A 141,779-nucleotide genomic window follows, 5' to 3' on the forward strand; every position below is an offset into this window, starting at 1 on the left:
AATTGGTCATCTATTTTCATAGGGTCTCTATCCCTTTGCTCCCTGCCCATCCATGTACCTGTCCAGATAGATCTTAAGACACTAGTGTGACTGCATCTACCACTTCCACAGGCAATGTGTGCCAGGCACCCTCCAACCTCTGCGTAAAGAGCTTTCCAAACATATACACATGATAAATTGCCCGTCGCATTCCGAGGTATGGGGGTTATAGGGGAATGGGTCTGGGTGGGATGCTTCAAGGGCCAGTGTGCACTGAGCTAAAGGGCCTGTTTCCACACTGAAAGGAATCTCACCCAATCTTCCCTGCTCTTTGAGCTCATGACCCCTAGTAATTGAGTTCCCCACTCAAGGAAAAAGCTTCTTGCTATCCACCTTGTCTACACCCATCATGAATTTGAGGAGCTCAATCAGGACCCCACCCCCAAATCTGCCACCTTCTAATGAAAATAATGCTCATCTACTCAACCTGTCTTCCTAGCTCACACCCTCCATACCAGGCAACATCCTGGTGAACCTCCTCTGCACCCCCTTCCAAAGCATTCACATCCTTTTGTTAGTATGGCAACCAGAACTGGACATTTAATTACTGGAACATGATAGACAGGCAGAAGGTCTTCTCCCATGGATTATAGAAGAAAGAGAGGACACACAACCAGCCGATCAAGGACACAGCACTGTAAGAAAGAGCACGTGGATGGACAGAGCCATGAATCGCAGTGAGCGCCAGCATTACAAACATCACCCACCTGAATAACCCCACTCTGTCCTACCATCTACTCAGCACTGAGTTCTAACTGGTTTTTTTTCCTGTAATTCACATTTGGAGTGTGAAAACATGCCACACTTGTCTTTCCTCCTACTGAATAGCTAGGAGGAGGATGACTTCTGAGGAAGTGTCACTGGACCCAAAACATGAACTGATTTTTCTAAATCCTGCCAGATCTGTAAAGCTATTCCAGCTGTTTTTGTTGCTGTTTCTAATTTCCAGCAGTTGCTTTTCTTTCAGAAAAGGAAGAACTCATTTAGGGCCAAATCAGACAGCAGCCTGGTGAATGGGGCAAAGTTTTAAGAGTGCAAGTACGTTTTGCATAGAAAAATTCACCAGGGAAATCTTCTCTTTAAAAGAAAATTGCAACCAAATTTAAGGAAAATATAGGTTTATCAGCAACATCAGCTCATCCCTTCAGAGGAAGGAGAAAAGTCACTAAGGAGTACATTGTCCAGAGATAACAAAGTGGTCATTGTCACCCAGGAGTCAGTTGCAATACAAAACAAACTTCAAGTTTCCAACAGAGTCAGTGTGAACCATTTCACTGGGATTCAGTCAGGGAAGGGCCACAGACCAAAACACATGCTACAACTAAATCATTAAACTAGGCAAGAAAATAAACCTAAGAGAGTCAATGCACATATATCACAGGCTTCAATTTGAGGTCAGGTCTTCAATGTCACAAGGCTCACCATGGAGAGGTAAACATAGGAGGAATAGAGCTCCAGGTTGATTTGCTTGTTAACAGCATCCTCACAGTCCTTGTGGTAGTTCTGACATACTTGGGAGGCCATCTTCACTATTCCCACTCAAGAAGTGAGTTGCTCTTCCACAAGCTCTGTATTTATAGTCCTGGGACCATCCTGCACTCACCCATGGAGAGGCAGAACTGATGATGACTGACAATTGCTGCTAGCCAATCAGGAACCACCCATGCATACAGGCACCAATGAGAGAGAGGGGGTGGGTGTGTTAAGCAGAGCTGATCACAGGTGGAGATCATATTCAGGTCTGGATGGTTATTCTGTGATTGGAACAGCAGGAGGCCATTCAGCATCTCAAACCTGTTGCTCCACTCAATCAGGTCATGGGTCATTTGTAGAACAAGGTGTTGAGCTGGATGAACACAGCAGGTCAAGCAGCATCAGAGGAACAGGAAAGCTGATGTTTCAGGTCTGGACACTTCTTCATAAGTTATTTGGCTCTTTTTTAAAAAGAACTGCATTTGGTTTGAAAAAAGCTTTAACATTTTGTTTCTAAATTAAGGTGGTTGTGACAAACTGCACGAGGAAGTCAATGAAGAAGAGGTGTCAGTTTCTCAGCCTGTTGTGCTGGGATATGAGACAGAAAGGTGGGAAATTGACTCTGGGTCATAGAAAACTGTGACAGGATCAGACGGGGCAAGGACAGGAAGGATGTTCCCAATGAGGAGGGGGGGAGGGGGGGGGGGGAAGTCCAGGATCAGGATCAGGGTATCCTGATGTAAGAGGACTGGGTTGGACATTTAAGACTGAGAGGAATACAAACCCAAAATTTACAAAAGTTCCTGGGTGGACATTCAGAGGATTTTTAATGACAGAGGCCATTCATCCCATCATGTCCGTATCGGCTTCCGAAAGAGCTACCCACCTAGGCCCCCTCCCCAGCCCTATACCCTCTATATTCGTCACTTCCAAGTATATATCCAGCTCTTGTTTTGAAGCCACCTATGGGATCTACCTCCGCCACTCTCCCAGGCATCAGATTCCAAATCCTAACAACCTTCTGAATAGAGAGGTTTGTTCTCATCTCAGAGCTCCATTACTGACAAACTGTGACCCCCTCATTACTGCCATAATCAACTGGTGAAAACAGAATGTCCTCCTTTACCCTGACAGAATTGTTCATTATTTTGATCACTTCAACAGAGTCACCTCTTAAACATTTATGCTCCAAGGAGATTTACCCCAATTTCTTCCATCTTTCCTTGTATCTGAAACACCTCATTCCTGGTGTCATTCTCGTAAATGCCCTTTGAACTCTGTCCAGGGCTTTAATGTCCTTCCTTAAATACCATGCCCAGAACTGAACACAACACTGCACATGTGGTCTAACCCATGATTTGTACAGGTGTAACATCTATTCTTCGCTTTTATACTCTCTGCGTCCATTTGAAAACACACATTTCACAAAAGCCTTCTCATCGCAGCTTTATCCCGCTCAGCCACTTTCCAGTAATCACATACTTGAAACCCAAAGTCCCTCTGCTCTTGTACTCGCCTCAGAATTGAAACATCGAGCCTGTTTTGTCTTTCTACGTTTGTTCAAGCAAAATGCATTCATCTTTTATGTTCATATTGGAAAGCAATTGGCAACATCAAATCTGACCAAATAAAAATGTATCTGCTGATTCACATATTATCCTTTCCAAAACGAAGCTGTTTTTGGCTTTATCATAGATGATTTACTTCTAATGCGAGGATTGTAATCATATTCCCCACTCTTAGTCCTAGATGAGGATTGAAAAGAAGCAGGATCTCTCTATGTACCCTGTCAAATGCATTAATCCACTTTGAAACTTGAAGCACAGACGTCCTTTACACTTCTACACAGAGGGGCTTGGGCAAAGTATTATCATCGTAACCAATTAACTTTCTGTCCGGGGGCATTCCAGAAATTCTGTTCATAACGATCTTTGCGTCCAACCTGCTCGAACTGTGCACTCCAGATATGTTTGAACTAGAACAAAAGAACCTCCACGCTGAGATATTTGAACTGGTCCGAGATCAGGCCTAACATTAGATTCGCGAATGTGGTGGCTTGCCTTCTTGAACTGTTGTTGATTTAGTGGAGGCAGATCCCCAATGCTCCTGGTGAGGCAATGGCAGCATTTTGATCCACCAACACTGGATGAATGGGGGCTTTGGAAGGTGTTGTCTAAGAAGATTTGGTGGATTTCTACAGCATTTGTTAGACGGCACATATTGTAGTCCCTGTGTGTCAGTGGCGGAAAGAATGAATCTCGCGGCTGCTCTGAGCTGGAGGCTCTTAAGCTCCTGGCGTGTTGGACCGATACCCGTTGACCTGATTCTGTCTGAACAACTCTCTTCTGGCAATAAGAACCTAATAATGAGCTTGACAATCATTGCTTGGAGCTGGAGGCCATCAAGTTTTTGGAGTGTTGGCCTGATCTCCTGATTCTATCTGACACCGCTCTGGAATTAAGAAGGTAATGAGGAGCATTCAATTCAGTGTCAAAAACCCATCCTTACCGAGCCTGGCCTGCATATGACCCTGCAAGCACAGCGATGTGTGCACCTCTGACCTGGCCTTGTGGCAATTTGAAATGGATAATAAATGCTGTCAGCTCCGAGACATCCACATCCTTTTAATAGAGGAGACTGTCACCCCTGAACATCAGGAACAAGGCAGGCACAGAGCAGTGCATGTGCTGGCACATGCAGGTCAGTTGAGAGCAGGAGAGCTGATTTCATTGAAAATAAAGAGCTAAAGATTGGAACTGCTGATTTCTCCTCGTGGTATTTGGGTTCTAACTTTACTTTCACCTGGTGTTCTTAGCCTATGTAATCTTTACGTTGCAGAGCACTGAGAAGTTGTGCCACACCTGCTCCAAGATGGGCACTGCTGCCTTGACTAACAGGTCATTCTCTCTGGCGAGTGCACGCATGAGAGCCTGAGACAAGTGAAAACAAGTTTTCTCATTCTCTTACAGGCAGCCATGAGACTCACTCCTTCCACCAGTGATAAAGGAGCAAAGGAAATGGGAGCGAAACCACTTGTATCCTTTGTAGATAAGCAATTGCTAAAGAGATCAGTGCATCTTCCAGGCTAAATTTTTTTTACTTTACATTCACTTTGCAAACAAGAATATAGGCTCAAATCATTAGACTCCAAGTGCTAGAAAAAGTCACAGGTGTGGCAACATCTGTCAGGAGATGATAATGTGTCTCAGGTCCTGGGACTGAACAGTTCTTCCCCCAGGTGCAGCCAAACCTGAGATTTCCTGCAGCTGCTTATTCCAATGAGACCTGAACATTGCACAGGGCAGGGCTCCAGTTCAGTTCCCAACACTTAGCTTGACTGAGACCAGTCCCCTGCCTATTGACTAGAAGCTGGTCCTGAAAAGTTGTTTGGCTAGTAAACAGTGTTGTACTGACAAAAAAAACCCAAACACTTGTGGGATTTCCACTACATTGATTGCTGACTGAATTCGTACAGACAAAAGAGGAGCAAACTACTGGGGCAGGCATTGAATTAAAGGTTAATCAGAAGTAACAGAAAAGGATTTAATGATCAGGTGTGCAAACAGCAATACCAAGAGCCAGAAGCAGCTGTGAAATTAGGCAAAGTACTCAGTTCCATGGTGAACACTATTTTGATTTGCTCAGCACAACCGAGTTACTAGCATTATGTCACCATGTACAACAGACACATTATTGACCCCATTCAGCTGAGTGTGAGCCTGTCAAACAGGTACTCTCCCGTGCCATTGGCAGGGGCTCCCAGTCTCTTCAGGTTGGTGATGTGATCTCCCAGCTTCTTGATCATCTTCACTTGCTCATCCAGGTAGTGCCTCTCCAGGAAGTCACACAGCTGGAAAACAAGACAAAATTAATTCAGAGGAATCTAAAAGGTGTCTGAAAGTGACCTCCCATGACAGATGTGACGATCACCACCATGTGGAGGTCCACTCAGGTGATGTATTTGAAAGTTTGTTTTAACAGCCTGCAGGAGGCTGGAGAGGTAGTTGGATTTTCACCCAGAGTGTGCACAAACACACCACTTTCTTCCAAGAAGAAAGTTTACAAACTCACATGAGGATCTGTGTGGCCAGAGGAGAGTTTGTGCAGATCCAGCAGACTCTGGTTCACATCCTTCTCCATCTGCAGAGCTCTCTGCATTGCTTCCAGACCATTGCCCCACTCATCCTGCTCTGGCTTCTGGAGGGAGGGTAGCAGGAACAGAAAGCACAATTCAGCAGGTAGTTGAGTCATTAGTCTACACTGGTTAGTCATCCCTCATCATTGTAGGAGGTACTACAAACCAATGTTAATTTGGGAAAGACTCCTAGATTTTGTACTGAGGGATTAAGAAATTTTCTAAACACATTCTACTGTGAATGTAGATTCTCAGAATTCACATGCAGAGAATAGGTACCAATGGAAGTAATTCCTGGCTTTCCTATTGTTGTGATTGGAATTGTCACAAGTTATCAGAAACATCTCCTAGATTCACAAAGGCTGGACACTGCTAGTTTCCACACCTGCAAAAGTTCCCTTTCATACTTTGTTACCTCACCTTGTCTCAAAGAGTCATTCACAGCAAAATCTACTCCCTATTCTGGTTCATTTCAATTGCCTTCTGCTGAAGAGTCACAAGGACAAAGTATTTCCTTTTGCCTGAAAGGGAATCCTATTGGAGAACACCCTCCCCTTCACTCAGGGTTTGTTCAATCCTGAAGCTAAATAGATGGAGATACCAGTCGATTGTTGCTGCTCACAACAAGCTGCAAACAGAAGGCTTCAGAATCCAACCTTGATGTCCTGCAGGAGGACTCGGCCCCCACGTTTATTCTGGAATGCCATCAGTTTCTCCGCATGTTCCCGTTCCTCATGGGACTGCTCCTTAAAGAACTCAGCAAAGTGTCGCAGGGCAACATCATCCTGGTCAAAGTAAGAGACCTGTCGAGGGGTAAAGAGGCAAGAAAGGGAAATGTCTGAAATACATCAATGCCTCTCCTCAGATACTAACCCAGTCACCATCTTGACTCCACATTTAAGTGGACAAAACTAGAAAGCCAGGAAGTCACCTTCCATGGATTATAACCCATATAACAGATACTTAGCCAGACTTCTGGAAATAAAAGGACAAAAGCCAAATGCAATCCCTCACCTGTGTTTCGGTAAGATGGTGCGATAGAGTGTGGCATGGTGCACAAAGGGGACAGCTGTCTATAACCATTACATATCCCTGTTCTGCACATGGAGACCAGTTAGACCCCTGTCCAACTGAATGAAGTGCTATGAATAATGCAGTCAGTCATTAACACAGCCAGAAATCTCAGTCAGCAGCCTCATTATCACCATCACCCACCTGAATAACCCTAGTGTCCTACCACCCACTCCACACAGAATTCTAACTGCTTTGTTGTACACGAGTTAATATTTCAAGTGTGTGCCACTTTTCATAGCTCACAAAACACACTGAGCAAGGGTCAGTGGACCCAAAATTTGACCCAATTTCTTCCACCATTCTTTGCAGATCTGTAGAACTTTTCCAGCTATTCTTGGTGCTGTTTGATTTCCAGCAGTTGCTGTTTTTAGTTAAGGGAACTTTAGATCTTGAACATAAGCCAGTCTGGCAAATGGGGCAAGGTTCAAACAAAAGGATACATTTGTGTCCTACCAGGGAAGGTTTTCTGAAGAAAAGGGATATAACCAAGTTAAATTTATCAGCAAAACCAGCTCAACCCTCCAGAGTTCAATGAAAACAATCACCAAGGGCTACACTGTCCCGAGATGGACAACTGGGGATCCACACCCAGGAGCCAGTTGTATATTAAGACAGTGTTCAAAACCTGAACAGAGAGTCAGTGTTAGGACTTGCACAAGATTGCATCAGGGGAAGGGCCACAGAAAACAATACATGCTACAGCTAAGTCATTAACCCAGCATAAAAACCCCAAACAGGTCAACACTGTTATCACACAGGCTTCAATTCCACAAAGCTCACCATGGAGAGGTAAACATAGGAGGAATAGAGCTCCAGGTTGATCTGCTTGTTAACAGCATCCTCACAGTCCTTGTGGTAGTTCTGACACACTCGGGAAGCCATCTTCACTATTCCTGCTCACAATCACAAGGACAACTCTGGAACAAAGGCCTCAATCCCCAAAGCTGTTGTGTTTCTACTCCTGAGACAACCGGCACTCACCCAGAGGGAGACCGAACTGATGATGACTGACAGTTGCTGCTGGCCAATCAGGAACCACCCCTGCATACAGGCACCAATGAGAGAGAGGGGGAGGGTGTGTTAAGCAGAGCTGATCAGAGGTGGAGATGAGAGTCAGGTCTGGATGGTTATTCTGTGATTGGAACAGCAGGAGGCCATTCGGCATCTCAAACCTTCTGCACCACTCACTCAGGTCAGAGATCATTTGGTTCTTTTCTGAAAGAAGTAAATATGGTTTGAGAAAAGATTGCTCGTTTTGTTTTTAAATTATGGTGGTTGTGATCAACTGCAGAAGGGACTCATTGAGGAAGGGGAGTGTCAGTTTCTCAGCCTGTTGTGCTGGGATTTGGGAAAGAAAGGTGGGAAATTGGCTCGGGGTCATCGAAAATTGTCATAGTGTCAGCTGTGGAAAAGACAGGACGGATGTTCCTGATGATGGAAAAGTTTAGGACCAGGGGTCACAGCCTAAGGACACATTTAGGACTGAGATGAGGAGAAATCTCTTCACCGAGAGAGTGGGGGTCCTGTGGAATTCTCTGCCACAGAAAACATTTGAGGCCAAAACTTTGAATTTTTTCCAGGAGCAGTTGGGTGTAGCTTTGAGGGCTGAAGGGATCAAAGAGTATGGAGAGAGAGTGGGAAGATGGGACTGAGTTATGGAATCAGCCACAATCACATGGAATGGCAGAGCAGTCTGGAGGGGTCTGAATGGCCGAATCCAACAATTTTTTTTCGATGATTCTAAGTTTGTACAACCAGTGCAGCCAGGGTATTGTGATTCAGGGGTAATGTCCCTAGCTGTGGACCAGGAAGCCTTGGTCCAAGTCCATACCAGATCCAGAGATTTTGTAACATCTCTACAGGCAGAATTAGAAAACAACCAGAACAGGTGCAGGCACAAAGGACCGAATGGCCGCCTGCTGTGCCACAACAATTCTCCGATTCTGTGATGGGTCTGTACCTGAGCAGCATCTCCCTGCCTCCAGCTCCTGCCTGTGGATTGTCACCTCGCAGTGATGGAGAGCCTCGAGTGTTCTGTTGGTTCTGAGAGTGATACCTGAAGAGGATTTCACCTCCTGGCAGGGCCACCCAGGACGGTACGATCGAGGGGAGGGTCCTGGTAAAGTGCAATGCAAAACAAGTTCCCAACGGCCATCCAGGTGGAAGATAGGCGTGTGCTATCGTTGGCTGTGACGGTGGGTGAAGGTCAGCAGTGGGGGGATCCCCAGTCAACATTTCTTTGCCAGTGGAACTGGGTCTACCTTGTGTAAAGGACCATGTCTCTGCTGATGTGTAACAGCTTTCCCACATTAAAGGTGCCTTGTACAGGTGCCCACTGAGAGGAGTACAAAGCCCCTCTCCAAACTCTGAGAATTTCCTGGGGGAACATGCAGAGGATTTTTAATGATAGGAGGCCATTTGGCCCATCGTGCCTGATTCAGTTTCTGAAAGCATTCCACACCCAGCCCCACTCTCCAGCCCTATGTCTGTATCCCTCTAAATTTGCCACTTCCATATATGTATACAGCTGCTTTGCTAAAGCCACCTACGGAATCTGCGTCCATCACTCCTGTCAGCTACGCATACCAAACCCTACCAACTTTCTGAGTGAAGAGGTTTCTCCTCCTCTCACTGTGAGCTCCCTCACTGACAAATTGTGACCCCTCGTCACTAACGTATCCACTGGTGAAAACAGAATATCCCCCTTTACCCTGACAGAATTGGTGATAATTTTGATCACTTCAACAAGTGCTCCTTGCTCCAAGGAGAATAAGCGCTATTTCTTTAATCTTTCCGTGTGTCTGAAATTCCCCATTCCAGGTGTCATTATTATAAATCACCTTTGAACTCTGTCCAGGGCTTGAATGCCCTTCCTTAAAAGCCACGCCCAGAACTGAGCACATCACTGCAAATGTGGTCTAACCAATGAGTTGTAGAGGGGTATCATCAATTCCTTGCTTTTATGCTCGATGCCTCAATTTGAAAACACAAGGTTCATAGAACAATACAGCGCAGAACGGGCCCTTCGGCCCTCGATGTTGCGCCGACCTGTGAGCTAATCCAAGCCCCACCTCCAACACAATCCCGTCACCATCCATATGCTTATCCAAGGACTGTTTAAATGCCCCTAACGTGGCTGAGTTAACTACATTGGCAGGCAGTGCTTTCCACGCCCTTACCACTCTCTGAGCAAAGAACCTGCCTCTGACAAATGTCTGAAATGTATCACCCCGCAATTTGTAGCTATGCCCCCTTGTACAAGTTGAAGTCATCATCCTCGGAAAAAGACTCTCACTGTCCACCCTATCTAATCCTCTGATCATCTTGTATGTCTCTATTAAATCCCCTCTTAGCCTACTTCTCTCCAATGAGAACAGATCCAAGTCCCTCAGCGTTTCTTCATTGGGCCTGCGCTCCAGACCAGGCAACATCCTGGTAAATCTCCTCTGCACCTTTCCCAATGCTTCCACATCCTTCCTGTAATGGGGTGACCAGAACTGCACGCAATATTCCAAATGAGGCCGCACTAGCGTTTTGTACAGTTGCAGCATGACATCACGGCTCCGGAACTCAATCGCTCTACCAATAAAACCTAACACACGGTAAGCCTTCTTATCAGCATTATCAACCTGGGTGACAACTTTCAGGGATCTATGTACATGGACACCAAGATCCATCTGCACATCCACACTGCCAAGAATCTTTCCATTGACCCGGTATTCTGCCTTCCTGTTATTCCCCCAAAATTGAATCAACTCACATTTATCTGCATTGAACTCCATTTGCCACCTTTCAGCCCAATTCTGCAGTTTATCCAAGTCTCCCTGCAACGTGCAACATTCTTCCACCCCGTCCACCACTCCACCGACTTTAGTGTCATCTGCAAACTTACTAACCCATCCACCTATGCCTGCGTCCAAGTCATTTATAAAAATGACAAACAGCAGTGGTCCTAAAGCAGATCCTTGAGGCACACTACCAGTGACCTGACTCCAGGCTGGATATTTTCCATCAACCACCACTCGTTGCCTTCTTACAGAAAGCCAGTTTCTAATCCAAACTGCTAAATCTCCCTCAATCCTCTGCCTCTGTATTTTCTCCAATAGCCTACCATGTGGAACCTTATCAAAGGCTTTACTGAAGTCCATGTACACCACGTCAACTGCCCTTCCCTCATCCACATGCTTGGTTCACCACAGCCTTCTCAATAACAGCATCATCTTGGCTGGTCACTTTCAGATAATCACATACTTGAAACCCAAAGTCTCTCTGCTCCTGTACTCACATCAGATTTGGAACATTGAGCCTGTTTTGTCTTTCTATGTTTCTCAAACAAAATGTGTTATTCACATATTTTTAGTGTTGAAATTAGAAAGTGATTGTCAAAGTCAAGCCTTACCCAATAAACATCTAACAGCACGTGCACATATTATCTTCTCCACAAAGAAGCTGTTTTTGACACTATCCTGGATGATTTAGTTGTAATGTGAAAATTATAATCCTATTTTGCACACAGTCCTCAATGACCATAGACAAGAAACAGATTCTGTCTGTCCACTCTGTCAAATCCATTAATCCTCTTTGAAATTTCAAACACAGCCATCCCTTAACCTTCTACACAGAGGGACTGGGACAAACTGTTATCATCAATGAACCAGCTCTCTGTCCAAGTTCATTCCAGAAATTCTGTGCATAACCATCTTTGGGTCGAAGCTGTTAGAACTGAGCACTCCAGCTGTGGTTGAGCTAGAACTTGACAATTTCACAAAAGAACCATCAGCCAGAGGTAGTTGAAACCCTCGGAGATCAGGCCTAACATTAGATGAGAAAATGTGGTGGCTTGCGTTCTTGAATTGCTGTTGCCCATTTGGTGTAGGCAGATCCCCAATGCTGTTCGGGAGGGAATTCCAGGATTCTGATCCAGCACACTAGGGGAATGGGACCATGTTTCCAACTCAGGATGGTGAATGGCTTGGTGTAGAACTTAGAGGCGGTTGTGTTCCATGTATTTGCTGCCCTTGTCCCATGGCAAGTAATGGGGGCTTTGGAAGGTGTTGTCTAGGGAGCTTTGGTGGATTTCTACAACATTTGGTGATAGTACACATTGCAGTCCCTGTGTGTCAGTGGTGGAAGGAGTGAATCTCGTGGCTGCTCTGAGCTGGCAACTGTTAAGCTTCTGGAGTGTGGGACTGATGCCCATTGTCCTGATTCTGTCTGAAAAACTCTCTTTGGGCATTATGAACCTAAAAATGAGCATGCAATTCCTAGTCTGAATAAAATATCCTTTTCACTGAAGTCATTCAGGGAAGGGAACTGCCAAACTGCCATCCTTACCTGGTCTGGCCAGTATATGACACCAAGCCTAAAGCACTGTAGTTGACTAATGGGCCCATGGGCAGTTCAGACAGAGGATAAATGCTGCCTGGTCAGTGACATCCTTATCCTGTCAAGGAATTGTCAGTGGTCACCCATTAGAAACCAGTGACTGATTGTGATTGACAGCAATGAGCTAGACCCAATGCAGCGTGTGTGGAGCCACATGGAGGCCAGATTACATCAGAAAGCTGATTTTCTTCACAATTAAATGTAAAGGAAATTGGAACTACTGACTTCTGCAAGTGGTATTTTGGTTTTTGCTTTATTGTCATCAGGTGTCCTCAGCATTTGTCACCTTTGCATTGCAGAGCAAGGACAGGAGTTACAGCAGATGCTTTAGAAGGTGGGCACTGCTTCATTGCCTAATAGAGGCCATAGTCATTAGCATTGTCAGGGAGAAAGCAGAGCTTTCATTCTACTGAATGGAAAGGACATACTAGAGAAACAATTCTCTAGCTCAGGAAACATGTAAATGGTAAGCAATTGCAGAAAAGCAGGTGTACCTTGCACGATTGGTCAACTTTATATCCTTGTAATGAGGAATTTTGTGACCTATTAAAGTCAGTAGGATTTAAGCAAGAGAACAAGTAGGTGCAAAACACCTCATGGCCTGGCAACAAAATCAGTCAAGAGATAAACACGTGTCTCGTGTCCCGGTTCTGTTCAACACTTCTCACTACCAAACCTGAGATTTCCCAGCAGCTTTTGTTCCTGGTTTCCAGTGTCAGCTTGGTTTTTCCAAAAATGCTGAAGATTGAATGAATGGACAGGCCTTGGCAATGCCTAATGTTTAGGCACAGGACAGATTTCAGTCATGGTTTTGAGCCGAAGCTGGTCCTGAAAAATTGTCCTGGGAAAGCTGAGGACAGATTTTGTTCTGGCATTGTCTGCAATGCAGATATTTGCCAGTTGTGGCATTTCCAAGGACAAGATTGCCCACTCAATCCCTACAGACTCTCAGCAGAAGCAAACACCGAGCAAATTACTGGGGCAGGCATTGAATCAAAGGTTGCAAGAAAGAACAGAAAATGGATTTGATTACCAGATGTTAAAACACAAAAAACCTCCAAGAACCGGAAGCTATGAAAATTACACACTGTACTCAGTTCCATGGTGAACACTCTTTTAATTTGCTCAGAGAACAACTAGTCATTTAGTAGAATGAGGTCACCATGTACAACAGATATAGATATTGACCCCATTCAACGGAGTGGCAGCCTGTCAAACATGTACTCTCCCATGCCATTGTCAGGGGCTCCCAGTCTCTTCAGGTTGGTGATGTGATCTCCCAGCTTCTTGATCATCTTCACTTGCTTATCCAAGTAGTGCCTCTCCATGAAATCACAGCTGGAAGACAAAATTAATCCAACAAGGATCAAAAAATGTCAGTGACCTCCCATGACAGAAGTGACCATCACCTCACTATGGGGGAGGGGCATGCAAGTGATGCCTTCACAAGGTTTTGTTTAAACATCCTGCAGGAGGCAGAGAGAAAAATAATTGGATTCCCCACCCTGGAAGTACACAAACAGATCACTTTCTTCCAGGAAAGGGATAAAACCTCACATGAGGGTCTATGTGGTCAGAGGCAAGTTTGTGCAGATCCAGCAGACTCTGGTTCACATCCTTCTCCATCTGCAGAGCTCTCTGCATCACCTCCAGACCATTGCCCCACTCATCCTGCTCTGGCTTCTGAAGGGAGGGAAGCAGGAACAGAAAGCACAGCTCAGCAGGCAGTTCTATCATTAGTCTACATCTGATCAGTTAGTTATCCCTCATCATTTCCAGGGGTTACATTCAGACAAAAAATTTTACTTGGATACAAAAACCCTCTAGATTTTATGCTGGTCTGAGAATAAAGAAATGTTAACATATCCCACTGTTACTGTGAATTCTGAAAGAAGTCGTATCTAGAATCAGTCGCAATGGAAGTAATCCCTTGCTTTACTGTTTGATGTAGTGACCAGAATGGTCCCAAGGCATTACAAACCTCTTCTGGATGTAGTGAGGTTGGATGCTGCTGCTTTTTGTAGCTGCAAGTTCTCAGCCTTACCTTTTGTTACCTCACCTTGTCCATATAGAGTCACATACAGGGACATGTGCTCACCATCCAGTAGCCTGGATCATCAGAATTGCCTTCTGCTATTGAGTCACAAATGCAAAGTATTTCCCTTTTCCCTAAACAAATCCTGTTTTGGTGAACAACTTGCCCTTGACATAGTATTTGATCAATCCTGAAGCTAAATAGATGGAGATACCAGTCGATTGTAGCTGCTCAAAAAGCTGCAAACAGACAGACATTCTCAGAATCCAACCTTGATGTCCTGCAGGAGGACTCAGCCTCCACGTTTATTCTGGAATGCCATCAGTTTCTCAGCATGTTCCCGCTCCTCATGGGACTGCTCCTTGAAGAACTCAGCAAAGTGATGGAGGGCAACATCATCCCGGTCAAAGAGAGAGAACTGCAAACAGACAAAATGGGAAGTAAATTTCACTCAATTCAGCTTGGTTTTGCTCACGAAATGGAAGTTAGATGGACAGTAAGAAGACAGGTATTTACATTTATGGTCATCCATAAACTAAACTAGACAGACATTTGTTCAAACATCTAGAAATAAAGATTAAGTAGCACCCGCTACAACCGCTGGTCGGTGACTTGGTGAGACAGTGCACGGTGACGGTCACAGCTGGCAACAGGCATTAGACATCCCTGCACTGCAGGTCAGAAACACTATTACCCAGTGCTGGAAGCCAATCAGGGCATTGTCCAACAGAACGAAGGGACATGTGCATGTTGACCAAGAGAAGCTGAAATCTGAGCTCCTCACATTACCAACATCACTCATCTGATTTAGCCCCACTGTCCTAACACCTCATCTGCACAGAGACAGTGACTGATTTTTGTTCCAGATAATCCATCTTGGGAGTGGAAAAAGTCTGCTCCTCATAATTAGCAACTAAAAACCATGAAGGAAAGGTCACTGGACCAAAAACAGGAACTTATTTCTCACCACAGATCCTACCAGACCCACTAAGCTTTTCCAGCAGCTCATTTTAGTCTTTTATTTCCAGTAGTTAATCACAGTTAGGATGCTTATTAAAAAAAAGGCTTCATTAAAAGGACAAGATATAAAAAGTTAGATTTGGACTGATGCAGGCTTCCACAAGGATGTAAATGATTTCAAATATAAATGGGCCATTGATATCAACATGGAAGGAGGAGTTGAATTGAGAAGCAGAACCAGGCCATCCCTCAGCACCAAAAATGTGCTCTGCCCAGAATTACAACATACTGGGGACTCCTAGACAAGAGCCAGCTCCAACACAAGACAAGCTTAAAATTGCTACAGAATTAGTATTAAGAGCACTCACAGGATTCATTCCAGGAAGGACAACAGACAAGATATATGGTAGTACTAAATCATTGAGCAAGAAGCCACTTAAAGGCTCAGTACAATCATATCACAGCCCTAACACTGAAATAGACCATTCAAGATCACAAGTCTCACCATGGAGAGGTAAACATAGGAGGAATAAAGCTCCAGGTTGATCTGTTTGTTCACAGCATCCTCACAGTCCTTGTGGTAGGTCTGACACACTTGGGAGGCCATCATCACTAGCCTTGTTCATTAAAACCAAGACCACCCTAGAACTGAGTTGCTCCCCGACAAGCTCTGTATTTATACTCCTGGGGGCCATCCCGCACTGACGCAGAGAAGGGCAGAACTGATGATGACTGGCAATTGAAAAAAGCTTTAACATTTTGTTTCTAAATTAAGGCGGTTGTGACAAACTGCACGAGGAAGTCAATGAAGAAGAGGTGTCAGTTTCTCAGCCTGTTGTGCTGGGATATGAGACAGAAAGGTGGCAAATTGGCTCTGGGTCATAGAAAACTGTGACAGGATCAGACGGGGCAAGGACAGGAAGGATGTTCCCAATGATGGGGGAGTCCAGGATCAGGGTATCCTGATGTAAGAGGACTGGGTTGGACATTTAAGACTGAGAGGAATACAAACCCAAAATTTACAAAAGTTCCTGGGTGGACATTCAGAGGATTTTTAACGACAGAGGCCATTCAGCCCATCATGTCCGTATCGGCTTCCGAAAGAGCTACCCACCTAGTCCCCCTCTCCAGCCCTACACCCTCTATATTCGTCACTCCCAAGTATATATCCAGCTCTTGTTTTGAAGCCACCTATGGGATCTACCTCCGCCACTCTCCCAGGCATCAGATTCCAAATCCTAACAACCTTCTGAATAGAGAGGTTTGTCCTCATCTCAGAGCTCCCTTACTGACAAATTGTGACCCCTCATCACTGCCGTATCAACTGGTGAAAACAGGATATCCTCCTTTACATGCCAGAATGTTCATTATTTTTGTCACTTCAACGGGGACACCTCTTAATCAACTATGCTTCAAGGAGATTTATCCCAATTTCCTTCATCTTTCCTTGTATCTGAAATCCCTCATTCCTGGTGTCATTCTCGTAAATGCCCTTTGAACTCTGTCGAGGGCTTTAATGTCCTTCCTTAAATACCATGCCCAGAACTGAACACAGTACTGCAAATGTGGTCTAACCCATGATTTGTGGAGGTGTAACATCTATTCCTCGCTTTTATACTCTCCGCATCTATTTGAAAACACACATTTCACAAAAGCCTTCTTCATAGCAGGTTAGTCCCGCTCGGCCACTTTCAGATAATCACATACTTGAAACCCAAAGTCCCTCTGCTCCCGTACTCACCTCAGATTTGTAACATCGAGCCTGTTTTGTCTTTCTATGTTTCTCAACCAAAATGCATTAATCTTTTATGTTATAGAACATAGAACATTACAGCACAGTACAGGCCCTTCGGCCCTGACGTTGTGCCGACCTGTCATACCGATCTGAAGCTCATCTAACCAACACTATTCCACGTACGTCCATATGCTTGTCCAATGACGACTTAAATGTACTTAAAGTTGGTGAATCTACGACCGTTGTAGGCAAAGCGTTCCATACCCTTCCTATTCTCTGAGTAAAGCAACTACCTCTGACATCTGTCCTATATCTTTCACCCCTCAATTTAAAGCTATGCCCCCTCGTGCTCGCCGTTTCCGTCCTAGGGAAAAGGCTCTCCCTATCCAACCTGTCTAACCCTTTGATTATCTTATATGTCTCAATTAAGTCACCTCTCAACCTTCTTCTCTCTAACGAGAACAGCCTCAAGTCCCTCAGCCTTTCCTCGTAAGACTTTCCCTCCATACCAGGCAACATCCTAGTAAACCTCCTCTGCACCCTTTCCAAAACTTCCACATCCTTCTTATAATGCGGTGACCAGAATTGTACGCAATGCTCCAAGTGCGGCCGCACCAGAGTTTTGTACAGCTGCAGCATAACCTCTTGGTTCCGGAACATGATCCCTGGATTCATAAAAGCTAAAACACTGTATGCCTTCTTAACAACCCTGTCAACCTGGGTGGCAACTTTCAAGGATCTGTGTACATGGTCACCGAGATCTCTCTGCTCATCTACACTACCAAGAATCTTACAGTACTTTGCCTTCCGGTTCCTCCTACCAAAGTACAACACCTCACACTTGTCCGCATTAACCTCCGTTTGCCACCTCTCAGCCCAGCTCTGCAACTTATCTACGTCTCTCTGTAACCTACAACATTCTTCGTCACTATCCACATCTCCACCGACCTTCGTGTCGTCTGCAAATTTACTAACCCATCCTTCTACGTTTATAAAAATGACAAACAGCAGTGGACCCAGCACCGACCCTTGCGGTACACCGCGAGTAACCGGTCTCTAGGATGAACATTTCCCATCAACCACCACCCTGTCTTCTTTCAGCAAGCCAATTTCTGATCCAAACTGCTATATCTCCCACAATCCCATTCCTCCGTATTTTGTACAATAGCCTAATCGAAAGCCTTGCCGAAATCCATATACACCACATCAACCGGTTTTCTCTCATCTACCTGTTTGGTCATATGTTGCAATGGGAAAGTGATTGGCAACATCAATATCCTACCGAATAAATATCTAACTGCTCATTCACATATTATCCTTTCCAAAAAGCAGCTGTTTTTTGCTTTATCATGGATGATTTACTTCTACTACTAGGAATGTAATCATATTCCCCACTCTCGGTCCTGGAATGGAATTGAAAAGAAGCAGGATCTCTCTATCTACCCTATCAAATCCATGAATCCACTTGTAAATTTCAAGCACAGACATCCCTTCCACTTCTACACCGAGAGACTTGGGAAAACTATTATCATCGTAGCCAATTAACTTTCTGCCCAGGTTCATTCCAGAAATTCTGTGCATAAGCATCTTTGGATTGAACCTACTGGAACAGTGCACTCCAGATGGGGTTGAACTAGGACTTGACAATTTCACAAAAGAAGGCCCATCCCGAGGTATTGGACCCGGTCTGAGATCAGGCTCACCATGAGAGAATGTGGTGGCTTTCCTTCTTGAATTGCTGTTGCCTATTTGCTGTCGTCAGATCCATAATGTTCTGAGTGAGGGAATTCCAGGATTCTGATCCACCGACCCTGGAGCATGGCGGGTCACGTTTCCAACTCAGGATGGCATGTCGCTTGGTGGAGTAGTTAGAGGGGGTGGTGTTCCCCTGTATCAGATGCTTTTCTCCCATGGCACGTAATTAGGGCTATGGAAAGTATTGTCTCAGGAGCGATGGTGGATTTCTGCAGCTTTTGGGAGGCAGTACACAGTGTACTCTGTGTGTGTCAGTGGTGCAAAGAATGAATCTCGTGGCTGGTGGGAGCGGGAGGCCATCACATTTCTGGAGTGGTGGACTGATCTTCTAATTCTGTGCAACAACTCTCTGGAGTTCTAGAATTAAGAAACTGATGAGTAGCATTAAATTCAGTGTCAAAAATGCATCCTTACTTAGTCTGGCCTGCATATGACACTGCAACCACAGCAAAGCGTGACACTCTGACCTGGCTTTGGCGGGGGGCAATCGGAAATGGATAAATGGTGTCAGCTCAGAGACATCCTCATCCTTTTTATAAAGGAATCTGTCACCCCTGAGCATCAGTAATTCGGCAGCCAGAGTGCTCTGCAGGTGTAGGTACATTCCAGTCAGTCAATCTACATCAGGAGAGCTTATTTCCTTGCTAAGAATAGGAACTGCTGCTTTCTGCCAGTGGCATTTGGGTTCGAGCTTTATTTTCTCCTGGTGTCATGAGCATTTGGCGTCCTTAGACTGCAGAGAAGTGATGAAGTTCTAGCACAGGGGCTCGAAGGTGGGCTGCTTCATTACGTAATCAGGATCATTGTCTAGAAGCAGAGAGACTGATACACAAGAAAACAAACTTTGCCATTCTCCTACAAACAGCCACTGCCCTCACTCCTTCCACCACCGCAGCAAAAGAGAGAAACCGATTTCCCAGATCTGGACACAATTGCTTATCTAAATGCTAAAGATCAGTGCATCTGAAATGCTGGATGTTCTGCTATATATATTCCTGTTCCAAAAAGAGTGAATGTATGCTCAAATCATTAGATTTGAAGTGCGACAACAAAATTGCTGGAAAGCTTGGGTCCTGGGACTGAACAGTTTTCTCTCCACAGATGCTCCCCAAACTTGCTATTTCCTGCCCCTGCTGATTTACAAAAGAGACCTAAACATTTGCAAGGGCAGTGTCTAACATTGAGACAGGGGGCTGGTTTCACTGAAGATATTGACCAGAAGCTGGTTTGGAATAAAGAAGTCAATACAACACTGCTTACTAGCCAAAAAAACCCAAACTGAACACTTGTGGAATTTCCACTACAAGGATTGCCCACCTAATTCCTACAAACAAGAGAAAAGGAGCAAGCCAGTGGGGCAGGCATTGAATCAAAGGTTAATCAGAACAGAAAAACACTTCATGATCAGGTGTCAAACAGCAATACCAAGAGCCAGAAGCAGCTGTGAAATTATGCAAAGTACTCAGTTGCATGGTGAACACTATTTTAATTTGCTCAGAGCACAACCAAGTTACTAGCATTATGTCACCATGTACAACATACACATTATTGACCCCATTCAGCCGAGTGTGAGCCTGTCAAACAGGTACTCTCCCATGCCATTGTCAGGGGCTCCCAGTCTCTTCAGGTTGGTGATGTGATCTCCCAGCTTCTTGATCATCTTCACTTGCTCATCCAAGTATTGCCTCTCCAGGAAGTCACACAGCTGGAAGAGAAAATTAATCCAGAGGATCAAAAGTGTCTGAAAGTGACCCCCATGACAGATGTGACCATCACAACCAGGTGGAGGTCCACTGAGGTGATGCATTTGTAAGTTTGTTTTAACAGCCTGCAGGAGGCTGGGAGAAGGTAATTGGATTTTTACCCAGAGAGTGCACAAACACACCACTTTCTTCCAAGAAGAAAGTTTACAAACTCACATGAGGGTCAGTGTGGCCAGAGGCGAGTTTGTGCAGATCCAGCAGACTCTGGTTCACATCCTTCTCCATCTGCAGAGCTCTCTGCATTGCCTCCAGACCACTGCCCCACTCATCCTGCTCTGGCTTCTGGAGGGAGGGAAGCAGGAACAGAAAGCACAGTTCAGCAGGCAGTTGTATCATTAGTCTACATCTGATCAGTTAGTTATCCCTCATCATTGTAGGGGAGGTACTGCAAACCAACTTTAATTTGAAGACAACAACTAGATTTTGTACTGAGGGAATAACAAATTTTCTAAACACATTCTACTGTTAATGTAGATTCTCAGAATTCACATGTAGAGAATAGGTACCAATGGAAGTAGTTCCTGGCTTCACTATTGTGGTGTTAGAAACATCTTCCAGATTCAGAAAGGCTGGACACTGCTACTTTCCACAGTGCAACAATTTCCTGTCTTAGCTTTTGTTACCTCATTCTGTCTGAAGGAGAGTCATTCACATTGATATCTACTCACTATTCTGGTTCCTCTCAATTGCCCTCATAAGTGCAGAGTATTTCCTTTCAACCTAAAGGAATCCTATTTTGGTGAACACCCTCCCCTTCACACAGTATTTGTTCAAGGCTAAAGCTAAATAGATGGAGATACCAGTCGATTGTAGCTGCTCACAAAAAGCTGCAAACAGAAGGCTTCAGAATCTAACCTTAATGTCCTGCAGGAGGACTCGACCTCCACGTTTATTCTGGAATGCCATCAGTTTCTCAGCGTGTTCCCGTTCCTCATGGGACTGCTCCTTGAAGAACTCAGCAAAGTGATGCAGGGCAACATCATCCCGGTCAAAGTAAGAGAACTGTGGGAAGAGAGGCTGAAAGGAAACTGTCTGAAATTCATGAATGACACTCCTCACTCTGGAACTAACCTGGGCACCATCTGGATTCCACATTTAAGTGGTTAAAAAAACAGACAAAGCAGGAAGTCACCTTCCATGGATGATGAAGGGGAGAGCTGTCTAGAGCCATTAGACATCCGTGCTCTGCAGGTTAGAAACACTATTGTTCAGGAGGTGGAGACCAGTTCGGCCCCTGTCCAACTGAATGAAGGGACATGTGTTCATTAACACAACCAGAAAGCTCAGTCAGCAGTCTCATTATCACTATCACCCACCTGAATAACCGCAGTGTCCTACCACCCACTCCACAGAATTTTAACTGCTTTGTTAGAGAGAGAAAGAAAAAAAAACACATACATAGTCTGAAAATGTGCCCCTTTCCTCACATTGCATAGCTCAAAGCCACTTCTGAGAAAGGGTCAATGGACCCAGAGCTTGGATTTCTTCCAGCTCTGTAGAGCTTTTCTAGCTATTTTTGTTAGTGTTTAATGTCTAGCAGCAGCTGTTCTTTTAGTTCAGGGAACTTGACATCTTGAGCACAAGACAGTCCGGTGAATAGGGCAAGGTTTTAAAAAAGGAGTATATTTGTGTCAGGAAAAGCTTTTGTTGAGAAAAGGAATACAACCAAAGTTTTACAAAAATTAATTATTGACCAAGACCAGATCATCCCTCCAGAGTTAGATGAAAAAAATCACCAAGGGTTACATTGTCCAGAGACAGCAAGCTGGGCATCCACATCCAGGAGCCAGTTGGACATGAAGACAGTGGTCAAGTTTTGAACAGAGAGTCAGTGATAAGACCTGCACTAGATTACAACAGGGGAAGGGCCACAGAAAATAATACATGTTACAGCTAATTCATTAACCCAGCATAAAAACCAAACAGGTCAACACTATCATAGCACAGGCTTCAATTCCACAAAGCTCACCATGGAGAGGTAAACATAGGAGGAATAGAGCTCCAGGTTGATCTGCTTGTTAACAGCATCCTCACAGTCCTGGTGGTAGTTCTGACACACTTGGGAAACCATCTTCACTATTCCTGCTCACAAGCACCAAGAAAACTCTAGAACTAAGTCTCTCTCTCCCACAGGCTCTTGTATTTATAGTCCTGGGACCATCCTGCAGTCACACAGAGAGAGGCAGAACTGATGATGACTGACAGTTGCTGGTGGCCAATCAGGAACCACCCCTGCATACAGGCACCAATGAGAGAGAGGGGGAGGGTGTGTTAAGCAGAGCTGATCAGAGGTGGAGATGAGAGCCAGGTCTGGATGGTTATTCTGTGATTGGAACAGCAGGAGGCCATTCGGCATCTCAAACCTTCTGCACCACTCAATCAGGTCATGGGTCATTTGGTTCTTTTTTAAAATAAGTCAATTTGGTTTGAGAAAAGTTTTCACATTTTTTTTAATTAAGGTGGTTGTGAGCAACTGCACGAGGGATTCAATGAGGAAGAGGGGCATCAGTTTCTCAGCTTGTTATGCTGGGATTTGGGAAAGAAAGTTGGGAAATTGTCTCTGGATCATAGAAAATTGTAACAGTGTCAGCTGTGGAAAAGACAGGAAGGATGTTCCTGATTATGGGGGAGTTCAGGACCAGGGTTTGCAGTCTAAGGATACATTTAGAACTGAGGTGAGGAGAAATCTCTTCACCTCGGGGGGCGGGGTGGTGGATCCTGTGGAATTCTCTGCCACAGAAAAGGATTGAAGCCAAAACAGGAATTGGGGAGAGCTTTGAGGGCTGGATCAAAAGGGAATGCAGAGAGGGTGAGAATATGGTGCTGAGTTATGGAATCAGCCACAATCACATGGAATGGCAGAGCAGGCTGGAAGGGATGAATGGCCGACTCAACATTTATTTTCTATGATTCCACGTTTGTGCAACTAGCGCAGCCAGGGTCTTGTGGTTAAGGGGTCATGTCCCTAGCTGTGGACCAGGAGGCCTTGGTACAAGTTCCTACCAGATCCAGAGATCTTAAATCATCTCTACAGGCAGATTTAGAAAACAACCAGAACAGGTACAGGCACAAAGGACCGAATGGCCTCCTGCTGTGCCATAACAATTCTCCGATTCTGTGGTGGGTCTGTACCTGAGCAGAATCTCCCTGCCTCCAGCTCCTGCCCGTGGATTGTCACCTCGCAGTGATGGAAAGCCTCGAGTGTTCTGTTGGTTCTCAGAGTGATAAGTGAAGAGGATTTCACCTCCTGGCAGGGCCACCCAGGATGGTACGATCGAGGGGAGGGTCCTGATAAAGTGCAATGCAAAACCAGTCCCCAGCGGCCATCCAGGTGGAAGATAGGTGTGTGCGATCGTTGGCTGTGACAGTGGGTGTTGGTCAGCAGTGGGGGGATCCCCAGTCAACATTTCTTTGCCAGTGGAACTGGGTCTACCTTGTGTAAAGGACCATGTCTCTGCTGGCGTGTAACAGCTTTCCCACATTAAAGGTGCCTTCTACAGGTGGAATTCAAACCCCGTCCCCAAACTCTCAGAATTTCCTGAGTGGAAATTCAGAGCGTTTTTCACAACAGGAGGCCGTTCAGCCCACCGTTCCTGTAATAGCTTCTGAAAGAGCTACCTGATTAGTCTCACTTTCCAGCCCTATCTCTGTCACTCTCTAAATTCGTCACTTCCAACGACATATCCAACTCTTGTTCTGAAACCAACCATGGAATCGACCTCCGTCACTCTCCCAGGCAGCACATTCCAAATCCGAACAACTTTCTGAGCAAAGAGTTTTCTAACCATTTCACTCTGATCTCCCCTACTGACAAACTGTGACCCCTCGTCACTGACAAGTCAACTGCTGAAATCAGAATATCCTGCTTTACTCTGACAAAATTGATCATAGTTTTGATCACGTCAATAAGGTCACCTACAAGGAGATTTCCCCCATTTTCCTTAATCTTTCCGTGTATCTAAAATTCCCCATTCCTGGGGTCATTGTAATAAATCACCTTTGAACACTTTTGAGGTTTTTCACATCCTTCCTTGAATGTCACGCCCAGAACTGAGTACATAATGGAAATGTGGTCTAACCAATGATTTGTAGAGGTGTAACATCAATTCGTTGCTTTTATACTCGATGCCTCAATTTGAAAACACAAGGTTCACAAAAGTGGCTCAATCTCCATTAATAACAGCTTCATCCTGCCTGACCACTTTCAGATAATCACATACTTGAAACTGAAAGTCGCTGAGCTCCTGTACTCACATCAGATTTGTAACATCGAGCCTGTTTTGACTTTGTGTTTCTTTGACAAAAATGCATTACTCACTTTTTTTTGTTGAAATTGGAAAGTGATTGGCAACATCAAACCTTGTGCAGTAAATATCTGTGTGTGCAGATATTGTCCTTTCCACAAAGAAATTGTTTTTGATATTATCCTGGATGATGTAGTTCTAATGTGAAGATTGTCATCCCATTCTGCGCACAGTCCGAGATGATCATTGAGAAGAAATGGGTTCTTTCCTCTCTACCCTGTCAAATCCATTAATCCTCTGAAAATTATCAATTACAGCCATCCCTTAACTTCCTACACAGAGGGACTGGACAAGCCGTTATCATGAATTAACCATCTCTCTGTCCAGGTTACTTCCAGAAATTCCGTGCATAACCATCTTTGGGTCGAACCTGCCAGAACTGTGCACTCCGGCTGTGGTTGAACAGGAACTTGACCATTTCACCAAAACCTCTTCATCCAGAGGTATTTGAACCCCTCAGAGATCAGGGCCAACATTAGTTTAGAGAATGTGGTGACTTGCCTTCTTGCATTACTGTTGCCCATTTGGTGTAATCAAACCCATACTGCTGTTAGGGAGGGAACCTGGGAGCGATGTTTCCAACACCAGCTGATCGGTGGTTTGGTGTAGAACGTGGTGTTAGAACATAGAACATAGAACAGTACAGCACAGAACAGGCCCTTCAGCCCACAATGTTGTGCCGACCATTGATCCTCATGGATGCACCCTCAAATTTCTGTGACCATATGCATGTCCAGCAGTCTCTTAAATGACCCCAATGACCTTGCTTCCACAACTGCTGCTGGCAACGCATTCCATGCTCTCACAACTCTCTGCGTAAAGAACCTGCCTCTGACATCCCCTCTATACTTTCCACCAACCAGCTTAAAACTATGACCCCTCGTGCTAGCCATTTCTGCCCTGGGAAATAGTCTCTGGCTATCGACTCTATCTATGCCTCTCATTATCTTGTATACCTCAATTAGGTCCCCTCTCCTCCTCCTTTTCTCCAATGAAAAGAGACCGAGCTCAGTCAACCTCTCTTCATAAGATAAGCCCTCCAGTCCAGGCAGCATCCTGGTAAACCTCCTCTGAACCCTCTCCAAAGCATCCACATCTTTCCTATAATAGGGCGCCCAGAACTGGACGCAGTATTCCAAGTGCGGTCTAACCAAAGTTTTATAGAGCTGCAACAAGATCTCACGACTCTTAAACTCAATCCCCCTGTTAATGAAAGCCAAAACACCATATGCTTTCTTAACAACCCTGTCCACTTGGGTGGCCATTTTAAGGGATCTATGTATCTGCACACCAAGATCCCTCTGTTCCTCCACGCTGCCAAGAATCCTATCCTTAATCCTGTACTCAGTTTTCAAATTCGACCTTCCAAAATGCATCACCTCGCATTTATCCAGGTTGAACTCCATCTGCCACCTCTCAGCCCATCTCTGCATCCTGTCAATGTCCCGCTGCAGCCTACAACAGCCCTCTACACTGTCAACGACACCTCCGACCTTTGTGTCGTCTGCAAACTTGCTGACCCATCCTTCAATTCCCTCGTCCAAGTCATTAATAAAAATTACAAACAGTAGAGGCCCAAGGACAGAGCCCTGTGGAACCCCACTCACCACTGACTTCCAGGCAGAATATTTTCCTTCTACTACCACTCGCTGTCTTCTGTTGGCCAGCCAATTCTGTATCCAAGCAGCTAAGTTCCCCTGTATCCCATTCCTCCTGACCTTCTGAATGAGCCTTCCATGGGGAACCTTATCAAATGCCTTACTGAAGTCCATATACACCACATCCACAGCTTGACCCTCATCAACCTTACTAGTCACATCCTCAAAAAACTCGATAAGGTTTGTAAGGCATGACCTACCCCTCACAAAGCCGTGTTGACTGTATTTGATCAAGCCATGCTCTTCCAGATGGTCATAAATCTTATCCCTCAGAATCCTTTCTAACACCTTGCAGACGACAGACGTGAGACTTACCGGTCTATAATTGCCGGGGATTTCCCTATTTCCTTTCTTGAAGAGAGGAATTACATTTGCCTCTCTCCAGTCCTCAGGTACGACTCCAGTGGAGAGCGAGGATGCAAAGATCTTCGCAAGTGGCGAAGCAATTGCATTTCTCGCTTCCCAAAGCAGCCGAGGACAAATCTGATCCGGGCCTGGCGACTTGTCAATCTTAATGTTTGACAAAATTTTCAGTACATCAGCTTCCTCTATCTCTATCCATTCCAGCATGCACACCTGCTCTTCAAAAGGTTTCATTCACTACACAGGTCGTTTCTTTCGTAAAGACAGAAGCAAAAAACTCATTTAGGGCTTCCCCTACCTCCTCAGGCTCCACACACAAGTTCCCTATGCTATCCCTGATCGGCCCTACTCTTTCTTTGACCATTCTCTTATTCCTCACGTAAGTGTAAAATGCCTTTGTGTTTTCCCGGATTCCTTCTGCCAAGCCTTTCTCGTGCCCCCTCCTGGCTCTCCTCAGACCATTTTTGAGCTCCTTCCTTGCCTGCATGTAATCCTCTCTAGCTGAACTTGACCCTAGCTTCCTCCACCTTATGTAAGCTACCTTCTTCCTTTTCACTAGAAGCTCCACCGCTCTCGTCATCCAAGGTTCCTTTATCTTACCCCGTCTTGCCTGTCTCAGAGGGACATATTTACTCATCACTCCCAACAACTGTTCCTTAAACCATCTCCACATGTCTATAGTTCCCTTACCATGGAACAACTGCTCCCAGTCCATGCTTCCTAACTCGTGTCTAATCGCATCATAGTTTCCTCTTCCCCAATTAAATATCCTCCCATTCTGCCTAATCCTCTCCTTCTCCATAGCTATGTAGAATGAGAGAGTGTTATGGTCACTATCACCAAAATGCTCTCCCACCACAAGATCTGATACCTGCCCCGGCTCGTTTCCGAGCACCAAGTCTAGAATGGCCTCTCCCCTCGTCGGCCTGTCAACGTACTGCGTTAGGAAACCCTCCTGAACACACCTTACAAAAACAGCTCCATTCAAATCCTTCTGCTCGAAGGAGGTTCCAATCAATATTAGGAAAGTTAAAGTCACCCATTACAACAACCCTACTGCGTCCACACTTTTCCAAAATCTGTCGACCTATGCTTTCTACAATCTCCCTGCTGCTATTGGGGGGCCTGTAGTAAACCCCTAACGAGGTGACTACTCCCTTGCTGTTCCTAATTTCCACCCATACTGACTCAGTAGGCAGATCTTCCTCGACAATGGAAGCTTCTGTAGCTGTGATACCCTCTCTGATTAGTAGTGCTACACCCCCTCCTCTTTTTCCCCCCTCCCTATTCTTTTTAAATGTTCTAAACCCTGGAATATCCAGCAACCATTCCAGCCCATGAGAAACCCATGTCTCTGTTATGGCCACAACATCATAGCACCAGGTACTGATCCATGCTCTAAGTTCATCACTTTTATTCCTGATACTCCTTGCATTAAAGCAAACACACTTTAACCGATCCCTTGGTTCCTTCCCAGGAAAATCCTTCCCACTAGCTGGTCTACCTCTTGCTACTGCCTCACCTGCATCAACGCTCACCTCTGGTATACAGCTCAGGTTCCCACCCCCCTGCCATACTAGTTTAAACCCTCTCGAACTACTCGAGCAAACCTTCCACCCAGGACATTGGTCCCCTTCCAGTTCAGATGCAACCCGTCCTTCTTGTACAGGTCCCACCTTCCCCAGAAGGCATCCCAATTATCAACATATCTGAAACCCTCCCTCCTACACCAGCTGCGTAGCCACGTGTTCAGCTGCGCCCGCTCCCTGTTCCTCACCTCGCTATCTCGTGGCACTGGTAGTAAACCAGAGAACACTACTCTGTTCGTCCTGCTCTGCAGCTTCCATCCTAACTCCCTGAAATCACTTTTTATATCCTCAAACCTATTTCTGGCTATATCATTTGTGCCAATATGTAACACGATTTCTGGCTGTTCACCCTCCCCTTTCAGAACTTTATACACCCGATCGGAGACGTCCCGGACCCTGGCACCAGGGAGGCAACATACCTTCCGGGAATCCCGATCTTGCCCACAAAATCTCCTGTCGATTCCCCTAACTATCGAGTCCCCTACCACGAGTACTTTTCTATTCTGCCCCCTTCCCTTCTTTGCCACAGTGTCAGGCTCAGTGCCAGAGAACTGACTACTATGGCTTTCCTCTGGTAGGTCAACCCCCCCAGCAGTATCCAAAACGGTATACTTATTGCTGAGGGGAATGCCCACAGGGGATCTCTGCCCTGTCTGTCTGTCCCCTTTCCTCCCCCTAACTGTAACCCATCTATCCTCGTCCTGAGCCTTAGGAGTGACCAACTCCCGATAACTCCTCTCAATTACCCCCTCTGCCTCCCGAATGATCCGTAGTTCATCCAGCTCCAGCTCCATTTCCCTAACACGGTTTTCAAGGAGCTGTAGCTGGGTGCACTTCCCGCAGATGTAGCCAGCGGAGACGTGTGCCACATCTCCCAACTGCCACATTTTGCAGGAGGAGCAAGCAACTGCCCTAGCATCCATACCCCACTTATCTGAACACCCACTCAGTACTAAAGCAGAAAGCTCACTTCAAGTAATAATAACAAATTAATAACAAACTTATGTTCAATAGAGAAAGTTTAGAATGAACCTTACCTTATTAACTAGGTTAGAGGAGGAGGGCGGGTGGGAGACACTACAGTTGTAGAGTCTCGGGTTAAGCCGCCTTGCTGATATATATGGTCACTGCTTTCCTTCCCGGCTGCCCCTCTGGTCCTCGTCACTTCCTCTGATGCTCCCGCTCCTTCTCTGAAAGAGCAAAAAAAAACACCGCTGCCCGCTACCGGTAAGTAATTTTAAAAATAAACTGCTTTACCTTAGCTGCAGTCTTCCGGGTCCGTCTTGCCTCCGCTGCTGCTCGCACTCAAAAAGGCCGTTGGCGTCGAAGGGTGAGTATTTATACTCACTGCTTTCCTTCCCGGCTGCCCCTCTGGTCCTCGTCACTTCCTCTGATGCTCCCGCTCCTTCTCTGAAAGAGCAAAAAAAAACACCGCTGCCCGCTACCGGTAAGTAGTTTTAAAAATAAACTGCTTTACCTTAGCTGCAGTCTTCCGGGTCCGTCTTGCCTCCGCTGCTGCTCGCACTCAAAAAGTTCCCACATATCATCTGCCCTTGTCCGATGGAAAGTAGTTACGGTTTTAAGAAGTTGGCTGAGGAGCTTTGGTGGATTCCTACAGCATTTGGTACATGGTATATATTGCAGTCTCTGCGTATGTCAGTGGTGGAAGGATAGACGAAAGTGGCTGCTCGTTTGCTGGAGGCTGTCAACATTCTGGAGTGTTAGACTGACACCTGTAATCCTGATACTGTCTGACTTGACAGAATTTCATGCACATCATTCTCTTTCCAGAAGAGATGGTCCAAACAAGCCTCTTCTGGTTCACTAATGTCCTTGTTCGTAAGAAACTGCCATCCTTACCTGATCGGGCCTTTGCGTAACGCCACAGGCAGAGCAAAGGGGTTTAATTTGAATTACTCATGGGCTGGGTGGGTAATCAGAGATGGATAATAAATGCTGCCTGTCAGTGATAGCCTGATCCTGTTAAAGCACTTACACAAACCAGTCACATTGTAATTCAGGGCTGATTGATAGTGATTAGGCCACCACAGTGCACTGTTTGGAGTCACAGGTCAGCCAGATCAGCTCTCCTGCTGAAGATTAATAAACGTAAAAATTGGAACTGCCGATTCTGCACATGGTATTTGTATTTTAGCTTGATTTTCCACCAGGCATCCTCAGTATTTGTCACCTCTTCGTTGCAGGGTAATAATAGAAATTATCACACAGGGAACGAGGTGGGCACCGCTTCATTCGCATGGCCGTTCCTAGACGTTAGCATTCTAAGAGAAGGTAGATTTTTCCTTCTCCTACATGTATAAAGGAAATACTGAAGAAACTAATTCCCTAGCTCTGGGAACAATGACATGAGCAATTGCTTATGTCAAAGAAAAAAAGAGACTGTGGAAAAGCATTGTATCTTAGTCTTGTAAGGAGGAATTTTACAAACTACTAAAATCACTAACATCTAGGCATGAGAACAAATTGCTGGAAAACACCTCACTGTCAGGCAACAAAGTCAATCAAGAGATGATTGAGTGTCTCATGTCCAGGTTCTGTTCAACCCTTCTCCCTACCAATGCTGCCCAACCTGAGATTTCCCAGCAGGTTGTGTTCCTGGTTTCCAGAATCTCCTTATTTAAAAGAGATGCAAACACATGGCCAAGGACAGTGCATTAGATCAGTGCCTACCCTTTAGGCAAAGGAATGATTTCAGTCAGTGTATTGATTAGAAGCTGGTCCTGCAAACTTGTCCCTGTGAGTACATGTCAGTAATGCTGATTTATCTGTCAACAACCTTACCAGTTATGGAATTTCCAATTAAAGGATTGCCCACTCAATCCCCAGATACAGCAGAATCAAACACTGATCAAGGTACTGGGGCAGGCATTGAATCAAAAGCTTGTCACAAAGAACAAAGGATTGATGATCAGACATTAAAACACAAAAAGCTCCAAGAACCAGAAGCTATGAAAATTACACACTGTGCTCAGTTCCATGGTGAACACTATTTTAATTTGCTCAGAGCACAACTAGTCATTTAGTAGAATGAGGTCACCTTGTACAACAGATATAGATATTGACCCCATTCAGCTGAGTGTGAGCCTGTCAAACAGGTACTCTCCCATGCCATTGTCAGGGGCTCCCAGTCTCTTCAGGTTGGTGATGTGATCTCCCAGCTTCTTGATCATCTTCACTTGCTCATCCAGGTAGTGCCTCTCCAGGAAGTCACACAGCTGGAAGACAAAGAGGGGAACTGGTTAAATCTGACCAAATGCAGCTTGGGAGACCGAGCAGTGAAGTGATGTCATGGAGATTGCCAAATACTTTCGAAAGTGCTCAGTTTTAGAAACAGGAGGATGTTGGTATAACCCAAGAAAACCCTCCACAATGTCAAATGAGATCTTGTGGCTAACAAAAAGGACCAAGTGTCTGATCACTGTTTTTATTCAGAAACCCAGATTTAAATACACCACACTCACATGAGGGTCTGTGTTGCCAGAGGCCAGTTTGTGCAGATCCAGCAGACTCTGGTTCACAACCTTCTCCATCTGCAGAGCTCTCTGCATTGCCTCCAGACCATTGCCCCACTCATCCTGCTCTGGCTTCTGGAGGGAGGGAAGCAGGAACAGAAAGCACAGCTCAGCAGGCAGTTGTATCATTAGTCTACATCTGATCAGTTAGTTATCCCGCATCATTGTAGGGGAGGTACTACAGGCCAACTTGACCTTGGTAAAACACATGCTGTATTTGGTACTGTTCTTGAAGGGGACATTTCTAAACAGATCCTGCTATGCTGTGATTAGAGTGATATCAAGGCATCAGAAACATCTTGAGATGTATAAAGGCTTCATACTGATGCTATCCGCACCTGAAAGATTTCTGTTTTCCCTTTTGACACCTCATGTTGTCCAAAGCAGCGTTAGACACCGATATGTGCTCACCATCCAGAATACTGGATTATCACAATTGCCAACTGGTGTTCAATCACAAGTGCAAAAGTGTTTCCTTTTAGTGAAGGGAATCGTATTGTGGTGAGCAACCCCCCCATTCATACAGTATTTGCTCAGTCCTGAAGCTAAACAGATTGAGCGAGCCACAATTGAGTGGTATTTCACGAAAAGCTGCAAACAGAAGGCTTCAGAATCTAACCTTGATGTCCTGCAGGAGGATTCGGCCCCCACGTTTATTCTGGAAAGCCATCAGGTTCTCAGTGTGTTCCCGCTCCTCATGGGACTGCTCCTTGAAGAACTCAGCAAAGTGACGCAGGGCAACATCATCCCGGTCAAAGTAAGAGAACCGTGGGGAAGAGAAAGGCAGGAAAGGGAAACATATCTGATGTTAATCAATGGCACTCCTCAATCAGAAACTAACCTGGTCACTATCTTGACTCCACATTTAAGAACAAAGAAAATCACAGCACAGGAACAGGCCCTTCGGCCCTCCAAGCCTGCACCGATCGAGATCCTGTGTAAGTCTGTCATCTCTTTTCTAGGGTCAGTATCCCTTTGCTCCCTGCCCATCCATGTACCTGTCCTGATACATCTTAAAAAGACACTTGCGTGACTTCGTCTACCACCTCCACAGGCAAAGTGTGCCAGGCACCCTCCAACCTCTGCGTAAAGAGCTTGCCACACATCCACATGATAAATTGCCCGTAGCGTTCAGAAGTGTGGGGGGTTTTGGTGGGATGCTTCAAGGGCCAGTGTGGACATTTTTGGCTTAAAGGGCCTGTTTCCACACTGTAGGCAATCTAACCAAATCCCCTCTAAACTTTGCTCTTATTTTGAACTCATGACTCCGAGTCATTGAATCCCCGACTCTGGGAAAAAGCTTCTTGCTATTCACCTTGTCTATAGTTCTCATGATTTTGTTGACCTCAGTCAGGTTCCCCCCCGACCCCATCACCCTTCTAATGAAGATAATCTTAAATGCATTCATCTTTTATGTTATAGAACAGAGAACATGACAGCACAGTACAGGCCCTTCGGCCCTTGACGTTGTGCCGACCTGTCATACCGATCTGAAGCTCATCTAACCTACACTATTCCATGTACGTCCATATGCTTGTCCAATGACAACTTAAACGTACTTAACGTTGGTGAATCTCCTACCGTTGCAGGCAAAACGTTCCACACCCTTGCTATTCTCTGAGTAAAGAAACTACCTCTGACATCTGTCGTATATCTTTCACCCCTCAATTTAAAGCTATGCCCCTCGTGCTCGCTGTCTCCGTCTTGGGAAAAAGGCTCTCCCTATCCAACCTGTCTAACCCTTTGATTATCTTAGATGTCTCAATTAAGTCACCTCTCAACCTTCTTTTCTCTAACGAAAACAGCCTCAAGTCCCTCAGCCTTTGCTCGTAAGACTTTCCCTCCATACCAGGCAACATCCCAGTAAACCTCCTCTGCACCCTTTCCAAAACTTCCACATCCTTCTTATAATGCGGTGACCAGAACTGTACGCAATGCTACAAGTGCGGCCGCACAAGAGTTTTGTACAGCTGCAGCATAACCTCTTGGTTCCGGAACACGATCCCTGTATTCATAAAAGCTAAAACACTGTATGCCTTCTTAACAACCCTGTCAACCTGGGTGGCAACTTTCAAGGATCTGTGTACATGGTCACCGAGATCTCGCTGCTCATCTACACTACCAAGAATCTTACAGTACTTTGCCTTCCGGTTCCTCCTACCAAAGTGCATCACCTCACACTTGTCGGCATTAACCTCCATTTGCCACCTCTCAGCCCAGCTCTGCAACTTATCCACGTCTCTCTGTAACCTACAACATTCTTCGTCACTACCCACATCTCCACCGACCTTAGTGTCATCTGCAAATTTACTAACCCATCCTTCTACGTTTATAAAAATGACAAACAGCAGTGGACCCAACACGGACCCTTGCGGTACACCGCGAGTAACCGGTCTCCAGGATGAACATTTCCCATCAACCACCACCCTGTCTTCTTTCAGCAAGCCAATTTCTGATCCAAACTGCTATATCTCCCACAATCCCATTCCTCCGCATTTTGTACAATAGCCTACTGTGGGGAGCCTAATCGAACGCCTTGCCGAAATGCATATACACCACATCAACCGGTTTACTCTCATCTACCTGTTTGGTCATATGTTCCAATGGGAAAGTGATTGGCAACATCAACATCTTACCGAATAAATATCTAACTGCTCATTCACATATTATCCTTTCCAAAAAGCAGCTGTTTTTTGCTTTATCATGGATGATTTACTTCTACTGCTAGGAATGTAATCATATTCCCCCCTCTCAGTCCTGGATGTGAATTGAAAAGAAGCAGGATCTCTCTATCTACCCTGTCAAATCCATGAATCCACTTGTAAATTCCAAGCACAGACATCCCGTCCACTTCTACATCGAGGGACTTGGGAAAACGATTATCATCGTAGCCAATTAACTTTCTGCCCAGGTTCATTCCAGAAATTCTGTGCATAAGCATCTTTGGATTGAACCTACTAGAACCATGCACTCGAGATGGAGTTGAGCTAGAACTTGACAATTTCACAAAAGGCGGCCCAGCCAGAGGTATTTGACCCGCTCGGAGATCACACCCACCATGAGAGAATGGGGTGGCTTTCCTTCTTTAATTGCTGTAGTCAGATCCACAATGTTCCTAGTGAGGGAATTCCAGGATTCTGATCCACCAACACTGGAGAATGGGGTGTTGTGTTTCCAACTCAGGATGGCAGGTAGCTTGATGGAGAACTTAGAGGGGGTGGTTTTCCCCTGTATCAGATGCCTTTCTCCCATGGCAAGTAATTAGGGCTTTGGAAAGTATTCTCAGGAGCTTTGGTGGATTTCTCCAGCTTTTGGGAGGCGGTACACAGTGTACTCCGTGTGTGTCAGTGGTGCAAAGAATGCATCTAGTGGCTGCTGGAGGCCATCAAGTTTCTGGAGTGGTGGAATGATCTCCTAATTCTGTGCGACAACTCTCTGGAGTTCTAGAATTAAGAAGCTGATGAGGAGCATTATATTCAGTGTCAAAAACCCATCCTTACCTGGCCTGCGTATGACGCTGCAACCACAGCCACGTGTGTGACTCTGACCTGGCCTTGGGGACAATGAGCAATGGATAAATAAATGGTGTCAGCTCAGAGACATCCTCATCCTTTAAATAAAGGAAACTGTCACCCCTGAGCACCAGTAATTAGGCAGCCATAGCACATTGCAGGTGGAGGTACATGCCGGTCAGCGTACATCAGGAGAGCTTATTTCCTTGCTAAGCACACAAACTGCTGCTTTCTGCTAGTGGCATTTGCATTCTAGCTTTATTTTTACTAGGTGTCCTGAGCCTTTGGCATCTCTACATTGCAGAGCAATGATAGAAGTTCTACCACAGGGGCTCCAAGGTGGGCACTGCTGCATTACATAATGAGGATCATTGTCTAGAAGCAGAAAGACTGATACACGAGAAAACAAATTTTGCCATTCTCCTACAATCAGGCAGTGCCCTTACTCCTTCCCCCACTGCAGCAAAAGAGAGTAAACTATTTCCCAGCTCTGGAAACAATTGCTTATCTAAAGTGCTAAAGATCAGTGCATCTTAGATGCTGGATGTTCCACTATATATTCCTGTTCAAAAGAGTGAAAGTATGCTCAAATTGCTAGATTTGAAGTGCGACAAAAAAATTGCTGGAAAGCCTCACAGGTCTGGCAACATCTGTCACGAGATGTGACTGTATCTTGGGTCCTGGGACTGAGAACAGTTCTCTCCACAGATGCTCCCCAAACCTGCTATTTCCTGCCCCTGCTTATTTACAAAAGAGACTTGAACATTGCCAAGGGCAGTGTCTAACATTGAGACAGGGGGCTGGTTTCACTGAAGATATTGACTAGAAGCTGGTTTGGAATAAAAAAGTCAACACAACACTGCTTACTAGCCAAAAACCCAAATTGAACACTTGTGGAATTTCCACTGCAAGGATTGCCCACCTAATTCCTACAAACAAGTGAAGAGAAAAGGAGCAGACGACTGGGGCAGGAATTGAATCAAAGGTTAATCAGAACAGAAAAGGAATTAATGATCAGGTGTCAAACAGCAATACCAAGAGCCAGAAGCAGCTGTGAAATTATACAAAGTACTCAGTTCCATGGTGAACACTATTTTAATTTGCTCAGAGCACAACCAAGTTACTAGCATTATGTCACCATGTACAACAGACACATTATTGACCTCACTCAGCTGAGTGTGAGCCTGTCAAACAGGTACTCTCCCATGCCATTGGCAGGGGCTCCCAGTCTCTTCAGGTTGGTGATGTGATCTCCCAGCTTCTTGATCATCTTCACTTGCTCATCCAAGTAGTGCCTCTCCAGGAAGTCACACAGCTGGAAGACAAAATTAATCCAGAGGATCAAAAAGGTGTCTGAAAGTGACTTCCCATGACAGACGCGACCATCACCACCATGTGGAGGTCCACTTAGGTGATGCCTTTGAAAGGTTTTACCAGCCGGTAGGAGGCTGGGAGAAGGTAATTGGATTTTTAAACCAAGAGAGAGTGCACAAACACATCACTTTCTTCCAAGGAAGAGAGAGAATACAGTTTACAAACTCACATGAGGGTCCATGTGGCCAGAGGCCAGTTTGTGCAGATCCAGCAGACTCTGGTTCACATCCTTCTCCATCTGCAGAGCTCTCTGCATTGCCTCCAGACCATTGCCCCACTCATCCTGCTCTGGCTTCTGGAGGGAGGGAAGTGGGAACAGAAAGCAGAGTTCAGCAGGCAGTTGTATCATTAGTCTACATCGGTTAGTTATCCCTCATCATTGTAGGAGGTACTACAAACAAACTTGAATTTGTTCAAGACAACTAGATTTTGTACTGAGGGAATAAGAAATTTTCTAAACACATTCTACTGTTCATGTCGATTCTCAATTCACATGCAGAGAATAGGCTTCACGATTGTGGTGTTAGAAACATCTTCTAGATTCTGAAAGGCTGGACACTGCTACTTTCCACACTGCAACAATTTCCTGTCTCAGCTTTTGTTCCCTCAGTCTGTCTAAAGGAGAGTCATTCACATTGATATCTACTCACTATTCTGGTGAGTCTCAATTGATGATTATTTCCTGTCACCTAAAGGAAGCCTATTTTGCAGAACAACCTCCCCTTCATACAGTATTTGATCAATGCTAAAGCTAAATAGAGGGAGATACCAGTCGATTGTAGCTGCTCACAAAGAGCTACACAAACAGAAGGCTTCAGAATCCAACCTTAATGTCCTGCAGGAGGACTCGACCTCCACGTTTATTCTGGAATGCCATCAGTTTCTCAGCGTGTTCCCGTTCCTCATGGGACTGCTCCTTGAAGAACTCAGCAAAGTGATGCAGGGCAACATCATCCCGGTCAAAGTAAGAGAACTGTGGAGGGAGGGAGGGAGGGAGAGAGGTTAAAAGGAAACTGTCTGAAATTCGTGAATGACACTCCTCACTCAGGAAATAACCTGGGCACCATCTTGATTCCACATTTAAGTGGTAAAAAAACAGACAAAGCAGGAAGTCACCTTCCATGGATTATAACCCAAACAACAGATACTAAAGCAGCCTTTGTGCAGATATTTCACCAGCTTTCTGGAAATCAAGGACTAAAAGCAAATGCAATCCCTGGCCTGTGTGAGCGAGAAAGAGAGACAGTACATGTGGCATGGTGCCTGATGAAGTGGAGAGCTATCTATAGACATTAGACATCCCTGCTCTGCAGGTTAGAAACACTATTGTTCAGGAGGTGGAGACCAGTTCGGCCCCTGTCCAACTGAATGAAGGGACATGTGTTCGTGAACACAGCCAGAAAGCTCAGTCAGCAGCCTCATTATCACCATCACCCACCTGAATAACCCCAGTGTCCTACCATCCACTCCACAGAATTCTAACTGCTTTGTTAGGGAGAAAAAAAAAATCACATACATAGTGTGAAAATGTGCCTCTTTCGTCACATTGCATAGCTCAAGGCCACTTGAGAAAGGGTCAGTGGACCCAGAGCTTGGATTTCAACCAGATGTTTAGAGCTTTTCTGTTGGTGTTTAGTGTCCAGCAGCTGCTGTTCTTTTTGTTCAGGGAACTTTACATCTTGAGCACAAGACAGTCTGGTGAATGGGGCAAGGTTTTAAACAAAAAGGAGTATATTTGTGTCAGGAAAAGTTTCCACCAGGGAAGGCTTTTGTTGAGAAAAGGAATGCAACCAATTTTAAAATTTAGTTATTGACAAAGACCACATCATCCCTCCAGAGTTAGATGAAAAATCACCAAGGGTTACATTGTCCAGAGACAGCAAGCTGGGCGTCCACATCCAGGAGCCAGTTGGACATGAAGACAATGGTCAGGTTTTGAACAGAGAGTCAGTGTTAAGGCCTACACTAGATTGCAACAGGGGAAGGGCCACAGAAAATAATACATGTTACAGCTAATTCATTAACCCAGCGTAAAAACCAAACAGGTCAACACTATCATAGCACAGGCTTCAATTCCACAAAGCACACCATGGAGAGGTAAACATAGGAGGAATAGAGCTCCAGGTTGATCTGCTTGTTAACAGCATCCTCACAGTCCTTGTGGTAGTTCTGACACACTTGGGAAACCATCTTCACTATTCCTGCTCACAAGCACCAAGAAAACTCTAGAACTAAGTCTCTCTCTCCCCAGGCTCTTGTATTTATAGTCCTGGGACCATCCTGCAGTCACACAGAGAGAGGCAGAACTGATGATGACTGACAGTTGCTGGTGGCCAATCAGGTACCACCCCTGCATACAGGCACCAATGAGAGAGAGGGGGAGGGTGTGTTAAGCAGAGCTGATCAGAGGTGGAGATGAGAGTCAGGTCTGGATGGTTATTCTGTGATTGGAACAGCAGGAGGCCATTCGGCATCTCAAACCTTCTGCAGCACTCAATCAGGTCATAGATCATTTGGTTCTTTTCTAAAAGAAGTCAATTTGGTTTCAAAAAAGTTACACATTTTTTAAAAATTAAGGTGGTTGTGACCAAATGCACGAGGGATTCAATGAGGAAGAGGGGCATCCGTTTCTCAGCTTGTTGTGCTGGGATTTGGGAAAGAAGGGTGGGAAATTGTCTCTGGGTCATAGAAAAATTATAACAGTGTCTGCTGTGGAAAAGACAGGAAGGATGTTCCTGATTATGGGGGAGGCCAGGACCAGGGTTTGCAATCTAAGGATACGTTTAGGACTGAGGTGAGGAGAAATCTCTTCACCTCGGGGGGCGAAGTGGTGGAACCTGTGGAATTCTCTGCCACAGAAAAGGATTGAAGCCAAAACAGGAATTGGGGAGAGCTTTGAGGGCTGGATCAAAGGGGATTGCAGAGAGGGTGAGAATATGGTGCCGAGTTATGGAATCAGCCACAATCACATGGAATGGCAGAGCCGGCTGGAAGGGATGAATGGCCGACTCAACATTTCTTTTCTATGATCCTATGTTTCTGCAACCAGCGCAGCTAGGGTCTTGTGGTTTAGGGGTAATGTCCCTAGCTGTGGACCAGGAGGCCTTGGTACAAGTTCCTACCAGATACAGAGCTCTTAAATCATCTCTACAGGCAGATTTAGAAAACAACCAGAACAGGTACAGGCACAAAGAACCGAATGGCCTCCTGCTGTGCCATAACAATTCTCCGATTCTGTGGCGGGTCTGTACCTGAGCAGAATCTCCCTGCCTCCAGCTCCTGCCTGTGGATTGTCACCTCGCAGTGATGGAAAGCCTCGAGTGTTCTGTTGGTTCTGAGAGGGATACCTGAGGAGGATTTCACCTCCTGGCAGGGCCACCCTGGACGGTACGATCGAGGGGAGGCTCCTGATAAGGTGCAATGCAAAACCAGTCCCCAGCGGCCATCCAGGTGGAAGATAGGTGTGTGCGATCGTTGGCTGTGACAGTGGGTGTTGGCCAGCAGTGGGGGGATCCCCAGTCAACATTTCTTTGCCAGTGGAACTGGGCCTACCTTGTGTAAAGGACCATGTCTCTGCTGATGTGTAACAGCTTTCCCACATTCAAGGTGCCTTCTACAGGTGGAATTCAAACCCCGTCCCCAAACTCTCAGAATTTCCTGGGTGGAAATTCAGAGCGTTCTTCACAACAGGAGGCCGTTCAGCCCACCGTTCCTGTATTAGCTTCTGAAAGAGCTACCTGATTAGTCCCACTTTCCAGCCCTATCTCTGTCCCTCTCTAAATTCGTCACTTCCAAGGACATATCCAACTCTTGTTTTGAAACCACCCATGGAATCTACCTCCGTCACTCTTCCAGGCAGCACATTCCAAATCCGAACAACTTTCTGAGCAAAGAGGTTTCTTCCCATTTCACTCTGATCTCCCCTACTGACAAACTGTGACCCCTCGTCACTGACAAGTCAACTGCTGAAATCAGAATATCCTTTTTACTCTATCAAAACTGTTCATAGTTTTGATCATGTCAACAAGGTCACCTGTAAGGAGATTTAGCCCATTTTCCTTCATCTTTCTGTGTATCTAAAATTCCTCATTCCTGGGGTCATTCTAATAAATCTCCTTTGAACTCTTTTGAGGTTTTTCATGTCGTGCCTTGAATGCCATGCCCAGAACTGAGTACATAATGGAAATGTGGTCTAACCAATGATTTGTACAGGTGCAATATCAATTCATTGCTTTTATTCTCGATGCCTCAATTTGAAAACACAAGGTTCACATAGGTGGCTCAATCTCCATTAATAACAGCTTCATCCTGCCTGACCACTTTCAGATAATCGCATACTTGAAACCGAAAGCCTCTGAGCTCCTGTACTCACATCAGATTTGTAACATCGAGCCTGTTTTGTCTTTCTGTGTTTCTTGGACAAAAATGCATTACTCACTTTTTTTTTTATGTCTTGAAATTGGAAAGTGATTGGCAACATCAAGCCTTGTGCAGTAAATATCTGTGCGTGCAAATGTTGTCCTTTCCACAAAGTAACTGTTTTTGACATGATCCTGGATGATGTAGTTCTCATGTGAAGATTGTCATCCCATTCTACGCACAGTCCGAGATGATCATTGAGAAGAAATGGGTTCTTTCCTCTCTACCCTGTCAAATCCGTTAGTCCTCTGAACAATATCAGTTACAGCCATCCCTTAACCTTCTACACAGAGGGACTGGACAAGCCATTATGATGAATTAACCATCTCTCTGTCCAGGTTACTTCCAGAAATTCTGTGCATGACCATTGTCGGGGTCGTACCTGCCAGAACTGTGCACTCCGGCTGTGGTTGAACAGGAACTTGACAATTTCACCAATACCTCTCCATCCAGAGGTATTTGAACCCCTCAGAGATCAGGGCTAACATTAGTTTAGAGAACGTGGTGACTTTCCTTCTTGCGTTACTGTTGCCCATTTGGTGTAGGCAAAGCCATACTGCTGTTAGGGAGGGAATGTGGGGCTATGTTTCCAACGCCAGATGAGCAGTGGCTTAGTGTAGAACGTGGAGAGGCATGGTGTTCCCACATTTCTGCGGCCCTTGTCCGATGGAAAGTAGTTATGGTTTTAAGAAGTTGTCTGAGGAGCTTTGGTGGATTCCTACAGCATTTGGTAGATGGTATATATTTTGCAGTCTCTGCGTATGTCAGTGGTGGAAGGATTGACTAAAGTGGCTGCTCGTTTGCTGGAGGCTGTCAACATTCTGTAGTGTTAGACTGCTACCTGTTTTCCTGATTCTGTCTGACATCACTGAATTTCCTGCACATCATTCTCATTCCAGAAGTGATGGTGCAAACAAGCCTCTAGTTCACTAATGTCCTTGTTTGTAAGAAACTGCCATCCTTACCTGCTCTGGCTTATGTGTAACCCCACGGCCACAGCAAAGGGGTTTAATTTGAATTACTCATGGGCTGGGTGGGTAATCAGAGATGGATAATAAATGCTGCCCGTCAGTGATAGCCTGATCCTGTTAAAGCACTTACACAAACCAGTCACATTGTAATTCAGGGCTGATTGATCGTGATTAGGCCCCCAGCGTGCACTGTGTGGAGTCACAGATCAGCCAGTCGACAGCAGGCGATCTGATCTGCTTGAAAATTGAAACTGCTGATTTCTGCACATGCTCGTTGCATTTTAGCTTGCTTTTGCACCAAGCATCCTCAGTATTTGTCACCTCTTCGTTGCAGGGTAATAATAGAAATTATCACACAGGCAACAAGGGGGGCACTGCTTCATTCCCAACGCAGTTCCTCATCATCTTTAGCATTGTAAGACAAGGTAGATGTTTCCTTTCTCTTACATGTAAGGAGATACTGAAGAAACTAATTCCCTAGCTCAGGGAAGAGTGCAATAAGCAATTGCTTATGTCAAAGAAAAAAACTGCGGAAAAGCATTCTATCTTACTCTTTGGGAGGAGGAATTTTACGATTTACGAAAATGAGTAACACCAAGGCATTAGAACAAATTGCTGGAAAACACCTCACTGTCAGGCAACAAAATCAAACAAGAGATGATCACGTGTCTCATGGCCAGGTTCTGTTCAACCCTTCTCCCTCCCAATGCTGCCAAACCTGAGATTTCCCAGCAGGTTTTGATCCTGGTTTCCAGAATCTGCTTATTTAAAAAGAGACCCAAACACATGACCAAGGGCAGTGCATTAGATCAGTGCCTACCCTTTAGGCAAAGGACTGATTTCAGTCAGTGCATTGATTGGAAGCTGGTCCTGCAAACTTGTCCCTGCGGGTAGATGTCAGTAATGCTGACTTATCTGTCAACAACCTTACCAGTTATGGAATTTCCAATAAAAGGATTGCCCACTCAATCCCCAGACACAGCAGAATCAAACACTGAGCAAGTTACTGGGGCAGGCATTGAATCAAAGAATGTCACAAAGAACAAAGGATTGATGATCAGACATGACAGCACAAAAAGCTCCAAGAACCAGAAGCTATAGAAATTACACACTGTACTCAATTCCATGGTGAATACTATTTTAATTTGCTCAGAGCACAACTAGTCATTTAGTAGAATGAGGTCACCATGTACAACAGATATAGATATTGACCCCACTCAGCTGAGTGTGAGCCTGTCAAACAGGTACTCTCCCATGCCATTGTCAGGGGCTCCCAGTCTCTTCAGGTTGGTGATGTGATCTCCCAGCTTCTTGATCATCTTCACTTGCTCATCCAAGTAGTGCCTCTCCAGGAAGTCACACAGCTGGAGAAAGCAAAGAGGGGAACTGGTTAAATCCAACAAAATACAGCTTGGGAGACCAAACAGTGAAGTGATGTCATGGAGATTGCCAAATACACTCGAGAAAGTGCTCAGTTTTAGAAACAGGATGATCTTGGTATAACCCAAGAAAACCCTCCACAATGTCAAAGGAGATCTTGTGGCTAACGAAAAGGACCAAGTGTCTGATCCCTGTTTTTAATTCAAAATCCCTGATTTAAATACACCACACTCACATGAGGGTCCATGTGGCCAGAGGCTAGTTTGTGCAGATCCAGCAGACTCTGGTTCACATCCTTCTCCATCTGCAGAGCTCTCTGCATTGCCTCCAGACCATTGCCCCACTCATCCTGCTCTGGCTTCTGGAGGGAGGGAAGCAGGAACAGAAAGCACAGCTCAGCAGGCAGTTGTATCATTAGTCTACATCTGATCAGTTAATTATCCCTCATCATTGTAGGGGAAGTACTACAGGCCGACTTGACCTTGGTGAAACACCTGCTGTATTTGGTACTGTTCTTGAAGGGGACATTTCTAAACAGATCCTGCTATGCTGTGATCAGAGTAATCACAAGGCATCGGAAACATCTGCTAGATGTATTAAGGCTTCATACTGATGCTTTCCACACCTGAAAGATTTCTGTTTTCCCTTTTGACACCTCATCTTGTCCAAAGCAGCGGTAGACACCGATATTTGCTCACCATCCAGAATACTGGATTATCACAATTGCCAACTATTGTTCAATCACGTGCAAAAGTGTTTCCTTTTAGTGAAGGGAATCGTATTGTGGTGAGCAACCCCCCCATTCATACAGTATTTGCTCAGTCCTGAAGCTAAACAGATTGAGCTAGCCACAATGGAGTGGTATTTCACAAAAAGCTGCAAAAGAAAGCTTTGGAATCCAACCTTGATGTCCTGCAGGAGGATTCGGCCTCCACGTTTATTCTGGAAAGCCATCAGTTTCTCAGCGTGTTCCCGCTCCTCATGGAACTGCTCCTTGAAGAACTCAGCAAAGTGACGCAGGGCAACATCATCCCGGTCAAAGTAAGAGACCTGTCGGGGGAAAGAGGCAATAAAGGGAAATGTCTGAAATACATCAATGCCTCTTCTCAGATACTAACCCAGTTACCATCTTGACTCCACATTTAAGTGGGCAAAACTAGAGAGAGCCAGGAAGTCACCTTCCATGGATTATAACCCATGTAACAGATACTTAGCCAGACTTCTGGAAATAGAGGACAAAAACCAAATGCAATCCCTCACCTGTGTTTTGCTAAAATGGTGCAATAGAGTGTGGCATGGTGCACAATGAAGGGGACAGCTGTCTATAGCTATTAGATATCCCTGTTCTGCAGGTGATAAAACACTATTGTTCGCGAGGTGGAGACTAGTTAGACCCCTATCCAACTGAATGAAATGCTATGAATAATGCAGTCAGTCATTAACACAGCCAGAAATCTCAGTCAGCAGCCTCATTATCACCATCACCCACCTGAATAACCCTAGTGTCCTACCACCCACTCCACACAGAATTCTAACTGCTTTGTTGTACACGAGTTAATATTTCAAGTGTGTGCCACTTTTCATAGCTCACAAAACACACTGAGCAAGGGTCAGTGGACCCAAAATTTGACCGGATTTCTTCCACCATTCCTTGCAGATCTGTAGAACTTTTCTAGCTATTCTTGTTGCTGTTTGATTTCCAGCAGTTGCTGTCTTTAGTTAAGGGAACTTTAGATCTTGAACATAAGCCAGTCTGGCAAATGGGGCAAGGTTCAAACAAAAGGATACATTTGTGTCCTACCAGGGAAGGTTTTCTGAAGAAAAAGGGATATAACCAAGTTAAATTTATCAGCAAAACCAGCTCAACCCTCCAGAGTTCAATGAAAACAATCACCAAGGGCTACACTGTCCCAAGATGGACAACTGGGGATCCACACCCAGGAGCCAGTTGTATATTAAGACAGTGTTCAAAAACTGAATAGACAGTCAGTGTTAGGACTTGCACGAGATTGCATCAGGGGAAGGGCCACAGAAAACAATACATGCTACGGCTAAGTCATTAACCCAGCATAAAAACCCCAAACAGGTCAACACTATCAAAGCACAGGCTTCAATTCCACAAAGCTCACCATGGAGAGGTAAACATAGGAGGAATAGAGCTCCAGGTTGATCTGCTTGTTAACAGCAACCTCACAGTCCTTGTGGTAGTTCTGACACACTCGGGAAGCCATCTTCACTATTCCTGCTCACAATCACAAGGACAACTCTGGAACAAAGGCCTCAATCCCCAAAGCTGTTGTGTTTCTACTCCTGAGACAACCGGCACTCACCCAGAGGGAGACCGAACTGATGATGACTGACAGTTGCTGCTGGCCAATCAGGAACCACCCCTGCATACAGGCACCAATGAGAGAGAGGGGGAGGGTGTGTTAAGCAGAGCTGATCAGAGGTGGAGATGAGAGTCAGGTCTGGATGGTTATTCTGTGATTGGAACAGCAGGAGGCCATTCGGCATCTCAAACCTTCTGCACCACTCACTCAGGTCATAGGTCATTTGGTTCTTTTTTAAAAGAAGTAAATATGGTTTGAGAAAAGATTGCTCGTTTTGTTTTTAAATTATGGTGGTTGTGATCAACTGCAGAAGGGACTCATTGAGGAAGGGGAGTGTCAGTTTCTCAGCCTGTTGTGCTGGGATTTGGGAAAGAAAGGTGGGAAATTGGCTCGGGGTCATCGAAAATTGTCATAGTGTCAGCTGTGGAAAAGACAGGAAGGATGTTCCTGATGATGGAAAAGTTTAGGATCAGGGGTCACAGCCTAAGGACACATTTAGGACTGAGATGAGGAGAAATCTCTTCACCGAGAGAGTGGGGGTCCTGTGGAATTCTGTGCCACAGAAAACATTTGAGGCCAAAACTTTGAATGTTTTCCAGGAGCAGTTGGGTGTAGCTTTGAGGGCTGAAGGGATCAAAGAGTATGGAGAGAGAGTGGGAAGATGGGACTGAGTTATGGAATCAGCCACAATCACATGGAATGGCAGAGCAGTCTGGAGGGGGCTGAATGGCCGAATCCAACAATTTTTTTTCGATGATTCTAAGTTTGTACAACCAGTGCAGCCAGGGTATTGTGATGCAGGGGTAATGTCCCTAGCTGTGGACCAGGAAGCCTTGGTCCAAGTCCATACCAGATCCAGAGATTTTGTAACATCTCTACAGGCAGAATTAGAAAACAACCAGAACAGGTACAGGCACAAAGGACCGAATGGCCGCCTGCTGTGCCACAACAATTCTCCGATTCTGTGATGGGTCTGTACCTGAGCAGCATCTCCCTGCCTCCAGCTCCTGCCTGTGGATTGTCACCTCGCAGTGATGGAGAGCCTCGAGTGTTCTGTTGGTTCTGAGAGTGATACCTGAAGAGGATTTCACCTCCTGGCAGGGCCACCCAGGACAGTACGATCGAGGGGAAGGTCCTGGTAAAGTGCAATGCAAAACAAGTTCCCAACGGCCATCCAGGTGGAAGATAGGCGTGTGCTATCGTTGGCTGTGACGGTGGGTGAAGGTCAGCAGTTGGGGGATCCCCAGTCAACATTTCTTTGCCAGTGGAACTGGGTCTACCTTGTGTAAAGGACCATGTCTCTGCTGATGTGTAACAGCTTTCCCACATTAAAGGTGCCTTGTACAGGTGCCCACTGAGAGGAGTACAAAGGCCCTCTCCAAACTCTGAGAATTTCCTGGGGGAACATGCAGAGGATTTTTAATGATAGGAAGCCATTTGGCCCATCGTGCCTGATTCAGCTTCTGAAAGCATTCCACACCCAGCCCCACTCTCCAGCCCTATGTCTGTATCCCTCTAAATTTGCCACTTCCATATATGTATACAGCTGCTTTTCTAAAGCCACCTACGGAATCTGCGTCCATCACTCCTGTCAGCTACGCATACCAAACCCTACCAACTTTCTGAGTGAAGAGGTTTCTCCTCCTCTCACTGTGAGCTCCCTCACTGACAAATTGTGACCCCTCGTCACTAACGTATCCACTGGTGAAAACAGAATATCCCCCTTTACCCTGACAGAATTGGTGATAATTTTGATCACTTCAACAAGTGCTCCTTGCTCCAAGGAGAATAAGCGCTATTTCTTTAATCTTTCCGTGTGTCTGAAATTCCCCATTCCAGGTGTCATTATTATAAATCACCTTTGAACTCTGTCCAGTGCTTGCATGCCCTTCCTTAAAAGCCACGCCCAGAACTGAGCACATCACTGCAAATGTGGTCTAACCAATGAGTTGTAGAGGGGTATCATCAATTCCTTGCTTTTATGCTCGATGCCTCAATTTGAAAACACAAGGTTCATAGAACAATACAGCGCAGAACGGGCCCTTCGGCCCTCGATGTTGCGCCGACCTGTGAGCTAATCCAAGCCCCACCTCCTACACAATCACGTCACCATCCATATGCTTATTCAAGGACTGTTTAAATGCCCCTAACGTGGCTGAGTTAACTACATTGGCAGGCAGTGCTTTCCACGCCCTTACCACTCTCTGAGCAAAGAACCTGCCTCTGACAAATGTCTTAAATGTATCACCCCGCAATTTGTAGCTATGCCCCCCTTGTACAAGTTGAAGTCATCATCCTCGGAAAAAGACTCTCACTGTCCACCCTATCTAATCCTCTGATCATCTTGTATGTCTCTATTAAATCCCCTCTTAGCCTACTTCTCTCCAATGAGAACAGATCCAAGTCCCTCAGCGTTTCTTCATTGGGCCTGCGCTCCAGACCAGGCAACATCCTGGTAAATCTCCTCTGCACCTTTCCCAATGCTTCCACATCCTTCCTGTAATGGGGTGACCAGAACTGCACGCAATATTCCAAATGAGGCCGCACTAGCGTTTTGTACAGTTGCAGCATGACATCACGGCTCCGGAACTCAATCCCTCTACCAATAAAACCTAACACACGGTAAGCCTTCTTATCAGCATTATCAACCTGGTGACAACTTTCAGGGATCTATGTACATGGACACCAAGATCCATCTGCACATCCACACTGCCAAGAATCTTTCCATTGACCCGGTATTCTGCCTTCCTGTTATTCCCCCAAAATTGAATCAACTCACATTTATCTGCATTGAACTCCATTTGCCACCTTTCAGCCCAATTCTGCAGTTTATCCAAGTCTCCCTGCAACGTGCAACATTCTTCCACACCGTCCACCACTCCACCGACTTTAGTGTCATCTGCAAACTTACTAACCCATCCACCTATGCCTGCGTCCAAGTCATTTATAAAAATGACAAACAGCAGTGGTCCTAAAGCAGATCCTTGAGGCACACTACCAGTGACCTGACTCCAGGCTGGATATTTTCCATCAACCACCACTCGTTGCCTTCTTACAGAAAGCCAGTTTCTAATCCAAACTGCTAAATCTCCCTCAATCCTCTGCCTCTGTATTTTCTCCAATAGCCTACCATGTGGAACCTTATCAAAGGCTTTACTGAAGTCCATGTACACCACGTCAACTGCCCTTCCCTCATCCACATGCTTGGTTCACCACAGCCTTCTCAATAACAGCATCATCTTGGCTGGTCACTTTCAGATAATCACATACTTGAAACCCAAAGTCTCTCTGCTCCTGTACTCACATCAGATTTGTAACATTGAGCCTGTTTTGTCTTTCTATGTTTCTCAAACAAAATGTGTTATTCACATATTTTTAGTGTTGAAATTAGAAAGTGATTGTCAAAGTCAAGCCTTACCCAATAAATATCTAACAGCACGTGCACATATTATCTTCTCCACAAAGAAGCTGTTTTTGACACTATCCTGGATGATTTAGTTGTAATGTGAAAATTATAATCCTATTTTGCACACAGTCCTCAATGACCATAGACAAGAAACAGATTCTGTCTGTCCACTCTGTCAAATCCATTAATCCTCTTTGAAATTTCAAACACAGCCATCCCTTAACCTTCTACACAGAGGGACTGGGACAAACCGTTATCATCAATGAACCAGCTCTCTGTCCAAGTTCATTCCAGAAATTCTGTGCATAACCATCTTTGGGTCGAAGCTGTTAGAACTGAGCACTCCAGCTGTGGTTGAGCTAGAACTTGACAATTTCACAAAAGAACCATCAGCCAGAGGTAGTTGAAACCCTCGGAGATCAGGCCTAACATTAGATGAGAGAATGTGGTGGCTTGCGTTCTTGAATTGCTGTTGCCCATTTGGTGTAGGCAGATCCCCAATGCTGTTAGGGAGGGAATTCCAGGATTCTGATCCAGCACACTAGGGGAATGGGACCATGTTTCCAACTCAGGATGGTGAATGGCTTGGTGTAGAACTTAGAGGCGGTTGTGTTCCATGTATTTGCTGCCCTTGTCCCATGGCAAGTAATGGGGGCTTTGGAAGGTGTTGTCTAGGGAGCTTTGGTGGATTTCTACAACATTTGGTGATAGTACACATTGCAGTCCCTGTGTGTCAGTGGTGGAAGGAGTGAATCTCGTGGCTGCTCTGAGCTGGCAACTGTTAAGCTTCTGGAGTGTGGGACTGAGGCCCATTGTCCTGATTCTGTCTGAAAAACTCTCTTTGGGCATTATGAACCTAAAAATGAGCATGCAATTCCTAGTCTGAATAAAATATCCTTTTCACTGAAGTCATTCAGGGAAGGGAACTGCCAAACTGCCATCCTTACCTGGTCTGGCCAGTATATGACACCAAGCCTAAAGCACTGTAGTTGACTAATGGGCCCATGGGCAGTTCAGACAGAGGATAAATGCTGCCTGGTCAGTGACATCCTTATCCTGTCAAGGAATTGTCAGTGGTCACCCATTAGAAACCAGTGACTGATTGTGATTGACAGCAATGAGCTAGACCCAATGCAGCGTGTGTGGAGCCACATGGAGGCCAGATTACATCAGAAAGCTGATTTTCTTCACAATTAAATGTAAAGGAAATTGGAACTACTGACTTCTGCAAGTGGTATTTTGGTTTTTGCTTTATTGTCATCAGGTGTCCTCAGCATTTGTCACCTTTGCATTGCAGAGCAAGGACAGGAGTTACAGCAGATGCTTTAGAAGGTGGGCACTGCTTCATTGCCTAATAGAGGCCATAGTCATTAGCATTGTCAGGGAGAAAGCAGAGCTTTCATTCTACTGAATGGAAAGGACATACTAGAGAAACAATTCTCTAGCTCAGGAAACATGTAAATGGTAAGCAATTGCAGAAAAGCAGGTGTACCTTGCACGATTGGTCAACTTTATATCCTTGTAATGAGGAATTTTGTGACCTATTAAAGTCAGTAAGATTTAAGCAAGAGAACAAGTAGGTGCAAAACACCTCATGGCCTGGCAACAAAATCAGTCAAGAGATAAACACGTGTCTCGTGTCCCGGTTCTGTTCAACACTTCTCACTACCAAACCTGAGATTTCCCAGCAGCTTTTGTTCCTGGTTTCCAGTGTCAGCTTGGTTTTTCCAAAAATGCTGAAGATTGAATGAATGGACAGGCCTTGGCAATGCCTAATGTTTAGGCACAGGACAGATTTCAGTCATGGTTTTGAGCCGAAGCTGGTCCTGAAAAATTGTCCTGGGAAAGCTGAGGACAGATTTTGTTCTGGCATTGTCTGCAATGCAGATATTTGCCAGTTGTGGCATTTCCAAGGACAAGATTGCCCACTCAATCCCTACAGACTCTCAGCAGAAGCAAACACCGAGCAAATTACTGGGGCAGGCATTGAATCAAAGGTTGCAAGAAAGAACAGAAAATGGATTTGATTACCAGATGTTAAAACACAAAAAACCTCCAAGAACCAGAAGCTATGAAAATTACACACTGTACTCAGTTCCATGGTGAACACTCTTTTAATTTGCTCAGAGAACAACTAGTCATTTAGTAGAATGAGGTCACCATGTACAACAGATATAGATATTGACCCCATTCAACGGAGTGGCAGCCTGTCAAACATGTACTCTCCCATGCCATTGTCAGGGGCTCCCAGTCTCTTCAGGTTGGTGATGTGATCTCCCAGCTTCTTGATCATCTTCACTTGCTTATCCAAGTAGTGCCTCTCCATGAAATCACAGCTGGAAGACAAAATTAATCCAACAAGGATCAAAAAATGTCAGTGACCTCCCATGACAGAAGTGACCATCACCTCACTATGGGGGAGGGGCATGCAAGTGATGCCTTCACAAGGTTTTGTTTAAACATCCTGCAGGAGGCAGATAGAAAAATAATTGGATTCCCCACCCTGGAAGTACACAAACAGATCACTTTCTTCCAGGAAAGGGATAAAACCTCACATGAGGGTCTATGTGGTCAGAGGCAAGTTTGTGCAGATCCAGCAGACTCTGGTTCACATCCTTCTCCATCTGCAGAGCTCTCTGCATCACCTCCAGACCATTGCCCCACTCATCCTGCTCTGGCTTCTGAAGCGAGGGAAGCAGGAACAGAAAGCACAGCTCAGCAGGCAGTTGTATCATTAGTCTACATCTGATCAGTTAGTTATCCCTCATCATTTCCAGGGGTTACATTCAGACAAAAAATTTTACTTGGATACAAAAACCCTCTAGATTTTATGCTGGTCTGAGAATAAAGAAATGTTAACATATCCCACTGTTACTGTGAATTCTGAAAGAAGTCGTATCTAGAATCAGTCGCAATGGAAGTAATCCCTTGCTTTACTGTTTGATGTAGTGACCAGAATGGTCCCAAGGCATTACAAACCTCTTCTGGATGTAGTGAGGTTGGATGCTGCTGCTTTTTGTAGCTGCAAGTTCTCAGCCTTACCTTTTGTTACCTCACCTTGTCCATATAGAGTCACATACAGGGACATGTGCTCACCATCCAGTAGCCTGGATCATCTGAATTGCCTTCTGCTATTGAGTCACAAATGCAAAGTATTTCCCTTTTCCCTAAACAAATCCTGTTTTGGTGAACAACTTGCCCTTGACATAGTATTTGATCAATCCTGAAGCTAAATAGATGGAGATACCAGTCGATTGTAGCTGCTCAAAAAGCTGCAAACAGACAGACATTCTCAGAATCCAACCTTGATGTCCTCGGGAGGACTCAGCCTCCACGTTTATTCTGGAATGCCATCAGTTTCTCAGCGTGTTCCCGCTCCTCATGGGACTGCTCCTTGAAGAACTCAGCAAAGTGATGGAGGGCAACATCATCCTGGTCAAAGAGAGAGAACTGCAAACAGACAAAATGGGAAGTAAATTTCACTCAATTCAGCTTGGTTTTGCTCACGAAATGGAAGTTAGATGGACAGTAAGAAGACAGGTATTTACATTTATGGTCATCCATAAACTAAACTAGACAGATATTTGTTCAAACATCTAGAAATAAAGATTAAGTAGCACCCGCTACAACCGCTGGTCGGTGACTTGGTGAGACAGTGCACGGTGACGGTCACAGCTGGCAACAGGCATTAGACATCCCTGCACTGCAGGTCAGAAACACTATTACCCAGTGCTGGAAGCCAATCAGGGCATTGTCCAACAGAACGAAGGGGCATGTGCATGTTGACCAAGAGAAGCTGAAATCTGAGCTCCTCACATTACCAACATCACTCATCTGATTTAGCCCCACTGTCCTAACACCTCATCTGCACAAGAGACAGTGACTGATTTTTGTTCCAGATAATCCATCTTGGGAGTGGAAAAAGTCTGCTCCTCATAATTAGCAACTAAAAACCATGAAGGAAAGGTCACTGGACCAAAAACAGGAACTGATTTCTCACCACAGATCCTACCAGACCCACTAAGCTTTTCCAGCAGCTCATTTTAGTCTTTTATTTCCAGTAGTTAATCACAGTTAGGATGCTTATTAAAAAAAAGGCTTCATTAAAAGGACAAGATATAAAAAGTTAGATTTGGACTGATGCAGGCTTCCACAAGGATGTAAATGATTTCAAATATAAATGGGCCATTGATATCAACATGGAAGGAGGAGTTGAATTAAGAAGCAGAACCAGGCCATCCCTCAGCACCAAAAATGTGCTCTGCCCAGAATTACAACATACTGGGGACTCCTAGACAAGAGCCAGCTCCAACACAAGACAAGCTTAAAATTGCTACAGAATTAGTATTAAGAGCACTCACAGGATTCATTCCAGGAAGGACAACAGACACGATATATGGTAGTACTAAATCATTGAGCAAGAAGCCACTTAAAGGCTCAGTACAATCATATCACAGCCCTAACACTGAAATAGACCATTCAAGATCACAAGTCTCACCATGGAGAGGTAAACATAGGAGGAATAAAGCTCCAGGTTGATCTGTTTGTTCACAGCATCCTCACAGTCCTTGTGGTAATTCTGACACACTTGGGAGGCCATCATCACTAGCCTTGTTCATTAAAACCAAGACCACCCTAGAACTGAGTTGCTCCCCGACAAGCTCTGTATTTATACTCCTGGGGGCCATCCCGCACTGACACAGAGAAGGGCAGAACTGATGATGACTGGCAATTGAAAAAAGCTTTAACATTTTGTTTCTAAATTAAGGTGGTTGTGACAAACTGCACGAGGAAGTCAATGAAGAAGAGGTGTCAGCTTCTCAGCCTGTTGTGCTGGGATATGAGACAGAAAGGTGGCAAATTGGCTCTGGGTCATAGAAAACTGTGACAGGATCAGACGGGGCAAGGACAGGAAGGATGTTCCCAATGATGGGGGAGTCCAGGATCAGGGTATCCTGATGTAAGAGGACTGGGTTGGACATTTAAGACTGAGAGGAATACAAACCCAAAATTTACAAAAGTTCCTGGGTGGACATTCAGAGGATTTTTAACGACAGAGGCCATTCAGCCCATCATGTCCGTATCGGCTTCCGAAAGAGCTACCCACCTAGTCCCCCTCTCCAGCCCTATACCCTCTATATTCGTCACTCCCAAGTATATATCCAGCTCTTGTTTTGAAGCCACCTATGGGATCTACCTCCGCCACTCTCCCAGGCATCAGATTCCAAATCCTAACAACCTTCTGAATAGAGAGGTTTGTCCTCATCTCAGAGCTCCCTTACTGACAAATTGTGACCCCTCATCACTGCCGTATCAACTGGTGAAAACAGGATATCCTCCTTTACCCTGCCAGAATGTTCATTATTTTTGTCACTTCAACGGGGACACCTCTTAATCAACTATGCTTCAAGGAGATTTATCTCAATTTCCTTCATCTTTCCTTGTATCTAAAATCCCTCATTCCTGGTGTCATTCTCGTAAATGCCCTTTGAACTCTGTCGAGGGCTTTAATGTCCTTCCTTAAATACCATGCCCAGAACTGAACACAGTACTGCAAATGTGGTCTAACCCATGATTTGTGGAGGTGTAACATCTATTCCTCGCTTTTATACTCTCCGCATCTATTTGAAATCTATTTCACAAAAGCCTTCTTCATAGCAGGTTAGTCCCGCTCGGCCACTTTCAGATAATAACATACTTGAAACCCAAAGTCCCTCTGCTCCCGTACTCACCTCAGATTTGTAACATCGAGCCTGTTTTGTCTTTCTATGTTTCTCAACCAAAATGCATTAATCTTTTATGTTATAGAACATAGAACATTACAGCACAGTACAGGCCCTTCGGCCCTGACGTTGTGCCGACCTGTCATACCGATCTGAAGCTCATCTAACCAACACTATTCCACGTACGTCCATATGCTTGTCCAATGACGACTGAAATGTACTGAAAGTTGGTGAATCTACGACCGTTGTAGGCAAAGCGTTCCATACCCTTACTATTCTCTGAGTAAAGCAACTACCTCTGACATCTGTCCTATATCTTTCACCCCTCAATTTAAAGCTATGCCCCCTCGTGCTCGCCGTTTCCGTCCTAGGGAAAAGGCTCTCCCTATCCAACCTGTCTAACCCTTTGATTATCTTATATGTCTCAATTAAGTCACCTCTCAACCTTCTTCTCTCTAACGAGAACAGCCTCAAGTCCCTCAGCCTTTCCTCGTAAGACTTTCCCTCCATACCAGGCAACATCCTAGTAAACCTCCTCTGCACCCTTTCCAAAACTTCCACATCCTTCTTATAACGCGGTGACCAGAATTGTACGCAATGCTCCAAGTGCGGCCGCACAAGAGTTTTGTACAGCTGCAGCATAACCTCTTGGTTCCGGAACATGATCCCTGGATTCATAAAAGCTAAAACACTGTATGCCTTCTTAACAACCCTGTCAACCTGGGTGGCAACTTTCAAGGATCTGTGTACATGGTCACCGAGATCTCTCTGCTCATCTACACTCCCAAGAATCTTACAGTACTTTGCCTTCCGGTTCCTCCTACCAAAGTACAACACCTCACACTTGTCCGCATTAACCTCCGTTTGCCACCTCTCAGCCCAGCTCTGCAACTTATCTACGTCTCTCTGTAACCTACAACATTCTTCGTCACTATCCACATCTCCACCGACCTTCGTGTCGTCTGCAAATTTACTAACCCATCCTTCTACGTTTATAAAAATGACAAACAGCAGTGGACCCAGCACCGACCCTTGCGGTACACCGCGAGTAACCGGTCTCTAGGATGAACATTTCCCATCAACCACCACGCTGTCTTCTTTCAGCAAGCCAATTTCTGATCCAAACTGCTATATCTCCCACAATCCCATTCCTCCGTATTTTGTACAATAGCCTAATCGAAAGCCTTGCCGAAATCCATATACACCACATCAACCGGTTTTCTCTCATCTACCTGTTTGGTCATATGTTGCAATGGGAAAGTGATTGGCAACATCAATATCTTACCGAATAAATATCTAACTGCTCATTCACATATTATCCTTTCCAAAAAGCAGCTGTTTTTTGCTTTATCATGGATGATTTACTTCTACTACTAGGAATGTAATCATATTCCCCACTCTCGGTCCTGGAATGGAATTGAAAAGAAGCAGGATCTCTCTATCTACCCTATCAAATCCATGAATCCACTTGTAAATTTCAAGCACAGACATCCCTTCCACTTCTACACCGAGAGACTTGGGAAAACTATTATCATCGTAGCCAATTAACTTTCTGCCCAGGTTCATTCCAGAAATTCTGTGCATAAGCATCTTTGGATTGAACCTACTGGAACAGTGCACTCCAGATGGGGTTGAACTAGGACTTGACAATTTCACAAAAGAAGGCCCATCCTGAGGTATTGGACCCGGTCTGAGATCAGGCTCACCATGAGAGAATGTGGTGGCTTTCCTTCTTGAATTGCTGTTGCCTATTTGCTGTCGTCAGATCCATAATGTTCCGAGTGAGGGAATTCCAGGATTCTGATCCACCGACCCTGGAGCATGGCGGGTCACGTTTCCAACTCAGGATGGCATGTCGCTTGGTGGAGTAGTTAGAGGGGGTGGTGTTCCCCTGTATCAGATGCTTTTCTCCCATGGCACGTAATTAGGGCTATGGAAAGTATTGTCTCAGGAGCGATGGTGGATTTCTGCAGCTTTTGGGAGGCAGTACACAGTGTACTCTGTGTGTCAGTGGTGCAAAGAATGAATCTCGTGGCTGGTGGGAGCGGGAGGCCATCACATTTCTGGAGTGGTGGACTGATCTTCTAATTCTGTGCAACAACTCTCTGGAGTTCTAGAATTAAGAAACTGATGAGTAGCATTAAATTCAGTGTCAAAAATGCATCCTTACTTAGTCTGGCCTGCATATGACACTGCAACCACAGCAAAGCGTGACACTCTGACCTGGCTTTGGCAGGGGGCAATCGGAAATGGATAAATGGTGTCAGCTCAGAGACATCCTCATCCTTTTTCTAAAGGAATCTGTCACCCCTGAGCATCAGTAATTAGGCAGCCAGAGTGCTCTGCAGGTGTAGGTACATTCCAGTCAGTCAATCTACATCAGGAGAGCTTATTTCCTTGCTAAGAATAGGAACTGCTGCTTTCTGCCAGTGGCATTTGGGTTCGAGCTTTATTTTCTCCTGGTGTCATGAGCATTTGGCGTCCTTAGACTGCAGAGAAGTGATAGAAGTTCTACCACAGGGGCTCGAAGGTGGGGACTGCTTCATTACCTAATCAGGATCATTGTCTAGAAGCAGAGAGAGACTGATACACAAGAAAACAAACTTTGCCATTCTCCTACAAACAGCCACTGCCCTCACTCCTTCCACCACCGCAGCAAAAGAGAGAAACCAATTTCCCACATCTGGACACAATTGCTTATCTAAATGCTAAAGATCAGTGCATCTGAAATGCTGGATGTTCTGCTATATATATTCCTGTTCCAAAAAGAGTGAATGTATGCTCAAATCATTAGATTTGAAGTGCGACAACAAAATTGCTGGAAAGCTTGGGTCCTGGGACTGAACAGTTTTCTCTCCACAGATGCTCCCCAAACTTGCTATTTCCTGCCCCTGCTTATTTACAAAAGAGACCTAAACATTTGCAAGGGCAGTGTCTAACATTGAGACAGGGGGCTGGTTTCACTGAAGATATTGACCAGAAGCTGGTTTGGAATAAAGAAGTCAATACAACACTGCTTACTCGCCAAAAAAACCCAAACTGAACACTTGTGGAATTTCCACTACAAGGATTGCCCACCTAATTCCTACAAACAAGAGAAAAGGAGCAAGCCAGTGGGGCAGGCATTGAATCAAAGGTTAATCAGAACAGAAAAACACTTACATGATCAGGTGTCAAACAGCAATACCAAGAGCCAGAAGCAGCTGTGAAATTATGCAAAGTACTCAGTTGCATGGTGAACACTATTTTAATTTGCTCAGAGCACAACCAAGTTACTAGCATTATGTCACCATGTACAACATACACATTATTGACCCCATTCAGCCGAGTGTGAGCCTGTCAAACAGGTACTCTCCCATGCCATTGTCAGGGGCTCCCAGTCTCTTCAGGTTGGTGATGTGATCTCCCAGCTTCTTGATCATCTTCACTTGCTCATCCAAGTATTGCCTCTCCAGGAAGTCACACAGCTGGAAGAGAAAATTAATCCAGAGGATCAAAAGTGTCTGAAAGTGACCCCCATGACAGATGTGACCATCACAACCAGGTGGAGGTCCACTGAGGTGATGCATTTGTAAGTTTGTTTTACCAGCCTGCAGGAGGCTGCGAGAAGGTAATTGGATTTTTACCCAGAGAGTGCACAAACACACCACTTTCTTCCAAGAAGAAAGTTTACAAACTCACATGAGGGTCAGTGTGGCCAGAGGCGAGTTTGTGCAGATCCAGCAGACTCTGGTTCACATCCTTCTCCATCTGCAGAGCTCTCTGCATTGCCTCCAGACCACTGCCCCACTCATCCTGCTCTGGCTTCTGGAGGGAGGGAAGCAGGAACAGAAAGCACAGTTCAGCAGGCAGTTGTATCATTAGTCTACATCTGATCAGTTAGTTATCCCTCATCATTGTAGGGGAGGTACTGCAAACCAACTTGAATTTGAAGACAACAACTAGATTTTGTACTGAGGGAATAACAAATTTTCTAAACACATTCTACTGTTAATGTAGATTCTCAGAATTCACATGTAGAGAATAGGTACCAATGGAAGTAGTTCCTGGCTTCACTATTGTGGTGTTAGAAACATCTTCCAGATTCAGAAAGGCTGGACACTGCTACTTTCCACAGTGCAACAATTTCCTGTCTTAGCTTTTGTTACCTCATTCTGTCTGAAGGAGAGTCATTCACATTGATATCTACTCACTATTCTGGTTCCTCTCAATTGCCCTCATAAGTGCAGAGTATTTCCTTTCAACCTAAAGGAATCCTATTTTGGTGAACACCCTCCCCTTCACACAGTATTTGTTCAAGGCTAAAGCTAAATAGATGGAGATACCAGTCGATTGTAGCTGCTCACAAAAAGCTGCAAACAGAAGGCTTCAGAATCTAACCTTGATGTCCTGCAGGATGACTCGACCTCCACGTTTATTCTGGAATGCCATCAGTTTCTCAGCGTGTTCCCGTTCCTCATGGGACTGCTCCTTGAAGAACTCAGCAAAGTGATGCAGGGCAACATCATCCCGGTCAAAGTAAGAGAACTGTGGGGAGAGAGAGGCTAAAAGGAAACTGTCTGAAATTCATGAATGACACTCCTCACTCTGGAACTAACCTGGGCACCATCTGGATTCCACATTTAAGTGGTTAAAAAAACAGACAAAGCAGGAAGTCACCTTCCATGGATGATGAAGGGGAGAGCTGTCTAGAGCCATTAGACATCCCTGCTCTGCAGGTTAGAAACACTATTGTTCAGGAGGTGGAGACCAGTTCGGCCCCTGTCCAACTGAATGAAGGGACATGTGTTCATTAACACAACCAGAAAGCTCAGTCAGCAGTCTCATTATCACTATCACCCACCTGAATAACCGCAGTGTCCTACCACCCACTCCACAGAATTTTAACTGCTTTGTTAGAGAGAAAGAAAAAAAAACACATACATAGTCTGAAAATGTGCCCCTTTCCTCACATTGCATAGCTCAAAGCCACTTCTGAGAAAGGGTCAATGGACCCAGAGCTTGGATTTCTTCCAGCTCTGTAGAGCTTTTCTAGCTATTTTTGTTAGTGTTTAATGTCTAGCAGCAGCTGTTCTTTTAGTTCAGGGAACTTGACATCTTGAGCACAAGACAGTCCGGTGAATAGGGCAAGGTTTTAAAAAAGGAGTATATTTGTGTCAGGAAAAGCTTTTGTTGAGAAAAGGAATACAACCAAAGTTTTACAAAAATTAATTATTGACCAAGACCAGATCATCCCTCCAGAGTTAGATGAAAAAAATCACCAAGGGTTACATTGTCCAGAGACAGCAAGCTGGGCATCCACATCCAGGAGCCAGTTGGACATGAAGACAGTGGTCAAGTTTTGAACAGAGAGTCAGTGATAAGACCTGCACTAGATTGCAACAGGGGAAGGGCCACAGAAAATAATACATGTTACAGCTAATTCATTAACCCAGCATAAAAACCAAACAGGTCAACACTATCATAGCACAGGCTTCAATTCCACAAAGCTCACCAGGGAGAGGTAAACATAGGAGGAATAGAGCTCCAGGTTGATCTGCTTGTTAACAGCATCCTCACAGTCCTTGTGGTAGTTCTGACACACTCGGGAAACCATCTTCACTATTCCTGCTCACAAGCACCAAGAAAACTCTAGAACTAAGTCTCTCTCTCCCACAGGCTCTTGTATTTATAGTCCTGGGACCATCCTGCAGTCACACAGAGAGAGGCAGAACTGATGATGACTGACAGTTGCTGCTGGCCAATCAGGAACCACCCATGCATACAGGCACCAATGAGAGAGAGGGGGTGGGTGTGTTAAGCAGAGCTGATCAGAGGTGGAGATGAGAGCCAGGTCTGGATGGTTATTCTGTGATTGGAACAGCAGGAGGCCATTCGGCATCTCAAACCTTCTGCACCACTCACTCAGGTCATGGGTCATTTGGTTCTTTTTTAAAATAAGTCAATTTGGTTTGAGAAAAGTTTTCACATTTTTTTTAATTAAGGTGGTTGTGAGCAACTGCATGAGGGATTCAATGAGGAAGAGGGGCATCAGTTTCTCAGCTTGTTGTGCTGGGATTTGGGAAAGAAAGTTGGGAAATTGTCTCTGGGTCATAGAAAATTGTAACAGTGTCAGCTGTGGAAAAGACAGGAAGGATGTTCCTGATTATGGGGGAGTTCAGGACCAGGGTTTGCAGTCTAAGGATACATTTAGAACTGAGGTGAGGAGAAATCTCTTCACCTCGGGGGGCGGGGTGGTGGATCCTGTGGAATTCTCTGCCACAGAAAAGGATTGAAGCCAAAACAGGAATTGGGGAGAGCTTTGAGGGCTGGATCAAAAGGGAATGCAGAGAGGGTGAGAATATGGTGCTGAGTTATGGAATCAGCCACAATCACATGGAATGGCAGAGCAGGCTGGAAGGGATGAATGGCCGACTCAACATTTATTTTCTATGATTCCACGTTTGTGCAACTAGCGCAGCCAGGGTCTTGTGGTTAAGGGGTCATGTCCCTAGCTGTGGACCAGGAGGCCTTGGTACAAGTTCCTACCAGATCCAGAGATCTTAAATCATCTCTACAGGCAGATTTAGAAAACAACCAGAACAGGTACAGGCACAAAGGACCGAATGGCCTCCTGCTGTGCCATAACAATTCTCCGATTCTGTGGTGGGTCTGTACCTGAGCAGAATCTCCCTGCCTCCAGCTCCTGCCTGTGGATTGTCACCTCGCAGTGATGGAAAGCCTCGAGTGTTCTGTTGGTTCTCAGAGTGATAAGTGAAGAGGATTTCACCTCCTGGCAGGGCCACCCAGGATGGTACGATCGAGGGGAGGGTCCTGATAAAGTGCAATGCAAAACCAGTCCCCAGCGGCCATCCAGGTGGAAGATAGGTGTGTGCGATCGTTGGCTGTGACAGTGGGTGTTGGTCAGCAGTGGGGGGATCCCCAGTCAACATTTCTTTGCCAGTGGAACTGGGTCTACCTTGTGTAAAGGACCATGTCTCTGCTGGCGTGTAACAGCTTTCCCACATTAAAGGTGCCTTGTACAGGTGGAATTCAAACCCCGTCCCCAAACTCTCAGAATTTCCTGAGTGGAAATTCAGAGCGTTTTTCACAACAGGAGGCCGTTCAGCCCACCGTTCCTGTAATAGCTTCTGAAAGAGCTACCTGATTAGTCTCACTTTCCAGCCCTATCTCTGTCACTCTCTAAATTCGTCACTTCCAAGGACATATCCAACTCTTGTTCTGAAACCAACCATGGAATCGACCTCCGTCACTCTCCCAGGCAGCACATTCCAAATCCGAACAACTTTCTGAGCAAAGAGTTTTCTAACCATTTCACTCTGATCTCCCCTACTGACAAACTGTGACCCCTCGTCACTGACAAGTCAACTGCTGAAATCAGAATATCCTGCTTTACTCTGACAAAATTGATCATAGTTTTGATCACGTCAATAAGGTCACCTACAAGGAGATTTCCCCCATTTTCCTTAATCTTTCCGTGTATCTAAAATTCCCCATTCCTGGGGTCATCGTAATAAATCACCTTTGAACACTTTTGAGGTTTTTCACATCCTTCCTTGAATGTCACGCCCAGAACTGAGTACATAATGGAAATGTGGTCTAACCAATGATTTGTAGAGGTGTAACATCAATTCGTTGCTTTTATACTCGATGCCTCAATTTGAAAACACAAGGTTCACAAAAGTGGCTCAATCTCCATTAATAACAGCTTCATCCTGCCTGACCACTTTCAGATAATCACATACTTGAAACTGAAAGTCGCTGAGCTCCTGTACTCACATCAGATTTGTAACATCGAGCCTGTTTTGACTTTGTGTTTCTTCGACAAAAATGCATTACTCACTTTTTTTTGTTGAAATTGGAAAGTGATTGGCAACATCAAACCTTGTGCAGTAAATATCTGTGTGTGCAGATATTGTCCTTTCCACAAAGAAATTGTTTTTGATATTATCCTGGATGATGTAATTCTAATGTGAAGATTGTCATCCCATTCTGCGCACAGTCCGAGATGATCATTGAGAAGAAATGGGTTCTTTCCTCTCTACCCTGTCAAATCCATTAATCCTCTGAAAATTATCAATTACAGCCATCCCTTAACTTCCGACACAGAGGGACTAGACAAGCCGTTATCATGAATTAACCATCACTCTGTCCAGGTTACTTCCAGAAATTCTGTGCATAACCATCTTTGGGTCGAACCTGCCAGAACTGTGCACTCCGGCTATGGTTGAACAGGAACTTGACCATTTCACCAAAACCTCTTCATCCAGAGGTATTTGAACCCCTCAGAGATCAGGGCCAACATTAGTTTAGAGAATGTGGTGCCTTGCCTTCTTGCATTACTGTTGCCCATTTGGTGTAATCAAACCCATACTGCTGTTAGGGAGGGAACCTGGGAGCGATGTTTCCAACACCAGCTGATCGGTGGTTTGGTGTAGAACGTGGTGTTCCCACATATCATCTGCCCTTGTCCGATGGAAAGTAGTTACGGTTTTAAGAAGTTGGCTGAGGAGCTTTGGTGGATTCCTACAGCATTTGGTAGATGGTATATATTGCAGTCTCTGCGTATGTCAGTGGTGGAAGGATAGACGAAAGTGGCTGCTCGTTTGCTGGAGGCTGTCAACATTCTGGAGTGTTAGACTGACACCTGTAATCCTGATACTGTCTGACTTGACAGAATTTCATGCACATCATTCTCTTTCCAGAAGAGATGGTCCAAACAAGCCTCTTCTGGTTCACTAATGTCCTTGTTCGTAAGAAACTGCCATCCTTACCTGATCGGGCCTTTGCGTAACGCCACAGGCAGAGCAAAGGGGTTTAATTTGAATTACTCATGGGCTGGGTGGGTAATCAGAGATGGATAATAAATGCTGCCTGTCAGTGATAGCCTGATCCTGTTAAAGCACTTACACAAACCAGTCACATTGTAATTCAGGGCTGATTGATAGTGATTAGGCCACCACAGTGCACTGTTTGGAGTCACAGGTCAGCCAGATCAGCTCTCCTGCTGAAGATTAATAAACGTAAAAATTGGAACTGCCGATTCTGCACCTGGTATTTGTATTTTAGCTTGATTTTCCACCAGGCATCCTCAGTATTTGTCACCTCTTCGTTGCAGGGTAATAATAGAAATTATCACACAGGGAACGAGGTGGGCACCGCTTCATTCGCATGGCCGTTCCTAGACGTTAGCATTCTAAGAGAAGGTAGATTTGTCCTTCTCCTACATGTATAAAGGAAATACTGAAGAAACTAATTCCCTAGCTCTGGGAACAATGACATGAGCAATTGCTTATGTCAAAGAAAAAAAGAGACTGTGGAAAAGCATTGTATCTTAGTCTTGTAAGGAGGAATTTTACAAACTACTAAAATCACTAACATCGAGGCATTACAACAAATTGCTGGAAAACACCTCACTGTCAGGCAACAAAGTCAATCAAGAGATGATTGAGTGTCTCATGTCCAGGTTCTGTTCAACCCTTCTCCCTACCAATGCTGCCCAACCTGAGATTTCCCAGCAGGTTGTGTTCCTGGTTTCCAGAATCTCCTTATTTAAAAGAGATGCAAACACATGGCCAAGGGCAGTGCATTAGATCAGTGCCTACCCTTTAGGCAAAGGAATGATTTCAGTCAGTGTATTGATTAGAAGCTGGTCCTGCAAACTTGTCCCTGTGAGTACATGTCAGTAATGCTGATTTATCTGTCAACAACCTTACCAGTTATGGAATTTCCAATAAAAGGATTGCCCACTCAATCCCCAGACACAGCAGAATCAAACACTGATCAAGTTACTGGGGCAGGCATTGAATCAAAAGCTTGTCACAAAGAACAAAGGATTGATGATCAGACATTAAAACACAAAAAGCTCCAAGAACCAGAAGCTATGAAAATTACACACTGTGCTCAGTTCCATGGTGAACACTATTTTAATTTGCTCAGAGCACAACTAGTCATTTAGTAGAATGAGGTCACCTTGTACAACAGATATAGATATTGACCCCATTCAGCTGAGTGTGAGCCTGTCAAACAGGTACTCTCCCATGCCATTGTCAGGGGCTCCCAGTCTCTTCAGGTTGGTGATGTGATCTCCCAGCTTCTTGATCATCTTCACTTGCTCATCCAGGTAGTGCCTCTCCAGGAAGTCACACAGCTGGAAGACAAAGAGGGGAACTGGTTAAATCTGACCAAATGCAGCTTGGGAGACCGAGCAGTGAAGTGATGTCATGGAGATTGCCAAATACTTTCGAAAGTGCTCAGTTTTAGAAACAGGAGGATGTTGGTATAACCCAAGAAAACCCTCCACAATGTCAAATGAGATCTTGTGGCTAACAAAAAGGACCAAGTGTCTGATCACTGTTTTTATTCAGAAACCCAGATTTAAATACACCACACTCACATGAGGGTCTGTGTTGCCAGAGGCCAGTTTGTGCAGATCCAGCAGACTCTGGTTCACAACCTTCTCCATCTGCAGAGCTCTCTGCATTGCCTCCAGACCATTGCCCCACTCATCCTGCTCTGGCTTCTGGAGGGAGGGAAGCAGGAACAGAAAGCACAGCTCAGCAGGCAGTTGTATCATTAGTCTACATCTGATCAGTTAGTTATCCCGCATCATTGTAGGGGAGGTACTACAGGCCAACTTGACCTTGGTGAAACACCTGCTGTATTTGGTACTGTTCTTGAAGGGGACATTTCTAAACAGATCCTGCTATGCTGTGATTAGAGTGATATCAAGGCATCAGAAACATCTTGAGATGTATAAAGGCTTCATACTGATGCTTTCCGCACCTGAAAGATTTCTGTTTTCCCTTTTGACACCTCATGTTGTCCAAAGCAGCGTTAGACACCGATATGTGCTCACCATCCAGAATACTGGATTATCACAATTGCCAACTGTTGTTCAATCACAAGTGCAAAAGTGTTTCCTTTTAGTGAAGGGAATCGTATTGTGGTGAGCAACCCCCCCATTCATACAGTATTTGCTCAGTCCTGAAGCTAAACAGATTGAGCGAGCCACAATTGAGTGGTATTTCACGAAAAGCTGCAAACAGAAGGCTTCAGAATCTAACCTTGATGTCCTGCAGGAGGATTCGGCCCCCACGTTTAGTCTGGAAAGCCATCAGGTTCTCAGTGTGTTCCCGCTCCTCATGGGACTGCTCCTTGAAGAACTCAGCAAAGTGACGCAGGGCAACATCATCCCGGTCAAAGTAAGAGAACCGTGGGGAAGAGAAAGGCAGGAAAGGGAAACATATCTGATGTTAATCAATGGCACTCCTCAATCAGAAACTAACCTGGTCACTATCTTGATTCCACATTTAAGAACAAAGAAAATCACAGCACAGGAACAGGCCCTTCGGCCCTCCAAGCCTGCACCGATCGAGATCCTGTGTAAGTCTGTCATCTCTTTTCTAGGGTCAGTATCCCTTTGCTCCCTGCCCATCCATGTACCTGTCCTGATACATCTTAAAAAGACACTTGCGTGACTTCGTCTACCACCTCCACAGGCAAAGTGTGCCAGGCACCCTCCAACCTCTGCGTAAAGAGCTTGCCACACATCCACATGATAAATTGCCCGTAGCGTTCAGAAGTGTGGGGGGTTTTGGTGGGATGCTTCAAGGGCCAGTGTGGACATTTTTGGCTTAAAGGGCCTGTTTCCACACTGTAGGCAATCTAACCAAATCCCCTCTAAACTTTGCTCTTATTTTGAACTCATGACTCCGAGTCATTGAATCCCCGACTCTGGGAAAAAGCTTCTTGCTATTCACCTTGTCTATAGTTCTCATGATTTTGTTGACCTCAGTCAGGTTCCCCCCAGACCCCATCACCCTTCTAATGAAAATAATCTTAAATGCATTCATCTTTTATGTTATAGAACAGAGAACATGACAGCACAGTACAGGCCCTTCGGCCCTTGACGTTGTGCCGACCTGTCATACCGATCTGAAGCTCATCTAACCTACACTATTCCATGTACGTCCATATGCTTGTCCAATGACAACTTAAACGTACTTAACGTTGGTGAATCTCCTACCGTTGCAGGCAAAACGTTCCACACCCTTGCTATTCTCTGAGTAAAGAAACTACCTCTGACATCTGTCGTATATCTTTCACCCCTCAATTTAAAGCTATGCCCCTCGTGCTCGCTGTCTCCGTCTTGGGAAAAAGGCTCTCCCTATCCAACCTGTCTAACCGTTTGATTATCTTAGATGTCTCAATTAAGTCACCTCTCAACCTTCTTTTCTCTAACGAAAACAGCCTCAAGTCCCTCAGCCTTTGCTCGTAAGACTTTCCCTCCATACCAGGCAACATCCCAGTAAACCTCCTCTGCACCCTTTCCAAAACTTCCACATCCTTCTTATAATGCGGTGACCAGAACTGTACGCAATGCTACAAGTGCGGCCGCACAAGAGTTTTGTACAGCTGCAGCATAACCTCTTGGTTCCGGAACACGATCCCTGTATTCATAAAAGCTAAAACACTGTATGCCTTCTTAACAACCCTGTCAACCTGGGTGGCAACTTTCAAGGATCTGTGTACATGGTCACCGAGATCTCGCTGCTCATCTACACTACCAAGAATCTTACAGTACTTTGCCTTCCGGTTCCTCCTACCAAAGTGCATCACCTCACACTTGTCGGCATTAACCTCCATTTGCCACCTCTCAGCCCAGCTCTGCAACTTATCCACGTCTCTCTGTAACCTACAACATTCTTCGTCACTACCCACATCTCCACCGACCTTAGTGTCATCTGCAAATTTACTAACCCATCCTTCTACGTTTATAAAAATGACAAACAGCAGTGGACCCAACACGGACCCTTGCGGTACACCGCGAGTAACCGGTCTCCAGGATGAACATTTCCCATCAACCACCACCCTGTCTTCTTTCAGCAAGCCAATTTTTGATCCAAACTGCTATATCTCCCACAATCCCATTCCTCCGCATTTTGTACAATAGCCTACTGTGGGGAGCCTAATCGAACGCCTTGCCGAAATGCATATACACCACATCAACCGGTTTACTCTCATCTACCTGTTTGGTCATATGTTCCAATGGGAAAGTGATTGGCAACATCAACATCTTACCGAATAAATATCTAACTGCTCATTCACATATTATCCTTTCCAAAAAGCAGCTGTTTTTTGCTTTATCATGGATGATTTACTTCTACTGCTAGGAATGTAATCATATTCCCCCCTCTCAGTCCTGGATGTGAATTGAAAAGAAGCAGGATCTCTCTATCTACCCTGTCAAATCCATGAATCCACTTGTAAATTTCAAGCACAGACATCCCGTCCACTTCTACATCGAGGGACTTGGGAAAACGATTATCATCGTAGCCAATTAACTTTCTGCCCAGGTTCATTCCAGAAATTCTGTGCATAAGCATCTTTGGATTGAACCTACTAGAACCATGCACTCGAGATGGAGTTGAGCTAGAACTTGACAATTTCACAAAAGGCGGCCCAGCCAGAGGTATTTGACCCGCTCGGAGATCACACCCACCATGAGAGAATGGGGTGGCTTTCCTTCTTTAATTGCTGTAGTCAGATCCACAATGTTCCTAGTGAGGGAATTCCAGGATTCTGATCCACCAACACTGGAGAATGGGGTGTTGTGTTTCCAACTCAGGATGGCAGGTAGCTTGATGGAGAACTTAGAGGGGGTGGTTTTCCCCTGTATCAGATGCCTTTCTCCCATGGCAAGTAATTAGGGCTTTGGAAAGTATTCTCAGGAGCTTTGGTGGATTTCTCCAGCTTTTGGGAGGCAGTACACAGTGTACTCCGTGTGTGTCAGTGGTGCAAAGAATGCATCTAGTGGCTGCTGGAGGCCATCAAGTTTCTGGAGTGGTGGAATGATCTCCTAATTCTGTGCGACAACTCTCTGGAGTTCTAGAATTAAGAAGCTGATGAGGAGCATTATATTCAGTGTCAAAAACCCATCCTTACCTGGCCTGCGTATGACGCTGCAACCACAGCCACGTGTGTGACTTTGACCTGGCCTTGGGGACAATGAGCAATGGATAAATAAATGGTGTCAGCTCAGAGACATCCTCATCCTTTAAATAAAAGGAAACTGTCACCCCTGAGCACCAGTAATTAGGCAGCCATAGCACATTGCAGGTGGAGGTACATGCCGGTCAGCGTAGATCAGGAGAGCTTATTTCCTTGCTAAGCACACAAACTGCTGCTTTCTGCTAGTGGCATTTGCATTCTAGCTTTATTTTTACTAGGTGTCCTGAGCCTTTGGCATCTCTACATTGCAGAGCAATGATAGAAGTTCTACCACAGGGGCTCCAAGGTGGGCACTGCTGCATTACATAATGAGGATCATTGTCTAAAAGCAGAAAGACTGATACACGAGAAAACAAATTTTGCCATTCTCCTACAATCAGGCAGTGCCCTTACTCCTTCCCCCACTGCAGCAAAAGAGAGTAAACTATTTCCCAGCTCTGGAAACAATTGCTTATCTAAAGTGCTAAAGATCAGTGCATCTTAGATGCTGGATGTTCCACTATATATTCCTGTTCAAAAGAGTGAAAGTATGCTCAAATTGCTAGATTTGAAGTGCGACAAAAAAATTGCTGGAAAGCCTCACAGGTCTGGCAACATCTGTCACGAGATGTGACTGTATCTTGGGTCCTGGGACTGAGAACAGTTCTCTCCACAGATGCTCCCCAAACCTGCTATTTCCTGCCCCTGCTTATTTACAAAAGAGACTTGAACATTGCCAAGGGCAGTGTCTAACATTGAGACAGGGGGCTGGTTTCACTGAAGATATTGACTAGAAGCTGGTTTGGAATAAAAAAGTCAATACAACACTGCTTACTAGCCAAAAACCCAAATTGAACACTTGTGGAATTTCCACTGCGAGGATTGCCCACCTAATTCCTACAAACGAGAGAAAAGGAGCAGACGACTGGGGCAGGCATTGAATCAAAGGTTAATCAGAACAGAAAAGGAATTAATGATCAGGTGTCAAACAGCAATACCAAGAGCCAGAAGCAGCTGTGAAATTATACAAAGTACTCAGTTCCATGGTGAACACTATTTTAATTTGCTCAGAGCACAACCAAGTTACTAGCATTATGTCACCATGTACAACAGACACATTATTGACCTCACTCAGCTGAGTGTGAGCCTGTCAAACAGGTACTCTCCCATGCCATTGTCAGGGGCTCCCAGTCTCTTCAGGTTGGTGATGTGATCTCCCAGCTTCTTGATCATCTTCACTTGCTCATCCAAGTAGTGCCTCTCCAGGAAGTCACACAGCTGGAAGACAAAATTAATCCAGAGGATCAAAAAGGTGTCTGAAAGTGACTTCCCATGACAGACGCGACCATCACCACCATGTGGAGGTCCACTTAGGTGATGCCTTTGAAAGGTTTTACCAGCCGGTAGGAGGCTGGGAGAAGGTAATTGGATTTTTAAACCAAGAGAGCGTGCACAAACACATCACTTTCTTCCAAGGAAGAGAGAATACAGTTTACAAACTCACATGAGGGTCCATGTGGCCAGAGGCCAGTTTGTGCAGATCCAGCAGACTCTGGTTCACATCCTTCTCCATCTGCAGAGCTCTCTGCATTGCCTCCAGACCATTGCCCCACTCATCCTGCTCTGGCTTCTGGAGGGAGGGAAGTGGGAACAGAAAGCAGAGTTCAGCAGGCAGTTGTATCATTAGTCTACATCGGTTAGTTATCCCTCATCATTGTAGGAGGTACTACAAACAAACTTGAATTTGTTCAAGACAACTAGATTTTGTACTGAGGGAATAAGAAATTTTCTAAACACATTCTACTGTTCATGTCGATTCTCAATTCACATGCAGAGAATAGGCTTCACGATTGTGGTGTTAGAAACATCTTCTAGATTCTGAAAGGCTGGACACTGCTACTTTCCACACTGCAACAATTTCCTGTCTCAGCTTTTGTTCCCTCAGTCTGTCTAAAGGAGAGTCATTCACATTGATATCTACTCACTATTCTGGTGAGTCTCAATTGATGATTATTTCCTGTCACCTAAAGGAAGCCTATTTTGCAGAACAACCTCCCCTTCATACAGTATTTGTTCAATGCTAAAGCTAAATAGAGGGAGATACCAGTCGATTGTAGCTGCTCACAAAGAGCTACACAAACAGAAGGCTTCAGAATCCAACCTTAATGTCCTGCAGGAGGACTCGACCTCCACGTTTATTCTGGAATGCCATCAGTTTCTCAGCGTGTTCCCGTTCCTCATGGGACTGCTCCTTGAAGAACTCAGCAAAGTGATGCAGGGCAACATCATCCCGGTCAAAGTAAGAGAACTGTGGAGGGAGGGAGGGAGGGAGAGAGGTTAAAAGGAAACTGTCTGAAATTCGTGAATGACACTCCTCACTCAGGAAATAACCTGGGCACCATCTTGATTCCACATTTAAGTGGTAAAAAAACAGGCAAAGCAGGAAGTCACCTTCCATGGATTATAACCCAAACAACAGATACTAAAGCAGCCTTTGTGCAGATATTTCACCAGCTTTCTGGAAATCAAGGACAAAAAGCAAATGCAATCCCTGGCCTGTGTGAGCGAGAAAGAGAGACAGTACATGTGGCATGGTGCCTGCTGAAGGGGACAGCTGTCTATAGCCATTAGACATCCCTGCTCTGCAGGTTAGAAACACTATGGTTCAGGAGGTGGAGACCAGTTAGGCCCCTGTCCAACTGAATGAAGGGACATGTGTTCATGAACACAGCCAGAAAGCTCAGTCAGCAGCCTCATTATCACCATCACCCACCTGAATAACCCCAGTGTCCTACCATCCACTCCACAGAATTCTAACTGCTTTGTTAGAGAGAGAAAAAAAAAAGCACCTACATCGTGTGAAAGTGTGCCTCTTTCCTCACATTGCATAGCTCAAAGCCACTTGAGAAAGGGTCAGTGGACCCAGAGCTTGGTTTTCAACCAGATGTTTAGAGCTTTTCCGTTGGTGTTTAGTGTCCAGCAGCTGCTGTTCTTTTAGTTCAGGGAACTTTACATCTTGAGCACAAGACAGTCTGGTGAATGGGGCAAGGTTTTAAACAAAAAGGAGTATATTTGTGTCAGGAAAAGTTTCCACCAGGGAAAGCTTTTGTTGAGAAAAGGAATGCAACCAATTTTAAAATTTAGTTATTGACAAAGACCACATCATCCCTCCAGAGTTAGATGAAAAATCACCAAGGGTTACATTGTCCAGAGACAGCAAGCTGGGCATCCACATCCAGGAGGCAGTTGGACATGAAGACAATGGTCAGGTTTTGAACAGAGAGTCAGTGTTAAGGCCTGCACTAGATTGCAACAGGGGAAGGGCCACAGCAAATAATACATGATACAGCTAATTCATTAACTCAGCATAAAAACCAAACAGGTCAACACTATCATAGCACAGGCTTCAATTCCACAAAGCTCACCATGGAGAGGTAAACATAGGAGGAATAGAGCTCCAGGTTGATCTGCTTGTTAACAGCATCCTCACAGTCCTTGTGGTAGTTCTGACACACTTGGGAAACCATCTTCACTATTCCTGCTCACAAGCAGCAAGAAAACTCTAGAACTAAGTCTCTCTCTCCCACAGGCTCTTGTATTTATAGTCCTGGGACCATCCTGCAGTCACACAGAGAGAGGCAGAACTGATGATGACTGACAGTTGCTGCTAGCCAATCAGGAACCACCCCTGCATACAGGCACCAATGAGAGAGAGGGGGAGGGTGTGTTAAGCAGAGCTGATCAGAGGTGGAGATGAGAGCCAGGTCTGGATGGTTATTCTGTGATTGGAACAGCAGGAGGCCATTCGGCATCTCAAACCTTCTGCAGCACTCAATCAGGTCATAGATCATTTGGTTCTTTTCTAAAAGAAGTCAATTTGGTTTCAAAAAAGTTACACATTTTTTAAAAATTAAGGTGGTTGTGAGCAACTGCACGAGGGATTCAATGAGGAAGAGGGGCATCAGTTTCTCAGCTTGTTGTGCTGGGATTTGGGAAAGAAGGGTGGGAAATTGTCTCTGGGTCATAGAAAAATTATAACAGTGTCTGCTGTGGAAAAGACAGGAAGGATGTTCCTGATTATGGGGGAGGCCAGGACCAGGGTTTGCAATCTAAGGATACGTTTAGGACTGAGGTGAGGAGAAATCTCTTCACCTCGGGGGGCGAAGTGGTGGAACCTGTGGAATTCTCTGCCACAGAAAACGATTGAAGCCAAAACAGGAACTGGGGAGAGCTTTGAGGGCTGGATCAAAGGGGATTGCAGAGAGGGTGAGAATATGGTGCCGAGTTATGGAATCAGCCACAATCACATGGAATGGCAGAGCCGGCTGGAAGGGATGAATGGCCGACTCAACATTTCTTTTCTATGATCCTATGTTTCTGCAACCAGCGCAGCTAGGGTCTTGTGGTTTAGGGGTAATGTCCCTAGCTGTGGACCAGGAGGCCTTGGTACAAGTTCCTACCAGATCCAGAGCTCTTAAATCATCTCTACAGGCAGATTTAGAAAACAACCAGAACAGGTACAGGCACAAAGAACCGAATGGCCTCCTGCTGTGCCATAACAATTCTCCGATTCTGTGGCGGGTCTGTACCTGAGCAGAATCTCCCTGCCTCCAGCTCCTGCCTGTGGATTGTCACCTCGCAGTGATGGAAAGCCTCGAGTATTCTGTTGGTTCTGAGAGGGATACCTGAAGAGGATTTCACCTCCTGGCAGGGCCACCCTGGACGGTACGATCGAGGGGAGGCTCCTGATAAGGTGCAATGCAAAACCAGTCCCCAGCGGCCATCCAGGTGGAAGATAGGTGTGTGCGATCGTTGGCTGTGACAGTGGGTGTTGGCCAGCAGTGGGGGGATCCCCAGTCAACATTTCTTTGCCAGTGGAACTGGGTCTACCTTGTGTAAAGGACCATGTCTCTGCTGATGTGTAACAGCTTTCCCACATTAAAGGTGCCTTGTACAGGTGGAATTCAAACCCCGTCCCCAAACTCTCAGAATTTCCTGGGTGGAAATTCAGAGCGTTCTTCACAACAGGAGGCCGTTCAGCCCACCGTTCCTGTATTAGCTTCTGAAAGAGCTACCTGATTAGTCCCACTTTCCAGCCCTATCTCTGTCCCTCTCTAAATTCGTCACTTCCAAGGACATATCCAACTCTTGTTTTGAAACCACCCATGGAATCGACCTCCGTCACTCTTCCAGGCAGCACATTCCAAATCCGAACAACTTTCTGAGCAAAGAGGTTTCTTCCCATTTCACTCTGATCTCCCCTACTGACAAACTGTGACCCCTCGTCACTGACAAGTCAACTGCTGAAATCAGAATATCCTTTTTACTCTATCAAAATTGTTCATAGTTTTGATCATGTCAACAAGGTCACCTGTAAGGAGATTTAGCCCATTTTCCTTCATCTTTCTGTGTATCTAAAATTCCTCATTCCTGGGGTCATTCTAATAAATCTCCTTTGAACTCTTTTGAGGTTTTTCATGTCGTGCCTTGAATGCCATGCCCAGAACTGAGTACATAATGGAAATGTGGTCTAACCAATGATTTGTACAGGTGCAATATCAATTCATTGCTTTTATTCTCGATGCCTCAATTTGAAAACACAAGGTTCACATAGGTGGCTCAATCTCCATTAATAACAGCTTCATCCTGCCTGACCACTTTCAGATAATCGCATACTTGAAACCGAAAGCCTCTGAGCTCCTGTACTCACATCAGATTTGTAACATCGAGCCTGTTTTGTCTTTCTGTGTTTCTTGGACAAAAATGCATTACTCACTTTTTTTTTTATGTCTTGAAATTGGAAAGTGATTGGCAACATCAAGCCTTGTGCAGTAAATATCTGTGCGTGCAAATGTTGTCCTTTCCACAAAGTAACTGTTTTTGACATGATCCTGGATGATGTAGTTCTCATGTGAAGATTGTCATCCCATTCTACGCACAGTCCGAGATGATCATTGAGAAGAAATGGGTTCTTTCCTCTCTACCCTGTCAAATCCGTTAGTCCTCTGAACAATATCAGTTACAGCCATCCCTTAACCTTCTACACAGAGGGACTGGACAAGCCATTATGATGAATTAACCATCTCTCTGTCCAGGTTACTTCCAGAAATTCTGTGCATGACCATTGTCGGGGTCGTACCTGCCAGAACTGTGCACTCCGGCTGTGGTTGAACAGGAACTTGACAATTTCACCAATACCTCTCCATCCAGAGGTATTTGAACCCCTCAGAGATCAGGGCTAACATTAGTTTCGAGAACGTGGTGACTTTCCTTCTTGCGTTACTGTTGCCCATTTGGTGTAGGCAAAGCCATACTGCTGTTAGGGAGGGAATGTGGGGCTATGTTTCCAACGCCAGATGAGCAGTGGCTTAGTGTAGAACGTGGAGAGGCATGGTGTTCCCACATTTCTGCGGCCCTTGTCCGATGGAAAGTAGTTATGGTTTTAAGAAGTTGTCTGAGGAGCTTTGGTGGATTCCTACAGCATTTGGTAGATGGTATATATTGCAGTCTCTGCGTATGTCAGTGGTGGAAGGATTGACTAAAGTGGCTGCTCGTTTGCTGGAGGCTGTCAACATTCTGTAGTGTTAGACTGCTACCTGTTTTCCTGATTCTGTCTGACATCACTGAATTTCCTGCACATCATTCTCATTCCAGAAGTGATGGTGCAAACAAGCCTCTTCTAGTTCACTAATGTCCTTGTTTGTAAGAAACTGCCATCCTTACCTGCTCTGGCTTATGTGTAACCCCACGGCCACAGCAAAGGGGTTTAATTTGAATTACTCATGGGCTGGGTGGGTAATCAGAGATGGATAATAAATGCTGCCCGTCAGTGATAGCCTGATCCTGTTAAAGCACTTACACAAACCAGTCACATTGTAATTCAGGGCTGATTGATAGTGATTAGGCCCCCAGCGTGCACTGTGTGGAGTCACAGATCAGCCAGTCGACAGCAGGCGATCTGATCTGCTTGAAAATTGAAACTGCTGATTTCTGCATATGCTCGTTGCATTTTAGCTTGCTTTTGCACCAAGCATCCTCAGTATTTGTCACCTCTTCGTTGCAGGGTAATAATAGAAATTATCACACAGGCAACAAGGGGGGCACTGCTTCATTCCCAACGCAGTTCCTCATCATCTTTAGCATTGTAAGACAAGGTAGATGTTTCCTTTCTCTTACATGTAAGAAGGAGATACTGAAGAAACTAATTCCCTAGCTCAGGGAAGAGTGCAATAAGCAATTGCTTATGTCAAAGAAAAAAACTGCGGAAAAGCATTCTATCTTACTCTTTGGGAGGAGGAATTTTACGATTTACGAAAATGAGTAACACCAAGGCATTAGAACAAATTGCTGGAAAACACCTCACTGTCAGGGAACAAAATCAAACAAGAGATGATCACGTGTCTCATGGCCAGGTTCTGTTCAACCCTTCTCCCTCCCAATGCTGCCAAACCTGAGATTTCCCAGCAGGTTTTGATCCTGGTTTCCAGAATCTGCTTATTTAAAAAGAGACCCAAACACATGACCAAGGGCAGTGCATTAGATCAGTGCCTACCCTTTAGGCAAAGGACTGATTTCAGTCAGTGCATTGATTGGAAGCTGGTCCTGCAAACTTGTCCCTGCGAGTAGATGTCAGTAATGCTGACTTATCTGTCAACAACCTTACCAGTTATGGAATTTCCAATAAAAGGATTGCCCACTCAATCCCCAGACACAGCAGAATCAAACACTGAGCAAGTTACTGGGGCAGGCATTGAATCAAAGGATGTCACAAAGAACAAAGGATTGATGATCAGACATGACAGCACAAAAAGCTCCAAGAACCAGAAGCTATGGAAATTACACACTGTACTCAATTCCATGGTGAATACTATTTTAATTTGCTCAGAGCACAACTAGTCATTTAGTAGAATGAGGTCACCATGTACAACAGATATAGATATTGACCCCATTCAGCTGAGTGTGAGCCTGTCAAACAGGTACTCTCCCATGCCATTGTCAGGGGCTCCCAGTCTCTTCAGGTTGGTGATGTGATCTCCCAGCTTCTTGATCATCTTCACTTGCTCATCCAAGTAGTGCCTCTCCAGGAAGTCACACAGCTGGAGAAAGCAAAGAGGGGAACTGGTTAAATCCAACAAAATACAGCTTGCGAGACCAAACAGTGAAGTGATGTCATGGAGATTGCCAAATACACTCGAGAAAGTGCTCAGTTTTAGAAACAGGATGATCTTGGTATAACCCAAGAAAACCCTCCACAATGTCAAAGGAGATCTTGTGGCTAACGAAAAGGACCAAGTGTCTGATCCCTGTTTTTAATTCAAAATCCCTGATTTAATACACCACACTCACATGAGGGTCCATGTGGCCAGAGGCTAGTTTGTGCAGATCCAGCAGACTCTGGTTCACATCCTTCTCCATCTGCAGAGCTCTCTGCATTGCCTCCAGACCATTGCCCCACTCATCCTGCTCTGGCTTCTGGAGGGAGGGAAGCAGGAACAGAAAGCACAGCTCAGCAGGCAGTTGTATCATTAGTCTACATCTGATCAGTTAATTATCCCTCATCATTGTAGGGGAAGTACTACAGGCCGACTTGACCTTGGTGAAACACCTGCTGTATTTGGTACTGTTCTTGAAGGGGACATTTCTAAACAGATCCTGCTATGCTGTGATCAGAGTAATCACAAGGCATCGGAAACATCTGCTAGATGTATTAAGGCTTCATACTGATGCTTTCCACACCTGAAAGATTTCTGTTTTCCCTTTTGACACCTCATCTTGTCCAAAGCAGCGGTAGACACCGATATTTGCTCACCATCCAGAATACTGGATTATCACAATTGCCAACTATTGTTCAATCACGTGCAAAAGTGTTTCCTTTTAGTGAAGGGAATCGTATTGTGGTGAGCAACCCCCCCATTCATACAGTATTTGCTCAGTCCTGAAGCTAAACAGATTGAGCTAGCCACAATGGAGTGGTATTTCACAAAAAGCTGCAAAAGAAAGCTTTGGAATCCAACCTTGATGTCCTGCAGGAGGATTCGGCCTCCACGTTTATTCTGGAAAGCCATCAGTTTCTCAGCGTGTTCCCGCTCCTCATGGAACTGCTCCTTGAAGAACTCAGCAAAGTGACGCAGGGCAACATCATCCCGGTCAAAGTAAGAGACCTGTCGGGGGAAAGAGGCAATAAAGGGAAATGTCTGAAATACATCAATGCCTCTTCTCAGATACTAACCCAGTTACCATCTTGACTCCACATTTAAGTGGGCAAAACTAGAGAGAGCCAGGAAGTCACCTTCCATGGATTATAACCCATGTAACAGATACTTAGCCAGACTTCTGGAAATAGAGAACAAAAACCAAATGCAATCCCTCACCTGTGTTTTGCTAAAATGGTGCGATAGAGTGTGGCATGGTGCACAATGAAGGGGACAGCTGTCTATAGCTATTAGATATCCCTGTTCTGCAGGTGATAAAACACTATTGTTCGCGAGGTGGAGACTAGTTAGGCCCCTATCCAACTGAATGAAATGCTATGAATAATGCAGTCAGTCATTAACACAGCCAGAAATCTCAGTCAGCAGCCTCATTATCACCATCACCCACCTGAATAACCCTAGTGTCCTACCACCCACTCCACACAGAATTCTAACTGCTTTGTTGTACACGAGTTAATATTTCAAGTGTGTGCCACTTTTCATAGCTCACAAAACACACTGAGCAAGGGTCAGTGGACCCAAAATTTGACCGGATTTCTTCCACCATTCCTTGCAGATCTGTAGAACTTTTCTAGCTATTCTTGTTGCTGTTTGATTTCCAGCAGTTGCTGTCTTTAGTTAAGGGAACTTTAGATCTTGAACATAAGCCAGTCTGGCAAATGGGGCAAGGTTCAAACAAAAGGATACATTTGTGTCCTACCAGGGAAGGTTTTCTGAAGAAAAAGGGATATAACCAAGTTAAATTTATCAGCAAAACCAGCTCAACCCTCCAGAGTTCAATGAAAACAATCACCAAGGGCTACACTGTCCCAAGATGGACAACTGGGGATCCACACCCAGGAGCCAGTTGTATATTAAGACAGTGTTCAAAACCTGAACAGAGAGTCAGTGTTAGGACTTGCACGAGATTGCATCAGGGGAAGGGCCACAGAAAACAATACATGCTACGGCTAAGTCATTAACCCAGCATAAAAACCCCAAACAGGTCAACACTTATCACACAGGCTTCAATTCCACAAAGCTCACCATGGAGAGGTAAACATAGGAGGAATAGAGCTCCAGGTTGATCTGCTTGTTAACAGCATCCTCACAGTCCTTGTGGTAGTTCTGACACACTCGGGAAGCCATCTTCACTATTCCTGCTCACAATCACAAGGACAACTCTGGAACAAAGGCCTCAATCCCCAAAGCTGTTGTGTTTCTACTCCTGAGACAACCGGCACTCACCCAGAGGGAGACCGAACTGATGATGACTGACAGTTGCTGCTAGCCAATCAGGAACCACCCATGCATAGAGGCACCAATGAGAGAGAGGGGGAGGGTGTGTTAAGCAGAGCTGATCAGAGGTGGAGATGAGAGCCAGGTCTGGATGGTTATTCTGTGATTGGAACAGCAGGAGGCCATTCGGCATCTCAAACCTTCTGCACCACTCACTCAGGTCATGGGTCATTTGGTTCTTTTTTAAAAGAAGTAAATATGGTTTGAGAAAAGATTGCTCGTTTTGTTTTTAAATTATGGTGGTTGTGATCAACTGCACAAGGGACTCATTGAGGAAGGGGAGTGTCAGTTTCTCAGCCTGTTGTGCTGGGATTTGGGAAAGAAAGGTGGGAAATTGGCTCGGGGTCATCGAAAATTGTCATAGTGTCAGCTGTGGAAAAGACAGGAAGGATGTTCCTGATGATGGAAAAGTTTAGGATCAGGGGTCACAGCCTAAGGACACATTTAGGACTGAGATGAGGAGAAATCTCTTCACCGAGAGAGTGGGGGTCCTGTGGAATTCTGTGCCACAGAAAACATTTGAGGCCAAAACTTTGAATGTTTTCCAGGAGCAGTTGGGTGTAGCTTTGAGGGCTGCTGGGATCAAAGAGTATGGAGAGAGAGAGGGAAGATGGGAATGAGTTAGGGGATCAACTTTCTGAGCAAAGAGGTTTCTTCCCATTTCACTCTGATCTCCCCTATTGACAAACTGTGAACTCTCGTCACTGACAAGTCAACTGCTGAAATCAGAATATCCTGTTTACTCTATCAAAATTGTTCATAGTTTTGATCACGTCAACAGGGTCACCTCTCAATAAGGTCACCTGCAAGGAAATTCACCCCATTTTCCTTAATCTTTCCGTGTATCTAAAATTCCTCATTCCTGGGGTCATTCTGATAAATCTCCTTTGAACTCTTTTGGAGGTTCTTCTTGTCCTTCCTTGAATGCCACGCCCAGAACTGAGTACATAATTGAAATGTGGTCTAACCAATGATTTGTAGAGGTGTAACATCAATTCGTTGCTTTTATACTCGATGCCTCAATTTGAAAACACAAGGTTCATAGAACAATACAGCGCAGAACGGGCCCTTCGGCCCTCGATGTTGTGCCGACCTGTGAGCTAATCCAAGCCCCACCTCCTACACCATCCCGTCATCATCCATATGCTTATCCAAGGACTGTTTAAATGCCCCTAACGTGGCTGAGTTAACTACATTGGCAGGCAGGGCTTTCCACGCCCTTACCACTCTCTGAGTAAAGAACCTGTCTCTGACAAATGTCTTAAATGTATCACCCCGCAATTTGTAGCTATGCCCCCTTGTACAAGTTGAAGTCATCATCCTCGGAAAAAGACTCTCACTGTCCACCCTATCTAATCCTCTGATCATCTTGTATGTCTCTATTAAATCCCCTCTTAGCCTACTTCTCTCCAATGAGAACAGATCCAAGTCCCTCAGCGTTTCTTCATAGGGCCTGCGCTCCAGACCAGGCAACATCCTGGTAAATCTCCTCTGCACCTTTCCCAATGCTTCCACATCCTTCCTGTAATGGGGTGACCAGAACTGCACGCAATATTCCAAATGAGGCCGCACTAGCGTTTTGTACAGTTGCAGCATGACATCACGGCTCCGGAACTCAATCCCTCTACCAATAAAACCTAACACACGGTAAGCCTTCTTATCAGCATCAACCTGGGTGACAACTTTCAGGGATCTATGTACATGGACACCAAGATCCATCTGCACATCCACACTGCCAAGAATCTTTCCATTGACCCGGTATTCTGCCTTCCTGCTATTCCCCCAAAAGTGAATCAACTCACATTTATCTGCATTGAACTCCATTTGCCACCTTTCAGCCCAATTCTGCAGTTTATCCAAGTCTCCCTCCAACGTGCAACATTCTTCCACACCGTCCACCACTCCACCGACTTTAGTGTCATCTGCAAACTTACTAACCCATCCACCTATGCCTGCGTCCAAGTCATTTATAAAAATGACAAACAGCAGTGGTCCTAAAGCAGATCCTTGAGGCACACCACGAGTGACCTGACTCCAGGCTGGATATTTTCCATCAACCACCACTCGTTGCCTTCTCACAGAAAGCCAGTTTCTAATCCAAACTGCTAAATCTCCCTCAATCCTGTGCCTCTGTATTTTCTCCAATAGCTTACCATGTGGAGCCTTATCAAAGGCTTTACTGAAGTCCATGTACACCATGTCAACTGCCCTTCCCTCATCCACATGCTTGGTTCACCTCAGCCTTCTCAATAACAGCTTCATCTTGGCTGGTCACTTTCAGATAATCACATACTTGAAACCCAAAGTCTCTCTGCTCCTGTACTCACATCAGATTTGTAACATTGAGCCTGTTTTGTCTTTCTATGTTTCTCAAACAAAATGTGTTATTCACATATTTTTAGTGTTGAAATTAGAAAGTGATTGTCAAAGTCAAGCCTTACCCAATAAATATCTAACAGCACGTGCACATATTATCTTCTCCACAAAGAAGCTGTTTTTGACATTATCCTGGATGATTTTGTTGAAATGTGAAAACTATAATCCTATTTTGCACACAGTCCTCAATGACCATAGACAAGAAATAGATTCTGTCTGTTCACTCTGTCAAATCCATTAATCCTCTTTGAAATTTCAAACACGGCCATCCCTTAACCTTCTACACAGAGGGACTGGGACAAACCGTTATCATCAATGAACCAGCTCTCTGTCCAAGTTCATTGCAGAAATTCTGTGCATAACCATCTTTGGGTCGAAGCTGCTAGAACTGAGCACTCCAGCTGTGGTTGAGCTGGAACTTGACAATTTCACAAAAGAACCATCAGCCAGAGGTAGTTGAAACCCTCGGAGATCAGGCCTAACATTAGATGAGAGAATGTGGTGGCTTGCGTTCTTGAATTGCTGTTGCCCATTTGGTGTAGGCAGATCCCCAATGCTGTTAGGGAGGGAATTCCAGGATTCTGATCCAGCAACCTGGGGGAATGGGACCATGTTTCCAACTCAGGATGGTGAATGGTTTGGTGTAGAACTTAGAGGCGGTTGTGTTCCATGTATTTGCTGCCCTTGTCCCATGGCAAGTAATGGGGGCTTTGGAAGGTGTTGTCTAAGGAGCTTTGGTGGATTTCTACAACATTTGGTGATAGTACACATTGCAGTCCCTGTGTGTCAGTGGTGGAAGGAGTGAATCTCGTGGCTGCTCTGAGCTGGCAACTCTTAAGCTTCTGGAGTGTTGGACTGATGCCCATTGTCCTGATTCTGTCTGAACAACTCTCTTCGGGCATTAAGAACCTAAAAATGAGCATGCAATTCCTAGTCTGAATAAAATATCCTTTTCACTGAAGTCATTCAGGGAAGGGAACTGCCAAACTGCCATCCTTACCTGGTCTGGCCAGTATATGACACCAAGCCTAAAGCACTGTGGGTGACTAATTGTCCCATGGGCAGTTCAGAGAGAGGATAAATGCTGCCTGGTCAGTGACATCCTTATCCTGTCAAGGAATTGTCAGTGGTCACCCATTAGAAACCAGTGACTGATTGTGATTGACAGCAATGAGCTAGACCCAATGCAGCGTGTGTGGAGCCACATGGAGGCCAGATTACATCAGAAAGCTGATTTTCTTCACAATTAAATGTAAAGGAAATTGTAACTACTGACTTCTGCAAGTGGTATTTTGTTTTTAGCTTGATTTTCACCAGGTGTCCTCAGCATTTGTCACCTTTGCATTGCAGAGCAAGGACAGGAGTTACAGCAGATGCTTTAGAAGGTGGGCACTGCTTCATTGCCTAATAGAGGCCATAGTCATTAGCATTGTCAGGGAGAAAGCAGAGCTTTCATTCTACTGAATGGAAAGGACATACGAGAGAAACCACTTCTCTAGCTCAGGAAACATGTAAATGGTAAACAGTTGCAAAAAAGCAGGTGTACCTTGCATGATTGGTCAACTTTATATTCTTCTAATGAGGAATTTTGTGACCTATTAAAGTCAGTAGAATTTAAGCAAGAGAACAAGTAGGTGGAAAACACCTCATGGCCTGGCAACAAAATCAGTCAAGAGATAAACACGTGTCTCATGTCCCGGTTCTGTTCAACACTTCTCACTACCAAACCTGAGATTTCCCAGCAGCTTTTGTTCCTGGTTTCCAGTGTCAGCTTGGTTTTTCCAAAAATGCTGAAGATTGAGTGAATGGACAGGCCTTGGCAATGCCAATTGTTTAGGCACAGGACAGATTTCAGTCATGGTTTTGACCAGAAGCTGGTCCTGAAAAATTGTCCTGGGGAAGCGGAGGACAGATTTTGTTGTGGCATTGTCTGCAATGCAGATGTTTGCCAGTTGTGGCATTTCCAAGGTCAAGATTGCCCACTCAATCCCTACAGACAGACGCTCAGCAGAAGCAAACACCGAGCCAATAACTGGGGCAGGCAGTGAATCAAAAGGTTGTCAAAGAACAAAATCCATTTTGTGATCACTTGTTAAAACAGCAACCAGAAGCAGCTATGAAGTGACACAGTACTCAGTTCCATGGTGAACACTACTTTTATTTGCTCAGAGCACAACCAAAGCCATTCACGAGAATGAGGTCACCATGTACAACAGATATTATTGACCCCACTCAGCTGAGTGTGAGCCTATCAAACAGGTACTCTCCCGTGCCATTGTCAGGGGCTCCCAGTCTCTTCAGGTTGGTGATGTGATCTCCCAGTTTCTTGATCATCTTCACTTGCTCATCCAAGTAGTGCCTCTCCAGGAAGTCACACAGCTGGAAGACAAAATTAGTCCAGAGGATCAAAAAGCAGTCTGAAAGTGACCTCCCATGACAGATGTGACCATCACCACCACGTGGAGGTCCACGTAGGTGATGCCTTTGAAAGGTTTTAACAGCCGGCAGGAGGCTGGGAGAAGGTAATTGGATTTTTAACCCAGAGAGTGCACAAACACACCACTTTCTTCCAAGAAAGAGAGAGAAAAGTTTACAAACTCACATGAGGGTCAGTGTGGCTAGAGGAGAGTTTGTGCAGATCCAGCAGACTCTGGTTCACATCCTTCTCCATCTGCAGAGCTCTCTGCATTGCCTCCAGACCATTGCCCCACTCATCCTGCTCTGGCTTCTGGAGGGAGGGAAGCAGGAACAGAAAGCACAGCTCAGCAGGCAGTTGTATCATTAGTCTACATCTGATCAGTTAGTTATCCCTCATCATTGTAGGGGAGGTACTACAGGCCAACTTGACCTTGGTAAAACACCTGCTGTATTTGGTACTGTTCTTGAAGGGGACATTTCTAAACAGATCCTGCTATGCTGTGATCAGAGTGATCTCAAGGCATCAGAAACATCTTTAGATGTATAAAGGCTTCATACTGATGCTTTCCACACCTGAAAGATTTCTGTTTTCCCTTTTGACACCTCATCTTGTCCAAAGCAGCGTTAGACACTGATATTTACTCACCATCCAGAATACTGGATTATCACAATTGCCAACTGTTGTTCAATCACAAGTGCAAAAGTGTTTCCTTTTAGTGAAGGGAATCCTATTGTGGTGAGCAACCCTCCCATTCATACAGCATTTGTTCAGTCCTGAAGGTAAACAGATTGAGCTAGCCACAATTGAGTGGTATTTCACGAAAAGCTGCAAACAGAAGGCTTTGGAATCCAACCTTGATGTCCTGCAGGAGGATTCGGCCCCCACGTTTATTCTGGAAAGCCATCAGGTTCTCAGCGTGTTCCTGCTCCTCATGGGACTGCTCCTTGAAGAACTCAGCAAAGTGACGCAGGGCAACATCATCCCGGTCAAAGTAAGAGAACTGTGGGGGAAGAGAAAGGCAGGAAAGGGAAACATATCTGATGTTAATCAATGGCACTCCTCAATCAGAAACTAACCTGGTCACCATCTTGATTGCACACTTAAGAACAAAGAAAATCACAGCACAGGAGCAGGCCCTTTGGCCCTCCAAGCCTGCACCGATCGAGATCCTGTTGACGTCTGTCATCTCTTTTCTAGGGTCAGTATCCCGTTGCTCCCTGCCCATCCATGTACCTGTCCAGATACATCTTAAAAAGACACTTGCGTGACTTCGTCTCCCACCTCCACATGCAACGTGTGCCAGGCACCCTTCAACCTCTGCGGAAAGAGCTTGCCACACATCCACATGATAAATTGCCCGTAGGGTTCAGAAGTGTGGGGGGTTTTGGTGGGATGCTTCAAGGGCCAGTGTGGACATTTTTGGCTAAAAGGGCCTGTTTCCACATTGTAGGCAATCTAACCAAATCCCCTCGAAACTTTGCTCTTATTTTGAACTCATGACTCCGAGTCATTGAATCCCCGACTCTGGGAAAAAGCTTCTTGCTATTCACCTTGTCTATAGTTCTCATGATTTTGTTGACCTCAGTCAGGTTCCCCACCGACCCCATCACCCTTCTAATGAAAATAATCTTAAATGCATTCATCTTTTATGTTATAGAACAGAGAACATGACAGCACAGTACAGGCCCTTCGGCCCTTGACGTTGTGCCGACCTGTCATACCGATCTGAAGCTCATCTAACCTACACTATTCCATGTACGTCCATATGCTTGTCCAATGACAACTTAAATGTACTTAAAGTTGGTGAATCTACTACCGTTGCAGGCAAAACGTTCCACACCCTTGCTATTCTCTGAGTAAAGAAACTACCTCTGACATCTGTCATATATCTTTCACCCCTCAATTTAAAGCTATGCCCCTCGTGCTCGCTGTCTCCGTCTTAGGAAAAAGGCTCTCCCTATCCAACCTGTCTAACCCTTTGATTATCTTATATGCCTCAATTAAGTCACCTCTCAACCTTCTTTTCTCTAACGAAAACAGCCTCAAGTCCCTCAGCCTTTCCTCGTAAGACTTTCCCTCCATACCAGGCAACATCCCAGTAAACCTCCTCTGCACCCTTTCCAAAACTTCCACATCCTTCTTATAATGCGGTGACCAGAACTGTACGCAATGCTACAAGTGCGGCCGCACAAGAGTTTTGTACAGCTGCAGCATAACCTCTTGGTTCCGGAACACGATCCCTGTATTCATAAAAGCTAAAACACTGTCTGCCTTCTTAACAACCCTGTCAACCTGGGTGGCAACTTTCAAGGATCTGTGTACATGGTCACCGAGATCTCGCTGCTCATCTACACTACCAAGAATCTTACAGTACTTTGCCTTCGGGTTCCTCCTACCAAAGTGCATCACCTCACACTTGTCCGCATTAACCTCCATTTGCCACCTCTCAGCCCAGCTCTGCAACTTATCTACGTCTCTCTGTAACCTACAACATTCTTCGTCACTACCCACATCTCCACCGACCTTAGTGTCGTCTGCAAATTTACTAACCCATCCTTCTACGTTTATAAAAATGACAAACAGCAGTGGACCCAACACGGACCCTTGCGGTACACCGCGAGTAACCGGTCTCCAGGATGAACATTTCCAATCAACCACCACGCTGTCTTCTTTCAGCAAGCCAATTTCTGATCCAAACTGTTATATCTCCCACAATCCCATTCCTCCGCATTTTGTACAACAGCCAACTGTGGGGAGCCTAATCGAACGCCTTGCTGAAATCCATATGCACCACATCAACCGGTTTACTCTCATCTACCTGTTTCGTTATATGTTCCAATGGGAAAGTGATTGGCAACATCAACATCTTACCGAATAAATATCTAACTGCTCATTCACATATTATCCTTTCCAAAAAGCAGCTGTTTTTTGCTTTATCGTGGATGATTTACTTCTACTGCTAGGAATGTAATCATATTCCCCCCTCTCAGTCCTGGATGCGAATTGAAAAGAAGCAAGATCTCTCTATCTACCCTATCAAATCCATGAATCCACTTGTAAATTTCAAGCACAGACATCCCGTCCACTTCTACATCGAGGGACTTGGGAAAACGATTATCATCGGAGCCAATTAACTTTCTGCCCAGGTTCATTCCAGAAATTTTGTGCATAAGCATCTTTGGATTGAACCTACTAGAACCGTGCACTCGAGATGGAGTTGAGCTAGAACTTGACAATTTCACAAAAGGCGGCCCAGCCAGAGGTATTTGACCCGCTCTGAGATCACGCCCACCACGAGAACATTGGGGTGGGGGGGCTTTCCGTCTTTAATTGCTGTAGCCTATTTGCTGTAGTCAGATCCACAATGTTCCTAGTGAGGGAATTCCAGGATTCTGATCCACCGACACTGGAGAATGGGGTGTTATGTTTCCAACTCAGGATGGCAGGTAGCTTGATGGAGAACTTAGAGGGGGTGGTTTTCCCCTGTATCAGATGCCTTTCTCCCATGGCCAGTAATTAGGGCTTTGGAAAGTATTGTCTCAGGAGCTTTGGTGGATTTCTACAGCTTTTGGGAGGCGGTACACAGTGTACTCCGTGTGTGTCAGTGGTGCAAAGAATGCATCTAGTGGTGCTGGAGGCCATCAAGTTTCTGGAGTGGTGGACTCATCTAATTCTGTGCGACAACTCTCTGGAGTTCTAGAATTAAGAAGCTGATGAGGAGAATTATATTCAGTGTCAAAAACACATCCTTACCTGGCCTGCGTATGATGCTGCAACCACAGCCATGTGTGAGACTCTGACCTGGCCTTGGGGACAATGAGCAATGGATAAATAAATGGTGTCAGCTCAGAGACATCCTCATCCTTTAAATAAAGGAAACTGTCACCCCTGAGCATCAGTAATTAGGCAGCCATAGTGCATTGCAGGTGGAGGTACATGCCGGTCAGTGTACATCAGGAGAGCTTATTTCCTTGCTAACCACAGAAACTGCTGCTTTCTGCTAGTGGCATTTGCATTCTAGCTTTATTTTTACTGAGCCTTTGGCATCTCTACATTGCAGAGCAATGATAGAAGTTCTACCACAGGGGCTCCAAGGTGGGCACTGCTGCATTACGTAATGAGGATCATTGTCTAGAAGCAAAAAGACTGATACATGAGAAAACAAATTTTGCCATTCTCCTACAATCAGGCAGTGCCCTTACTCCTTCCCCCACTGCAGCAAAAGAGAGTAAACTATTTCCCAGCTCTGGAAACAATTGCTTATCTAAAATGCTAAAGATAAGTGCATCTTAGATGCTGGATGTTCCACTATATATTCCTGTTCAAAAGAGTGAAAGTATGCTCAAATTGCTAGATTTGAAGTGCGACAAAAATAATTGTTGGAAAGCCTCACAGGTCTGGCAACATCTGTCAGAAGATGTGATTGTATCTTGGGTTCTGGGACTGAGAACAGTTCTCTCCACAGATGCTCTCCAAACCTGCTATTTCCTGCCCCTGCTTATTTACAAAAGAGACTTGAACATTGCCAAGGGCAGTGTCTAACATTGAAACAGGGGGCTGGTTTCACTGAAGATATTGACTAGAAGCTGGTTTGGAATAAAAAAGTCAATACAACACTGCTTAGTAGCCAAAAACCCAAATTGAACACTTGTGCAATTTCATCTGCGAGGATTGCCCACCTAATTCCTACAAACAAGAGAAAAGGGGCAGACATTGAATCAAAGGTTAATCAGAACAGAAAAGGAATTAATGATCAGGTGTCAAACAGCAATACCAAGAGCCAGAAGCAGCTCTGAAATTATGCAAAGTACTCAGTTCCATGTGAACACTATTTTAATTTGGTCAGAGCACAACCAAGTTACTAGCATTATGTCACCATACACATTATTGACCCCATTCAACTGAGCGTGAGCCTGTCAAACAGGTACTCTCCCGTGCCATTGTCAGGGGCTCCCAGTCTCTTCACGTTGGTGATGTGATCTCCCAGCTTCTTGATCATCTTCACTTGCTCATCCAAGTAGTGCCTCTCCAGGAAGTCACACAGCTAGAAGACAAAATTAATCCAGAGGATCAAAAAGGTGTCTGAAAGTGACCCCCATGACAGACGTGACCATCACCACCATGTGGAGGTCCACTGAGGTGAAGCCTTTGCAAGGTTTTACCAGCCGGTAGGAGGCTTGGAGAAGGTAATTCGATTTTTAAACCAAGAGAGAGTGCACAAACACATCACTTTCTTCCAAGGAAGAGAGAGAATACAGTTTACAAACTCACATGAGGGTCAGTGTGGCCAGAGGAGAGTTTGTGCAGATCCAGCAGACTCTGATTCACATCCTTCTCCATCTGCAGAGCTCTCTGCATTGCCTCCAGACCACTGCCCCACTCATCCTGCTCTGGCTTCTGGAGGGAGGGAAGCGGGAACAGAAAGCAGAGTTCAGCAGGCAGTTGTATCATTAGTCTACATCGGTTAGTATCCCTCATCATTGTAGGAGGTACTACAAACAAACTTGAATTTGATCAAGACAACTAGATTTTGTACTGAGGGACTAAGAAATTTTCTGAACACATTCTACTGTTCATGTCGATTCTCAGAATTCACATGCAGAGAATAGGTGCCAATGGAAGTAATTCCTGGCTTGAATCTTCCAGATTCAGAAAGGCTGGACACTGCTACTTTCCACACTGCAACAATTTCCTGTCTTAGCTTTTGCTCCCTCATTCTGTCTGAAGGAGAGTCATTCACATTGATATCTACTCACTATGCTGGTGAGTCTCAATTGCCCTCAAGTGCAGAGTATTTCCTTTCACCTAAAGGAAGCCTATTTTGCAGAACAACCTCCCCTTCATACAGTATTTGTTCAATGCTAAATTGAATTAGCTGGAGATACCAGTCGATTGTAGCTGCTCAAAAAGCCACAAAACAGAAGGCTTCAGAATCTAACCTTAATGTCCTGCAGGAGGACTCGACCTCCACGTTTATTCTGGAATGCCATCAGTTTCTCAGCGTGTTCCCGTTCCTCATGGGACTGCTCCTTGAAGAACTCAGCAAAGTGATGCAGGGCAACATCATCCCGGTCAAAGTAAGAGAACTGTGGGAAGAGAGAGGTTTAAAGGAAACTGTCTGAAATTCGTGAATGACACTCCTCACTCAGGAACTAACCTGGGCACCATCTTGATTCCACATTTAAGTGGTTAAAAAAACAGACAAAGCAGGAAGTCACCTTCCATGGATTATAACCCAAACAACAGATACTTAAGCAGCCTTTGTGCAGATATTTCACCAGCATTCTGGAAATCAAGGACAAAAACCAAACGCAATCCCTGGTGAAAGAGAGAGAGAGAGAGAGAGAGAGAGAGAAAGAGAGAGAGAGAGAGAGAAAGAGAGAGAGAAAGAAAGAGAGAGAGAGAAAGAAAGAGAGAGAGAGAAAGAAAGAGAGAGAAAGAAAGAGAGAGAGAGAAAGAAAGAGAGAGAGAGAAAGAAAGAGAGAGAGAGAAAGAAAGAGAGAGAGAGAAAGAAAGAGAGAGAGAGAAAGAAAGAGAGAGAGAGAGAGAAAGAGAGAGAGAGAGAGAAAGAGAGAGAGAAAGAGAGAGAGAAAGAGAGAGAGAAAGAGAGAGAGAAAGAGAGAGAGAGAGAGAGAGAGGCATAGTGCCTGATGAAGGGGACAGCTGGCTATTGCCATCAGACATCCCTGCTCTGCAGGTTAGAAGCACTATTGTTCAGGAGGTGGAGACCAGTTAGGCCCCTGTCCAACTGAATGAAGGGACGTGTGTTCGTGAACACAGCCAGAAAGCTCAGTCAGCAGCCTCATTATCACCATCACCCACCTGAATAACCCCAGTGTCCTACCATCCACTCCACAGAATTCTAACTGCTTTGTTAGAGAGAGAAAAAAGATCACATACATAGTGTGAAAGTGTGCCTCTTTCCTCACATTGCATAGCTCAAGGCCACTTGAGAAAGGGTCAGTGGACCCAGAGCTTGGATTTCTTCCAGGTGTGTAGAGCTTTTCTAGCTTTTCTGTTGGTGTTTAGTGTCCAGCAGCTGCTGTTCTTTTTGTTCAGGGAACTTTACATCTTGAGCACAGGACAGTCTGGTGAATGGGGCAAGGTTTTAAACAAAAAGGAGTATATTTGTGTCAGGAAAAGTTTCCACCAGGGAAGGCTTTTGTTGAGAAAATGAATGCAACCAAGTTTTAAAAAAATTAATTATTGACCAAGACCAAATCATCCCTCCAGAGTTAGATGAAAAATCACCAAGGGTTACATTGTCCAGAGACAGCAAGCTGGGCATCCACATCCAGGAGCCAGTTGGACATGAAGACAATGGTCAGGTTTTGAACAGAGAGTCAGTGTTAAGGCCTGCACTAGATTGCAACAGGGGAAGGGCCACAGAAAATAATACATGTTACAGCTAATTCATTAACCCAGCATAAAAACCAAACAGGTCAACACTATCATAGCACAGGCTTCAATTCCACAAAGCTCACCATGGAGAGGTAAACATAGGAGGAATAGAGCTCCAGGTTGATCTGCTTGTTAACAGCATCCTCACAGTCCTTGTGGTAGTTCTGACACACTTGGGAAACCATCTTCACTATTCCTGCTCACAAGCACCAAGAAAACTCTAGAACTAAGTCTCTCTCTCCCACAGGCTCTTGTATTTATAGTCCTGGGACCATCCTGCAGTCACACAGAGAGAGGCAGAACTGATGATGACTGACAGTTGCTGCTGGCCAATCAGGAACCACCCCTGCATACAGGCACCAATGAGAGAGAGGGGGAGGGTGTGTTAAGCAGAGCTGATCAGAGGTGGAGATGAGAGCCAGGTCTGGATGGTTATTCTGTGATTGGAACAGCAGGAGGCCATTCGGCATCTCAAACCTTCTGCACCACTCAATCAGGTCATAGATCATTTGGTTCTTTTTTAAAAGAAGTAAATATGGTTTGAGAAAAGATTGCTCGTTTTGTTTTTAAATTATGGTGGTTGTGATCAACTGCACAAGGGACTCATTGAGGAAGGGGAGTGTCAGTTTCTCAGCCTGTTGTGCTGGGATTTGGGAAAGAAAGGTGGGAAATTGGCTCGGGGTCATCGAAAATTGTCATAGTGTCAGCTGTGGAAAAGACAGGAAGGATGTTCCTGATGATGGAAAAGTTCAGGATCAGGGGTCACAGCCTAAGTACACATTTAGGCCTGAGATGAGGAGAAATCTCTTCACCGAGAGAGTGGGGGGTCCTGTGGAATTCTGTGCCACAGAAAACATTTGAGGCCAAAACTTTGAATGTTTTCCAGGAGCAGTTGGGTGTAGCTTTGAGGGCTGCAGGGATCAAAGAGTCTGGAGAGAGAGTGGGAAGATGGGACTGAGTTATGGAATCAGCCACAATCACATGGAATGGCAGAGCAGTCTGGAGGGGGCTGAATGGCCGAATCCAACAATTTTTTTTCGATGATTCTAAGTTTGTACAACCAGTGCAGCCAGGGTATTGTGATGCAGGGGTAATGTCCCTAGCTGTGGACCAGGAAGCCTTGGTCCAAGTCCATACCAGATCCAGAGATTTTGTAACATCTTTACAGGCAGAATTAGAAAACAACCAGAACAGGTGCAGGCACAAAGGACCGAATGGCCGCCTGCTGTGCCACAACAATTCTCCGATTCTGTGATGGGTCTGTACCTGAGCAGCATCTCCCTGCCTCCAGCTCCTGCCTGTGGATTGTCACCTCGCAGTGATGGAGAGCCTCGAGTGTTCTGTTGGTTCTGAGAGTGATACCTGAAGAGGATTTCACCTCCTGGCAGGGCCACCCAGGACGGTACGATCGAGGGGAGGGTCCTGGTAAAGTGCAATGCAAAACAAGTTCCCAACGGCCATCCAGGTGGAAGATAGGCGTGTGCTATCGTTGGCTGTGACGGTGGGTGAAGGTCAGCAGTGGGGGGATCCCCAGTCAACATTTCTTTGCCAGTGGAACTGGGTCTACCTTGTGTAAAGGACCATGTCTCTGCTGATGTGTAACAGCTTTCCCACATTAAAGGTGCCTTGTACAGGTGCCCACTGAGAGGAGTACAAAGCCCCTCTCCAAACTCTGAGAATTTCCTGGGGGAACATGCAGAGGATTTTTAATGATAGGAGGCCATTTGGCCCATCGTGCCTGATTCAGTTTCTGAAAGCATTCCACACGCAGCCCCACTCTCCAGCCCTATGTCTGTATCCCTCTAAATTTGCCACTTCCATATATGTATACAGCTGCTTTTCTAAAGCCACCTACGGAATCTGCGTCCATCACTCCTGTCAGCTACGCATACCAAACCCTACCAACTTTCTGAGTGAAGAGGTTTCTCCTCCTCTCACTGTGAGCTCCCTCACTGACAAATTGTGACCCCTCGTCACTAACGTATCCACTGGTGAAAACAGAATATCCCCCTTTACCCTGACAGAATTGGTGATAATTTTGATCACTTCAACAAGTGCTCCTTGCTCCAAGGAGAATAAGCGCTATTTCTTTAATCTTTCCGTGTGTCTGAAATTCCCCATTCCAGGTGTCATTATTATAAATCACCTTTGAACTCTGTCCAGGGCTTGCATGCCCTTCCTTAAAAGCCACGCCCAGAACTGAGCACATCACTGCAAATGTGGTCTAACCAATGAGTTGTAGAGGGGTATCATCAATTCCTTGCTTTTATACTCGATGCCTCAATTTGAAAACACAAGGTTCATAGAACAATACAGCGCAGAACGGGCCCTTCGGCCCTCGATGTTGCGCCGACCTGTGAGCTAATCCAAGCCCCACCTCCTACACAATCCCGTCACCATCCATATGCTTATCCAAGAAATGTTTAAATGCCCCTAATGTGGCTGAGTTAACTACATTTGCAGGCAGGGCTTTCCACGCCCTTACCACTCTCTGAGCAAAGAACCTGCCTCTGACAAATGTCTTAAATGTATCACCCCGCAATTTGTAGCTATGCCCCCTTGTACAAGTTGAAGTCATCATCCTCGGAAAAAGACTCTCACTGTCCACCCTATCTAATCCTCTGATCATCTTGTATGTCTCTATTAAATCCCCTCTTAGCCTACTTCTCTCCAATGAGAACAGATCCAAGTCCCTCAGCGTTTCTTCATAGGGCCTGCGCTCCAGACCAGGCAACATCCTGGTAAATCTCCTCTGCACCTTTCCCAATGCTTCCACATCCTTCCTGTAATGGGGTGACCAGAACTGCACGCAATATTCCAAATGAGGCCGCACTAGCGTTTTGTACAGTTGCAGCATGACATCACGGCTCCGGAACTCAATCCCTCTACCAATAAAACCTAACACACGGTAAGCCTTCTTATCAGCATTATCAATCTGGGTGACAACTTTCAAGGATCTATGTACATGGACACCAAGATCCATCTGCACATCCGCACTGCCAAGAATCTTTCCATTGACCTAGTATTCTGCCTTCCTGTTATTCCCCCAAAATTGAATCAACTCACATTTATCTGCATTGAACTCCATTTGCCACCTTTCAGCCCAATTCTGCAGTTTATCCAAGTCTCCCTGCAACGTGCAACATTCTTCCACACCGTCCACCACTCCACCGACTTTAGTGTCATCTGCAAACTTACTAACCCATCCACCTATGCCTGCGTCCAAGACATTTATAAAAATGACAAACAGCAGTGGTCCTAAATTAGATCCTTGAGGCACACTACGAGTGACCTGACTCCAGGCTGGATATTTTCCATCAACCACCACTCGTTGCCTTCTTACAGAAAGCCAGTTTCTAATCCAAACTGCTAAATCTCCCTCAATTCTCTGCCTCTGTATTTTCTCCAATAGCCTACCATGTGAAACCTTATCAATGGCTTTACTGAAGTCCAATTACACCACGTCAACTGCCCTTCCCTCATCCACATGCTTGGTTCACCACAGCCTTCTCAATAACAGCATCATCTTGGCTGGTCACTTTCAGATAATCACATACTTGAAACCCAAAGTCTCTCTGCTCCTGTACTCACATCAGATTTGTAACATTGAGCCTGTTTTGTCTTTCTATGTTTCTCAAACAAAATGTGTTATTCACATATTTTTAGTGTTGAAATTAGAAAGTGATTGTCAAAGTCAAGCCTTACACAATAAATATCTAACAGCACGTGTGTTGTCTAAGGAGCTTTGGTGGATTTCTACAACATTTGGTGATAGTACACATTGCAGTCCCTGTGTGTCAGTGGTGGAAGGAGTGAATCTCGTGGCTGCTCTGAGCTGGCAACTGTTAAGCTTCTGGAGTGTGGGACTGAGGCCCATTGTCCTGATTCTGTCTGAAAAACTCTCTTTGGGCATTATGAACCTAAAAATGAGCATGCAATTCCTAGTCTGAATAAAATATCCTTTTCACTGAAGTCATTTAGGGAAGGGAACTGCCAAACTGCCATCCTTACCTGGTCTGGCCAGTATATGACACCAAGCCTAAAGCACTGTGGTTGACTAATTGTCCCATGGGCAGTTCAGACAGAGGATAAATGCTGCCTGGTCAGTGACATCCTTATCCTGTCAAGGAATTGTCAGTGGTCACCCATTAGAAACCAGTGACTGATTGTGATTGACAGCAATGAGCTAGACCCAATGCAGCGTGTGTGGAGCCACATGGAGGCCAGATTACATCAGAAAGCTGATTTTCTTCACAATTAAATGTAAAGGAAATTGGAACTACTGACTTCTGCAAGTGGTATTTTGTTTTTAGCTTTATTGTCATCAGGTGTCCTCAGCATTTGTCACCTTTGCATTGCAGAGCAAGGACAGGAGTTACAGCAGATGCTTTAGAAGGTGGGCACTGCTTCATTGCCTAATAGAGGCCATAGTCATTAGCATTGTCAGGGAGAAAGCAGAGCTTTCATTCTACTGAATGGAAAGGACATACTAGAGAAACAATTCTCTAGCGCGGGAAACATGTAAATGGTAAGCAATTGCAGAAAAGCAGGTGTACCTTGCACGATTGGTCAACTTTATATTCTTGTAATGAGGAATTTTGTGACCTATTAAAGTCAGTAGGATTTAAGCAAGAGAACAAGTAGGTGGAAAACACCTCATGGCCTGGCAACAAAATCAGTCAAGAGATAAACACGTGTCTCATGTCCCGGTTCTGTTCAACACTTCTCACTACCAAACCTGAGATTTCCCAGCAGCTTTTGTTCCAGGTTTCCAGTGTCAGCTTGGTTTTTCCAAAAATGCTGAAGATTGAATGAATGGACGGGCCTTGGCAATGCCTAATGTTTAGGCACAGGACAGATTTCAGTCATGGTTTTGAGCCGAAGCTGGTCCTGAAAAATTGTCCTGGGAAAGCTGAGGACAGATTTTGTTCTGGCATTGTCTGCAATGCAGATATTTGCCAGTTGTGGCATTTCCAAGGACAAGATTGCCCACTCAATCCCTACAGACAGACGCTCAGCAGAAGCAAACACCGAGCAAATTACTGGGGCAGGCATTGAATCAAAGGTTGCAAGAAAGAACAGAAAATGGATTTGATTACCAGATGTTAAAACACAAAAAACCTCCAAGAACCAGAAGCTATGAAAATTACACACTGTACTCAGTTCCATGGTGAACACTCTTTTAATTTGCTCAGAGAACAACTAGTCATTTAGTAGAATGAGGTCACCATGTACAACAGATATAGATATTGACCCCATTCAATGGAGTGGCAGCCTGTCAAACATGTAGTCTCCCAAGCCATTGTCAGGGGCTCCCAGTCTCTTCAGGTTGGTGGTGTGATCTCCCAGCTTCTTGATCATCTTCACTTACTTATCCAAGTAGTGCCTCTCCATGAAATCACAGCTGGAAGACAAAATTAATCCAACAAGGATCAAAAAATGTCAGTGACCTCCCATGACAGAAGTGACCATCACCTCCCTATGGGGGAGGGGCATGCAAGTGATGCCTTCACAAGGTTTTGTTTAAACATCCTGCAGGAGGCAGGTAGAAAAATAATTGGATTCCCCACCCTGGAAGTACACAAACAGATCACTTTCTACCAGGAAAGGGATAAAACCTCACATGAGGGTCTATGTGGTCAGAGGCAAGTTTGTGCAGATCCAGCAGACTCTGGTTCACATCCTTCTCCATCTGCAGAGCTCTCTGCATCACCTCCAGACCATTGCCGCACTCATCCTGCTCTGGCTTCTGAAGGGAGGGAAGCAGGAACAGAAAGCACAGCTCAGCAGGCAGTTCTATCATTAGTCTACATCTGATCAGTTAGTTATCCCTCATCATTTCCAGGGGTTACATTCAGACAAAAAATTTTACTTGGATACAAAAACCCTCTAGATTTTATGCTGGCCTGAGAATAAAGAAATGTTAACATATCTCACTGTTACTGTGAATTCTGAAAGAAGTCGTATCTAGAATCAGTCGCAATGGAAGTAATCCCTTGCTTTACTGTTTGATGTAGTGACCAGAATGGTCCCAAGGCATTACAAACCTCTTCTAGATGTAGTGAGGTTGGATGCTGCTGCTTTTTGTAGCTGCAAGTTCTCAGCCTTACCTTTTGTTACCTCACCTTGTCCATATAGAGTCACATACAGGGACATGTGCTCACCATCCAGTAGCCTGGATCATCTGAATTGCCTTCTGCTATTGAGTCACAAATGCAAAGTATTTCCCTTTTCCCTAAACAAATCCTGTTTCGGGGAACAACTTGCCCTTGACATAGTATTTGATCAATCCTGAAGCTAAATAGATGGAGATACCATTCGATTGTAGCTGCTCAAAAAGCTGCAAACAGACAGACATTCTCAGAATCCAACCTTGATGTCCTGCAGGAGGACTCAGCCTCCACGTTTATTCTGGAATGCCATCAGTTTCTCAGCGTGTTCCCGCTCCTCATGGGACTGCTCCTTGAAGAACTCAGCAAAGTGATGGAGGGCAACATCATCCCGGTCAAAGAGAGAGAACTGCAAACAGACAAAATGGGAAGTAAATTTCACTCAATTCAGCTTGGTTTTGCTCACGAAATGGAAGTTAGATGGACAGTAAGAAGACAGGTATTTACATTTATGGTCATCCATAAACTAAACTAGACAGACATTTGTTCAAACATCTAGAAATAAAGATTAAGTAGCACCCGCTACAACCCCTGGTAGGTGACTTGGTGAGACAGTGCACGGTGACGGTCACAGCTGGCAACAGGCATTAGACATCCCTGCACTGCAGGTCAGAAACACTATTACCCAGTGCTGGAAGCCAATCAGGGCATTGTCCAACAGAACGAAGGGACATGTGCATGTTGACCAAGAGAAGCTGAAATCTGAGCTCCTCACATTACCAACATCACTCATCTGATTTAGCCCCACTGTCCTAACACCTCATCTGCACAAGAGACAGTGACTGATTTTTGTTCCAGATAATCCATATTGGGAGTGGAAAAAGTCTGCTCCTCATAAGTAGCAACTAAAAACCATGAAGGAAAGGTCACCGGACCAAAAACAGGAACTGATTTCTCACCACAGATCCTACCAGACCCACTAAGCTTTTCCAGCAGCTCATTTCAGTCTTTTATTTCCAGTAGTTAATCACAGTTAGGATGTTTATTAAAAAAAAGGCTTCATTAAAAGGACAAGATATAAAAAGTTAGATTTGGACTGATGCAAGCTTCCACAAGGATGTAAATGATTTCAAATATAAATGGGCCATTGATATCAACATGGAAGGAGGAGTTGAATTAAGAAGCAGAACCAGGCCATCCCTCAGCACCAAAAATGTGCTCTGCCCAGAATTACAACATACTGGGGACTCCTAGACAAGAGCCAGCTCCAACACAAGACAAGCTTAAAATTGCTACAGAATTAGCATTAAGAGCACTCACAGGATTCATTCCAGGAAGGACAACAGACAAGATATATGGTAGTACTAAATCATTGAGCAAGAAGCCACTTAAAGGCTCAGTACAATCATATCACAGCCCTAACACTGAAATAGACCATTCAAGATCACAAGTCTCACCATGGAGAGGTAAACATAGGAGGAATAAAGCTCCAGGTTGATCTGCTTGTTAACAGCATCCTCACAGTCCTTGTGGTAGTTCTGACACGCTTGGGAGGCCATCATCACTAGCCTTGTTCATTAAAACCAAGACCACCCCAGAACTGAGTTGCTCCCCGACAAGCTCTGTATTTATACTCCTGGGGGCCATCCCGCACTGACACAGAGAAGGGCAGAGCTGATGATGACTGGCAATTGAAAAAAGCTTTAACATTTTGTTTCTAAATTAAGGTGGTTGTGACAAACTGCACGAGGAAGTCAATGAAGAAGAGGTGTCAGTTTCTCTGCCTGTTGTGCTGGGATATGAGACAGAAAGGTGGCAAATTGGCTCTGGGTCATAGAAAACTGTGACAGGATCAGACGGGGCAAGGACAGGAAGGATGTTCCCAATGATGGGGGAGTCCAGGATCAGGGTATCCTGATGTAAGAGGACTGGGTTGGACATTTAAGACTGAGAGGAATACAAACCCAAAATTTACAAAAGTTCCTGGGTGGACATTCAGAGGATTTTTAACGACAGAGGCCATTCAGCCCATCATGTCCGTATCGGCTTCCGAAAGAGCTACCCCCCTCGTCCCCCTCTCCAGCCCTATACCCTCTATATTCGTCACTCCCAAGTATATATCCAGCTCTTGTTTTGAAGCCACCTATGGGATCTACCTCCGCCACTCTCCCAGGCATCAGATTCCAAATCCTAACAACCTTCTGAATAGAGAGGTTTGTCCTCATCTCAGAGCTCCCTTACTGACAAATTGTGACCCCTCATCACTGCCGTATCAACTGGTGAAAACAGGATATCCTCCTTTACCCTGACAGAATGTTCATTATTTTTGTCACTTCAACGGGGACACCTCTTAATCAACTATGCTTCAAGGAGATTTATCCCAATTTCCTTCATCTTTCCTTGTATCTAAAATCCCTCATTCCTGGTGTCATTCTCGTAAATGCCCTTTGAACTCTGTCGAGGGCTTTAATGTCCTTCCTTAAATACCATGCCCAGAACTGAACACAGTACTGCATATGTGGTCTAACCCATGATTTGTGGAGGTGTAACATCTATTCCTCGCTTTTATACTCTCCGCATCTATTTGAAAACACACATTTCACAAAAGCCTTCTTCATAGCAGGTTAGTCCCGCTCGGCCACTTTCAGATAATCACATACTTGAAACCCAAAGTCCCTCTGCTCCCGTACTCACCTCAGATTTGTAACATCGAGCCTGTTTTGTCTTTCTATGTTTCTCAACCAAAATGCATTAATCTTTTATGTTATAGAACATAGAACATTACAGCACAGTACAGGCCCTTCGGCCCTGACGTTGTGCCGACCTGTCATACCGATCCGAAGCTCATCTAACCAACACTATTCCATGTACGTCCATATGCTTGTCCAATGACGACTTAAAATGTACTTAAAGTTGGTGAATCTACTACCGTTGCAGGCAAAGCGTTCCATACCCTTACTATTCTCTGAGTAAAGTAACTACCTCTGACATCTGTCCTATATCTTTCACCCCTCAATTTAAAGCTATGCCCCATCGTGCTCGCCGTTTCCGTCCTAGGGAAAAGGCTCTCCCTATCCAACCTGTCTAACCCTTTGATTATCTTATATGCCTCAATTAAGTCACCTCTCAACCTTCTTCTCTCTAACGAGAACAGCCTCAAGTCCCTCAGCCTTTCCTCGTAAGACTTTCCCTCCATACCAGGCAACATCCTAGTAAACCTCCTCTGCACCCTTTCCAAAACTTCCACATCCTTCTTATAACGCGGTGACCAGAACTGTACGCAATGCTCCAAGTGTGGCCGCACCAGAGTTTTGTACAGCTGCAGCATAACCTCTTGGTTCCGGAACATGATCCCTGGATTCATAAAAGCTAAAACACTCTGGGCCTTCTTAACAACCCTGTCAACCTGGGTGGCAACTTTCAAGGATCTGTGTACATGGTCACCGAGATCTCTCTGCTCATCTACACTACCAAGAATCTTACAGTACTTTGCCTTCCGGATCCTCCTACCAAAGTACATCACCTCACACTTGTCCGCATTCACCTCCGTTTGCCACCTCTCAGCCCAGCTCTGCAACTTATCCACGTCTCTCTGTAACCTACAACATTCTTCGTCACTATCCACATCTCCACCGACCTTCGTGTCGTCTGCAAATTTACTAACCCATCCTTCTACGTTTATAAAAATGACAAACAGCAGTGGACCCAACACGGACCCTTGCGGTACACCGCGAGTAACTGGTCTCCAGGATGAACATTTCCCATCAACCACCACCCTGTCTTCTTTCAGCAAGCTAATTTCTGATCCAAACTGCTATATCTCCCACAATCCCATTCCTCCACATTTTGTACAATAGCCTAATCGAAAGCCTTGCCGAAATCCATAACACCACATCAACCGGTTTTCTCTCATCTACCTGTTTGGTCATATGTTGCAATGGGAAAGTGATTGGCAACATCAATATCTTACCGAATAAATATCTAACTGCTCATTCACATATTATCCTTTCCAAAAAGCAGCTGTTTTTTGCTTTATCATGGATGACTTACTTCTACTGCTAGGAATGTAATTATATTCCCCACTCTCGGTCCTGGAATGGAATTGAAAAGAAGCAGGATCTCTCTGTCTACCCTATCAAATCCATGAATCCACTTGTAAATTTCAAGCACAGACATCCCTTCCACTTCTACACCGAGAGACTTGGGAAAACTATTATCATCGTAGCCAATTCACTTTCTGCCCAGGTTCATTCCAGAAATTCTGTGCATAAGCATCTTTGGATTGAACCTACTGGAACAGTGCACTCCGGATGGGGTTGAACTAGGACTTGACAATTTCACAAAAGAAGGCCCATCCAGAGGTATTGGACCCGGTCTGAGATCAGGCCCACCATGAGAGAATGTGGTGGCTTTCCTTCTTAAATTGCTGTTGCCTATTTGCTGTCGTCAGATCCATAATGTTCCGAGTGAGGGAATTCCAGGATTCTGATCCACCGACACTGGAGCATGGCGGGTCACGTTTCCAACTCAGGATGGCATGTAGCTTGGTGGAGTAGTTAGAGGGGGTGGTGTTCCCCTGTATCAGATGCCTTTCTCCCATGGCACGTAATTAGGGCTATGGAAAGTATTGTCTCAGGAGCGATGGTGGATTTCTACAGCTTTTGGGAGGCAGTACACAGTGTACTCTGTGTGTGTCAGTGGTGCAAAGAATGAATCTCGTGGCTGGTGGGAGCGGGAGGCCATCACATTTCTGGAGTGGTGGACTGATCTTCTAATTCTGTGCAACAACTCTCTGGAGTTCTAGAATTAAGAAACTGAGGAGGAGCATTAAATTCTGTGTCAAAAATGCATCCTTACTTAGTCTGGCCTGCATATGACACTGCAACCACAGCAAAGCGTGAGACTCTGACCTGGCTTTGGCGGGGGGCAATCGGAAATGGATAAATAAATGGTGTCAGCTCAGAGACATCCTCATCCTTTTTATAAAGGAATCTGTCACCCCTGAGCATCAGTAATTAGGCAGCCAGAGTGCTCTGCAGGTGTAGGTACATTCCAGTCAGTCAATCTACATAAGGAGAGCTTATTTCCTTGCTAAGAATAGGAACTGCTGATTTCTGCCAGTGGCATTTGGGTTCGAGCTTTATTTTCTCCTGGTGTCATGAGCATTTGGCGTCCTTAGACTGCAGAGAAGTGATAGAAGTTCTACCACAGGGGCTCGAAGGTGGGGACTGCTTCATTACCTAATCAGGATCATTGTCTAGAAGCAGAGAGACTGATACACAAGAAAACAAACTTTGCCATTCTCCTACAAACAGCCACTGCCCTCACTCCTTCCACCACCGCAGCAAAAGAGAGAAACCAATTTCCGAGGTCTGGACACAATTGCTTATCTAAATGCTAAAGATCAGTGCATCTGAAATGCTGGATGTTCTGCTATATATATTCCTGTTCCAAAAAGAGTGAATGTATGCTCAAATCATTAGATTTGAAGTGCGACAACAAAATTGCTGGAAAGCTTGGGTCCTGGGACTGAACAGTTTTCTCTCCACAGATGCTCCCCAAACCTGCTATTTCCTGCCCCTGCTTATTTACTAAAGAGACCTAAACATTTGCAAGGGCAGTGTCTAACATTGAGACAGGGGGCTGGTTTCACTGAAGATATTGACCAGAAGCTGGTTTGGAATAAAAAAGTCAATACAACACTGCTTACTAGCCAAAAAACCCAAACTGAACACTTGTGGAATTTCCACTACAAGGATTGCCCACCTAATTCCTACAAACAAGAGAAAAGGAGCAAACCAGTGGGGCAGGCATTGAATCAAAGGTTAATCAGAACAGAAAAACACTTCATGATCAGGTGTCAAACAGCAATACCAAGAGCCAGAAACAGCTGTGAAATTATGCAAAGTACTCAGTTGCATGGTGAACACTATTTTAATTTGCTCAGAGCACAACCAAGTTACTAGCATTATGTCACCATGTACAACATTCACATTATTGACCCCATTCAGCTGAGTGTGAGCCTGTCAAACAGGTACTCTCCCATGCCATTGTCAGGGGCTCCCAGTCTCTTCAGGTTGGTGATGTGATCTCCCAGCTTCTTGATCATCTTCACTTGCTCATCCAAGTATTGCCTCTCCAGGAAGTCACACAGCTGGAAGAGAAAATTAATCCAGAGGATCAAAAGTGTCTGAAAGTGACCCCCATGACAGATGTGACCATCACCACCATGTGGAGGTCCACTGAGGTGATGCATTTGTATGTTTGTTTTAACAGCCTGCAGGAGGCTGGGAGAAGGTAATTGGATGTTTACCCAGAGAGTGCACAAACACACCACTTTCTTCCAAGAAGAAAGTTTACAAACTCACATGAGGGTCAGTGTGGCCAGATGCGAGTTTGTGCAGATCCAGCAGACTCTGGTTCACATCCTTCTCCATCTGCAGAGCTCTCTGCATTGCCTCCAGACCATTGCTCCACTCATCCTGCTCTGGCTTCTGGAGGGATGGAAGCAGGAACAGAAAGCACAGCTCAGCAGGCAGTTCTATCATTAGTCTACATCTGATCAGTTAGTTATCCCTCATCATTGTAGGGGAGGTACTTCAGACCAACTTTACCTTGGTTAAACACCTGCCAGATGTTGTACTATTCTTTTCTTGAAGAGGAAATTTTCCAAACATATCCTACTATTCAGTGATCAGAATGATCCCCAGGCATCAGAAACATCTTCTAGATGTGGAAGGGCTGCATCAAATGCTTCCCACACCTGACAATTTTCTGTCTTACCTTTTGATAGCTCATCTTGTCCAAAGAAGCGTTAGACGCTGACATTTGCTCACCATCCAGTATTCTGGATGATCACAATTGCTGACTGTTATTCAATCACAAGTGCAAAGTATTTCCTTTTAAAGGAGCCTCATTGTGGTGAACAGCCTCCCGTTCATAGTATTTGTTCAGTCTTGAAGCTGAACATATTGAGATACCAGTCAATTGTCGTGAGCAGATTAAAAAAGGTTAGAATCCAATCTTGATGTCCTGCAGGTGGACTTGGCCTCCACGTTTATTCTGGAACGTGATCAGTTTCTCAGCATGTTCTCGCTCCTCATGGGACTGCGCCTTGAAGAACTCAGCAAAGTGACGCAGGGTAACATAATCCCGGTCAAAGTAAGAGAACTGTGGGGAGGAGAAAGGCAGGAAAAGGAAACATAGCTGAAATTCATCAACGGCACTCCTCAATCAGAAACTAACCTGGTCACCATCTTGATTCCACATTTAAGAACAAAGAAAATTACAGCACAGGAACGGGCTCTTTGACCATCCAAGCCTGCACCGATTGAGATCCGGTCTAAATCTGTCATCTCTTTTCTAAGGGTTTGTATCTCTTTGCTCCCTGCTCATCCATGTACCTGTCCACACACATCTTAAAAGACACGAGCGTGACTGCGTCTACCACCTCCACGGGCAGCATGTGCCAGGCACCCACCAATCTCTGGGTAAAGAACTTCTCCACACATATCCACATGATAAATTGCCCGTAGGGTTCAGAGGTGTGGGGGTTATAGGGGATGGGTCTGTTTGGGATGCTTCAAAGGGGCGGTGTGGTACTTTTGGGCTAAAAGGCCTCTTTCCACACTGTGGGAATCTAACCTGATTCCCCGCTAAACTTTCCTCCTCTTACATTGAACTCGTGAACCCTAGAAAGTGAGTCTCACTCTGGCGAAAAAGCTTCTTGCTGTCCACCTTGTCTATGCCCCTCACGATTTTGTCGACCTCAAATCAGGCCACCCACCATCCCCTCAATCGCCCTCCTTCTCATGAAAATAATCCTAATCTACTCATCCTTTCTTCATAGCTAGCACCCTCCATACCAGGCAATATCCTGGTGAACCTCCTCTCCACCCTGTCCAAAGCATTCACATCCTTTTGGTAATGTGGCGACCAGAACTGTACATGCAATTACTGGAATGTGATCCTGCCAGATCTGTAAAGCAGGAAGGCTTTTTCCATGGATTACAGCCTAAACAGAGGGCACACAACCAGCCAATCAGGGACACACACACACACCCACCAACAGCCAGGATTTGCAGTGAGGTCCAGCATTACCATCATCACCCACCTGAATAACCCCACTCTGTCCTACCTTCTCCCCAGCACTGAATTCTAACTGGTTTCTTTTTCAGTAATTCACATTTGGAGTGTGAAAACATACCACACTTGTCCTTCCTCCTACTGAATAGCTGAGAAACCTACTTCTGAGGAAGAGTCACTGGACCCAAAACATGAACTGATTTCTCTAAGTCCTGCCAGATCTGTAAAGCTATTCCAGCTCTTTTTGTTGCTGTTTCTAATTTCCAGCAGTTGCTGTTCTTTTAGAAAAGAAAAAAACTCATTTAGGGCCAGAGCAGAGGGCAGCCTGGTGAATGGGGCAACATTTTAAGAGTGCGAGTACATTTTGCATAAAGTGAGTGAGAGTACATGTTGCTTTGAAATTTTCACACGAGGGAAAGCTTTTCGAACAAAAAAGTTGCAACCAACTTTAAGAAAAGTATAGGCTCATCAGCAACGCCAGCTCATCCCTTCACAGCATGAAGAAAAATCACTAAGGTGTACATTGTCCAGAGATAAGTGGTAAATGTCGCCCATGACTCAGTTAGAACACAACATAAACTTCAAGTTTCCAACAGAGTCGGTGTTAACAATTTCACTGGATTCACTCAGGGAAGGGCCACAGACCAGAACACATGCTACAGCTAAATCATTAAACGAGGCAAGAAAATAAACCTGAGGGTCAATGCAAATATATCACAGGCTTCAATTTGAGGTCAGATCTTCAATGTCACAAGGCTCACCGTGGAGAGGTAAACATAGGAGGAACAGAGCTCCAGGTCGATCTGTTTGTGAACAGCATCCTCACAGTCCTTGTGGTAGTTCTGACACACTGGGGAAGCCATCTTCACTATCCCTACTGATTATAACCAAGATCACTCTAGAACTGAGATAATAAAATGTGAGGCTGGATGAACACAGCAGGCCAAGCAGCATCTCAGGAGCACCAAAGCTGACGTTTCGGGCCGAGACCCTTCTGAAGGGTCTAGGCCCGAAACGTCAGCTTTTGTTCTCCTGAGATGCTGCTTGGCCTGCTGTGTTCATCCAGCCTCACATTTTATTATCTTGGATTCTCCAGCATTTGCAGTTCCCATTATCTCTCACTCTAGAACTGAGTTGCTCGCCCACAAGCTCTGTATTTATACTCCTGGGGCCGTCCTGCACTCACAGAGAGGCAGAACTGATGATGACTGACAGTTGCTGCTGGCCAATCAGGAACCACCCCTGCATACAGGCACCAATGAGAGAGAGGGGGAGGGTGTGTTAAGCAGAGCTGATCAGAGGTGGAGATGAGAGCCAGGTCTGGATGGTTATTCTGTGATTGGACCAGGAGTTCATTCAGCCTCTCAAATCTGCTGCACCACTCAATCAGGTCATTCTCGTAAATACCCTTTGAACTCTGTGCAGGGCTTTAATGTCCTTCCTTAAATACCACGCCCAGAACTGAACACACCACTGCAAATGTGGTCGAACCAATGATTTGTAGAGGTGTAACATCTATTCCTCACTTTTATTCTGTCTGCGTCTGTTTGAAAACACACATTTCACAAAAGCCTTCTTCATAGCAGCTTAGTCCCGCTCGGTCACTTTCCAATAATCATACACTTGAACCCAAAGTCCCTCTGCTCCTGTACTCACCTCAGATTTGTAACCTCAAGCCTGTTATGTCTTTCCATGTTTCTTCAACCAAAATGCATTCATCTTTTATGTTGAAATTTGAAAGCGATTGGCAACATCAAATCTTACTGAATAAAAAAATCTAACTGCTCATTCACATATTATCCTTTCCAAAACAAAGCTGTTTTTGGCTTCATGATGGATGATTTACAGCTAATACTCGGAATGTAATCATATTCCCCACTCGCAATCCTAGATGAGGATTGGAAAGAAGCAGGATCTCTCTAACTATCCTCTCAAATTCACTTGGAAACTTCAAGCACAGGCATCCTTTACACTTCTACACAGGGTGGCGGGGGCGCTTGGGCAAACATTATCATTGTAATCAATTAATCAGCTCTCTGCCCAGGTTCATTCTCAAAGTTTTGTGCATAACCAGCTTTGGGTCAAAACTGCTAGACCTGTGCAGTCCTGATGTAATTGAACTTGACAATTTCACCAAAGAACTTCTGTCCAGAGGTATGTGAACCACTCTGAGGTCAGGCTTAACATTAGATTAGAGAACATGGTGGCTTGCCTTCTTGAATTGCTGTTGCCCATGTGGCGCAGGCAGATCCACAATGTTGCCTTTGAGGGAATTCCAGGATTCTGATCTACCAATGCTGGAGGAATGGGGTTATGTTTCCAACTCAGCACAGCAAGTAGCTTGGTGTAGAAATTACAGAGCGTGATGTTCCCATGTATCAGATATCCTTCTCCCATGGCAAGTAATAGGGGCTTTAGAATGCTTTGGTGGATTTGTATAGGAATTGGGAGGTGATACCCATTGCAGTCCCCACAGTGTTGGAAAGAGGCAATCCAGTGGCTGCTTGGAGATGGAAGCCAATCAAGTTTCTGGAGTGTTGGACTGTTCTCCTGACAACACTCTGGAATTAACTTAATGCTAATCATTAGCTTAAGTGTCAAAAACCCATCCTTAACTGGTCTGGCCTGCATATGACCCTACAACTACAGTAATTGTTTGACTCTGGCCTGGCCTTGGGACAATTAGACATGGAGAATAAACACTATCCTTTTAATAAAAGGAGACCATCACAAATTAGGCAGCCATAGTGCAGCACATGTGCAGTCAGCTGCAGGAGCGCTGATTTCATTGTAAATAACAAAAATCTCAACTGCTGTTTTCTGCCAGTGGTAGTTTGGTTCCAGCTTTATTTTCACCATGTGCCCTTGGCATTTGTTATCTCTGCACTGCAGAGCAATGCTAGAAGTTCTACCACATGGGCTCCAAGGTGGGCACTGCTGCATTTCCAAATACAGGTCATTCTAAATGAAGAGAGAGACACTGATACAAGGGAAAGCTGATTTTGCCATTCTCCGAGATGCAGCCACTGGACAAAGTCCTTCCACCACTGATAAGGCAGAAAGGGGAAAAGGAGAGAGAAACCGATTCCCTACTTGTGGGAGCAATTGCTTATCAAAAAAAACTGAAAAAAGCAGTGCATCTTTGATGCTAAATGTTTTACTTGGTATTCCTGTTTGAAAGAGTGAATGTACGCACAAATATTAAATTCCAAGTGAAAGAACAAATTGCTGGAAAAACCTCACAGGTCTGGCAACACTTGTCAAAAGATGATGTGTCTCAGGTCCTGGGACCGAGAACAGTTTCCCCTGCACAGATGCTGCCATACCAGAGATTTCCGGTAGCTGCTTATCTCAACGAGACCTAAACATAGCACAGGGAAGGGCTCCAGCTCAGAAAAACATTTAGACAGGGGGCTGCTCAATCAGGGTATTGACAAGAAGCTGGTCCTGAAAAATTGATTGTCAGTACAACACTGCTTACAAGCCAAACCCAAAAACACCACAGGCTCAACACTGAATTTCCACTACAAGGATTGCCCACTTAATTCCTATAGACAAGAGAAAAAAAGAGAGCAAACTACTGGGGCAGGCATTGAATCAAAGGTTAATCAGAAATAACAGGAGGATTTAATGATCAGGTGTCAAACAGCAATACCAAGAGCCAGAAGCAGCTGTGAAATTATGCAAAGTACTCAGCTCCATGGTGAACACTACTTTAATTTGCGCAGAGCACAACCAAATTATTTGGATTATGTCACCATAAACAAAGATATTATTGACCCCACTCAGCTGAGTGTGAGCTTGTCAAACAGGTACTCTCCCGTGCCATTGGCAGGGGCTCCCAGTCTCTTCAGGTTGGTGATGTGATCTCCCAGCTTCTTGATCATCTTCACTTGCTCATCCAAGTAGTGCCTCTCCAGGAAGTCACACAGCTGGAAGACAAATAATCCAGATGATCAAAAAGGAGTCTGAAAGTGACCTCCCATCACAGATGTGACCATCATCACTAAGCAGATGTGGACTCGGGTGATGCCTTGGAAAGGTTTTGTTTTAACAGCCTGCCGGAGGCTGGGAGAAGGTAATTGGATTTTTAACCCAGAGAGTGCACAAACACACCACTTTCTTCCAAGGAAAGAGAAAGAGTTTACAAACTCACATGAGGGTCAGTGTTGCCAGAGGAGAGTTTGTGCAGATCCAGCAGACTCTGGTTCACATCCTTCTCCATCTGCAGAGCTCTCTGCATTGCCTCCAGACCATTGCCCCACTCATCCTGCTCTGGCTTCTGGAGGGAGGGAAGCAGGAACAGAAAGCACAGTTCAGCAGGCAGTTGTGTCATTAGTCTACATCAGATCAGTTAGTTATCCCTCATCATTGTAGGGGAGGTACTGCAAACCAACTTTAATTTGAAGACAACAACTAGATTTTGTACTGAGAGAATAACAAATTTTCTAAACACATTCTACTGTTAATGTAGATTCTCAGAATTCACATGTAGAGAATAGGTACCAATGGAAGTAATTCCTGACTTCACTATTGTGGTGTTAGAAACATCTTCCAGATTCAGAAAGGCTGGACACTGCTACTTTCCACACTGCAACAATTTCCTGTCTTAGCTTTTGTGACCTCATTCTGTCTGAAGGAGAGTCATTCACATTGATATCTACTCACTATTCTGGTTCCTCTCAATTGCCCTCATAAGTGCAGAGTATTTCCTTTCACCTAAAGTAATCCTATTTTGGTGAACACCCTCCCCTTCACACAGTATTTGTTCAAGGCTAAAGCTAAATAGATGGAGATACCAGTCGATTGTAGCTGCTCACAAAAAGCTGCAAACAGAAGGCTTCAGAATCTAACCTTGATGTCCTGCAGGATGACTCGACCTCCACGTTTATTCTGGAAGGCCATCAGTTTCTCAGCGTGTTCCCGTTCCTCATGGGACTGCTCCTTGAAGAACTCAGCAAAGTGATGCAGAGCAACATCATCCCGGTCAAAGTAAGAGAACTGTGGGAAGAGAGGCTAAAAGGAAACTGTCTGAAATTCATGAATGACACTCCTCACTCAGGAACTAACCTGGGCACCATCTTGATTCCACATTTAAGTGGTTAAAAACAGACAAAGCAGGAAGTCACCTTCCATGGATGATGAAGGGGACAGCTGTCTATAGCCATTAGACATCCGTGCTCTGCAGGTTAGAAACACTATTGTTCAGGAGGTGGAGACCAGTTCAGCCCCTGTCCAACTGAATGAAGGGACATGTGTTCATTAACACAACCAGAAAGCTCAGTCAGCAGTCTCATTATCACTATCACCCACCTGAATAACCGCAGTGTCCTACCACCCACTCCACAGAATTTTAACTGCTTTGTTAGAGAGAAAGAAAAAAATACATACATAGTCTGAAAATGTGCCTCTTCCCTCACATTGCATAGCTCAAAGCCACTTCTGAAAAAGGGTCAGTGGACCCAGAGCTTTGATTTCTTCCAGCTCTGTAGAGCTTTTCTAGCTATTTTTGTTAGTGTTTAATGTCTAGCAGCAGCTGTTCTTTTAGTTCAGGGAACTTTACATCTTGAGCACAAGACAGTCCAGTGAATAGGGCAAGGTTTTAAAAAAGGAGTATATTTGTGTCAGGAAAAGTTTCCACCAGGGAAGGCTTTTGTTGAGAAAAGGAATACAACCAAAGTTTTACAAAAAAAATTGACCAAGACCAGATCATCCCTCCAGAGTTAGATGAAAAATCACCAAGGGTTACATTGTCCAGAGACAGCAAGCTGGGCATCCACATCCAGGAGCCAGTTGGACATGAAGACAATGTTCAAAACTTGACCAGAGAGTCAGTGTTAAGACCTGCACTAGATTGCAACAGGGGAAGGGCCACAGAAAATAATACATGTTACAGCTAATTCATTAACTCAGCATAAAAACCAAACAGGTCAACACTATCATAGCACAGGCTTCAATTCCACAAAGCTCACCATGGAGAGGTAAACATAGGAGGAATAGAGCTCCAGGTTGATCTGCTTGTTAACAGCATCCTCACAGTCCTTGTGGTAGTTCTGACACACTCGGGAAACCATCTTCACTATTCCTGCTCACAAGCACCAAGAAAACTCTAGAACTAAGTCTCTCTCTCCCACAGGCTCTTGTATTTATAGTCCTGGGACCATCCTGCAGTCACACAGAGAGAGGCAGAACTGATGATGACTGACAGTTGCTGCTGGCCAATCAGGAACCACCCATGCATACAGGCACCAATGAGAGAGAGGGGGAGGGTGTGTTAAGCAGAGCTGATCAGAGGTGGAGATGAGAGCCAGGTCTGGATGGTTATTCTGTGATTGGAACAGCAGGAGGCCATTCGGCATCTCAAACCTTCTGCACCACTCAATCAGGTCATGGGTCATTTGGTTCTTTTCTAAAAGAAGTCAATTTGGTTTCAAAAAAGTTACACATTTTTTAAAAATTAAGGTGGTTGTGAGCAACTGCACGAGGGATTCAATGAGGAAGAGGGGCATCAGTTTCTCAGCTTGTTGTGCTGGGATTTGGGAAAGAAGGGTGGGAAATTGTCTCTGGGTCATAGAAAAATTATAACAGTGTCTGTGGAAAAGACAGGAAGGATGTTCCTGATTATGGGGGAGGCCAGGACCAGGGTTTGCAATCTAAGGATACGTTTAGGACTGAGGGGAGGAGAAATCTCTTCACCTCGGGGGGCGGGGTGGTGGAACCTGTGGAATTCTCTGCCACAGAAAAGGATTGAAGCCAAAACAGGAATTGGGGAGAGCTTTGAGGGCTGGATCAAAAGGGATTGCAGAGAGGGTGAGAATATGGTGCTGAGTTCTGGAATCAGCCACAATCACATGGAATGGCAGAGCAGGCTGGAAGGGATGAATGGCCGACTCAACATTTCTTTTCTATGATCCTATGTTTCTGCAACCAGCGCAGCTAGGGTCTTGTGGTTTAGGGGTAATGTCCCGAGCTGTGGACCAGGAGGCCTTGGTACAAGTTCCTACCAGATCCAGAGCTCTTAAATCATCTCTACAGGCAGATTTAGAAAACAACCAGAACAGGTACAGGCACAAAGAACCGAATGGCCTCCTGCTGTGCCATAACAATTCTCCGATTCTGTGGCGGGTCTGTACCTGAGCAGAATCTCCCTGCCTCCAGCTCCTGCCTGTGGATTGTCACCTCGCAGTGATGGAGAGCCTCGAGTGTTCTGTTGGTTCTGAGAGTGATACCTGAAGAGGATTTCACCTCCTGGCAGGGCCACCCTGGACGGTACGATCGAGGGGAGGCTCCTGATAAGGTGCAATGCAAAACCAGTCCCCAGCGGCCATCCAGGTGGAAGATAGGTGTGTGCGATCGTTGGCTGTGACAGTGGGTGTTGGCCAGCAGTGGGGGGATCCCCAGTCAACATTTCTTTGCCAGTGGAACTGGGTCTACCTTGTGTAAAGGACCATGTCTCTGCTGATGTGTAACAGCTTTCCCACATTAAAGGTTCCTTATACAGGTGGAATTCAAACCCCGTCCCCAAACTCTCAGAATTTCCTGGGTGGAAATTCAGAGCGTTCTTCACAACAGGAGGCCGTTCAGCCCACCGTTCCTGTATTAGCTTCTGAAAGAGCTACCTGATTAGTCCCACTTTCCAGCCCTATCTCTGTCCCTCTCTAAATTCGTCACTTCCAAGGACATATCCAACTCTTGTTTTGAAACCACCCATGGAATCGACCTCCGTCACTCTTCCAGGCAGCACATTCCAAATCCGAACAACTTTCTGAGCAAAGAGGTTTCTTCCCATTTCACTCTGATCTCCCCTACTGACAAACTGTGACCCCTCGTCACTGACAAGTCAACTGCTGAAATCAGAATATCCTTTTTACTCTATCAAAATTGTTCATAGTTTTGATCACGTCAACAAGGTCACCTGTAAGGAGATTTAGCCCATTTTCCTTCATCTTTCGGTGTATCTAAAATTCCTCATTCCTGGGGTCATTCTAATAAATCTCCTTTGAACTCTTTTGAGGTTTTTCATGTCGTGCCTTGAATGCCATGCCCAGAACTGAGTACATAATGGAAATGTGGTCTAACCAATGATTTGTACAGGTGCAATATCAATTCATTGCTTTTATTCTCGATGCCTCAATTTGAAAACACAAGGTTCACATAGGTGGCTCAATCTCCATTAATAACAGCTTCATCCTGCCTGACCACTTTCAGATAATCGCATACTTGAAACCGAAAGCCTCTGAGCTCCTGTACTCACATCAGATTTGTAACATCGAGCCTGTTTTGTCTTTCTGTGTTTCTTGGACAAAAATGCATTACTCACTTTTTTTTTTATGTCTTGAAATTGGAAAGTGATTGGCAACATCAAGCCTTGTGCAGTAAATATCTGTGCGTGCAAATGTTGTCCTTTCCACAAAGTAACTGTTTTTGACATGATCCTGGATGATGTAGTTCTCATGTGAAGATTGTCATCCCATTCTACGCACAGTCCGAGATGATCATTGAGAAGAAATGGGTTCTTTCCTCTCTACCCTGTCAAATCCGTTAGTCCTCTGAACAATATCAGTTACAGCCATCCCTTAACCTTCTACACAGAGGGACTGGACAAGCCATTATGATGAATTAACCATCTCTCTGTCCAGGTTACTTCCAGAAATTCTGTGCATGACCATTGTCGGGGTCGTACCTGCCAGAACTGTGCACTCCGGCTGTGGTTGAACAGGAACTTGACAATTTCACCAATACCTCTCCATCCAGAGGTATTTGAACCCCTCAGAGATCAGGGCTAACATTAGTTTCGAGAACGTGGTGACTTTCCTTCTTGCGTTACTGTTGCCCATTTGGTGTAGGCAAAGCCATACTGCTGTTAGGGAGGGAATGTGGGGCTATGTTTCCAACGCCAGATGAGCAGTGGCTTAGTGTAGAACGTGGAGAGGCATGGTGTTCCCACATTTCTGCGGCCCTTGTCCGATGGAAAGTAGTTATGGTTTTAAGAAGTTGTCTGAGGAGCTTTGGTGGATTCCTACAGCATTTGGTAGATGGTATATATTGCAGTCTCTGCGTATGTCAGTGGTGGAAGGATTGACTAAAGTGGCTGCTCGTTTGCTGGAGGCTGTCAACATTCTGTAGTGTTAGACTGCTACCTGTTTTCCTGATTCTGTCTGACATCACTGAATTTCCTGCACATCATTCTCATTCCAGAAGTGATGGTGCAAACAAGCCTCTTCTAGTTCACTAATGTCCTTGTTTGTAAGAAACTGCCATCCTTACCTGCTCTGGCTTATGTGTAACCCCACGGCCACAGCAAAGGGGTTTAATTTGAATTACTCATGGGCTGGGTGGGTAATCAGAGATGGATAATAAATGCTGCCCGTCAGTGATAGCCTGATCCTGTTAAAGCACTTACACAAACCAGTCACATTGTAATTCAGGGCTGATTGATAGTGATGAGGCCCTCAGCGTGCACTGTGTGGAGTCACAGATCAGCCAGTCGACAGCAGGCGATCTGATCTGCTTGAAAATTGAAACTGCTGATTTCTGCACATGCTCGTTGCATTTTAGCTTGCTTTTGCACCAAGCATCCTCAGTATTTGTCACCTCTTCGTTGCAGGGTAATAATAGAAATTATCACACAGGCAACAAGGGGGGCACTGCTTCATTCCCAACGCAGTTCCTCATCATCTTGAGCATTGTAAGACAAGGTAGATGTTTGCTTTCTCTTACATGTAAGAAGGAGATACTGAAGAAACTAATTCCCTAGCTCAGGGATGAGTGCAATAAGCAATTGCTTATGTCAAAGAAAAAAACTGCGGAAAAGCATTCTATCTTACTCTTTGGGAGGAGGAATTTTACGATTTACAAAAATGAGTAACACCTAGGCATTAGAACAAATTGCTGGAAAACACCTCACTGTCAGGCAACAAAATCAAACAAGAGATGATCACGTGTCTCATGGCCAGGTTCTGTTCAACCCTTCTCCCTCCCAATGCTGCCAAACCTGAGATTTCCCAGCAGGTTTTGATCCTGGTTTCCAGAATCTGCTTATTTAAAAAGAGACCCAAACACATGACCAAGGGCAGTGCATTAGATCAGTGCCTACCCTTTAGGCAAAGGACTGATTTCAGTCAGTGCATTGATTGGAAGCTGGTCCTGCAAACTTGTCCCTGCGAGTAGATGTCAGTAATGCTGACTTATCTGTCAACAACCTTACCAGTTATGGAATTTCCAATAAAAGGATTGCCCACTCAATCCCCAGACACAGCAGAATCAAACACTGAGCAAGTTACTGGGGCAGGCATTGAATCAAAGGATGTCACAAAGAACAAAGGATTGATGATCAGACATGACAGCACAAAAAGCTCCAAGAACCAGAACCTATGGAAATTACACACTGTACTCAATTCCATGGTGAATACTATTTTAATTTGCTCAGAGCACAACTAGTCATTTAGTAGAATGAGGTCACCATGTACAACAGATATAGATATTGACCCCATTCAGCTGAGTGTGAGCCTGTCAAACAGGTACTCTCCCATGCCATTGTCAGGGGCTCCCAGTCTCTTCAGGTTGGTGATGTGATCTCCCAGCTTCTTGATCATCTTCACTTGCTCATCCAAGTAGTGCCTCTCCAGGAAGTCACACAGCTGGAGAAAGCAAAGAGGGGAACTGGTTAAATCCAACAAAATACAGCTTGGGAGACCAAACAGTGAAGTGATGTCATGGAGATTGCCAAATACACTCGAGAAAGTGCTCAGTTTTAGAAACAGGATGATCTTGGTATAACCCAAGAAAACCCTCCACAATGTCAAAGGAGATCTTGTGGCTAACGAAAAGGACCAAGTGTCTGATCCCTGTTTTTAATTCAAAATCCCTGATTTAAATACACCACACTCACATGAGGGTCCATGTGGCCAGAGGCTAGTTTGTGCAGATCCAGCAGACTCTGGTTCACATCCTTCTCCATCTGCAGAGCTCTCTGCATTGCCTCCAGACCATTGCCCCACTCATCCTGCTCTGGCTTCTGGAGGGAGGGAAGCAGGAACAGAAAGCACAGCTCAGCAGGCAGTTGTATCATTAGTCTACATCTGATCAGTTAATTATCCCTCATCATTGTAGGGGAAGTACTACAGGCCGACTTGACCTTGGTTAAACACCTGCTGTATTTGGTACTGTTCTTGAAGGGGACATTTCTAAACAGATCCTGCTATGCTGTGATCAGAGTAATCACAAGGCATCGGAAACATCTGCTAGATGTATTAAGGCTTCATACTGATGCTTTCCACACCTGAAAGATTTCTGTTTTCCCTTTTGACACCTCATCTTGTCCAAAGCAGCGGTAGACACCGATATTTGCTCACCATCCAGAATACTGGATTATCACAATTGCCAACTATTGATCAATCACGTGCAAAAGTGTTTCCTTTTAGTGAAGGGAATCGTATTGTGGTGAGCAACCCCCCCATTCATACAGTATTTGCTCAGTCCTGAAGCTAAACAGATTGAGCTAGCCACAATTGAGTGGTATTTCACAAAAAGCTGCAAAAGAAAGCTTTGGAATCCAACTTTGATGTCCTGCAGGAGGATTCGGCCTCCACGTTTATTCTGGAAAGCCATCAGTTTCTCAGCGTGTTCCCGCTCCTCATGGGACTGCACCTTGAAGAACTCAGCAAAGTGACGCAGGGCAACATCATCCCGGTCAAAGTAAGAGACCTGTCGGGGGAAAGAGGCAATAAAGGGAAATATCTGAAATACATCAATGCCTCTTCTCAGATACTAACCCAGTTACCATCTTGACTCCACATTTAAGTGGGCAAAACTAGAGAGCCAGGAAGTCACCTTCCATGGATTATAACCCATGTAACAGATACTTAGCCAGACTTCTGGAAATAGAGGACAAAAACCAAATGCAATCCCTCACCTGTGTTTTGCTAAAATGGTGCGATAGAGTGTGGCATGGTGCACAATGAAGGGGACAGCTGTCTATAGCCATTAGATATCCCTGTTCTGCAGGTGATAAAACACTATTGTTCGCGAGGTGGAGACTAGTTAGACCCCTATCCAACTGAATGAAATGCTATGAATAATGCAGTCAGTCATTAACACAGCCAGAAATCTCAGTCAGCAGCCTCATTATCACCATCACCCACCTGAATAACCCTAGTGTCCTACCACCCACTCCACACAGAATTCTAACTGTTTTGTTGTACACGAGTTAATATTTCAAGTGTGTGCCACTTGTCATAGCTCACAAAACACACTGAGCAAGGGTCAGTGGACCCAAAATTTGACCGGATTTCTTCCACCATTCCTTGCAGATCTGTAGAACTTTTCTAGCTATTCTTGTTGCTGTTTGATTTCCAGCAGTTGCTGTCTTTAGTTAAGGGAACTTTAGATCTTGAACATAAGCCAGTCTGGCAAATGGGGCAAGGTTCAAACAAAAGGATACATTTGTGTCCTACCAGGGAAGGTTTTCTGAAGAAAAGGGATATAACCAAGTTAAATTTATCAGCAAAACCAGCTCAACCCTCCAGAGTTCAACGAAAACAATCACCAAGGGCTACACTGTCCCAAGATGGACAACTGGGGATCCACACCCAGGAGCCAGTTGTATATTAAGACAGTGTTCAAAAACTGAACAGAGAGTCAGTGTTAGGACTTGCACAAGATTGCATCAGGGGAAGGGCCACAGAAAACAATACATGCTACGGCTAAGTCATTAACCCAGCATAAAAACCCCAAACAGGTCAACACTGTTATCACACAGGCTTCAATTCCACAAAGCTCACCATGGAGAGGTAAACATAGGAGGAACAGAGCTCCAGGTTGATCTGCTTGTTAACAGCATCCTCACAGTCCTTGTGGTAGTTCTGACACACTCGGGAAACCATCTTCACTATTCCTGCTCACAATCACAAGGACAACTCTGGAACAAAGGCCTCAATCCCCAAAGCTGTTGTGTTTCTACTCCTGAGACAACCGGCACTCACCCAGAGGGAGACCGAACTGATGATGACTGACAGTTGCTGCTAGCCAATCAGGAGCCACCCCTGCATACAGGCACCAATGAGAGAGAGGGGGAGGGTGTGTTAAGCAGAGCTGATCAGAGGTGGAGATGAGAGTCAGGTCTGGATGGTTATTCTGTGATTGGAACAGCAGGAGGCCATTCGGCATCTCAAACCTTCTGCACCACTCAATCAGGTCATGGGTCATTTGGTTCTTTTCTGAAAGAAGTAAATATGGTTTGAGAAAAGATTGCTCGTTTTGTTTTTAAATTATGGTGGTTGTGATCAACTGCACAAGGGACTCATTGAGGAAGGGGAGTGTCAGTTTCTCAGCCTGTTGTGCTGGGATTTGGGAAAGAAAGGTGGGAAATTGGCTCGGGGTCATCGAAAATTGTCATAGTGTCAGCTGTGGAAAAGACAGGAAGGATGTTCCTGATGATGGAAAAGTTTAGGATCAGGGGTCACAGCCTAAGGACACATTTAGGACTGAAATGAGGAGAAATCTCTTCACCGAGAGAGTGGGGGTCCTGTGGAATTCTGTGCCACAGAAAACATTTGAGGCCAAAACTTTGAATGTTTTCCAGGAGCAGTTGGGTGTAGCTTTGAGGGCTGCAGGGATCAAAGAGTATGGAGAGAGAGTGGGAAGATGGGACTGAGTTATGGAATCAGCCACAATCACATGGAATGGCAGAGCAGTCTGGAGGGGGCTGAATGGCCGAATCCAACAATTTTTTTTCGATGATTCTAAGTTTGTACAACCAGTGCAGCCAGGGTATTGTGATGCAGGGGTAATGTCCCTAGCTGTGGACCAGGAAGCCTTGGTCCAAGTCCATACCAGATCCAGAGATTTTGTAACATCTTTACAGGCAGAATTAGAAAACAACCAGAACAGGTGCAGGCACAAAGGACCGAATGGCCGCCTGCTGTGCCACAACAATTCTCCGATTCTGTGATGGGTCTGTACCTGAGCAGCATCTCCCTGCCTCCAGCTCCTGCCTGTGGATTGTCACCTCGCAGTGATGGAGAGCCTCGAGTGTTCTGTTGGTTCTGAGAGTGATACCTGAAGAGGATTTCACCTCCTGGCAGGGCCACCCAGGACGGTACGATCGAGGGGAGGGTCCTGGTAAAGTGCAATGCAAAACAAGTTCCCAACGGCCATCCAGGTGGAAGATAGGCGTGTGCTATCGTTGGCTGTGACGGTGGGTGAAGGTCAGCAGTGGGGGGATCCCCAGTCAACATTTCTTTGCCAGTGGAACTGGGTCTACCTTGTGTAAAGGACCATGTCTCTGCTGATGTGTAACAGCTTTCCCACATTAAAGGTGCCTTGTACAGGTGCCCACTGAGAGGAGTACAAAGGCCCTCTCCAAACTCTGAGAATTTCCTGGGGGAACATGCAGAGGATTTTTAATGATAGGAGGCCATTTGGCCCATCGTGCCTGATTCAGTTTCTGAAAGCATTCCACACCCAGCCCCACTCTCCAGCCCTATGTCTGTATCCCTCTAAATTTGCCACTTCCATATATGTATACAGCTGCTTTTCTAAAGCCACCTACGGAATCTGCGTCCATCACTCCTGTCAGCTACGCATACCAAACCCTACCAACTTTCTGAGTGAAGAGGTTTCTCCTCCTCTCACTGTGAGCTCCCTCACTGACAAATTGTGACCCCTCGTCACTAACGTATCCACTGGTGAAAACAGAATATCCCCCTTTACCCTGACAGAATTGGTGATAATTTTGATCACTTCAACAAGTGCTCCTTGCTCCAAGGAGAATAAGCGCTATTTCTTTAATCTTTCCGTGTGTCTGAAATTCCCCATTCCAGGTGTCATTATTATAAATCACCTTTGAACTCTGTCCAGGGCTTGCATGCCCTTCCTTAAAAGCCACGCCCAGAACTGAGCACATCACTGCAAATGTGGTCTAACCAATGAGTTGTAGAGGGGTATCATCAATTCCTTGCTTTTATACTCGATGCCTCAATTTGAAAACACAAGGTTCATAGAACAATACAGCGCAGAACGGGCCCTTCGGCCCTCGATGTTGCGCCGACCTGTGAGCTAATCCAAGCCCCACCTCCTACACCATCCCGTCATCATCCATATGCTTATCCAAGAAATGTTTAAATGCCCCTAACGTGGCTGAGTTAACTACATTGGCAGGCAGGGCTTTCCACGCCCTTACCACTCTCTGAGCAAAGAACCTGCCTCTGACAAATGTCTTAAATGTATCACCCCGCAATTTGTAGCTATGCCCCCTTGTACAAGTTGAAGTCATCATCCTCGGAAAAAGACTCTCACTGTCCACCCTATCTAATCCTCTGATCATCTTGTATGTCTCTATTAAATCCCCTCTTAGCCTACTTCTCTCCAATGAGAACAGATCCAAGTCCCTCAGCGTTTCTTCATAGGGCCTGCGCTCCAGACCAGGCAACATCCTGGTAAATCTCCTCTGCACCTTTCCCAATGCTTCCACATCCTTCCTGTAATGGGGTGACCAGAACTGCACGCAATATTCCAAATGAGGCCGCACTAGCGTTTTGTACAGTTGCAGCATGACATCACGGCTCCGGAACTCAATCCCTCTACCAATAAAACCTAACACACGGTAAGCCTTCTTATCAGCATTATCAATCTGGGTGACAACTTTCAAGGATCTATGTACATGGACACCAAGATCCATCTGCACATCCGCACTGCCAAGAATCTTTCCATTGACCTAGTATTCTGCCTTCCTGTTATTCCCCCAAAATTGAATCAACTCACATTTATCTGCATTGAACTCCATTTGCCACCTTTCAGCCCAATTCTGCAGTTTATCCAAGTCTCCCTGCAACGTGCAACATTCTTCCACACCGTCCACCACTCCACCGACTTTAGTGTCATCTGCAAACTTACTAACCCATCCACCTATGCCTGCGTCCAAGTCATTTATAAAAATGACAAACAGCAGTGGTCCTAAAGTAGATCCTTGAGGCACACTACGAGTGACCTGACTCCAGGCTGGATATTTTCCATCAACCACCACTCGTTGCCTTCTTACAGAAAGCCAGTTTCTAATCCAAACTGCTAAATCTCCCTCAATTCTCTGCCTCTGTATTTTCTCCAATAGCCTACCATGTGAAACCTTATCAATGGCTTTACTGAAGTCCAATTACACCACGTCAACTGCCCTTCCCTCATCCACATGCTTGGTTCACCACAGCCTTCTCAATAACAGCATCATCTTGGCTGGTCACTTTCAGATAATCACATACTTGAAACCCAAAGTCTCTCTGCTCCTGTACTCACATCAGATTTGGAACATTGAGCCTGTTTTGTCTTTCTATGTTTCTCAAACAAAATGTGTTATTCACATATTTTTAGTGTTGAAATTAGAAAGTGATTGTCAAAGTCAAGCCTTACACAATAAATATCTAACAGCACGTGTGTTGTCTAAGGAGCTTTGGTGGATTTCTACAACATTTGGTGATAGTACACATTGCAGTCCCTGTGTGTCAGTGGTGGAAGGAGTGAATCTCGTGGCTGCTCTGAGCTGGCAACTGTTAAGCTTCTGGAGTGTGGGACTGAGGCCCATTGTCCTGATTCTGTCTGAAAAACTCTCTTTGGGCATTATGAACCTAAAAATGAGCATGCAATTCCTAGTCTGAATAAAATATCCTTTTCACTGAAGTCATTTAGGGAAGGGAACTGCCAAACTGCCATCCTTACCTGGTCTGGCCAGTATATGACACCAAGCCTAAAGCACTGTGGTTGACTAATTGTCCCATGGGCAGTTCAGAGAGAGGATAAATGCTGCCTGGTCAGTGACATCCTTATCCTGTCAAGGAATTGTCAGTGGTCACCCATTAGAAACCAGTGACTGATTGTGATTGACAGCAATGAGCTAGACCCAATGCAGCGTGTGTGGAGCCACATGGAGGCCAGATTACATCAGAAAGCTGATTTTCTTCACAATTAAATGTAAAGGAAATTGGAACTACTGACTTCTGCAAGTGGTATTTTGTTTTTAGCTTTATTGTCATCAGGTGTCCTCAGCATTTGTCACCTTTGCATTGCAGAGCAAGGACAGGAGTTACAGCAGATGCTTTAGAAGGTGGGCACTGCTTCATTGCCTAATAGAGGCCATAGTCATTAGCATTGTCAGGGAGAAAGCAGAGCTTTCATTCTACTGAATGGAAAGGACATACTAGAGAAACAATTCTCTAGCGCAGGAAACATGTAAATGGTAAGCAATTGCAGAAAAGCAGGTGTACCTTGCACGATTGGTCAACTTTATATTCTTGTAATGAGGAATTTTGTGACCTATTAAAGTCAGTAGGATTTAAGCAAGAGAACAAGTAGGTGGAAAACACCTCATGGCCTGGCAACAAAATCAGTCAAGAGATAAACACGTGTCTCATGTCCCGGTTCTGTTCAACACTTCTCACTACCAAACCTGAGATTTCCCAGCAGCTTTTGTTCCAGGTTTCCAGTGTCAGCTTGGTTTTTCCAAAAATGCTGAAGATTGAATGAATGGACGGGCCTTGGCAATGCCTAATGTTTAGGCACAGGACAGATTTCAGTCATGGTTTTGAGCCGAAGCTGGTCCTGAAAAATTGTCCTGGGAAAGCTGAGGACAGATTTTGTTCTGGCATTGTCTGCAATGCAGATATTTGCCAGTTGTGGCATTTCCAAGGACAAGATTGCCCACTCAATCCCTACAGACAGACGCTCAGCAGAAGCAAACACCGAGCAAATTACTGGGGCAGGCATTGAATCAAAGGTTGCAAGAAAGAACAGAAAATGGATTTGATTACCAGATGTTAAAACACAAAAAACCTCCAAGAACCAGAAGCTATGAAAATTACACACTGTACTCAGTTCCATGGTGAACACTCTTTTAATTTGCTCAGAGAACAACTAGTCATTTAGTAGAATGAGGTCACCATGTACAACAGATATAGATATTGACCCCATTCAATGGAGTGGCAGCCTGTCAAACATGTAGTCTCCAATGCCATCGTCAGGGGCTCCCAGTCTCTTCAGGTTGGTGGTGTGATCTCCCAGCTTCTTGATCATCTTCACTTACTTATCCAAGTAGTGCCTCTCCATGAAATCATAGCTGGAAGACAAAATTAATCCAACAAGGATCAAAAAATGTCAGTGACCTCCCATGACAGAAGTGACCATCACCTCCCTATGGGGGAGGGGCATGCAAGTGATGCCTTCACAAGGTTTTGTTTAAACATCCTGCAGGAGGCAGGTAGAAAAATAATTGGATTCCCCACCCTGGAAGTACACAAACAGATCACTTTCTACCAGGAAAGGGATAAAACCTCACATGAGGGTCTATGTGGTCAGAGGCAAGTTTGTGCAGATCCAGCAGACTCTGGTTCACATCCTTCTCCATCTGCAGAGCTCTCTGCATCACCTCCAGACCATTGCCGCACTCATCCTGCTCTGGCTTCTGAAGGGAGGGAAGCAGGAACAGAAAGCACAGCTCAGCAGGCAGTTCTATCATTAGTCTACATCTGATCAGTTAGTTATCCCTCATCATTTCCAGGGGTTACATTCAGACAAAAAATTTTACTTGGATACAAAAACCCTCTAGATTTTATGCTGGCCTGAGAATAAAGAAATGTTAACATATCTCACTGTTACTGTGAATTCTGAAAGAAGTCGTATCTAGAATCAGTCGCAATGGAAGTAATCCCTTGCTTTACTGTTTGATGTAGTGACCAGAATGGTCCCAAGGCATTACAAACCTCTTCTAGATGTAGTGAGGTTGGATGCTGCTGCTTTTTGTAGCTGCAAGTTCTCAGCCTTACCTTTTGTTACCTCACCTTGTCCATATAGAGTCACATACAGGGACATGTGCTCACCATCCAGTAGCCTGGATCATCTGAATTGCCTTCTGCTATTGAGTCACAAATGCAAAGTATTTCCCTTTTCCCTAAACAAATCCTGTTTCGGGGAACAACTTGCCCTTGACATAGTATTTGATCAATCCTGAAGCTAAATAGATGGAGATACCATTCGATTGTAGCTGCTCAAAAAGCTGCAAACAGACAGACATTCTCAGAATCCAACCTTGATGTCCTGCAGGAGGACTCAGCCTCCACGTTTATTCTGGAATGCCATCAGTTTCTCAGCGTGTTCCCGCTCCTCATGGGACTGCTCCTTGAAGAACTCAGCAAAGTGATGGAGGGCAACATCATCCCGGTCAAAGAGAGAGAACTGCAAACAGACAAAATGGGAAGTAAATTTCACTCAATTCAGCTTGGTTTTGCTCACGAAATGGAAGTTAGATGGACAGTAAGAAGACAGGTATTTACATTTATGGTCATCCATAAACTAAACTAGACAGATATTTGTTCAAACATCTAGAAATAAAGATTAAGTAGCACCCGCTACAACCGCTGGTAGGTGACTTGGTGAGACAGTGCACGGTGACGGTCACAGCTGGCAACAGGCATTAGACATCCCTGCACTGCAGGTCAGAAACACTATTACCCAGTGCTGGAAGCCAATCAGGGCATTGTCCAACTGAATGAAGGGACATGTGCATGTTGACCAAGAGAAGCTGAAATCTGAGCTCCTCACATTACCAACATCACTCATCTGATTTAGCCCCACTGTCCTAACACCTCATCTGCACAAGAGACAGTGACTGATTTTTGTTCCAGATAATCCATCTTGGGAGTGGAAAAAGTCTGCTCCTCATAAGTAGCAACTAAAAACCATGAAGGAAAGGTCACCGGACCAAAAACAGGAACTGATTTCTCACCACAGATCCTACCAGACCCACTAAGCTTTTCCAGCAGCTCATTTCAGTCTTTTATTTCCAGTAGTTAATCACAGTTAGGATGTTTATTAAAAAAAAGGCTTCATTAAAAGGACAAGATATAAAAAGTTAGATTTGGACTGATGCAAGCTTCCACAAGGATGTAAATGATTTCAAATATAAATGGGCCATTGATATCAACATGGAAGGAGGAGTTGAATTAAGAAGCAGAACCAGGCCATCCCTCAGCACCAAAAATGTGCTCTGCCCAGAATTACAACATACTGGGGACTCCTAGACAAGAGCCAGCTCCAACACAAGACAAGCTTAAAATTGCTACAGAATTAGCATTAAGAGCACTCACAGGATTCATTCCAGGAAGGACAACAGACAAGATATATGGTAGTACTAAATCATTGAGCAAGAAGCCACTTAAAGGCTCAGTACAATCATATCACAGCCCTAACACTGAAATAGACCATTCAAGATCACAAGCCTCACCATGGAGAGGTAAACATAGGAGGAATAAAGCTCCAGGTTGATCTGCTTGTTAACAGCATCCTCACAGTCCTTGTGGTAGTTCTGACACGCTTGGGAGGCCATCATCACTAGCCTTGTTCATTAAAACCAAGACCACCCTAGAACTGAGTTGCTCCCCGACAAGCTCTGTATTTATACTCCTGGGGGCCATCCCGCACTGACACAGAGAAGGGCAGAACTGATGATGACTGGCAATTGAAAAAAGCTTTAACATTTTGTTTCTAAATTAAGGCGGTTGTGACAAACTGCACGAGGAAGTCAATGAAGAAGAGGTGTCAGTTTCTCAGCCTGTTGTGCTGGGATATGAGACAGAAAGGTGGCAAATTGGCTCTGGGTCATAGAAAACTGTGACAGGATCAGACGGGGCAAGGACAGGAAGGATGTTCCCAATGATGGGGGAGTCCAGGATCAGGGTATCCTGATGTAAGAGGACTGGGTTGGACATTTAAGACTGAGAGGAATACAAACCCAAAATTTACAAAAGTTCCTGGGTGGACATTCAGAGGATTTTTAACGACAGAGGCCATTCAGCCCATCATGTCCGTATCGGCTTCCGAAAGAGCTACCCACCTAGTCCCCCTCTCCAGCCCTATACCCTCTATATTCGTCACTCCCAAGTATATATCCAGCTCTTGTTTTGAAGCCACCTATGGGATCTACCTCCGCCACTCTCCCAGGCATCAGATTCCAAATCCTAACAACCTTCTGAATAGAGAGGTTTGTCCTCATCTCAGAGCTCCCTTACTGACAAATTGTGACCCCTCACCACTGCCGTATCAACTGGTGAAAACAGGATATCCTCCTTTACCCTGCCAGAATGTTCATTATTTTTGTCACTTCAACGGGGACACCTCTTAATCAACTATGCTTCAAGGAGATTTATCCCAATTTCCTTCATCTTTCCTTGTATCTAAAATCCCTCATTCCTGGTGTCATTCTCGTAAATGCCCTTTGAACTCTGTCGAGGGCTTTAATGTCCTTCCTTAAATACCATGCCCAGAACTGAACACAGTACTGCAAATGTGGTCTAACCCATGATTTGTGGAGGTGTAACATCTATTCCTCGCTTTTATACTCTCCGCATCTATTTGAAAACACACATTTCACAAAAGCCTTCTTCATAGCAGGTTAGTCCCGCTCGGCCACTTTCAGATAATCACATACTTGAAACCCAAAGTCCCTCTGCTCCCGTACTCACCTCAGATTTGTAACATCGAGCCTGTTTTGTCTTTCTATGTTTCTCAACCAAAATGCATTAATCTTTTATGTTATAGAACATAGAACATTACAGCACAGTACAGGCCCTTCGGCCCTGGCGTTGTGCCGACCTGTCATACCGATCTGAAGCTCATCTAACCAACACTATTCCACGTACGTCCATATGCTTGTCCAATGACGACTTAAATGTACTTAAAGTTGGTGAATCTACGACCGTTGTAGGCAAAGCGTTCCATACCCTTACTATTCTCTGAGTAAAGTAACTACCTCTGACATCTGTCCTATATCTTTCACCCCTCAATTTAAAGCTATGGCCCCTCGTGCTCGCCGTTTCCGTCCTAGGGAAAAGGCTCTCCCTATCCAACCTGTCTAACCCTTTGATTATCTTATATGTCTCAATTAAGTCACCTCTCAACCTTCTTCTCTCTAACGAGAACAGCCTCAAGTCCCTCAGACTTTCCTCGTAAGACTTTCCCTCCATACAAGGCAACATCCTAGTAAACCTCCTCTGCACCCTTTCCAAAACTTCCACATCCTTCTTATAACGCGGTGACCAGAACCGTACGCAATGCTCCAAGTGCGGCCGCACCAGAGTTTTGTACAGCTGCAGCATAACCTCTTGGTTCCGGAACATGATCCCTGGATTCATAAAAGCTAAAACACTGTATGCCTTCTTAACAACCCTGTCAACCTGGGTGGCAACTTTCAAGGATCTGTGTACATGGTCACCGAGATCTCTCTGCTCATCTACACTACCAAGAATCTTACAGTACTTTGCCTTCCGGTTCCTCCTACCAAAGTACAACACCTCACACTTGTCCGCATTAACCTCCGTTTGCCACCTCTCAGCCCAGCTCTGCAACTTATCTACGTCTCTCTGTAACCTACAACATTCTTCGTCACTATCCACATCTCCACCGACCTTCGTGTCGTCTGCAAATTTACTAACCCATCCTTCTACGTTTATAAAAATGACAAACAGCAGTGGACCCAGCACCGACCCTTGCGGTACACCGCGAGTAACCGGTCTCCAGGATGAACATTTCCCATCAACCACCACGCTGTCTTCTTTCAGCAAGCCAATTTCTGATCCAAACTGCTATATCTCCCACAATCCCATTCCTCCGTATTTTGTACAATAGCCTAATCGAAAGCCTTGCCGAAATCCATATACACCACATCAACCGGTTTTCTCTCATCTACCTGTTTGGTCATATGTTGCAATGGGAAAGTGATTGGCAACATCAATATCTTACCGAATAAATATCTAACTGCTCATTCACATATTATCCTTTCCAAAAAGCAGCTGTTTTTTGCTTTATCATGGATGATTTACTTCTACTACTAGGAATGTAATCATATTCCCCACTCTCGGTCCTGGAATGGAATTGAAAAGAAGCAGGATCTCTCTATCTACCCTATCAAATCCATGAATCCACTTGTAAATTTCAAGCACAGACATCCCTTCCACTTCTACACCGAGAGACTTGGGAAAACTATTATCATCGTAGCCAATTAACTTTCTGCCCAGGTTCATTCCAGAAATTCTGTGCATAAGCATCTTTGGATTGAACCTACTGGAACAGTGCACTCCAGATGGGGTTGAACTAGGACTTGACAATTTCACAAAAGAAGGCCCATCCTGAGGTATTGGACCCGGTCTGAGATCAGGCTCACCATGAGAGAATGTGGGGGCTTTCCTTCTTGAATTGCTGTTGCCTATTTGCTGTCGTCAGATCCATAATGTTCTGAGTGAGGGAATTCCAGGATTCTGATCCACCGACCCTGGAGCATGGCGGGTCACGTTTCCAACTCAGGATGGCATGTCGCTTGGTGGAGTAGTTAGAGCGGGTGGTGTTCCCCTGTATCAGATGCCTTTCTCCCATGGCACGTAATTAGGGCTATGGAAAGTATTGTCTCAGGAGCGATGGTGGATTTCTGCAGCTTTTGGGAGGCAGTACACAGTGTACTCTGTGTGTGTCAGTGGTGCAAAGAATGAATCTCGTGGCTGGTGGGAGCGGGAGGCCATCACATTTCTGGAGTGGTGGACTGATCTTCTAATTCTGTGCAACAACTCTCTGGAGTTCTAGAATTAAGAAACTGATGAGTAGCATTAAATTCAGTGTCAAAAATGCATCCTTACTTAGTCTGGCCTGCAAATGACACTGCAACCACAGCAAAGCGTGACACTCTGACCTGGGTTTGGCGGGGGGGCAATCGGAAATGGATAAATAAATGGTGTCAGCTCAGAGACATCCTCATCCTTTTCATAAAGGAATCTGTCACCCCTGAGCATCAGTAATTAGGCAGCCAGAGTGCTCTGCAGGTGTAGGTACATTCCAGTCAGTCAATCTACATCAGGAGAGCTTATTTCCTTGCTAAGAATAGGAACTGCTGCTTTCTGCCAGTGGCATTTGGGTTCGAGCTTTAGTTGCTCCTGGTGTCATGAGCATTTGGCGTCCTTAGACTGCAGAGAAGTGATAGAAGTTCTACCACAGGGGCTCGAAGGTGGGGACTGCTTCATTACCTAATCAGGATCATTGTCTAGAAGCAGAGAGACTGATACACAAGAAAACAAACTTTGCCATTCTCCTACAAACAGCCACTGCCCTCACTCCTTCCACCACCGCAGCAAAAGAGAGAAACCAATTTCCCAGATCTGGACACAATTGCTTATCTAAATGCTAAAGATCAGTGCATCTGAAATGCTGGATGTTCTGCTATATATATATATATTCCTGTTCCAAAAAGAGTGAATGTATGCTCAAATCATTAGATTTGAAGTGCGACAACAAAATTGCTGGAAAGCTTGGGTCCTGGGACTGAACAGTTTTCTCTCCACAGACGCTCCCCAAACCTGCTATTTCCTGCCCCTGCTTATTTACAAAAGAGACCTAAACATTTGCAAGGGCAGTGTCTAACATTGAGACAGGGGGCTGGTTTCACTGAAAATATTGACCAGAAGCTGGTTTGGAATAAAGAAGTCAATACAACACTGCTTACTAGCCAAAAAACCCAAACTGAACACTTGTGGAATTTCCACTGCGAGGATTGCCCACCTAATTCCTACAAACAAGAGAAAAGGAGCAAACCAGTGGGGCAGGCATTGAATCAAAGGTTAATCAGAACAGAAAAACACTTCATGATCAGGTGTCAAACAGCAATACCAAGAGCCAGAAGCAGCTGTGAAATTATGCAAAGTACTCAGTTGCATGGTGAACACTATTTTAATTTGCTCAGAGCACAACCAAGTTACTAGCATTATGTCACCATGTACAACATACACATTATTGACCCCATTCAGCTGAGTGTGAGCCTGTCAAACAGGTACTCTCCCGTGCCATTGTCAGGGGCTCCCAGTCTCTTCAGGTTGGTGATGTGATCTCCCAGCTTCTTGATCATCTTCACTTGCTCATCCAAGTATTGCCTCTCCAGGAAGTCAAACAGCTGGAAGAGAAAATTAATCCAGAGGATCAAAAGTGTCTGAAAGTGACCCCCATGACAGATGTGACCATCACAACCAGGTGGAGGTCCACTGAGGTGATGCATTTGTAAGTTTGTTTTAACAGCCTGCAGGAGGCTGCGAGAAGGTAATTGGATTTTTACCCAGAGAGTGCACAAACACACCACTTTCTTCCAAGAAGAAAGTTTACAAACTCACATGAGGGTCAGTGTGGCCAGAGGCGAGTTTGTGCAGATCCAGCAGACTCTGGTTCACATCCTTCTCCATCCGCAGAGCTCTCTGCATTGCCTCCAGACCACTGCCCCACTCATCCTGCTCTGGCTTCTGGAGGGAGGGAAGCAGGAACAGAAAGCACAGTTCAGCAGGCAGTTGTATCATTAGTCTACATCTGATCAGTTAGTTATCCCTCATCATTGTAGGGGAGGTACTGCAAACCAACTTGAATTTGAAGACAACAACTAGATTTTGTACTGAGGGAATAACAAATTTTCTAAACACATTCTACTGTTAATGTAGATTCTCAGAATTCACATGTAGAGAATAGGTACCAATGGAAGTAATTCCTGGCTTCACTATTGTGGTGTTAGAAACATCTTCCAGATTCAGAAAGGCTGGACACTGCTACTTTCCACAGTGCAACAATTTCCTGTCTTAGCTTTTGTTACCTCATTCTGTCTGAAGGAGAGTCATTCACATTGATGTCTACTCACTATTCTGGTTCCTCTCAATTGCCCTCATAAGTGCAGAGTATTTCCTTTCACCTAAAGGAATCCTATTTTGGTGAACACCCTCCCCTTCACAGTATTTGTTCAAGGCTAAAGCTAAATAGATGGAGATACTAGTCGATTGTAGCTGCTCACAAAAAGCTGCAAACAGAAGGCTTCAGAATCTAACCTTGATGTCCTGCAGGATGACTCGACCTCCACGTTTATTCTGGAATGCCATCAGTTTCTCAGCGTGTTCCCGTTCCTCATGGGACTGCTCCTTGAAGAACTCAGCAAAGTGATGCAGGGCAACATCATCCCGGTCAAAGTAAGAGAACTGTGGGGAGAGAGAGGCTAAAAGGAAACTGTCTGAAATTCATGAATGACACTCCTCACTCTGGAACTAACCTGGGCACCATCTTGATTCCACATTTAAGTGGTTAAAAAAAAAACACAGACAAAGCAGCAAGTCACCTTCCATGGATGATGAAGGGGAGAGCTGTCTATAGCCATTAGACATCCCTGCTCTGCAGGTTAGAAACACTATTGTTCAGGAGGTGGAGACCAGTTCGGCCCCTGTCCAACTGAATGAAGGGACATGTGTTCATTAACACAACCAGAAAGCTCAGTCAGCAGTCTCATTATCACTATCACCCACCTGAATAACCGCAGTGCCCTCCCACCCACTCCACAGAATTTTAACTGCTTTGTTAGAGAGAAAGAAAAAAAAAACACATACATAGTCTGAAAGTGTGCCCCTTTCCTCACATTGCATAGCTCAAAGCCACTTCTGAGAAAGGGTCAATGGACCCAGAGCTTGGATTTCTTCCAGCTCTGTAGAGCTTTTCTAGCTATTTTTGTTAGTGTTTAATGTCTAGCAGCAGCTGTTCTTTGAGTTCAGGGAACTTTACATCTTGAGCACAAGACAGTCCGGTGAATAGGGCGAGGTTTTAAAAAAGGAGTATATTTGTGTCAGGAAAAGTTTCCACCAGGGAAGGCTTTTGTTGAGAAAAGGAATACAACCAAAGTTTTACAAAAATTAATTATTGACCAAGACCAGATCATCCCTCCAGAGTTAGATGAAAAATCACCAAGGGTTACATTGTCCAGAGACAGCAAGCTGGGCGTCCACATCCAGGAGCCAGTTGGACCTGAAGACAATGTTCAAAACTTGACCAGAGAGTCAGTGTTAAGACCTGCACTAGATTGCAACAGGGGAAGGGCCACAGAAAATAATACATGTTACAGCTAATTCATTAACCCAGCGTAAAAACCAAACAGGTCAACACTATCATAGCACAAGCTTCAATTCCACAAAGCTCACCATGGAGAGGTAAACATAGGAGGAATAGAGCTCCAGGTTGATCTGCTTGTTAACAGCATCCTCACAGTCCTTGTGGTAGTTCTGACACACTTGGGAAACCATCTTCACTATTCCTGCTCACAAGCACCAAGAAAACTCTAGAACTAAGTCTCTCTCTCCCACAGGCTCTTGCATTTATAGTCCTGGGACCATCCTGCAGTCACACAGAGAGAGGCAGAACTGATGATGACTGACAGTTGCTGCTAGCCAATCAGGAACCACCCCTGCATACAGGCACCAATGAGAGAGAGGGGGAGGGTGTGTTAAGCAGAGCTGATCAGAGGTGGAGATGAGAGCCAGGTCTGGATGGTTATTCTGTGATTGGAACAGCAGGAGGCCATTCGGCATCTCAAACCTTCTGTACCACTCAATCAGGTCATAGGTCATTTGGTTCTTTTCTAAAAGAAGTCAATTTGGTTTCAAAAAAGTTTTCACATTTTTTAAAAATTAAGGTGGTTGTGAGCAACTGCACGAGGGATTCAGTGAGGAAGAGGGGCATCAGTTTCTCAGCTTGTTGTGCTGGGATTTGGGAAAGAAGGGTGGGAAATTGTCTCTGGGTCATAGAAAATTGTAACAGTGTCAGCTGTGGAAAAGACAGGAAGGATGTTCCTGATTATGGGGGAGGCCAGGACCAGGGTTTGCAGTCTAAGGATACGTTCAGGACTGAGGTGAGGAGAAATCTCTTCACCTCGGGGGGCGGGGTGGTGGAACCTGTGGAATTCTCTGCCACAGAAAAGGATTGAAGCCAAAACAGGAATTGGGGAGAGCTTTGAGGGCTGGATCAAAAGGGAATGCAGAGAGGGTGAGAATATGGTGCCGAGTTATGGAATCAGCCACAATCACATGGAATGGCAGAGCAGGCTGGAAGGTATGAATGGCCGACTCAACATTTATTTTCTATGATTCTATGTTTGTGCAACCAGCGCAGCTAGGGTCTTGTGGTTTAGGGGTAATGTCCCTAGCTTTGGACCAAGAGGCCTTGGTACAAGTTCCTACCAGATCCAGAGATCTTAAATCATCTCTACAGGCAGATTTAGAAAACAACCAGAACAGGTACAGGCACAAAGGACCGAATGGCCTCCTGCTGTGCCATAACAATTCTCCGATTCTGTGGTGGGTCTGTACCTGAGCAGGATCTCCCTGCCTCCAGCTCCTGCCTGTGGATTGTCACCTCGCAGTGATGGAGAGCCTCGAGTGTTCTGTTGGTTCTCAGAGTGATAAGTGAAGAGGATTTCACCTCCTGGCAGGGCCACCCTGGACGGTACGATCGAGGGGAGGGTCCTGATAAGGTGCAATGCAAAACCAGTTCCCAGCGGCCATCCAGGTGGAAGATAGGTGTGTGCGATCGTTGGCTGTGACAGTGGGTGTTGGTCAGCAGTGGGGGGATCCCCAGTCAACATTTCTTAACCTGTGGAACTGGGTCTACCTTGTGTAAAGGAGCATGTCTCTGCTGGCGTGTAACAGCTTTCCCACATTAAAGGTGCCTTCTACAGGTGGAATTCAAACCCCGTCCCCAAACTCTCAGAATTTCCTGGGTGGAAATTCAGAGCGTTCTTCACAACAGGAGGCCGTTCAGCCCACCGTTCCTGTATTAGCTTCTGAAAGAGCTACCTGATTAGTCCCACTTTCCAGCCCTATCTCTGTCCCTCTCTAAATTCGTCACTTCCAAGGACATATCCAACTCTTGTTTTGAAACCTCCCATGGAATCCACCTCCGTCACTCTCCCAGGCAGCGCATTCCAAATCCGAACAACTTTGAGCAAAGAGGTTTCTTCCCATTTCACTCTGATCTCCCCTACTGACAAACTGTGACTTCTCGTCACTGACAAGTCAACTGCTGAAATCAGAATATCCTGTTTACTCTATCAAAATTGTTCATAGTTTTGATCACGTCAACAAGGTCACCTCTCAATAAGGTCCACTGCAAGGAGATTTACCCCATTTTCCTTCATCTTTCCGTGTATCTAAAATTCCTCACTCCTGGGGTCATTCTAATAAATCTCCTTTGAACTCTTTTGAGGTTTTTCACATCCTTCCTTGAATGCCACGCCCAGAACTGAGTACATAATGGAAATGTGGTCTAACCAATGATTTGTAGAGGTGTAACATCAATTCGTTGCTTTTATACTCGATGCCTCAATTTGAAAACACAAGGTTCACATAAGTGGCTAAATCTCCATTAATAACAGTTTCATCCTGCCTGATCACTTTCATATAATCACACACTTGAAACCGAAAGTCTCTGAGCTCCTGTACTCACATCAGATTTGTAACATCGAGCCTGTTTTGTCTTTCTGTGTTTCTTCTACGAAAATGCATTACTCACTTTTTTTATGTCTTGAAATTGGAAAGTGATTGGCAACATCAAACCTTGTGCAGTAAATATCTGTGCGTGCAGATATTGTCCTTTCCACAAAGTAACTGTTTTTGACATGGTCCTGGATGATGTAGTTCTCATGTGAAGATTGTCATCCCATTCTACGCACAGTCCGAGATGATCATTGAGAAGAAATGGGTTCTTTCCTCTCTACCCTGTCAAATCCATTAATCCTCCGAAAAATATCAATTACAGCCATCCTTTAACCTTCTACACAGAGGGACTGGACAAGCCGTTATCATGAATTAACCATCACTCTGTCCAGGTTACTTCCAGAAATTCCGTGCATAACCATCTTTGGGTCGAACCTGCCAGAACTGTGCACTCCGGCTGTGGTTGAACAGGAACTTGACCATTTCACCAAAACCTCTCCATCCAGAGGTATTTGAACCCCTCAGAGATCTGGGCCAACATTAGTTTCGAGAATGTGGTGATTTGCCTTCCTGCATTACTGTAGCCCATTTGGTGTAGGCAAATCGATACTGCTGTTAGGGAGGGAACGTGGAGTTGTGATTCCAACGCCGGGTGATCGGTGTAGAATGTGGAGATGCGTGGTGTTCCTACATATCTGCAGCCCTTGTCCGATGGAAAGTAGTTATGGTTTCAAGAAGTTGTCTAAGGAGCTTTGGTAGATGGTATATATTGCAGTCTCTGCGTATGTCAGTGGTGGAAGGATTGACGAGAGTGGCTACTCGTTTGATGGAGGCTGTCAACATTCTGGAGTGTTAGACTGCTACCTGTTATCCTGAGTCTGTCTGACATCACTGAATTTCACGGACATCATTCTCATTCCAGAAGACAGGGTCCAAACAAGCCTCTTCTGGTTCACTAATGTCCTTGTTTGTAATAAACTGCCATCCTTACCTGATCTGGCCTATGTGTAACCCCACAGCAAAGGGTTTTAATTTGAATCACTCATGGGCTGGCTGGGTAATCAGAGATGGATAATAAATGCTGCCTGTCAGTGATATCCTGATCCTGTTAAAGCACTTACACAAACCCGTCACATTGTAATTCAGGGCTGATTGATAGTGATTAGGCCCCCACAGTGCTCTGTGTGGAGTCACAGGTCAGCCAGTCGACAGCAGGAGAGCTGATCTGCTTGAAAATTGAACACAAAGGTAAAAATTGGAACTGCCAATTTCTGCACGTGGTATTTGCATTTTAGCTTGATTTTCCACCAGGCATCTGCAGTATTTGTCACCTCTTTGCAAGGTCGTAATAGAAATTATCACACAGGGAACAAGGTGGGCACTGCTTCATTCCCAAGGCACTTCCTAGTCATTAGCATTCTAAGACAAGGTAGATTTTTCTTTCTCCTACATCTAAGAAGGAAATACCGAAGAAACTAATTCAACAGCTCGAGGAACAGTGACATAAGCAATTGCTTATCAAAAGGGTAAAACCTGCAGCAAAGCAGTGTATATTACTCTTTAAAAGGAGGAATTGTACAATCTACTAAAGTCAGTAACATCTAGGCCTTATAACAAGTTGCTGGAAAACACCTCACTGTCAGTCAACACAAAAACAAAATCAAATGAAGAGATGATCACGTGTCTCATGTCCAGGTTCTGTTCAACCCGTCTCCCTCCCAATGCTGCCAAACCTGAGATTTCCCAGCAGGTTTTGATCCTGGTTTCTAGAAACTGCTTATTTTAAAAGAGACCCAAACACATGGCCAAGGGCAGTGCATTAGATCAGTGCCTAACCTTTAGGCAAAGGAATGATTTCAGTGTGTGTATTGATTAGAAGCTGGTCCTGCAAACTTGTCCCTGTGAGTACATGTCAGTAATGCTGATTTATCTGTCAACAACCTTACCAGTTATGGAATTTCCAATCAAAGGACTACCCACTGAATCCCCAGACACAGCAGAATCAAACACTGATCAAGTTACTGGGGCAGGCATTGAATCCAAGGTTGTCACAAAGAACAAAGGATTGATGATCAGACGTTAAAACACAAAGCTCCAAGAACCAGAAGCTATGAAAATACAACACTGTACTCAGTTCCATGGTGAACATGATTTTAATTTGCTCAGAGCACAACTAGTCATTGAGAAGAATTAAGTCACCATGTACAACAGATATAGATATTGACCCCACTCAGCTGAGTGAGAGCCTGTCAAACAGGTACTCTCCCATGCCATTGGCAGTGGCTCCCAGTCTCTTCAGGTTGGTGGTGTGATCTCCCAGCTTCTTGATCATCTTCACTTGCTCATCCAAGTAGTGCCTCTCCAGGAAGTCACACAGCTGGAAAGCAAAGAGGAGAACTGGTTAAATCTGACCAAATGCAGCTTGGGAGACCGAACAGTGAAGTGATGTCATGGAGATTGCCAAATACACGCAAGAAAGTGCTCAGTTTTAGAAACAGGAGGATCTTGGTATAACCCAAGAAAACCCTCCACAATGTCAAGTGAGATCTTGTGGCTAACAAAAAGGACCAAGTGTCTGATCCCTGGTTTTAGACAAAATCCCAGATTTAAATACACCACACTCACATGAGGGTCCGTGTGGCCAGAGGCCAGTTTGTGCAGATCCAGCAGACTCTGGTTCACATCCTTCTCCATCTGCAGAGCTCTCTGCATTACCTCCAGACCATTGCCCCACTCATCCTGCTCTGGCTTCTGGAGGGAGGGAAGCAGGAACAGAAAGCACAGCTCAGCAGGCAGTTGTATCATTAGTCTACATCTGATCAGTTAGTCATCCCTCATCATTGTAGGGGAGGTACTACAGGCCAACTTGACCTTGGTAAAACACATGCTGTATTTGGTACTGTTCTTGAAGGGGGACATTTCTAAATAAATCCTGCTATGCTGTGATCAGAATGATCTCAAGGCATCAGAAACATCCTCGAAGTATAAAGGCTTCATACTGATGCTTTCCACACCTGAAAGATTTCTGTTTTCCCTTTTGACACCTCATCTTGTCCAAAGCAACGGTAGACACCGATATGTGCTCACCATCCAGAATAAAGGATGATCACAATTGCCAACTGTTGTTCAATCACAAGTGCAAAAGTGTTTCCTTTTAGTGAAGGGAATCATATTGTGCTGAGCAACCTCCCATTCATACAGTATTTGTCTAATCCTGAACCTGATCATATTGAGATATCAGTCCATTGTATTGAGCTGAAAAAATTGAATCCAACCTTGATGTCCTGCAGAAGGACACGACCTCCACGTTTATTCTGGAATATGATCAGCTTCTCAGCATGTTCTCGCTCCTCATGGGACTGCTCCTTGAAGAACTCAGCAAAGTGACGCAGGGCAACATCATCCCGGTCAAAGTAAGAGAACTGTGGGGAAAGAAACAGGCAGGAAAGGGAAATGTATCTGAAATTCAATGGCACTCCTCAATCAGAAACTAACCCAGTCACCATCTTGATTCCACATTTAATGACAAAAGAGCTGTAGCACAGGAGCAGGCTTTGACCCTCCAACACTGCACCGAGCGACATCTGGTCTCAAATCGGTCATCTATTTTCAAAGGGGCTGTATCCCTTTGCTCCCTGCCCATCCATGTACCTGTCCAGATAGATCTTAAGACACTAGTGTGACTGCGTCTACCACCTCCACAGGCAGTGTGTGCCAGGCACCCTCCAACCTGTGTAAAGAGCTTTCCAAACATATCCACATGATAAATTGCCTGTAGCATTCAGTGGTATGGGGGTTATAGGGGAAATGGGTCTGGGTGGGATGCTTCAAGGGCCAGTGTGCACTGAGCTAAAGGGCCTGTTTCCACACTGAAAGGAATCTCACCCAATCTTCCCTGCTCTTACTTTGAGCTCATGACCCCTAGTAATTGAGTTCCCCACTCAAGGAAAAAGCTTCTTGCTATCCACCTTGTCTACACCCCTCATGAATTTGAGGAGCTCAATCAGGACCCCACCCCCAAATCTGCCACCTTCTCATGAAAATAATGCTCATCTACTCAACCTTTCTTCGTAGCTCACACCCTCCATACCAGGCAACATCCTGGTGAACCTCCTCTGCACCCCCTTCCAAAGCATTCACATCCTTTTGTTAGTATGGCAACCAGAACTGGACATTTAATTACTGGAACATGATAGACAGGCAGAAGGTCTTCTCCCATGGATTATAGAAGAAAGAGAGGACACACAACCAGCCGATCAAGGACGCAGCACTGAATGAAAGAGCACGTGGATGGACAGAGCCATGAATCATGGTGAACGCCAGCATTACAAACATCACCCACCTGAATAACCCCACTCTGTCCTACCATCAACTCAGCACTGAGTTCTAACTGGTTTCTTTTTCTGTAATTCAGATTTGGAGTATGAAAACATGCCACACTTGTCTTTCCTCCTACTGAATAGGTAGAGGACTTTTGGGGAAGAGTCACTGGACCCAAAACATGAACTGATTTCTCTAAATCCTGCCAGATCTGTAAAGCTATTCCAGCTATTTTTGTTGCTGTTTCTAATTTCCAGCAGTTGCTTTTCTTTTAGAAGAGAACTATTTCAGACCAGAGCAGCCTGGTGAATGGGGCAAAGTTTTAAGAGTGCAAGTACATTTTGCATAGAAATATTCACCAGGGAAATCTTCTCTTTAAAAGAAAATTGTAACCAAATTTAAGGAAAATATAGGTTTATCAGCAACATCAGCTCATCCCTTCAGAGGAAGGAGAAAAGTCACTAAGGAGTACATTGTCCAGAGATAACAAAGTGGCCATTGTCACCCAGGAGTCAGTTGCAATACAAGACAAACTTCAAGTTTCCAACAGAGTCAGTGTGAACCATTTCACTGGGATTCAGTCAGGGAAGGGCCACAGACCAAAACACATGCTACAACTAAATCATGAAACTAGGCAAGAAAATAAACCTAAGAGAGTCAATGCAAATATATCACAGGCTTCAATTTGAGGTCAGGTCTTCAATGTCAGAAGGCTCACCATGGAGAGGTAAACATAAGAGGAAGGGAGCTCCAGGTTGATCTGATTGTTAACAGCATCTTCACAGTCCTTGTTAATAAAATGTGAGGCTGGATGAACACAGCAGGCCAAGCAGCATCTCAGGAGCACAAAAGCTGACGTTTCGGGCCTAGACCCTTCATCAGAGAGGGGGATGGGGGGAGGGAACTGGAATAAATAGGGAGAGAGGGGGAGGCAGACCGAAGATGGAGAGTAAAGAAGATAGGTGGAGAGGGTGTAGGTGGGGAGGTAGGGAGGGGATAGGTCAGTCCAGGGAAGACGGACAGGTCAAGGAGGTGGGATGAGGTTAGTAGGTAGTGGGGGGTGCGGCTTGGGGTGGGAGGAAGGGATGGGTGAGAGGAAGAACCGGTTAGGGAGGCAGAGACAGGTTGGACTGGTTTTGGGATGCAGTGGGTGGGGGGGAAGAGCTGGGCTGGTTGTGTGGTGCAGTGGGGGGAGGGGATGAACTGGGCTGGTTTAGGGATGCAGTAGGGGAAGGGGAGATTTTGAAACTGGTGAAGTCCACATTGATACCATATGGCTGCAGGGTTCCCAGGCGGAATATGAGTTGCTGTTCCTGCAACCTTCGGGTGGCATCATTGTGGCAGTGCAGGAGGCCCATGATGGACATGTCATCAAGAGAATGGGAGGGGGAGTGGAAATGGTTTGCGACTGGGAGGTGCAGTTGTTTGTTGCGAACTGAGCAGAGGTGTTCTGCAAAGCGGTCCCCAAGCCTCCGCTTGGTTTCCCCAATGTAGAGGAAGCCGCACCGGGTACAGTGGATGCAGTATACCACATTGGCAGATGTGCAGGTGAACCTCTGCTTAATGTAGAATGTCATCTTGGGGCCTGGGATGGGGGTGAGGGAAGGAGGTGTGGGGACAAGTGTAGCATTTCCTGCGGTTGCAGGGGAAGGTGCCGGGTGTGGTGGGGTTGGAGGGCAGTGTGGAGCGAACAAGGGAGTCACGGAGAGAGTGGTCTCTCCGGAAAGCAGACAGGGGAGGGGATGGAAAAATGTCTTGGGTGGTGGGGTCGGATTGTAAATGGCGGAAGTGTCGGAGGATAATGCGTTGTATCCAGAGGTTGGTAGGGTGGTGTGTGAGAACGAGGGGGATCCTCTTGGGGGCGGTTGTGGTGGGGGCAGGGTGTGAGGGATGTGTCTAACCCTAACCCTAACCCTAACCCTAACCCTATCGCTCTTCACAGTCCTTGTGGTAGTTCTGACACACTTGGGAGACCATCTTCACTATTCCCACTCACTAAAACCAAGACCACTCAAGAAGTGAGTTGCTCTTCCACAAGCTCTGTATTTATAGTCCTGGGACCATCCTGCACTCACCCATGGAGAGGCAGAACTGATGATGACTGACAATTGCTGTTAGCCAATCAGGAACCACCCATGCATACAGGCACCAATGAGAGAGAGGGGGAGGGTGTGTTAAGCAGAGCTGATCACAGGTGGAGATGATAATCAGGTCTGGATGGTTATTCCGTGATTGGAACAGCAGGAGGCCATTCAGCATCTCAAACCTGTTGCTCCACTCAATCAGGTCATGGGTCATGGGTCATTTGTACAACAAGGTGTTGAGCTGGATGAACACAGCAGGTCAGGCAGCATCAGAGGAACAGAAAAG

The 141,779-nt window shown here is 45.1% G+C and overlaps 10 protein-coding genes across 10 annotated transcripts in view; all 10 read right to left on the reverse strand.

The window, feature by feature from the left end:
- LOC132208062 (ferritin, heavy subunit-like) overlaps positions 1-1,563 on the reverse strand; it is a gene marked incomplete at its 3' end in the record, with an annotated part of 2,915 nt that extends 1,352 nt beyond the window's left edge. Inside the window, exon 1 of the mRNA XM_059643810.1 lies at positions 1,462-1,563. Coding sequence (XP_059499793.1) covers positions 1,462-1,563 — 102 coding nt within the window. The remainder of the gene's footprint in view (positions 1-1,461) is intronic.
- Positions 1,564-5,215: 3,652 nt separating this feature from the next.
- On the reverse strand, positions 5,216-7,603 carry LOC132208063 (ferritin heavy chain, oocyte isoform-like). Its single transcript, XM_059643811.1, has 4 exons — positions 7,502-7,603; positions 6,304-6,450; positions 5,584-5,709; positions 5,216-5,362 (listed from the first exon to the last, which is right to left on the reverse strand). The coding sequence occupies exons 1-4, from the start codon at positions 7,601-7,603 to the stop codon at positions 5,216-5,218; spliced, it is 522 nt and encodes a 173-aa protein (XP_059499794.1).
- Positions 7,604-20,149: 12,546 nt separating this feature from the next.
- LOC132208057 (ferritin, heavy subunit-like) lies at positions 20,150-22,428 on the reverse strand. The gene is made up of 4 exons (XM_059643804.1): positions 22,324-22,428; positions 21,210-21,356; positions 20,511-20,636; positions 20,150-20,296 (listed from the first exon to the last, which is right to left on the reverse strand). The coding sequence occupies exons 1-4, from the start codon at positions 22,423-22,425 to the stop codon at positions 20,150-20,152; spliced, it is 522 nt and encodes a 173-aa protein (XP_059499787.1). The 5' UTR covers positions 22,426-22,428.
- Positions 22,429-36,481: 14,053 nt separating this feature from the next.
- On the reverse strand, positions 36,482-38,877 carry LOC125447282 (ferritin, middle subunit-like). Its single transcript, XM_059643808.1, has 4 exons — positions 38,776-38,877; positions 37,514-37,660; positions 36,857-36,982; positions 36,482-36,628 (listed from the first exon to the last, which is right to left on the reverse strand). Exons 1-4 carry the CDS (start codon positions 38,875-38,877, stop codon positions 36,482-36,484), a joined length of 522 nt encoding a protein of 173 aa, XP_059499791.1.
- A 4,417-nt stretch (positions 38,878-43,294) lies between these two features.
- LOC132208060 (ferritin, heavy subunit-like) lies at positions 43,295-45,688 on the reverse strand. Its single transcript, XM_059643807.1, has 4 exons — positions 45,587-45,688; positions 44,361-44,507; positions 43,693-43,818; positions 43,295-43,441 (listed from the first exon to the last, which is right to left on the reverse strand). Exons 1-4 carry the CDS (start codon positions 45,686-45,688, stop codon positions 43,295-43,297), a joined length of 522 nt encoding a protein of 173 aa, XP_059499790.1.
- A 12,548-nt stretch (positions 45,689-58,236) lies between these two features.
- On the reverse strand, positions 58,237-60,512 carry LOC132208059 (ferritin, heavy subunit-like). Its single transcript, XM_059643806.1, has 4 exons — positions 60,411-60,512; positions 59,297-59,443; positions 58,598-58,723; positions 58,237-58,383 (listed from the first exon to the last, which is right to left on the reverse strand). Exons 1-4 carry the CDS (start codon positions 60,510-60,512, stop codon positions 58,237-58,239), a joined length of 522 nt encoding a protein of 173 aa, XP_059499789.1.
- A 9,527-nt stretch (positions 60,513-70,039) lies between these two features.
- LOC132208058 (ferritin, middle subunit-like) lies at positions 70,040-72,435 on the reverse strand. Its single transcript, XM_059643805.1, has 4 exons — positions 72,334-72,435; positions 71,070-71,216; positions 70,413-70,538; positions 70,040-70,186 (listed from the first exon to the last, which is right to left on the reverse strand). The coding sequence occupies exons 1-4, from the start codon at positions 72,433-72,435 to the stop codon at positions 70,040-70,042; spliced, it is 522 nt and encodes a 173-aa protein (XP_059499788.1).
- A 4,422-nt stretch (positions 72,436-76,857) lies between these two features.
- LOC132208054 (ferritin, heavy subunit-like) lies at positions 76,858-79,248 on the reverse strand. Its single transcript, XM_059643799.1, has 4 exons — positions 79,147-79,248; positions 77,923-78,069; positions 77,255-77,380; positions 76,858-77,004 (listed from the first exon to the last, which is right to left on the reverse strand). Exons 1-4 carry the CDS (start codon positions 79,246-79,248, stop codon positions 76,858-76,860), a joined length of 522 nt encoding a protein of 173 aa, XP_059499782.1.
- A 30,326-nt stretch (positions 79,249-109,574) lies between these two features.
- LOC132208055 (ferritin, middle subunit-like) lies at positions 109,575-111,863 on the reverse strand. Its single transcript, XM_059643801.1, has 4 exons — positions 111,762-111,863; positions 110,644-110,790; positions 109,946-110,071; positions 109,575-109,721 (listed from the first exon to the last, which is right to left on the reverse strand). The coding sequence occupies exons 1-4, from the start codon at positions 111,861-111,863 to the stop codon at positions 109,575-109,577; spliced, it is 522 nt and encodes a 173-aa protein (XP_059499784.1).
- A 2,535-nt stretch (positions 111,864-114,398) lies between these two features.
- On the reverse strand, positions 114,399-132,902 carry LOC132208065 (ferritin, middle subunit-like). The gene is made up of 5 exons (XM_059643813.1): positions 132,801-132,902; positions 131,667-131,813; positions 130,971-131,096; positions 116,295-116,429; positions 114,399-114,494 (listed from the first exon to the last, which is right to left on the reverse strand). The coding sequence occupies exons 1-5, from the start codon at positions 132,900-132,902 to the stop codon at positions 114,399-114,401; spliced, it is 606 nt and encodes a 201-aa protein (XP_059499796.1).
- Between the last annotated feature and the right edge of the window lie 8,877 nt (positions 132,903-141,779).

The sequence above is a fragment of the Stegostoma tigrinum genome, unplaced genomic scaffold, assembly GCF_030684315.1.
Source record: "Stegostoma tigrinum isolate sSteTig4 unplaced genomic scaffold, sSteTig4.hap1 scaffold_275, whole genome shotgun sequence".
NCBI classification, from domain to species: Eukaryota; Metazoa; Chordata; class Chondrichthyes; order Orectolobiformes; family Stegostomatidae; genus Stegostoma; species Stegostoma tigrinum.

What these genes read in the sequence shown, in the direction of transcription:
- LOC132208060 (XM_059643807.1), bottom strand. Translation starts at nt 45,688, where the DNA reads ATGGCTTCCCGAGTGTGTCAGAACTACCACAAGGACTGTGAGGTTGCT. An exon ending in TCCTCCTGCAGGACATCAAG is followed by an intron (nt 43,819 to 44,360) that starts GTTGGATTCCAA and finishes CCCTCCCTCCAG; the next exon opens with AAGCCAGAGCAGGATGAGTG. An exon ending in CTGGCCACATGGACCCTCAT is followed by an intron (nt 43,442 to 43,692) that starts GTGAGTGTGGTG and finishes TGCTTTCTCCAG; the next exon opens with CTGTGTGACTTCCTGGAGAG.
- LOC132208054 (XM_059643799.1), bottom strand. Translation starts at nt 79,248, where the DNA reads ATGGCTTCCCGAGTGTGTCAGAACTACCACAAGGACTGTGAGGATGCT. An exon ending in CCTATGTTTACCTCTCCATG is followed by an intron (nt 78,070 to 79,146) that starts GTGAGCTTTGTG and finishes TTCCCCCGACAG; the next exon opens with GTCTCTTACTTTGACCGGGA. An exon ending in CTGGCCACATGGACCCTCAT is followed by an intron (nt 77,005 to 77,254) that starts GTGAGTGTGGTG and finishes TGCTTTCTCCAG; the next exon opens with CTGTGTGACTTCCTGGAGAG.
- LOC132208058 (XM_059643805.1), bottom strand. Translation starts at nt 72,435, where the DNA reads ATGGTTTCCCAAGTGTGTCAGAACTACCACAAGGACTGTGAGGATGCT. An exon ending in CCTATGTTTACCTCTCCATG is followed by an intron (nt 71,217 to 72,333) that starts GTGAGCTTTGTG and finishes CTCCCTCCACAG; the next exon opens with TTCTCTTACTTTGACCGGGA. An exon ending in TCCTCCTGCAGGACATTAAG is followed by an intron (nt 70,539 to 71,069) that starts GTTGGATTCTGA and finishes CCCTCCCTCCAG; the next exon opens with AAGCCAGAGCAGGATGAGTG.
- LOC132208065 (XM_059643813.1), bottom strand. Translation starts at nt 132,902, where the DNA reads ATGGTTTCCCAAGTGTGTCAGAACTACCACAAGGACTGTGAGGATGCT. An exon ending in CCTATGTTTACCTCTCCATG is followed by an intron (nt 131,814 to 132,800) that starts GTGAGCTTTGTG and finishes CTCTCCCCACAG; the next exon opens with TTCTCTTACTTTGACCGGGA. An exon ending in CTGGCCACACTGACCCTCAT is followed by an intron (nt 116,430 to 130,970) that starts GTGAGTTTGTAA and finishes TGCTTTCTCCAG; the next exon opens with CTGTGTGACTTCCTGGAGAG.
- LOC125447282 (XM_059643808.1), bottom strand. Translation starts at nt 38,877, where the DNA reads ATGGTTTCCCAAGTGTGTCAGAACTACCACAAGGACTGTGAGGATGCT. An exon ending in CCTATGTTTACCTCTCCATG is followed by an intron (nt 37,661 to 38,775) that starts GTGTGCTTTGTG and finishes CTCCCTCCACAG; the next exon opens with TTCTCTTACTTTGACCGGGA. An exon ending in CTGGCCACATGGACCCTCAT is followed by an intron (nt 36,629 to 36,856) that starts GTGAGTTTGTAA and finishes TTTGTCTTCCAG; the next exon opens with CTGTGTGACTTCCTGGAGAG.
- LOC132208055 (XM_059643801.1), bottom strand. Translation starts at nt 111,863, where the DNA reads ATGGTTTCCCGAGTGTGTCAGAACTACCACAAGGACTGTGAGGATGCT. An exon ending in CCTATGTTTACCTCTCCATG is followed by an intron (nt 110,791 to 111,761) that starts GTGAGCTTTGTG and finishes CTCTTCCCACAG; the next exon opens with TTCTCTTACTTTGACCGGGA. An exon ending in CTGGCAACACTGACCCTCAT is followed by an intron (nt 109,722 to 109,945) that starts GTGAGTTTGTAA and finishes TTTGTCTTCCAG; the next exon opens with CTGTGTGACTTCCTGGAGAG.
- LOC132208057 (XM_059643804.1), bottom strand. Translation starts at nt 22,425, where the DNA reads ATGGTTTCCCAAGTGTGTCAGAACTACCACCAGGACTGTGAGGATGCT. An exon ending in CCTATGTTTACCTCTCCATG is followed by an intron (nt 21,357 to 22,323) that starts GTGAGCTTTGTG and finishes CTCTTCCCACAG; the next exon opens with TTCTCTTACTTTGACCGGGA. An exon ending in TCCTCCTGCAGGACATTAAG is followed by an intron (nt 20,637 to 21,209) that starts GTTAGATTCTGA and finishes CCCTCCCTCCAG; the next exon opens with AAGCCAGAGCAGGATGAGTG.
- LOC132208063 (XM_059643811.1), bottom strand. Translation starts at nt 7,603, where the DNA reads ATGGCTTCCCGAGTGTGTCAGAACTACCACAAGGACTGTGAGGATGCT. An exon ending in CCTATGTTTACCTCTCCATG is followed by an intron (nt 6,451 to 7,501) that starts GTGAGCTTTGTG and finishes ACCCCTCGACAG; the next exon opens with GTCTCTTACTTTGACCAGGA. An exon ending in CTGGCCACACAGATCCTCAT is followed by an intron (nt 5,363 to 5,583) that starts GTGAGTTTGTAA and finishes CTTGTTTTCCAG; the next exon opens with CTGTGTGACTTCCTGGAGAG.
- LOC132208059 (XM_059643806.1), bottom strand. Translation starts at nt 60,512, where the DNA reads ATGGTTTCCCGAGTGTGTCAGAACTACCACAAGGACTGTGAGGATGCT. An exon ending in TCATCCTGCAGGACATCAAG is followed by an intron (nt 58,724 to 59,296) that starts GTTAGATTCTGA and finishes CCCTCCCTCCAG; the next exon opens with AAGCCAGAGCAGGATGAGTG. An exon ending in CTGGCCACACTGACCCTCAT is followed by an intron (nt 58,384 to 58,597) that starts GTGAGTTTGTAA and finishes TTTCTCTTCCAG; the next exon opens with CTGTGTGACTTCCTGGAGAG.